At 42.9% G+C, this 117195-nt stretch overlaps 7 protein-coding genes across 12 annotated transcripts; 6 read left to right on the top strand and 1 right to left on the bottom strand.

Annotated features, from left to right (window-relative positions):
• Window positions 1–2723: 2723 nt before the first annotated feature.
• On the top strand, window positions 2724–3960 carry LOC6594366. Its single transcript, XM_026994669.1, has 4 exons — window positions 2724–3085; window positions 3150–3322; window positions 3398–3595; window positions 3866–3960. Exons 1-4 carry the CDS (start codon window positions 2724–2726, stop codon window positions 3958–3960), a joined length of 828 nt encoding a protein of 275 aa, XP_026850470.1.
• Window positions 3961–5563: 1603 nt separating this feature from the next.
• LOC6594365 (fatty acid synthase) lies at window positions 5564–14223 on the top strand. Its single transcript, XM_026994132.1, has 10 exons — window positions 5564–5748; window positions 6307–6824; window positions 6879–8696; window positions 8774–9197; window positions 9278–10558; window positions 10635–11247; window positions 11307–11581; window positions 11642–11991; window positions 12301–13396; window positions 13471–14223. The coding sequence occupies exons 1-10, from the start codon at window positions 5602–5604 to the stop codon at window positions 14134–14136; spliced, it is 7188 nt and encodes a 2395-aa protein (XP_026849933.1). The 5' UTR covers window positions 5564–5601; the 3' UTR covers window positions 14137–14223.
• Window positions 14224–15758: 1535 nt separating this feature from the next.
• Window positions 15759–21403, top strand: LOC113565742. Its single transcript, XM_026988780.1, has 5 exons — window positions 15759–16081; window positions 17049–17223; window positions 17309–17461; window positions 20782–20933; window positions 21081–21403. Exons 1-5 carry the CDS (start codon window positions 15984–15986, stop codon window positions 21316–21318), a joined length of 816 nt encoding a protein of 271 aa, XP_026844581.1. The 5' UTR covers window positions 15759–15983; the 3' UTR covers window positions 21319–21403.
• Window positions 21404–23509: 2106 nt separating this feature from the next.
• LOC113567332 (tensin-2-like) lies at window positions 23510–25844 on the top strand. The gene is made up of 2 exons (XM_026994786.1): window positions 23510–23631; window positions 24130–25844. The coding sequence occupies exon 2, from the start codon at window positions 24166–24168 to the stop codon at window positions 25768–25770; it is 1605 nt and encodes a 534-aa protein (XP_026850587.1). The 5' UTR covers window positions 23510–23631; window positions 24130–24165; the 3' UTR covers window positions 25771–25844.
• A 1462-nt stretch (window positions 25845–27306) lies between these two features.
• On the top strand, window positions 27307–29324 carry LOC6594666 (phenoloxidase-activating factor 2). Of its 2 annotated transcripts, XM_026985804.1 has the most exons (3): window positions 27307–27428; window positions 27498–27615; window positions 27941–29324. In XM_026985804.1, exon 3 carries the CDS (start codon window positions 27947–27949, stop codon window positions 29234–29236), a length of 1290 nt encoding a protein of 429 aa, XP_026841605.1. In that variant the 5' UTR covers window positions 27307–27428; window positions 27498–27615; window positions 27941–27946; the 3' UTR covers window positions 29237–29324. The 2 variants fall into 2 exon arrangements, with proteins under 2 accessions (XP_026841605.1, XP_002019332.1); XM_002019296.2 differs by lacking the exon at window positions 27498–27615.
• A 4489-nt stretch (window positions 29325–33813) lies between these two features.
• LOC6594664 lies at window positions 33814–60985 on the bottom strand. 3 transcript variants are annotated; one of them, XM_026995257.1, is made up of 12 exons: window positions 60927–60985; window positions 49389–50207; window positions 45250–45372; window positions 44474–44613; window positions 41295–41436; window positions 38040–38222; window positions 37826–37969; window positions 37491–37757; window positions 36994–37326; window positions 36043–36374; window positions 34203–34368; window positions 33814–34127 (listed from the first exon to the last, which is right to left on the bottom strand). In XM_026995257.1, the coding sequence occupies exons 2-12, from the start codon at window positions 49657–49659 to the stop codon at window positions 33829–33831; spliced, it is 2400 nt and encodes a 799-aa protein (XP_026851058.1). In that variant the 5' UTR covers window positions 49660–50207; window positions 60927–60985; the 3' UTR covers window positions 33814–33828. The 3 variants fall into 3 exon arrangements, with proteins under 3 accessions (XP_026851058.1, XP_026851059.1, XP_026851061.1); XM_026995258.1 differs by having other exon boundaries at window positions 36994–37296; XM_026995260.1 differs by lacking the exon at window positions 36994–37326.
• A 16788-nt stretch (window positions 60986–77773) lies between these two features.
• LOC6594661 lies at window positions 77774–106159 on the top strand. Of its 3 annotated transcripts, none has more exons than XM_026984124.1 (11): window positions 77774–77791; window positions 80089–80748; window positions 97833–97961; window positions 98069–98427; window positions 100088–100304; window positions 101440–101589; window positions 101740–101883; window positions 102061–102366; window positions 102828–103105; window positions 103164–103422; window positions 103482–106159. In XM_026984124.1, exons 2-11 carry the CDS (start codon window positions 80613–80615, stop codon window positions 103826–103828), a joined length of 2325 nt encoding a protein of 774 aa, XP_026839925.1. In that variant the 5' UTR covers window positions 77774–77791; window positions 80089–80612; the 3' UTR covers window positions 103829–106159. The 3 variants fall into 3 exon arrangements, with proteins under 3 accessions (XP_026839925.1, XP_026839927.1, XP_026839926.1); XM_026984126.1 differs by lacking the exons at window positions 77774–77791; window positions 80089–80748 and adding exons at window positions 89754–89869; window positions 92304–92673; XM_026984125.1 differs by lacking the exons at window positions 77774–77791; window positions 80089–80748 and adding exons at window positions 89754–90039; window positions 92304–92673.
• The last annotated feature ends 11036 nt before the right edge of the window (window positions 106160–117195 follow it).

The following is a 117195-nucleotide window of genomic DNA, read 5'->3' as shown; positions in this document are numbered from 1 at the left end:
GGTGACAAGATTCTTCCCGAGTCCCAGTTAAAGTTATGAAGGGCAAAAATTAAATATTGCTTTTGCACGGATTCAATAACAACCTGCTGCTCTTTATACTGCCGGCTCTATGATGGTAACAATTGCATCCTAGCTAATGCCTATACAGGGACTATACACAAGTGCAATATTCTACAATTGGACGAACAAGTAAGACAAAGAGAGCCTGCGTTATATGTACATACATATAAATTTCTTTGACCACCTCGATTCAGGGAACTGATGTTGTGCGTCATGCAATCGTCGACATGGAGGAACAGGATGACGGTTAAATTACCACCCTCGCTTGCTTCATTAAGTGTGGCGGCGAGATCATAACATTAACATTTTCTATCGGTAAGCAAGACTAAACTGTCGTACTCCTATGAAACCATGCTTATCTAATGTCTCATTGAACCACCGAACCACTCTTGTGTCGCTTGAGAGAAAACAGAGTCGAATTATCGTACATACTATTTTTATTTTAAACAAAGAGAAACAAGAGCTCCTTTACTGCTTAAAAATAAATAAATAAATAGAGAAACATACCAAAAGAGTTTCTCCCTGCTGTATTATAGTATTTGAACTGAACCCATCTCTAGCCTCCAAGAAAGTGTCGTTGGACTGCTCGTTGATTGCCTGTCAGCTGATTTTATAGATTACAAAAAGTCTTCCTTCTCAGTTGCGAATTTCTTAGCAACAAAATGTTGTGGTTACGCCATTCTGGCCCTTGCGGTGCTCGATTTGGAAATTTGAGGGAAAATAATCGTATCGTGCCGAGTTGCTCGGTGGCCTGCCCGTGCACATCTCTAGGGTATACCTAACCTACATATGTAACAAAAACAAAAACCTTCCCCATGGCTGCATGTTGGTTTATATCATCACTTGCGTTCCCAACCATGACCAGTCGCAATGTGTCAGGCACAACTCTTCTTAAAACTCCTACGAAGTTCAAGCCAACGACAAAGCCACACTCCGCACACTGCTCATCAGTTGCGTGCAAAATTTCTCCAAACCAGTTTTTTTTTTAAATGATAACAAGTTTGCGGAGACGTCGAATGTAATGGTACTTTTTGAAAAAGAAAGACAAACTTATGTCAAAATCGGTTTTACCAATATTGGACATCAAGATACGAGTTTTATTATTATTATTATTAAATAAATCTATAATGCCATATTCTTTTAATCCTAGGATTATACCTACTTTCGTCGAAAGAGCTCGCCTAGATATTTTGGACCCCAACGAGTATTAACATACAAAGTTGTCGGATAAGAAGAAGACGTCTTTTGTACGTCTTCATATTTTCGCTTCGCTGCAAACGAAGAGCCGAAAAAGACAGCGGTGAGAAACTCGGTTGCTGACTTTATTTCAGTATTCAGTTGGTAACGGGAAAGTCGGTTGGTGTGTCTTTTTGTAAAGCGAGTGAAAGACTAGTGAAACGCCCGTTTTTTCTACTTCGAAATAAATAATAAAAGGAATATTGTTTATATATTAATATCTAATGTCTTTTACTCATTAACTTTTAAAAGTTGAATATATAGATCGAGTATGTATGCATTCAAATTACTAAGACTTTTTCGGTTGGTGTTAGAGTGTTGAATAGACATCCATCCATACAGTGTTTTTGTGATGCATGGGTGAAAGTAAAAATGAAAAGAGAATTCGTTTTAGTATTTGGTAGCCAGATCTGGTTTAAGAAGATTTTACTCGTGTACAGAATGAACGAAAACATGTTTTGGGGTTTTTTATTTTTGATGCCAAAAACGGAAATGAAATTCTTAGTGGTAAAACTGGTCTGGGATCTCTTTTCACAAACAGTAATGTGCAAACTTTCATCATACCCACACGCACATTATGTTTTTTTTGAAATTGTTAAACGCCCAAATTGATAAAGGGTTCTAAAGGTGATACCAAGGGTCTTAAAGACACCGCATTGGGAGGAATATACATACATATATAGCATTTTACATATCCACCGATTTAACAGAAATTTCCATATCGTGCCGTCTTATGGTAATTTTTTCCCTTGTCTTTGTATTTATTTTGTGAATATCGTATGGATAACAAAAAGACGTGATTTCGTGCATGCTAAAAGTGGAGCTGATGGCAATAATTTAGCACTTCCGACTGCCTCTTAATCCCACAAAAAAAAACCAGTTCTTTCAATGTTTCGGGAGGGGAAGCATTTTCGTGTGTTAAGGTAGAGGTAGAGGAATGTTTTGTGATATCGACCAGGTGAATGTAATGCACAGAAGAAATCATCACATACACGAGAGTTTTCTGGAGCATCAACATCCCTAATCGGGACAATCCCTCAAGACTTACAAAACTTAGAAACAAAAATTATAAATTTTGGGTCTACTGCGGCCATAGGAACAAAAGATTTCCATGGTTATTAAAAGCTTCGGTCTTAAAGTCGGCATTCCTTTCTAGTTTTTCTAGTATCATAGAGATAAAAAGCTAAAAATGTGTGAAATGGATTTTGCACATACCTTTTGTGGTCGGAGATTCGTCATTCTGTGCGTTACTCTTAGTTATGTATATGTGTTTATATTATCTTTTTCGAGGGTATAAACAAATCAGTTAAAATCAGAAAATCGGAAGTTCACGTACCGTACGCTACAAAGGAACATAATTGGTTAATTGTTGTGTTTTTAGTCGATCTAAATATTATTTATACTTATATATTTATACTTTCCAGCAAATGCCAGGACAGGGGCAAGCTCTGCCTAAATTGTGGGCTTTACTACTTTATGCTCCTTTATTTTTTATTCGTTCCTGCGATGGTCACGGAAGGCTAATCGAACCGCCAAGCAGGGCATCGGCCTGGCGCTATGGATTCCAAACACCGCCAGATTACAATGACCATGAGCTTTATTGCGGCGGGTTTACACGCCAATGGAAGCGAAATGGTGGAAAGTGCGGCGAGTGTGGAGATGCGTGGGACATGCCGGAGCCACGGCCCCATGAAAACGGTGGTCAGTGGGGGCAAGGCGTGATTGTGCGAAGTTATTTGCCAGCATCCGAGATGACGATTCGGGTTGAATTAACTGCCAGCCACATGGGGTACAATAGACGCGGATTTATTTTACAACTGTGCAATATTGTAATTCTTTGGTTTCGTCTCTAGGTATTTTGAGTTTCGGTTATGTGATGATCCGGGTGCCAAACAGGCATGCCTAGATAAAAATATCCTGCATATACTTGGTGGATCTCCTGCGCATCCAAGTCCAGCGGATTTGGACAGCCGCTTCTATCCTCGAAATGGAAGTCGCATATATGAAATCAAAGCACGCTTACCTGGTAAAGTTTCTTGAGTAGAGACTCCTTTTACAATAATTATAAACTTATTTTGTGCCACATTCGGATTGTTTACAGAAATGACATGTAATCAATGCGTGCTGCAGTGGCGCTACGTTGCTGGCAATAATTGGGGCATGTGCAACGATGGTAATGGTGCAGTTGGCTGCGGACCCCAGGAGGAATTTCGTTCGTGTTCAGATATCGCAATAACCACGGATGCACGACCTCCTATGCGACCTATTCGACCTTTACACCCAACGCCCACACGACCTAGTACGAAAATACCAACAACTAATGAATATGATTCAGAAGAAAATGCATTTAATTATTCACTTCTATTAGCACTAGTAATTACTCTGGGAGTAGTTTTTTGTGCCATTGGAATTTGGTACTTTTATAGACGAAACTTTTGTATTTTTAAGGAATGTAGCAACTCTGTTGCGCAGAAGTTTAGAAATAATAACAAAAATAACGCGTCTTTGGAAAATGCTGTCCACAACAGAATCTTCAAACCTCTTGAATCGCTTGGTTACGGGGGTAAAGGTGTCGAGGTGGACAATCCGCCCGTTCCCCCTCCCCGGACCAAGCGAGACGGAAGGATGCGGGAATTGTCAGCTAATGCCTCAAGTGTAGCCTAGACAGACAACGAACTGAGCAAATGCTTTTGGTTTCCCAACCTCTTTGCCTCCACCTTTTCATCTAATCTAACCGAATGTATCGGAGTGATTATCCTTAGATATCCTTTTAGATTTAAAGCGCTCCTTAGTACTTAGAACTTAGCAGAAAATTATCCTCTCTCATTACTATTTAAAATCATATATGTATTTAATTATTTATAGGGAACCCCAATATTGTGTATTCTGTACTCTGTTTATTACTCTCATTATACCAATTCTAACAACGACTGCCGTAGTTATCTTGCATAAAGCAATAGCTGTACATGCTAAAATAAATATTAAGTATAGATAGGTACTTTCACACTTTACACCAAGTTTCACTGCCCCAAATACATAAGTTCATCAAAATAGTGTTTACGTATTTACTTACATATATGCTTAAGACATACGACTATGTGATAGAAATAAATATAAACTTTCATACAATTTTAGTAAAGACATATATTTATATAGTATATGAATAAATGCGAGTATTTACAAAGAATATATGTACATGTTGAAAAATGTCCCGGGTTTATACTATTCAACAAAAGGAGGCATCTGCGCAATATCATCATCTACACGACACATGATAGATCGGTAGATCGTACATACATACTTAAGTTGTTGTAAGTTGTTGGCGGATGATGTGATCCTGATTTGTAAAGAAGCTACACTTTTCTTGGTCAATCTTCTTTTGCCGACTGAGCCATTGCGTGCAATTGAACCAATGAATCACTGTCACTTGATTGCTTCTGTAAAAATGCTAAAAACACACTTGTAGATATGTACTTTAGGTGTCACACAACAAGATTACATATGTACATATACAGATATTTTATAAAGCAAGTTCAATCAACGGCCTATTGATTTGCATTCAGCAGTTCATTAACATTAAGCAATACGCTTTGAAGTTCATTAACATGGCCATTGGAAGTATTGTATTACAATGTACTTACAATCTATTTCCAGTTGAGTGCATTGTTCGTCTACTAAATAATCCAGTGGCAACGACTTCATAATTAAATTCGCCTTTAACTACTTTCACTTTGTCATACTCAAGAATGAAAACGCTATACTTTGTATTGTTAAAATATATACTAGTTAAAATTGCGCAGACAGTAAAAATATGTATCTACATGTGTACCATTTTGAACCTGGTTGTTGAGAGCTATATGGTACTTGTAAGATATGATTCGATTTGCCAATACGATTTACTAAGAATTGGCGTAGGCATGTTTTGTTAATTAGTCGTTCCTGAAATTTAAATTATCCAGCCCTTGCAATCCCGGTACACAGGAAAATGAACTGCCTACTTATACAATTCATCGACTTTAATTACTTTGGTGTGTTTGTGGTCAAATTATTTACCATTTATTTTTTTTGGAATTTGTAATCGGACTGACTTTATGGCGAGTACGTATAAAAGCCGCCTGTGGGAATATCGAGTGCCTAGTTGCAATTTGTTTCGCAATTCGATAATACCTTCTTGTTATATTACGAGTAATATTCTGACGGAAGCTAAATATAATACATTTGTAAATTGGTGATAGTGAAAAGTGAAACAGTTTTTGAGATAATATACTAAATACTTTGAAAATTTTAAATCCAACAAAAAAAAAAATGTCTACATCTACTGAAAGAAATGAGAAGAAATACTCCAGAATCCGACCTGATTCAGACGGCGATGATATAGTGATCTCCGGGATGGCCGGAAAATTTCCAAACTGTCGTAACATATCGGAATATGAATACAAGCTTTACAACAAGGTTGGCACCCATATACAAATTTTAACTGATAATAAATTAAGAATAAAAGGTGACCAGGAAATATGAGCATGAAAATATGAATTTGCAATAAATTTAATAGCAAACAATAGCGGATAGGGTATTTTTTCTTTTCATGAAAAATGTGGTTACGTTGTGCACATGTGAAAATATATTTAAATTAAAGTGCAAATATGTGATACAAGACCTTAACGGTAAATCGTTAGTTACGTTGGGGTGGTAAAAAGAAATAAAGTGGAATTCGTACGCGGCTGTTCATCAAAGAAACGACTTGCTACTTGTTTTATAATGATTATCTTGCAATTTTGTCCGATACTTTTAAAGTGAAAAGTACTAGGTCCGGGGTCGAAACATCATAAAACCTAACAACTATCCTTTTCCAAGACCTTTTCATCTGAGTACTGGAAATCCTTAAGTCGGAGTGCCGACAGTACCGTTCTTAATCTAAATAAAGGTTCAAGATAGTTCTAAAGCAGAATACGAAAGGAAACATGCATTATAAATATTTTTATAGTATGGATCAATATGTCTACATTTTAGATTGATATGGTTGACGACGATGAGCGTCGTTGGCGCCACTTTAATCCGGAAATACCAAAGCGATCAGGAAAAATTTCTGACCTCGAAAAGTTTGATGCTACTTTCTTTGGAGTGCATTTTAAGCAAGCACATACAATGGATCCCCAGACACGTATTCTCATCGAGACTGCGTATGAAGCTGTCATAGATTCAGGAATAAACCCAAAGAGTCTTCGTGGCTCCAAGACAGGAGTGTACGTTGGATCTTGTATATCTGAATCGGAAAAAACATGGTTTTACGAAAAGGTGTCATCTGGCGGCTTTGGAATTACTGGCTGTAGTCGGGCCATGATGGCTAATAGGATTTCGTACTCTCTAGGATTGGAGGGTCCTTCATTTTTACTAGATACAGCTTGTTCCAGTTCCATGTACGCCCTTGACAACGCTTTTAGCGCCATTCGAAATGGAGAAATTGATGCCGCCATCATAGGGGGATCAAACTTACTTCTTCATCCTTTTGTAACCCTTCAGTTTGCGAGGTAAGTAAACACTTGTGCCTGGATACGTCGCGCTCTAATAATGTGACATTTTAGACTCGGTGTTCTGGCCCAAGACGGCTTTTGTCGTCCGTTTGATAAGGATGCTAGCGGTTACACACGATCAGAAACCATTAACTGCCTTTTTCTTCAACGTAAACGAGATGCCAAACGCGTTTATGCAAGTGTTATTTATTCAAAAACAAACTGTGATGGATATAAACCAGAGGGTATTACCTATCCGTCGGGTAAAGTGCAAGAAAAATTGCTCGACGAATTTTACAAGGAGATTGAAGTTACGCCAAATGATTTGGGCTACTTGGAGGCTCACAGTACAGGGACTGTAGTGGGCGATCCAGAGGAGTGCAAAGCGATTGATAACGTTCTTTGCAGTCAGAGGCAAGAGCCGCTATTGGTTGGATCTGTAAAATCAAATGTAGGGCATTCGGAAGCAGCTTCCGGGATCTGCTCTTTAGTAAAAGCCTGTTTTGCCTTCGAAACTGGTTTCATAGCACCAAACATAAACTTTACAGAGGTTAAATCTGTAATTGCACCGTTGGCTGAGGGACGATTGATTGTAGTTAAAGATGTCACCCCACTACCAAAGCCATGTATCGGCATAAACTCCTTTGGATTTGGTGGGGCCAATGCTCATGCCCTTTTGAAAGCCTATCCCAAGGCCAAGGCCAATTTTGGCCTGCCAGAAGATGATATACCACGAATTCTCACATGGGCAGGAAGAACAGAAGAGGCCGTCAACGAGATTTTTAATGCTGTGGAGAAAAAGCCATTGGATGCGGAATTTATTGGATTACTTCAAAACATTCAAGAGAGCGATGTATCTGGCATGGTCTTCCGTGGCTACGCAATATTTGGCAAGCAAGGTGAAGCCCCTGCAAAAGCATTGGTCAGAGATGTACAGCATTACACCGGCCTCCAGCGCCCCATAGTCTGGGTTTATAGCGGAATGGGCTCGCAGTGGCCCGAAATGGGTGCTTCGCTTATGGTTATACCCCGTTTCCGAGAATCAATTGAAATATGCCATCAGACTTTGAAACCGAAAGGAGTTGACCTTATACACATATTAACATCCAACGACCCCACAATTTACCAAAATATTTTGCACTCTTTCGTGGGTATAGCGGCCGTCCAAATTGGTTTAACTGATGTCTTGCGTTCCCTTAACTTGGAGCCAGACTTTATTATTGGGCATTCTGTGGGAGAACTGGGCTGCGCATATGCCGATGGTGGGCTTACCCCACAACAAATGATACTAGCAGCCTATTATCGCGGAAGAGTTAGTGTTGACGTGGAAAAAATTAGGGGCTCCATGGCAGCAGTCGGCATTGGGTACAAGTCAATTCTGCACATGCTGCCGGAATCCATCGAAGTGGCCTGTCACAACGGTCCAGACTCTTGCACTATCTCTGGACCAGTCGATGATGTCACCCGTTTTGTAGACGAATTAAAGGCCAAAAGTATATTTGCCAAAGAGGTGCCATGCTCCAATATAGCTTATCACTCAAAATACATTGCCCACATGGGACCCCCCTTGCTGCAATATATGATGGAAACTGTACCAAATCCAAAAATGAGAACCGATAAGTGGCTGAGTACTAGTGTTCCCAAAAGCGATTGGGATCAGGCTGAGCGCAAGCTTTGCTCCGCTCAGTACCATACTAATAATTTGCTGAGCAGTGTGCTTTTTGAAGAAACATTCGCATTGCTTCCGAAAAATGCCTTGACTATCGAAATTGCACCGCATGGCTTGCTGGGCGCTATTCTGAAGCGATCTATGCCAAGTGGGGTTCATATTCCACTGACGAATAGGGGAAACAAGAACAACGCCTTGTTCTTTTTGTCTGCGCTGGGAAAGTATGTATAACCAATATGAACTTACATCAATTGTGTTCATTATTTTTCGTGTTTCTTTTATTTGAATTTTTCGGTAGAACACACCAAAATGGATTAATGGTTCCTGTTTCTAACTTGTATGGAAAAATTGACTTCCCAGTGTCGCGGGCTACACCAAGCATCAGCTCACTCATTCGTTGGGATCATAGTGAAGATTGGTTTGTGACAAAGTATGAAAATATGAAAACAAAGTCCAGTGGGGAGCGCATATTTCCAGTTAATTTAGCCAGTGACAACGAGGAGTTTATGAGTGGACATGTTATAGATGGCAAAATTTTGGTTCCAGCTACTTCCTACCTGCAGTACGTTTGGGAAACATTTTCCCTCATGTATCATGGTCCGAGCTATATGGATGTGCCAGTTGAGTTCGAAGACGTACGCTTTTTGAGAGCGACAAATATGTCAGTAAATGGCGATGTGGAATTGAACGTCATGATTCACTACGGCACCGGACACTTTGAGGTAAGTGCATACGAATATTACCAATGCAGATATGACTTATACATACTAACATATGTATGTACATATCTATAATCTATTAGATAACGGAAGCGGGCAGTTTGGTTGTTACCGGTCTTATAAGAGAGACTGAAAGTCGCACCGTACCAGAAGTATATCACTTCCAGAAGGAATCAGACTTTCCTATGGTATCGAAAAAAGGCTTCTACAAAGAACTAAAATTACGTGGATATCATTACAATGGAGCATTCAAGGCAGTTCACAAGGCCCGTTCGGATGGTCTGTACGGACAGGTGGAGTGGAATTATAATTGGGTAACATTCATGGATGCGATGCTACAAATTCAGATACTGGGAACTGATTCACGGACACTTCTGCTGCCAACAAAGATTCGAAAACTTAGAATAAATGGCTTGCATCACTTTGACTTACTGACCAAAATGGACCCTGAGAATCGCTTTTTCGACGTATATGTGGATCGAAAGTTCGATCGGATTGTCGCGGGTGGCATTGAACTTGTGGGTCTTCATGCAAGTCCCGTTCAAAGACGCAGGCCACCTGGTATTCCTATCCTGGAGAAATATGAATTTCTCCCCTTCTTGCCGTCTCCAGCTGTATCGCTGGCAAATGCTGCCCGAATTTGTGTGCAATTGACCCTAGAAAATAACCCTTCATTAAAAATGAAGTTGGTCGAGGTAGATACAGATGGAAGAAACACGATTTTAAATGAATTCTTGGAAGCTATCGAAGACTTACCAGTAATCACGGGAGATTACATGTTTTTGACATCTAGAAAGGTAGACGACATTCCCGGCATTCATATTGAAAATGGAAGTTTGTCCACACAATCGAATTGTCACTTCGTTGTTTGTGGTGGAGTCTGCGGAGATCTTAACAAAGACGTTATTGAAACTGCCAAAAGCGTGCTTACAGATAGTGGATACTTACTAATCAGAGCGCAATCAAATATCGATAAAGTACATTCAGAAGTGTCAGATCAATTTCGGATGATTACAATAATTCCAATTGAAGACAACGAGGAGGCGTTTATTCTCCTGCAGAAAGCACCAAAGAACCTGCAAATAGAGCCCCTAGTTGTGAAAGTGTCCGAAAATGACAAAATGTTTGAGTGGATAGCTCCAATTCAGTCTGCGCTTAGCTCAAAGACTCCCGTTGTTTTGTATTCGTTTAATGAAGAGCTCAGTGGACTCATTGGGTTAGTGAACTGCTTGCGTAAGGAGCCAGACGGCAATTTGGTTAAGTGCTTCTTTATTGCGGACAAAACTGCCCCAGCGTTTAATTTAGCAGATCCGTTCTATTCAGCTCAACACTCGCTCGGATTGGCAATTAACATTTATCGCAATGTAAGTTATTCATGGTCAACTTATGGCACACTTATCAAAATTATCAATCAAATATTTTCTTTTTTACGAAACTTAGGGAACTTGGGGTAGTTTAAGGCACTTGAAATTGCCCAAGTCTGATAAACCGATGACCAGATTGGATCACATCTATGGCAATGTGATTCAACGTGGAGATCTGTCAACCCTCCGTTGGTTTGAAGGCCCCCTTAATCCACAAGACTGCATGATCAAAATTGCATACTCATCGCTCAATTTCAGAGATGTTATGCTGGCAACGGGTCGCTTGGCCGTTGAGTTATATGGCTCTAGCCGCATAGACCAGAATTGTGTTCTGGGCTTTGAGTATTCCGGGATCAACACAGTAACGGGCCGGCGTATAATGAGTATGGTTGTTAAGGGTGGCGTTGCTTCTTACGTGGAGAAGCCGTCAAAGCTTATTTGGGATATTCCTGATCACTGGTCACTGAAAGAGGCAGCCACCGTTCCGGTGGTGTATATAACCGTTTACTACGCATTCTTCATGGCAAGTGATATCAGGAAAGGAAAAAGTATTCTTATTCATGCCGGAACCGGGGGCATTGGACTTGCCGCGATTCGAGTGGCATTGGCGTACAACTTGGAAGTCTTTACAACCTGCAGTACACCTCAAAAGAAGCAATTTTTACTGGATACATTTCCGCAACTAAAAGGTACACCTATGGAGTTTATTAATGAAAGAAATAACCAATCCGTGTATATTACATTTCAGAGTCAAACATTGGCAACTCACGGGACACATCTTTTGAGCTGATGATCCAGCGAGAGACGGATGGAAATGGTGTAGACTTTGTGTTGAACTCATTATCTGAAGACAAGCTTCTGGCTTCGGTGCGCTGCCTTGGGAAGTCCGGTCACTTTTTGGAAATTGGCAAATTCGATATGGCCAACGACAGCAAGCTTGGGATGGGATGCTTTTTGAAAGAAATCACTTTCCATGCTGTGTTGGCCGATAGTCTTCTTGTGGCTCCTGAAGAAGACATTTGGGTAATAAGCTCTGTTTTTGTTTTATTACGAAGATATTAATATAATTGTACACTTTGACAGCACTTGAAAAGCCTGATCGATGCGGACATTTCTAAAGGCATTATTCAGCCATTGCCCGTCCAAGTGTTTCCGGCTCATGAAATTGAACAGGCATTTAGACACCTAATAGGTGGAAAGCACATCGGAAAGGTGGTAATTCAAGTTCGGGATACACCCGAGAATCCGGCTACCTTACCGGTGCGTGTGATGAGCCAAATTTACTTTAAGCCAAACTTATCTTACGTCATTCCGGGCGGCCTAGGAGGCTTTGGAATGGAATTGGCTGATTGGATGGCTCTGCGTGGGGCTCGAAAGCTCATACTCAGCTCCAGTCGCGGGATAACGAAAGACTATCAGTCATATAGAATCGCGTAAGTTCATATTACGGTTTATCATACCAAAGCAAAGGGTGTTATTATTTATTATTCAGTCCGCTCGTCTGCTGGCTGTCCGAAAACTCCGACAAAATATTCAACTGAGTACATATATCAAATAGTTACCTTCATAACGCTCGGAACATACTGTTTTATATGGAGATACGTACATCATCATTTAAATATAATTGAAATCGGACGAAAGAGAATCGATCGATCTGAAGCTTCGGCGCTCCGAAGATGCCCTTTTTTTCTGGTTTTTTTTCAAAGTCTGAAAACCTATTACTTTTTTAATCCATTTAATAGGCTTTGGAAGACTTACGGCTGTGAAGTTGTGATTAACACGGCAGATATATCGACCATTGAAGGTTGTCAAAAGTTGCTGTCAGAAGCTTCTAAACTCGGTCCTGTGGGAGGTATTTTCAATCTTGCTGTAATGCTACGTGACGCCATTTTTTCAAACCAAAGCTTGGATCAATTTGTGGAGAGCTTTGCTCCTAAAGCAGTAGCAACAAAACATCTGGATACGTTATCGCGGGTATTTTGCCCAGAGCTCGAACATTTTGTGGTGTTTTCAAGTGTGTCCTGTGGCCGTGGAAATGCCGGTCAAACCAATTACGGAATGGCCAACTCCATTATGGAACGTATAATTGAATGTCGCCATAGAGATGGGTTGCCAGGTAAAGCTATCCAGTGGGGTGCTGTTGGCGAGGTGGGACTAGTGGCGGACATGGCCGAAGACAAAATTGACATGGAAATAGGAGGAACCCTTCAGCAAAGAATTGCATCATGTCTTCAAGAGCTTGACTACTTATTAAGTGCCGAATCTCCAATCGTTGCCAGTATGGTCGTAGCTGAGAAACGTTCTGGACGTTCTGGAAACGAAAGTATTATCGATGCGGTTATGAATATTATGGGCATTCGAGATTTAAAATCTGTATCGCTGGGCACAACGCTATCAGAGATGGGTATGGACTCATTAATGGCAGTCGAGATCAAGCAAACCCTAGAGCGTGACTTCGAACTAGTTTTGTCCCCGCAAGACCTACGGTCGCTAACATTCCAGAAACTTCAGGAGTTTGTTGAAGCTAAGGAAGGAGAGAATACTGATGATATAAAAATGATTTTCGCATCAGATAGTAACCTCTTAGGCATGGACCTACTTCTTCGAAACTTGGGCGATGAAGCGCATTGTGATCAAGTGATGATTCCACTGAACACTTCAGCAGCTCCTTCAAAACAGAGCTTTCCACCAAATATAATAATTCCTGGACTAGAGGGGACCGCAGGTCAGGCATGGTACCATATTGGATCGAATTTGCAAAGCAGGGCCGTCGTCCTACAGCTCCATCAATTTGCCAGCCTGGAGACAGTTCAGGAAATAGCTGAGCAAAGCTTAGAAGTGAGTAACACTATTTTATAAGTTATAGTATAAATAATATAATACGTCAAATGTTCTTTTTCGTCATCTTGTAGCGTGTTAAGCCAATTTTAAAGCCGACAGAACCATTTTATATTATCGGATATTCATATGGTACTTTTGTGGCGCTTAAACTAGCGCAGCTACTGGAAAACGCTGGATTCCGTGGACATATTATGCTGTTAGACGGAGCTCCTCATTTCTTAAAACGACTCACCAATCTTCACTTGGGGGAAAACTTTTCGGATAACGACCTCTATGACCTTCTTTTAACAAGAATTGTTAATAAGATATTCCATCAAGAGTCGACTGCTTCAGCTTTCCACAAGATCAATAGTCTTGAAGAAAAAATGACATTATTCATGGAGTATGTTGAAAAGCAGAAAGTTTATAGCAAAGAGTACGCTACTACAATGGTGGGTGCCATGTTCCGAAGGGTGAAAATGGCAGCTAAATTCGATTTGGACAGTACAAAGAACCTTAAATCTCCCATTACTCTAGTCCGTCCAGCAGAGGTTTCCCTTCAAGACATTGATGAAGACTATTGTGTTTCGCAGCTGACTGCTGGTAAAGTGGTACTTAAAGTAATTGAAGGAAATCATACAACTATGTTGGATAATCCGGCACTAGCCAAGATAATAAACGACTTTGACCCGACACTTTTGGATGACAAAAATTTTGAAGAATATATTCGAAATGATAAGCCTGTTGCTGTCGTATAAATATAATCCTTTTTTTTTTTCTAAAAACGAAACTAGCATAATAAAACACAGACATTTTAATGTATTTGTACTGTAAAAACAACTTAAAATATTTAATATAAATTCTGTAAACCTATATACTATATTTATCACACTATTTATTCCAAAGCAATCTAGCTGATTTTCAGCGGTACTCATAGGGTTTCGTCTAAAGGTATTTTCATATGTTACAGCTTCCTTCTGGCCTTCCAACTCATAAAGTGAGTGTACAAAACCAACTCCGGAACTTACGTATAATTACGTATAAAATATATTGTATTGCTTACATGACGCATAAGCTCACATATAACGACTGTTTTCCGGCCACTAAAAACAATTTTCATACTAGATTCTCAAATATTAGTAAATATTACTGTTTTAATGCTTGAAGGAAGCATATTGTCAGTCCTTGCATATTATCAGTCTACCGCCTTCGGCGGCTTCCCGTCCGGCTTCTCACTCTTTCAGTGTGGCTTAGCAATTAATGGTGGACTTTTCTGAGTAGGGGCTGGTCAAATTGGCTTAACGTTAATATTGTGGTAGGTTCACGCAGGCACGGCCCACAACTGTCATCTCACACATTGTTATATTTGATCTCCCACAATATTCTTTTAAAAGATTTCCCGCTTTATTAAAAGAAAAATACTAAATACTTATTAGAAGCTCCGTCAATCAGAATTTCGGATGAGACCGGACAGAAGGAAGAATCTCCGTTACATATTCTGCTTTCCAACCAACAAGAGTATAAAAAGTATTAAAAGCTTTGCGATTTAATGAATCTATAATTTATGGAGTCCACATACAATAATAAAAGCTGAAAGTCATGATCACAGTTCGTCAAAATTATTCTGACGATGATTCTCGGCAAAAGCAGTATAGACCATGATTCAATTATAGTACGACTTACCGGCTTTACTTGTTTCTCTTCCAAACGTTGCAACTAAGAATTAATTCCGTTGAAGACCTTTTTATCTTTATCTTAAAATAAACGATATATGTATGTACACTATAAGTGATACTACAAAACTGCACTACATTTTGCCATAGTTCGAAAACTTAACAAGATCAAGGCAGTGTAATTTATGACGCTTGTGCGGTTGACAGCGTCAACGGCTCTGATTGTTTCGCTCACACATTTGAACAGTAGTTTCGATTCAACCGCTCGCACGAAAGGTATCGGTATCCGTGAACGGGTGAGCTTGAATTTTCAGGTTTGCTTGAAGCTTGGAGTGGGCAATAATTTATAAAGTGCTTTGCTTTGATAGGCACATGTTCGCTAAATAGGAAGCAAATAATTACGGTGTGTGTGCGTGTACGTGCGTGTGTGTGAGCTGTGTCTGTTTGTGAGAAAAGTGTCCGCGTTAGAGTGACTCAAAATTTGGGGAAAAGTTTATTTTTGCGAAACATACAAAATGAAAATAAATTTCTAGTAGAGAATTTGTATATGTGCGGGTGTAGTACACCTTAATATTGTGATTTGATGTTGATTTGAATGTGCGTGCATTTTAATTTCGCGTGTGACAAACCAATAGAATTAATAATTCTTAAAAATTCTTCAATGATCTGTCACACCCGTATCCACAGTACAATTGCTTTGATATACTTATACTATGCGGACACTTAATGCACAAAGTTCGTACATGATGTCACGTTACATCCAAATGTATTTATAGACCACTTATAAGGTGCTAGCTTAAGGTGCAAGTGTCAGCCACACATTGACCTCGGACTGTTATCGCAAAGTAGAAGAAGCAAAAATAATAATAATTGAGCTGTTCAATACAAGCAACAGCAAAGCATACTGAAAAAAGCCTCGCCGATTTATTAAAATGTATGTGGTTAGACTTATAATGTGCATTACGTTTATGGCGGCTTTGGTTGATGTTGTTACGCCACGTGATGAAGCTAAGCAGGAAAAATCATTCAGGTAATTAAAAACAATCTTCCCAAATATATATTTAAGTATAGACTTTATGAAGATTTAATCTTTGTTCTAAGGAAAGAATAAGTAGTTTGAAAAGGTTTTAGATCCAACCAGCTCAAAACTATTTTAATGATACACTACTACGGTTCGCGTTTCAGAGGCCACTCTTTTTTGTAACATTTTTGTAAAGCCCGTTATTTCCGTTATAATCTACTATTATACATATTTATGTATGTATTTTTATGTACATATGTATGTAAGGAGGATGACATGTTCATAGAATCCGACAAATCATATCCGACGGTTTTTAACAAATCATAAAGAAACTTTTGTGCAATTTCAAGAAGCTAAAAATATTGCCATCACTTATTAATACATACATATATGTATAATTAGTTCATTGGCAACGATCCACGATAAATAATAGTACCGTACTAAGATATTTACTATAGAGTTATCACAGTGTATCGTGGATTGGATACATTGGAGTGGTACTCTCAGATCTTATTGAAGTAGTTTAATCAGTGAATATTCGCACTCTTTTACAAGAGGGGACTCTGAACAAGCAGCTTAACAGCCTTAAATAGCCGTCAAATAGTTGCGCTTATAACTCAATCGGTAGTTTTATTGAGTGCTCAATAAACCCAACTGAAATTCCTTATTCCTACACCATTGTAAAAATACATAGGCCTTGGATTCTGATCGGAGTATTGTTTAATCTGAAACATACTCCAATAAACTATCTCCAATACCTGTTCTCTTAAGATCTGTGGCATAGGTGGCCTCGGTCACGTATAATGATTACTTACTGGATTGACGCGATTTTACTAGATCGGTGTTGCCAGGGAAAGAAAGGGAATATGCCGTTTATGTTATTCCTATATGCAGTGGCTAATTTATTGAATTATATATACTTATACTATGTTAGTACAACGTCTTTGATATCAGATCTTGAAATTTTATGACAAAGGTCCCACGCTTTTTCAAAAAATGCGAGTAATGAAGATGACTTTGAAAAGGATGATATCGGCTGGACTAATATCAACGAAGAAGTGGATGTTGTAACACCAATGGTCCTTTTGCATCTGCAAAAGCTGGGTATAGAACATTTACAGTTGCCCGACATGAAAGAGAGTATATCAATAGTAAGTTAATGAAAAATAAGATACAAAATAAATATTTTAATAACATGAAAACATCTAATCATATTATCAACTTTATTTAATACAGAAACCCCTGTTCATCACATACGAGGCGGGTCTCCATTTGACTAATGGGATAGTCTACAACCTGTATGGTATAGCGCGACATGGGGACGCGTTTATGACGTATGAAGGCAAATCGTTCCTGAGCAGATTTTATTTAAAAATAAATAAACTTCAGGTGAGAAAGAAGCACAAGTATTTAAAATACTTACATCTCAGAATATTGTGTACATGTGAAGGGACGTATCCAGCTTTAAAAGAATTGAACAGCTGTACGTACTTACATATATTTCACGATATTTACGATCAATTGAGCTTGAATGTAGGGAAGCCATAGAGGTTTTTGGGTTTATTACTCGGACTGAAACTACCTGGTTGTGCGTTTCTGTCTGGGATCATCGCGTAACGAGCATCGGCTTGGTGTGGCTTGGGCCATTTATGGTGCATTTATGTTTTTTGAAATCGCTTATATCAGTATACATGAGTACATTAGAAGTCCTTTGTTATCTCACACTAACAGAGTCTATTAATAAGCAGATATATATGCGTTGGCAGCGGTACGGAACATCAAAAACTAAAAATTACAAAATTTGTTTGACTTATAATAATTATATCATTATCATTTTATTGGAAATAATAAATCTAAATTGTAAGGCGCCACAAACTACTCCGACCATGAATCTTTCCGTAGCCTTTGCCGCGACTACAACAAATTTTTCCCTCTTTATATACCCGATCTTCAAAATGAGTATTGGGGTAATATTCTTGATCAGCATCAATAGCCGAGTCGATTGAGCCCTGTCTGTCTGTCCGTCCCTATCAGCGCCTAGTGCTCAAAGACATACCAATCTGGATCAGATCGGATCATTTTTATAGCCAAAAGGAACAAATCAATTTGCAGTGGCTACGCAGCGCCCGACGTCACGCTCAGGCAGATTTTCTGTCTCTCTCGCACGCACTCTTTGTCGTGTCGTTTAATATTAGCGGCGTCTGCCGGAGGAGAGCCATACTGACTAAGTATCGGATATAAATGTAGAGTTGCGGTCTCCGCAGCAACTCACAACGTTCCCCTTCCTTTCCTTTGATACTTGCGCTCCCAAAGTAAAATCTTCTTTAATGAATAATTTAAGTTAACTTTCTTCTGCCTTGTATTGTGTACCGAACTTTCCAGCAGCTGATAATTTTATGATTCTTACATTCCTATTTTTACACAGTTTAACTGTACATAAATGAACTCTAAAGATTAAACATTAAATGGCGAACCCAAACCGAAAGCTTAATAGACTAAAAGATGACGTATTTTTTATGTTCTTTGAAAAGAGGCATATCGGTACAATGCCAGGTGTATGCTCTTTTCAAGGCGTTAGCATATTTCAAGATCATAGCCATTTGATGATTGTCCCCGTCCAAGTTACCTAATAAGGCAACAACTTCTATGCATTTCTGTAAATGTGCTCATGTACATACACATACATGTACATATGAACATTGCATGTTTGCTAAAATCTCACTTTGAACCATATTCAAGAAACACATTTCATTTGATAGGTAAAAAGTCTGTGAATAATTACATTTTATATTTTCTTTATTGTACCTTCAAACATTGGGAGGTGTGGTTTCTTATACCCTTGCTGCGGGCATGTATGTACATTTATCGCATTGTATTCTAGAATCTAAATCAGTGTGAGCTTCCGCGTCGAATTTTTGTGCAGGCTTCTGTGGCATCAGACATACATTTTATACCCGATACTCAAAATAAATATTGGGGTATATTAGATTTTTGGTGAAAATGGATGTGTGTAACGTCCAGAATGAATCTTTTCCGACCCCATAAAGTATATATATTCTTGATCAGCATCAATAGCGGATTCGATTGAGCTCTATAAGAGCTAGAGCAACGATGTTTTGGATCCAGAGTTCTGTGATATGTCACTGTTACAAGTATATTTCAAAACTTGCTTGACCCTTGCTTAAACTATTCACCCTGTCCATCGATTCTTCTTGCTTCCCCCCCATCTGGAAGGAATCGTTTATAATTCCTCTCCATAAAAAAGTTAGCAAGTTTGACGCAAAAAATTATAGAGATATAGCAAAGTTATCCGCTATTCCCAAAATGTTTGAGAAGGTATTAGCTCCGCACTTGCAATATCTCTGCAAGTCACTTATATCTCCAACTCAGCATGGATTTATAAGGCGGCGATCAACCACCACGAACTTGTCAGAGTTTAGCTCGTTCATTATTAAAGGCTTTCAAGGTAACTTACAGACGGATGTTATTTACACCGACTTTAGTAAAGCATTCGACTCTGTAAACCATTCCCTTTTAGCACATAAACTTGACCTTTCCGCCCAACCTCCTGAGATGGATTTCTAGCTATCTTTGTTCTAGGTCTCAAAGAGTCCTCTTGAAAAACTCCCTCTCTTTACCAGTAAAGGTTTCTTCGGGAGTACCACAAGGCAGCCACCTAGGCCACTTACTCTTCACACTCTTTATTAATGACTTGCCTTCAGTATTAACATACTCTCGAGTACTTATGTACGCGGATGATTGTAAACTCTGTGTCCAGTACAAGGACATTTCATTTCATTCTCGCTTGCAATCCGATCTCAATAGCTTTCAGTCATGGTGTTGTGCAAACTTGTTACACCTTAATGCCTCGAAATGCAAAATTATGACATTTCATCGTTCTAGCCCTTTGTTGGCTCCCTACACCCTATTTGGTGGTTCTCTTGAGAGAATTACCCTGGTGGATGATCTGGGTGTTATGTTAGACCCCAAGTTAAAGTTTTCCGAACACATTTCTACCATGGTAAATAAGGCCATGGACGTGCTTGGGCTTATAAAGAGGTCGTCAAAGGAATTTGACGACCCCTATATAACAAAGACTCTCTATACCTCGCTTGTTCGTCCGATCTTAGAATACGGCTCCTGTGTATGGTGCCCTCAGTACAAAGTACACCAGGACCGTATAGAATCAGTACAGAAAAACTTTTTGCTCTGCGGGGCCTTAACTGGGATGAAGGTGTGAGACTCCCATCTTACTTTAGTAGACTGCTATTAGTAAACCTCCCATCCTTAGCTAACCGTAGAAAGATGCTTGGTGTGATTTTTATGCACAACTTGATCAGGGGTGACATAGACAGCCCTGATCTGTTGAGCCGCATAAACTTTACGATTCCTATTAGACTTGCTAGAAATTTTATACCGTTGTTCCTTCCACTTTGTAGATCGAATTATTCCTTGCATGAACCGTTTAGGGTCCTATGCTCGGATTATAATTCCCTCTACCATATCATATCCACCACTAATTGTCTTCCTCTTATTAAATTACTAATCCTTACACACCTTTCTAGTAATTAATAATTGTTGTGGTATTTTTATTTTTATGCAGTAATTGCATCGCCTCTTGAAAGATGCGGTCATTGCATGTCAACGTCCACAAATATACAAATTCGGGAATTTGCTTACTTTTTGGTTTTGTTTTTTTTTATTCATAGTTCGAATACAACTTTTTCCTTAAACTGATGGCAATTGAAGGATATGGAAAGGTTATGGGTTCATTGGATGATACGGTCGTATATGCCGAGTTAGCTGTAAACGTCATCAACTCCAAGCTTCATCTTCACGATTTTCGTATAATGGAATTCAGGTAATTGGAAAGTGAGATATGTGCAATAGTTACAGTGAAAATTTAAAGACATTCTTGGGCTATAATTGTATGTACATGCCTGAATATCATGCACTGTAATTTAATAATATATGAAAAATTTATTTTTTATTTCTTTTTAATTAACAGTAATATCCATGTACAATTAGATCAGGCTCGGCTGATAAGACAGCTGACTGGAATTATTTTAAGCCCTATAACAAATTTTTTTAAAGATCGCATAACAACCTCAATAGCAGATGGTCTTAAAGATCAAATGCAATCAGTGATGGATGATTTCAACAACGAGGATCCGTTACAGCTACGTGAATTTACCAAGAAATTGTTATCTGGAATAACTGGAAACACGCCAGAAGATCTTGATTAATACTACATATGTGAATTAGTTTTTTAAGAACAAATATTCGTTTGAGTGGTAACATTGTGGTTTCTGATAATAAACAGTTTTATAAAAAAAAGAAAAATTCTCTTTATAATGTTTTTTACAATATTAGCTTCCCAATATTCGAAGAATCAACCGCTCAACTTCTGAGCAGCGGGTTTTTATTTGTTTGCTTCAAAAAGCCGGTGCCAGGTTCTTCTTCTGTGAAGCTGAACCCATAATGATTTACCAAAGTTTATTAGTAAGTGCTAAAGCTTGAACATTTTTCCCTTTACTATGAATGTGACATGTTTGGACTTGCATTTAACATTGGCTTACAGGTGAGTAATAACAAATACTAACCAATACCAAGATATTGCGTGGGTGTTCATGACTATTTTCACCTACTCGGCGCCTGGGCTGTTGATTCGGTCCGAGAATCCGAAAACGTGGGCTCATCTGGTCTGAAAACAGATACACAGTCTTTAGGGATGTGCAAAATACGATCTCCTCGCACAAGCGGAAGGTGAAGAACGGAATGCCCAATACAATAACAAATTTTGTGTCTTCAGCATGACGAGCCATATGCTCTGCGAGTAGGGTACTGGCTGCGCCACGTCAAAGACTTTGTATTTGTTGTAGGATTCTGGTAAGTCTCAGCTGCCCAAAGGCATACGAGTATATTAAATTCGTATGGATGTTTGTAACAGCCAAAAGAGAGCGTTTCTGACCCTAGCAAGTATAAAACTATTTATATATTCTTAATCAGGATCAGGATTAATAGGACCGTTAGACCGTCTGCCTGTATCGAGGACCTCCCCGATCTCATGACCATAAGAGTTGCAGTAACTGGATTTTGTGTATAAAGTGTATTTTACACGCTCCTTTCCGCCACCTCAAATCACCCACTTCAGTATAGCCAAAATATGTTGAACCGAACCAGTCATTTGCCTCGTTGAAAACCTGACTTTTAAGCGCATTAACGGTGGAGCAGTGCCCTCTTGAGTGCAAAAAAGGCTAGAAGGCTAATTTTAAGGATGACTAAAACGTTACGACTGCTTCAATGCATTTTATTATACATTTCAGGACCAGTTTAGGCTATAGGACTGACACTTTGTACAAAATCATAAAAAATCTTAACACAAAAAGAGCGAACCAATCAATTCTATACCTTTTTAATACAGTGATATTTGGAAGATACTGTTTATATTTTGATAAAAAAAATCAGTTAACAAATAGGTAATATTAAAATAACAAAATTATAATGGTTATAGGAGTTTGTGCATTGAGGTTTGTTTTTGTTGGAAGCGGTTCGTCTGCATACAGTTTAAGTAAGTAGTACAGTACTTAGTAAGTGCATTTAATTAGATAGCTTAGGCGAAATTACATATAATATTTGTATAGTTAATGCATGCTTAGCTTTTTTAGTTACGTTTAGTTATAATTTTCATCAAATATTTTTCTAATATCTATCTTTCCTGGATCTACCCGGGACTGCGCGTAACACGCATTGGCTTGGTGTCGAATGGGCCAATTAATGGTGCAGTCATTGCAAATCAGATCCCAATTTCTAAAAGATAATACATACATACATATGGCCATATATTTTTTGTTAATGTTGAATAGTCAAAGCTATTAATGTTGACAATAAAAATCAAAGTCGGGGCGAAAAATCGGATGTAAAAATGTGAAGACCTACGTTCAATTAGTTCAACTTAGGTGTTTTCTTTAGTATAAACGTGCATGTGTACATAGGTTTTCATATATGTGCGAATGTTTGTCTATATAAATATTCATCATTTGTAAATATGTATGTACATATATAAATTAATCTTTTGTTGTTTTAAAAATGTATTCTTTCTTTATTTTGACTCTGACCCCGTTTCTATACCCTATATGTCTTTATTCATAAATACATATATACATATGTTACATATGGATGTACATATGTATTTTTAGTGAGATCCTAAATTTTTCTAAACTTTCAAAACTTTAGAGCTTTATTTACTATACATACGCACATATTTACATACGTATATGAGTACATATATGTATTTATAAATGTATGCATGCTTCTATAATGAGAAGCGAAAATAATAAGCTTTTATGCTTGCCAGCTGCCCCACTAGTCAACTGCTAGATGCTGTCCATGCCGGGCGCGCTTTTGAAGCACGGATAAAGTGGTACCGATTCACTCGAACGCAAATATATAGAATTGTACATGGTGCAGATATATACATAGTTTTCTGTACGTGCACGCATATAAATAAACGACGATAAACCGAAATAGGCTCGATATTTGTTCTTCGGCGAATACTCGTAAGTGAGCTAAAAATCCATGGCGTTTGCACGAAGAAAACCCCAGTAATTTGTTTGTGCTAAAATTAATATTTTTTAATAAATAATATTGAACACCAGAACTGATATGAGCAAATTATTCTCGATATATGTACATATATACACATATGTACATATGTATTTTTACATATAATACTTGTAGGGTACAGTAAATGTCCGCGTTACGGTTTGCCAACCTTGCTTTCGGCGCTCCGTATCAAAAATACTCTTGCATATGTAAATATGATTGACTTTTTATTAGCTTAAATTTAATTATTTATATTTCGGTTATATGCGGCTGTACAAAGAAGAATAAAAAAATGCAGTTATTGGATGATGGATGAACGAAATTTTGGAACATTGAGATTGCAATACATACACATACATATAAGTAGATACTATTGCAGTACTGTGGCCAAGACTCTAAAATCATGCTATTTATATTATTTAGAATTATTTTCTTTTTCTTTTGTCATTTAGACGCTGATAAGTTGCATACTGGTGTTTGACTTCAAAATGACATCTGTGTATGGACCTATTCCTGCAGGTGAGATCGCTCCCTCTGGTGAAACCCGCACAAGTCCGGAATCGGATGACGCAGAGAATATACCTTACCATGCACGTGAAAATGCTCGACCCTTTACTTATGGGAACCTTCCTGTGGGATTTAATACAAGTGACTTAAGCCATGTCCCTTCAGAAATTGTTGAAACACCAAGTGCAAGACGTATTCAAAGCACCTACAAAAACAGTCCTTCAAGCACTCGTAAAAGCACAAGACCCGGCATTTCGCCCTCTCGTCCTGTGCTAAGAAAGACGCCGTCACGTCAAGAGTTTGAAGAAATGTTGATGGAACGAAAAGAAAAATCTTTGCGGGAACAAAACAATGCCGCAACTAAGTTGGCGCAAGAAGCATCCATACAAAAGGAGTTCGATGAGCTGCATGAAAAGCTCAATAAAACCATTCTTTCTTCGCAAAATATAAATGGATCTAAACAAGACAAACACATTGACTTCACAGATTCAACAAAAACTTCTTTATGCCCTTCCCAAAGCTCAGAAAATGTTGATTCCCCCCTGCTTGCGGTAGAAAAGAAACGTCCGGAGACGCCAACGTTTCCGGTTGTTCAGAAGTTGGTCAACAGTGAGCGATGTATTAGCCCGTACCCATCAGGAACTGCAAAGTCCGTAACGTCTGGCGAGCAGGGGTTGATTGCACAACCAAGTATTACTCAAGATGTGGAGCCACATTTGGTAAAGTTTGCTAAAGATTTATCGCAGTTTTGGTACAAGCCGCATATGACTAGAGAAGAGGCTGTGATGTTGCTACGCACCGCACAGGTCGGGACATTTCTCATACGAAATTCAACCACATATCGTGATTCTTATGGGCTTGTGCTGCGGGTAGCGAAAGCTCCACCATCTATACCTAGTACATCAGGAAACGGGGATGAGCTGGTACGCCATTTTCTTTTAGAGCCTACGAATCGAGGCATTCGTCTTAAAGGATGCGCCAACGAACCTATATTTACGTCGCTATCAGCTTTTGTCTATCAGCACTCAATTAACAGTTTAGCACTGCCATGCACGCTTGTTATACCATATCAGGACTTGCTCTTGAATTCTCCCGACAATGAACTGATGTCCAGACAAAAACAGATTCTTGTACAGGGCGCTGCATGTAACGTACTTTATCTATACCAGTGCGATACGGAATCGCTTACTGGGCTCGAGGCCGTTCGCAAATCCGTTCATCAAATGTACTTGGATGCCAAATATTCCCTTCCAATAGAAGTGCATTTAAAGATATCACAAGAGGGCATTACATTGACCGACAACACCCGTAAGACGTTTTTTCGACGACATTATCCAGCACAGAATATTTCTCACTTCAGCATGGACCCAAATCAACGATTTTGGAGTGTCAATGCAACCGACGAAGGATTGCAGCGATCAGTCAACAAGTCAATATTTGCCTTCGTAGCACGTCCGCTGACTGGTACAAAGGACAACCAATGCCACATTTTCTGCGATTTAGCCTCCTCGCAACCAGCATCAGCAATTGTATCATTTGCCAATAAAGTTCTTCCATTAAGTAAATCCAGCTGTAAGATGCTATGAGCAAAACTAATGTTATATTTAAATTTTGTATTTATTTTAAAGATAGTCCGATGTTTTTATGATGTAGTGCACAACTAAAAGTAGCTAACAAAATAATCAAATAAATATTAAATAAATCAACCGTACTTTCTATACGCTTGAGGCCGAAAAGAGGTCAAAAGTCATTTTTGTGAGCGCCTTGGCTAATCTGAATATACTCATCAGATAGAGAATTTTCAAAATTGGAAGCTTTGAGGAAATCGAATTTTTACTTTAGAAGATATGAGCATTCAAGGCTGATAATATTTTCTGTGAGCAGAAATTCAGTCAATTTGTATGAACATAATGCATTTTTTAGGTCAAATAAAAAGAAGCTAAATGGCTTCGTATAATTTTTTTTTGTTTCGGTCTCTTTTCTTAGGTGTTAATATTGTTCATTGAATAAATTGGTTTCTTGGAAAGACTCCTAAAGAAATTTAATTTTTCAAACGATATATTTCTTAAGTATTTTTCAACTTTAATTTGACTTAGAAAAAAATGCTCTGAGATAGCCGCGAGACTTTCTTTTTGAAATTTGATTGGTAAATATTTCTTAACCTATGCATATAGGGGCTTATCTGCGGAGCTTTGTGACTGAATGACTGAATAAAACCGAGAAGATTACAATTACACTGAATAAAGGGTATGATAACGTTAACGTTACTAGTTATTTATTTATTGCATATTGGATTTAGTGGATATTAGAATATTCTAAAGGTGCATTTATAGTGGGATTACACGACTACTTTTTAGCAAACGAATCGTGAGAATAGAGTAAACTAGAGGGTAAACACCCTAGCCAGGCCCTGCTATGCTCATCTAGTCTTCATTTGCTTATTATGTTGGTACTGTTCTATACGAAGCCTTAACTTAGAAAATTAATAAAAACAACCAATAGAGTATTTTTTATTCTCTAAGGCAAACTTTGGGGGGCTTAGGGGCTCTTCGGCGTATTGTAGTAATTATCCAGCCATTGTCGATACAAAAACACAGCGTTTAAATGGGTTAGTATACTCTTTAAAATTGGTTTTCATATTTTTAATTTAAACTAAGGTTTTTATTGGTGCCCTATTCAAGTGGCGCGTATTGTAATCTCATAGGTATAAAGAGAAGGGCCAAAGAAATTTAAGCTCTACACGCTGAGTCTCATCTCTTCATAAAAAGAGCGGAGTGTTTACTCAGCTTGAATAAATATACTGGTATGTATAGTTACTAAACCGGTTTGACAAGCTAATTTTCAATTGTTACATTCTCATATTAAAACATTTCCAGTCGCTCTTAGTTTCTTATTCACATTATACGTTCACCACATCTCTGCTCTTATCAGGGCTCGGGAGACAAAAGCGCTCTCTGCTCTCGGGCTTCTCAATTAGAGAATAAGATTCGAACATAATGCTGATGTCGGGGCTACGTACGGCTACGAGTACCTACCTCGAATTTCAACTCACTCGGCTTACTTATCTCATTTGATTCAAGTTTTCAGCGGCAGTCGTATTCACAGCTTTGGAAGCGCCGCGTTTCGTGGTCCGTAGATTAGTAACACTAAAGGCAGGTTATCAACTAAGATTGGGTTTCGCCTCAGTTTAAAAGTTACTCATAATTTTGCCGATAAGTCAAGGTTATACAAAATTAAGAAACAAGTGAGTAATGTGTTGTTTAGTCTTTAAATTTAAAATTTCCCATACCTGAACGATATTCTGTTATTGTAGGGGACAAGGGATTTTACGGTTGTCAATGAAAACAACGTAACTTTTCTTAGCAATAAACAGTAGCTTGATGCAGATCACTGCATAGTAAAATAGTTCAACCGTGATTCTTACGAAGAAAGTAAGTACAAGGAAGAATAAGTATATATACATATATAATAAAATGTATAGTGAAAATATTTTGTATAGTGGGCTTAAAATTAAACAAGCTTTTCAAGCCAAGACATATGTAAATACTTTGCACCGGGCAGCAGGTTTCCGACAAATGGATGTATTGAGTTAGTTTGCATTTAAACAGAAGGACTGTACTTGTTGTATTCCTTCAGCTCAATGGTTCAGCCGGGCTAGATGATTATTCGTTTCAAATGTGGGGAAAAATTTAAATAAATTAACATCACATACAAAATATCTAATATGTAACAATATCCGTATCTTTTCAATTACAGACTACGATGAATAGGTATAGAATCCTCTGCCACTTGGTAATACTGGGTGCACTTTTGACTTTAAGTGCCAAAGGTGCTCCGCAGCAAGACTTGAACGCGGAGAAAAACATTCAAGAAATATTCAACACGAATATAGGAACACCAACAAACAATTCGCCGCCTCTAACGCAGCCATCTAGTGGAATTGGATTAGTAGTAACACCAGAACCAATAGATCCCTCAAGCCCACTGACGAATTTTGAATCTATAAGCGGAAAAACGGTCACTTGCAACTGTGTTCCCTATTATAAATGTGACCCGTCCACAAACAGTGTAACGGAGGACGAGTCGTTTGACGGATTTGGTGTAATCGATATCCGCTTTAACGACGACGATCCAGTCTGCCCTTCTTCTGTTGACATCTGTTGTGATGGGAATAGGACACGCTCTGAGACGCTGAACCCGACCCCGTTGGATAAACGACCGAACCAAGTACGGGGCTGCGGCATTCGCAACGTCGGTGGCTTGGACTTTACGCTCTCCGGTGTCACCCAGAATGAAGCAGGTTTTGGCGAGTTTCCATGGACAGTAGCTCTGCTGCATGCAGGCAATTTCAGCTATTTCTGTGCCGGTTCACTGATACACCCACAAGTAGTTCTGACTGCGGTGCACTGTGTCGAGACTCATAGTCCGGGGAGCTTCATGGTTCGAGCGGGTGAGTGGGACTCTCAAACAACCAAAGAGCGTCTTCCTTATCAGGACAGAGCTGTGCAACGTATTATTACACACCCACAATTCAAAAGTCGAAACATAGCTAATGATTTTGCGCTTGTAATTCTCGCTCAGTCGGTTACTTTGGATGATCACATCAATGTGGTCTGCTTGCCACGACAAGGTGAAACTGCCGCACCTTCCACTATCTGTACTTCTACTGGCTGGGGCAAGGACGTATTTGGATCTCCGGGAAAGTACAGTGTAATAATGAAAAGTGTGCCGTTGCCTGTCGTGGACTTTAACACGTGCCAAACACGGCTGCGGAACACGCGACTTGGCCCAAAGTTTGCCTTGGATAAGTCATTTATGTGTGCCGGCGGTCAGCGCGGCGTAGACACTTGCCAAGGCGATGGTGGTGCACCACTTGCCTGCCCCATTGGTCTTGCCTCAGAGAATCGTTATCAACAGAGCGGTATTGTTGCTTGGGGAATTGGCTGCAACGATGAGGTGCCAGCGGCATATGCTAACGTGGCATTGGCACGAGATTGGATTGATCAGCAAATGTTAGCCAATGGTTTTGGAACATCGGTGTACACCGTATGATAATTTTCTGAAGTTAAACTTTTCAGTTCAATTTTATAGTCGCCTGTTTCTTTGAAAAATGAAATTAAATTAAATGATCAAATTATAACAGCCTTTTTTTTTACTATGGATACATACTTTGAAGTTTAATTTTGCAATTCGATTACCTTTACTGTACTGTAGTGTACTATGTAAATCAAAGTTCCCTCTGTAGGTTAGGTTAGGTTAAGGCAGTAGCTGGGGAGAGGGAAGAACCTCCCTCCCAGCTCACTGAGGTATGCTACAGGTGTAGAGGTCTACTGTGGTCTTCTTTAGCCTGTTCTTTACTCAAAGACTCCAAGAAAAACAAATCTTCAGAAATTAAAAACTTTTTTCAAACAAAAATTGTTATCCATTTGGTGCCCAAAGGTGGAAATTGCCAAGTCATGATAATTTGACACAACATTGTCATTATACTAATCTTATGACCTTCCGCAGATCAGAGGAAGCTAAGGGTACCCCCATATACCATGTGAGAATTTCTACAGTTAACGTTGTCTGTTCCTTTTTTATGCTCTGGGAACAGAGCCTCTAGCTGCCGAGCTCTGTTTTCCAGCAAGTCCTTTCCCCATGGCAATGCCCCTTTTAAATTTTATGCCCATAATTTTTTCGGAAGCAGTTGCAACATACGAGTATAAAAAACTGCAATTAGGTTGTTGTGAGGAGCGGCTGAGCGCCTCTTGGGTGGCCGTGTTTTGGGTTAAGCACATGTTACAGTTACAGTCAGCCTGTCACCTTCAACTGCAGCAGGGAAGGGGGTGCTAAGGGGTGAGGGTGGACCAGAAAAATGAGACTCCACTTAACACCCGCACCAACTCTAACCGTTCCAAAGCAAGTGCAGGATACCCTATTCTTACATTCTTGCGGCCTCTGACGGCTTTTTGCTTCTCCGGCTGTCGCCGGTGTGTGTTCCAATGCCCTGCTAGTCAGCCACAGATGCTGGGCATGGGCATGAGTATGGGCATGACATCTGCGTGCGCGGTAAATAAGTATAATTGCAACACTTTGAGGGGGCATTTGAAGTGGCAAGAATTTTGACACCGTTTCGGTCTGAGGACGCATTTGTTTACATCTTTAATTTAATTTGTTTGTGTCAACATAGCTCTTAATTAAGCCCAGTCTTTTATATGTAGTACTTATACATACATGCATAAAGAACCGAAAAAAAGGAAGTTTCCACGATACTATAACGAATAATAGAAACCCATTGTTTCATTGAAATAACAGTGGTGGCTGGCCATAAGGAATGATTTAACAAAATATGGTCGAAATAATATACATTGCTCCTTCTCTTATTCCATTATCTAATTTTTCATTCACTACAATTCTCCTCCCGTTTTCTTTGCAAAAATCGTACCCAAACGATTTCCACATCCCCACATTCCATATATGTACTTTTCAACTACTACACTAAGGCGTTATACACTGTTAGACACACTCAAGTATACTCGTACAAACAATATATATCCCAGGCAGTTTACAGATCCAGAGATTTGATCAGGTTTCTATTGTGTATTTAATAAAGCTACACCTGTACTTGATATCATTTTTTCGATGTGAACGGGAGTCTAAAATAATAATAGAACGCATTTTAATATGCTCGGATTGAGGTTCATTAAGCCAAATAATGTTCGGTACTCATTTGCAGGGGGAATTTATTGCAAAGTGCTTGTGGCTATTTAATATTTATAATTGAAAAAGTTTTGTTGTCGTACCCACAGCCTCGCTTGAAGTACTTACTCTGCATGTTGGCCACTGCCGGTGGGTGCCATCCCATCCCTATCCCCATCTACAGCCACATCCGCCCGTCTAATTTCTCTATCTGGCTCTGGCTCTGTCTCTGTCTCTGTCTCTGCCATTGCCAACTACTAGCAGCCACTTATCATAATTAGACTTTTGCTGGTGGTGCAAATGAAGAAGTTTCACTTCAATATATTAACCATGTTTCCAGAGGTGCCCACTTCTGGCAGGGCGCAATTAACAACTCGTTGCCACTGGGAAGCGGGTGACCAACCGTCTGAAAGGGCTTGTCTTGGGTGGCCGTGGCCATTAACATTACTGCAAGGGTACGCATAGTAAGGACTGCCAAGTCCTGCCGACAAAAACAAAAAGTTATTCCCCAAGACATTTTCCTAATGAGAGGAGTCTTTCACTTGGGCCACTTCCACTAACACCTACGACCACTATGTGTGCAGACTTGCATTGGGTATAGTATCTATGCTTTCCATCATTATTGACGGACCTAATCAATTGCAGTCCATTAGTCTTTGTAGTTGGCTGCATGCAAACGACTTTCAAGCCCGACATCATCATAGGTTCAGGGTAAACGTAAGTCCGCATGGCTATGGCTCCGACCATATTCCTTCTCCCCAGCGCTTGGCGCTGTCTCTGGGTACTCGAGTTGAGCCTGCCACGAGCAGATCAAGCAGGGCCGACGCGTCGGAGAGTCAGAAACTAAATAGATTTCCCCCTGACAGCCAGTGAGCACTTTTCTCGATTGGACCTGCCTGTCACAGACATTCCTGTTTGGGTGCTCGCTCAATGCCTTTGTTGCAGTCGGGTTTCTGCCCGTTGAGCAATTAACTTTTAAGCTTGCAGCATGCGAATTACAATACTTAGGTGTGTAGGGGCAGTGGTAGAAAAGGTACTCGCTTGATACCCAGTGCATGTGGATAACAGGCATATTTATTATTAAAGCAAATTGTTGCAGAGACTACTTTTTAGAGGAGATTCGCCCCTTGTGGTCTGCATATTCTATATCCTTGTAGGAAATATAAATACTTGGATCGGGTGAATAGTGCCTATTGGAAGGCCTATTGTAAGCTCGAATGGGCAAAATAAGAAACTAGATTAACAGCAAGTGAAAACAAATGTATGCATGTACATACCTGTATAAGTCCAGTAAGATTTCCTGGTAGTATATATGCATACATACTGTATGTAATGGAAAAACTGTATTTAATACGTATATATTTTTATTACCCTGTTTCAATATTTAGCCCCAAACAAAAATAATTGTAAAACATGAAAATGGTTTACGCTGCCGAATTGGGTCCACTAAATAGTTTTAATCTGGTCTCTCATTAATCCTATAGAAGAAGTATTTTTAATATGTGCGCATTTGCTTTTAGAGAACCATTGGCATTGAAAACAATTGTTCGATTATTAATGGACTGGAAGTAACATTCACATTATTGAGAGTAACTAGCAGCTCATTTAACTATATGGCTAGTTATCCGAAAGTGTTTAACAGTTTCTAGGATCTTATGCTAAACTACGCTGGGAAGTGGGAGTGTCTAGCTCTCTTTGTATATGATACTCGTACTTTAATGGTAATAAAGACATGGAGCCTTACAACTTTGTTACCCTATTGCACTCGTACTATTATCCAAAGTTAACGGTATGAATGGGTAAATTTATCCAATGTATGGGTATTAGGCACAAACGAACGTAACTGTGCATCTGTAAAAGGGCTGAGCTCGTTGATACTTGTAGTCATCCCCCAGTAACCAACAAGTACCGGATCTAACAAACTCTTCCTGTTAATGTACCGTACAATTTTCTTTTTCTCTGTTGAATATGGCTTATGACTATCTTCGAAAATTACAGTCTGCTATGCATGTTCAAACATTTTACAGACATACATACGAGTATGTATCATGGTTTTAATAAATCAAAAACTCATATCTTAAACCATCGGATCTTGCTTTTCGTCTCGAAATATTTAAAACTTCTACACTAAGTAGTTAAACTTTTCTAGCCGCATTATACTGCGGAGTATGACTATGAATGCACGTAATGTTCATTGATCTATAAGTACGAGTATGTTTAAACTTTAAACGGGTAGTACATAGTACTCTCATATTGTTGATAATTGGTAATTCTGTGCTTACACCTAATACATATAGCGATAGCGATATAAACGTAATCACATCCTCTCATGCAGGACTAGCTCTGCATCGTAACTATGTTCGTACTGCTCCAAAGAGGTTGGTTCGTTTTGTTAACGGTTACAGGTTACAGGTTAGCCTCTAAACAGGAATTATAATTTAAAAACTCTGGCAATCAATTAAGATCTAGTTTCTTACAAAACGGGCTAATTACTTAGGAATAAACAAGTCTGGCAATATTTACAAATAAAATAGATCCTGTACAGCCGCCGCAAGCTCGACGCAATCTCCAAATGGAGTCGACAATATTGGTTCCTAGAAGCACTGACTGCGCCCGGACGCGCAAATCTGCAGACCACTCTCACTGTTGTTGGTTGATTTTGTAGATTGTTGGGACTCCTGCTCTGGCTGTATGGTCCCGAAGGACCTGGGAGATTTCAGTGTGAGCAGTTTGTTTGGCAGAGCCATTGAAGCTGGCCCTGGCGAGGCAGTCACGGTGATTGCTGGTATGTCCGGCTTGTTGCTGTTAGTGGGAGTCCCTGAGCGACTTGCTCCGCCATCGCCACAGGGGCTTGCCCTGGAGCCCATTGTCGCCGTCAGCGGTAGCATGTTGAAGCCCACGCCCATGTGAGACGGTCGCACTGCAATTGCGATCGGCAAAGAAGCCTTTCGGTTGAGCGAGTGTCACCCATAGAAATACTGAGCGCTGCTCTCTGTAGACACGCCCCGGGTCAGATTCCTTGGTACGGTGCTATCATAGTAGACCCCGCAGCCGCTATTCGAGGTTGAGGGCATGGCGGTTAACGGCAGAGGATGACCAGAACTTATAGAAGTCGGTGGTGGTGAGGGAGAGCTCATTATTCCCATGCTGGTGGGTATCAAAGTGCGTCGTAGAGTGTGGTGATGTCCAGCCACCATGACAGCACCGCTTAGGTACGCTGGGGAAACCGTGCTGAGTCCGGAGGGTCCAAGAAAGTGGGGACCTACAAAAACATTGTAACAATTTCGCAAATTAAAGTAAATAAGTAAATTGATCGTATCTTAACACGTTTTCTCACCCATTGTCAGAGGACCGTTGGTTGCAGGATGGCCCATGGTAGTGTAACTGTTGGCCTGTGAGTGCGGGGCCATCAGAACGGTAGTTGCTCCAGAGGTAGGGTGCGATAGTGCGCTGGGTAAACCAGCGTAGCTGCACTTGGGCGTCGGTGCGTATGTCATGTAGGTCTTTTGTTTGCCAGCCCATGCCCATCGTGAGTTTTGTGTGTGTTCATGGTGACGGCGCGACCATAATGGACATGAAAAGGGAGAGCAGAGTGGGGCATAGAGTTAGGCTGGCTCTCATTAGTGCCTGTTGCCGTTGGCTAGCATGACTTGGTCGGTTTGGTGTCAGTTGCGACAATTGTGGACTTTCAGCCCCTTACTCTATTCTGGGTTCTCCAATGGTTACTAATCGGCTAGAGTAGAACGGCTAGAAAAAGTTCTATCTCTACTTTACTCTTTGGCCTGATCGTCATCAGGCGATTACCTCAAACGATGGCCGATGATGAACGCTTAATTAAGTGTAAGTATAGGTATATAATCAAACGTAAGGAACTAAGAATTCCCGACTAAAAAATTGATGTATGTATAAATTGATCAAAATCCTGTCTTGGAGTAACTATGATCCAGAAACCGACTGTCCCAACCGAACTTTTTGACAGTATTTTCAGCACCATCAAGAATCAGATAGATAACAAATAGTGGGTTTAACACGAGTTTTTATACCATATAGGGTATGAATGGCCTGCACAGTGTGTTGACTACGAGACATAAAGATTGCATATATGTACATACATGTGTAGGTTGCATATATGTGTATATGTGCATCGGATCCCTGCTGTCCTGTTGTTTTTGCTCTTTTCCTCTCAGTACCCATGGAACAAACAAAGGGGACAGAAATTGTTGCAGCGTGCATTTGGAGCAAGGATGCTTCCACCTGGCAGGCAGGGAGGCAGGCAGGTAAGGTAGATTCCCAACGCTTTAAAATCCAGGGTTCTTTGTTTGCGAAAAAGGATTTAATGGCAGGAGGAAAGGAAATGCACTTGTGCCCACTTTCCCTTTTCCCTTTACCCTTTTCCCAGTCCTTCCGCCACAATGGTCTGACTCCCGCATTCATCCGCCCTTGCCTTTTAGCAACAGTAAGAAAACGAAGCATCCTCCTCACTCCCAACTTTCATCAGAAACAATGCTCGGCTTTCTTCAACTTTTGTGCTCCTACTTCGTCACACATGGTCGACGGCACCCACAATGAGATTTACATAATTATAAATGACTATTTACCTCCGACAATGGATGCTGTCCGAGACACTAATTGGGGTATGGGTAGCATGGGGTGGCATGTGGTAAGACTCTAATATTCGCTTTGCGGATGCAGATTATGTGATTTGAGGGATTGCTGCGAGCGTAGGATTGCTGACACTATTGTACCCGTTAAGGAAGGCAAAACACATATTCTTTTCGCCGCTGCGACGGAATTTTCAGTACTAAATAGACATCGAACCGGACAAGAATAAAATAAATACAGTCCACTAAAATAACATAACATCCCTCGAGCATATTATTCACGAACAGTACCACTAGACAATGCAGAAGTCAGTCGTTACCCGTCTATTTAGGGCTCATGCAACTATATACGACAATGTAACAATGTAAGACTGAACGAGACACAAATATATTTGCTCCGAAGTGCTATTAAATTCGGCGGAATGGGCCCTTCTGCCTGGTACATAAATAGGTACACATGTATGTACATTTCGTTTATACTACTGATATACTGATTAAACTAATAACGCTGACAACTGGCCGAGATAGCAAATTTAAGCATAGTAATTCATTGGGAAGAATGGGAAAGCCACTTACCTCGTTCCGAGACGATAGGCTGGGCAATGGCATCGGACCTGTTAAGTCGATGTCGGCGTCGATGTCAGATATGTCATCTGCGAAGGAGTCTGGAAGATGGGCTTCTCCTGGTGTCGTCTGTTGAAATTTGCTTGCACCTCCATTCCCGACACCTGTATTGCCACCTTGCGTATCGGCAAAGGATTTGGCGACCCCGCTGCCACTTGAGCTGCTGTTCTTCCGCTCACCCCGTCGTTTCTGCAGCGTGAGCCGGCCGATGACAAGCGTCAGGCAGAGGAGAACTCCAGCCGCCACCGATATGATTAGGTAGAGGTAAAATTGCTCCTGATGCTCTGCTCGCCAATAAAAGAACCAAATAAATACTACAGGCAGGGAAATTCACATCAAATAGTGTTAGTTGACTATGCTAATGATGTCGAAAGTTATAGTCGCCAGCGGGCACGTCCGCACGGTCGGATCGTGGCCTGTTTTAGTGGATAGGGCAAGGCGGGCTGAACTTTAACTCGTGTGTTTGTGTCAAGGGACATAAATGAAATGAAAACTTTTTCACGTGGGGTGGGGAGATGCAAGCTTGTGTGCCACATGTTTAGCTTGCTGAGTTGACTTTACTGCTTATGACAGCATTCGGTAAGGCCTTTCATCAGATGTGAAAGGGAGCGAGTCGTGGTCGGGACACTTACTCGTTGTCGGTCGTCTGCAGAGTGTTGGGACGTGATTTTACCGTGGTGAATGCTTTGAGGTGCTATCAGTGTTTGTGGATTCTTCAGCATTCATACATTTATTCCAGCGTATTGTATACGTGTTTTTGTAAGTACGAGTATGTTTATGTGTGTGAAGTAAAAGTTTGATTATTTACACATTTCGTGCAAAAGGTTTCGAGCCAAAACGAAAACGAAACGTAAGCCAACCGTGTGTATGTAGTAGCGAGTTGCGAAGGACATCCACACTCACTTCGTATATGGATATAGGAGCTCAGCCAATTTACCAAGAAACCAATGACCTCGACCCGCTCGGTTACGATGTCCTCCTCGGTACAGTTCAGTCCAATGACGCCCCAATCATCGACATTAACGCAATTGCGGCGGTAAATAATGTTTCTATCAGCGACGTTAGGTTCAGGTGTTGATTTTGAACTCAATTCAGAACCTTCGGTGTGGACATCGACTGTACCGATTTCTTCACTTGAAGAATTCGTGTTTACCGATTCTGCTATCTCAGTAACAAAGTCTTGGCTTAATGCTGATTTTATCCGATCTAGTAGTCGTAAAGATGATACAAGTCTTTCTGTGAAAGGAAAAGTGCTCTAGTCTCTATATCAGCTATTCTCCAAAACACATCATATCCGTATCAATGATGTATTTTCAGGCTTCAGGTACTTTACTTTTTAAATAGGGATGTGGTTTCCAATCAAATACTCTACAAAACTCCTTAAAAATTGTGCGACTTACCTTCCAATAAACTATCGTCCCGCGAAAGAAGTGGTGGTAGGAGTGTGCTGGAAGTACCGACACCTAGCGCACCATTTCCGAAGTCGAACGGCATGCCAACATTTGGAATAGCGCCTTGGAGCTTGGGGGCCGGCGGAATCGCTTCGGACTCTTTGTAGAACTGGTCTTCGTCATAAAGTTCATCTTGGTCCATGTCTAGCTCAGACTGTTGTGGCTCGTCGCCCTCCGGCGCAGTCTCGTAACGATCCTTCAGCACTTTGCGAGGAACTAATAGTGCGGGGAAACGTAAGCAAACCCTAATTCTCGTTCAAGATTTAAAGCCGTCAAGTACTTACTGCAGGTGTAGACAACCTTTAGGTACATCCGCACATCAGCTTTGCAGGGACGACCAAATGTACCAGCATCTGCGGTCACCGAGCAGCGTCTACGCCCATGGCAAATCTGCATCACTGTCTCCGTGGCGTACGATACTAGGCAAGCTGAAAAGTATTTTAGCAAAAGGCCACGCGTAACACCACCATGAAATCAGCACTCCGCAGATCTACTTACTCGGCTTGCCGTTGTCTTCGCTGGTGCCAGTGCCAGTACTTGCCCCAGCGCTCTGGCCCCCGCACTGTACGCTTTCGCGTTCTGTGTGGCCGAAGGAGGCGCTGTATATAGCAATGCGTGAATACGGATTGCACACAAGCGGCATATTGTCGTTCTCGCACGCCACCTTGCTGCGGAATTCGTCTGAGACATCGACATACACATCGTTCCAATCGATGGAATGGAGAAATTATGAGCCATAAATATATTAAAATAAAAGGTGCAAAATACATGAATACTTATTATTGACTATCGTACAACGTACATTGTACATATGTACATACACTTGTACTTATGTATATACCCCACATATACCACATAGTACATACATATATCTTCTTTACCACGAGTACTTCTGCAGGCATTGAAATTCTGCCAGTCTGGCCAGCAGCATATCGACTTTGAAATACTCGATTACGTTCGAAAATGTATTACTTGGTTAAAAAAATGTATACTAGTACTCATTAAAAATTACTGAAGCAGAGATTAGTTAATTAAGGACTCTTATTCTAGGACATAACTTTCTTCAAACTATTGCAATTAAAATATATTGCACTCTTCTTAGATAGTCCTTCAGTTCATGTAAATCCCCAAAGACTTCTAGTTCTTTATCTCATTTCTATCCGAAATGATCTCCAGTTTGAGCGGAATTGTACGGAAATCAATAAGTTAGGGATAGAGTTCATATATTCGTATAAGAAGTTATGAACTGAGCTACGGGTGTCTCGCAAAGGCCTATGCCCCAGTGGGGTGCGTACATTTGCTGTCCTAAGCAAGTGTCTGTGTCTCAGGGTATTTGTGTTGGTATATTATGTATACGCACAAATGGAACTTTCAACGCCAACAGAGCGGACTGGGATAAAGTTTAATAAATTTGGTAAATATTTGGTTAACTGTTGGGGTTGTGCCTCTGCCCGAAGGTTTTGCTCGCTGGTCTCTCCACAGGCCTTAGGGGCACGTGCTCGCACGCCCTCGTGTGCTTTCCGCCTACCGGGGTAGGCGACCTATTGAAAGCCGTGATTCCTTGGTTCTTCGGAGAGTACACGTTTTATTACGGCTAAACGTGAGAAAAGTTGAAAATTGGCATTTTTTATGACCACAATGTGCCGCCCGCACAAACCACTCCCCAGACGCCCCTTCCTCTAGCTTCTTCAGCCGGGCAGCTGGTGGGAAGTCCATACTTCTGCTTCTGGCTGCCCCTGACTGCCTCTGGCTGCTTGGGTCGTGCAGCTAAGGATGAGTTTCCGCATCAGCCTCATCCGCATAGTACGGTGTAGCAACATCCAAAGCCAAAGCCAAAGCTAGGCGGCTCGGCCCCTTCCATTCCACGCACATAACCCGGCCGTTATTTTTCAACGTTTCCCACTCGTACTTTGCAGTTTTATTACTTGTCGCTGGTGTCCGTAATGAGCAAAAGATAACAGACAATTTAGGGAAAAAAGAGGAAAAAAGAGTCTCCTTAATTACATTACTCCCGTCTCTCGCTGCGGCCCCATGCCGATCCTCTCTTGTCGGTCGACGGTTGTCGCCACCACATCCCTCCGCTGAATCTTAGTCCTCTTCCCATCCTGCCTCTGCCATCTAGAGAGCTACGTACTCGTACTTGTACATGTGGCCGTGGCCGTGGCTTTTTTCTGGCCGTTCTGCACTTCCCTTTTCTAATTTGACTGCCGTGCTGGTGCTGCTGCTTCCCTCCTTCCCTCGCCAGTGCGCTTTTTGTGTTCCCTCTGGCTTTGGTGTGTTTGTGCTCTTCTTAACGAGATAACATCTGCTTCACTTGACACAGAAAATAAATAGGAAGTAAAAACGGTGCCGGGTCTGGCATAAATTACTAAAGAATTACATATTTACTAGCTCCAAAGCAGTACCTTCGCGTTGGAGTCGGCGGCCAGCCGTACACAAAAGTCGAATACACAGCATCCAAAGGACATCTGCATTTATCGGAAATGCGTTTGCCGTGCTGTGGAGCGCATTAAGAGCTCGTTTATCGCGCACACGGACCACTCCAAGGACCTGGGATTGGCCGGAGCAGGTGTCTACTAGTACTTGCCGGCAGCAAGTGACAGGTAGCAAGTCACATCAGTGCGCTTATCGCCTCCGCTCCAAATGCTCCGGGCCCCCGAGTGAGTAAGCGCGAATGGCCAAGCGGATCGTAAATAATCGGGGCCATTAGCCCCTTAGCTGTGGAGACGGAGGCGAAGGCAAACGGCGTTGCTCAAATGCGCTGCGCCAAACTATGCAAATAGTTTAGCAAAAAGTTTACACAACTATTGTTAACGAGCGCAGCTGCATCGCTCATTATGCTCTCAGCATAATCAAATCGGAAAGTCCAGAAGCCAGGATTATTGCAGCCAGTGGCCACGGCCACCCGAAGACAATTCTCCCTCTTGCTCCCTGCACACCTAGCAGACCTTTCCAATAAAACCAGCATTAACTAGAGACCGATATCCGACTAAAGGATGTCTGCTAACTGATTTATGTGATTTAAATAATTAAGTTAAACCTTAAATGTCTAGAAAGCGTCTCCCAAAATGCCGTAATACAATATAACACAAGATAGTCCCAGTATGGCATATTCTCGCCTTAAATACATTGACTTTATATTGTGTGAGTACTGTCTGAATCGCTGAAACAGACAAATCAATTCTTAAAAATATACATTCGTATGGAGAAGTATACAAATACTCGCAGCTTCGAACAGACAAACGAAAGGATTGCCATGGACATGACGTGGATTCATCGAATTAAACCCTCTACCCTCTACTCTAGGTATTTAAATATTTGAGTGATCTGTAAATGATAAATCCGATTTATAGAATGTTGCCGAAGGTTTCGTTTGCCCCCAATTTAACGACACCACTGCCATATTGTTCATCTGTTTCAGCCGACGTAAATTTGTTTGTTTGCTTAAAAACTTAAATTGATATTTGCCACTTTTGCAGCAGACAAATATTTATCTTATCGCACAGCAAATAGTATATTTCATGTATGTTGTCGGCGAGGACGGACGAGGACGGACGAGGACGGTGTCTGCAGCCTGGCAAGTCCTGCGCCTCACTCGACATATTCCAATCGATTGCATCCGTAAAGGAATGTGCATATGCACACACCCAGCACACGCCCACACAGAGCTCTTACTTGGCTAGGACTACGACGAGTAGTAGTATTGTTTGGGCCTCAGCCCGGTGCTGACTAGATAGAAGCTGTAATACTTACATGGACGGCATTTGTAGGCAATCTCGACGAATTTCCGTATGCCCGAACAGGGATCTCCACTAGAGTGCGTTTTGGAATTCGCGGCAAACTTGCAGTGCCGTTTTTTCTGGCAGGCATCGACCACCGTCTGCAGGAGGGCGTACTGTAAGAAACCAGACAGAACAGCATAAGAAGAGATGTATGACAGGGCGGAAGGTATTGCAGGCGGATTCGATTGGGATACCAATGTTCGTGCATTGGGCACATCTGTCCCAATACGTCGGTGCTGGTGGCAGGGATGGGGGTTCCGGAGGCATTCTTGGAGCGGAGCCAAGGCAACAGTTTCAGAGTACACTCGTAAATCCTTGCACTCCCAGCGAACTAAAGCGAGGCTCAGAGATTAAACAATATTTTATGCGATACGAATCCAGCTGATACTGAGATGAAATGATACTCTCCCTGTTACATAATCGAATAATCTGGCGATGAAAATACGTTAAGTGGCAGCAAATGGTAATTGAATATTTCTCTATTTTCTCTAAATTGGACTGTAACTGATGTACGTATGTAAATATAATTGCCTAAGTCGGCGATAAATGTGTAATTACAGAGGTGGCGGATAGCACCTTTGCCACAGAAGGAAGCCGATCATTTACGTTGCTGTAATCGTCCGAGATTCATACATAAGAGTATGCCTATTCATCATATTGAATATGATAAACCCACAAGGGCACACGGAGTTTTGCCATATCAATACTAATCATTCCGGATAATTGACATGTTTCCGGTTAGGTCTATGCAGGAAAGAGAGGCGAGGAAAGGGCAGTGCTAAACTTCCTGTAATTCGAATAAATTAGGTCGATTTTTGGGGGTGCACAATATACATACAAGCATATGTATGTATATCTACCAATAACTATTGTGTCATCCCTCTAGTACTGGCGGTGGCGATTGACCATGCCCGAACTACTGATTTGGCTGGTTCCTACATGGGTACTTTCCGGACTAACCCTATGGTAAACGAACGCCGAACCACTCAAAGAAGAGACAAAAATGTTGCTCTGTATACTCTACAACCCACCGCGCACCAGCCACCGTACTAGTTCGGTTGGGATGCAACGTCTCACCAGTAGACGAAAAAACGAAAAAACATGAGAGGAAAATGAAGAGAGCAGTTAGCTAAATATTATGCTGATCTGCTCTTCTCCTTTCCCTTTTCTGTTTTCGGTCATTTCATTGCTAGAATGTTCTTTGCGTTTGGCGTTTGTGCGGCTGTCCAAGTGATTATAATTATTCAATTTTAAACAGTTATTCAAAGCAAATGTATAGCAAACGGCATTTGCGTAGGCTCAATAAAGAAATATAAGATAAATATGCAGCCAAACATAATCGTGCTAGCGGAGAAACAGTGTCGTGCAGTGAAATAGAAAAAGTTGAAGGTCGCGAAATAGGAGAGACAATCGACGAAAATGAAACAAATGGAAAGCGACACTGAAAAATTTAAAGAACTTCTTTAGAGTTTTGATTGGTAAGCTTATATGATTTTGGTTTTTTTGTATTCCTATTATATATGTATTTTATATTTATAGATGCCATAACCCTAGATACTGGATCAGCTGAAGTCCAGATTAGGAAAGCCCTACAGCTGCAAAAAAAAACGTTTTTTCAAAAACAGTACCACCGCGAACAGCAGACCTTAATTAGTAAACTTAAAAACTTAAATGAAATATGTATATAATAAAATCAAAATTTAAATATGAAATTAAATGAAGATTGATAACCTACTTCATGGGTACCCATTTCACTAGCTACTACATGTGTACCCATTTCACTAGCTACTACATGGGTACGCATTTCACTAGCTACTAGACGAGTACCCATATCACTAGTTCGGGGGTAAACGAAGTGGTGTCGCTGGTCCCCATGTCGTAGGACATTGCGGGTAAAAATGGAAATGATGAAAAGCATTGCTAAGGGTTAGTAAAGAAAGTACCCCTGGTCTGTTAGGGAGTGGTGATATCACCACCTCCGAACTAGTTCCCAGTACTGCTGGGATTGTCAAGACAAAACCTGGGCTAATAATTTGTTTGCTTGTTTTGGTTTGTTTGAGAAGAATGATATGTGCTCCAGCCATTCCTCTGTCTGTAGCACATCTCCCTTCAATGAAACGTGGAGCCTGCTGTGCTCGGGATGGGTATGCATAAGCTGTTGCTAATGCTTTGTTATTTGGCCGTCAACCGTAGAACTTTGGTTCCGGGTTATGCACCCTCCGGGACTATAGTGTAAATGCCTCTGCTCCTCTCAAATTGGATCGTCTTCTTTAGGATTTGTCGTTGGATCTGCTTCCTCGCAGCACTTAGCCACACATCCCACATGCGATACAACGACACACTCAGACATTGGGAGCGACATTGACTAACTTCAAATTGATGTGCCTAATGAAGCGCAACAAGGGCGAGCGGCACACACATTAATCAGTGGGATATGGGATATGCTTCGATGTGAAACTAACCACGACATCGACTGCACTGACACTGATACTGGCACCACAGACAAAGACGAGGAACGGGGAGCACTCGTATGGTAGTTAAATGCTTGTATATTATCAAAAAATCAAATGAAGTCATTGGCCGACTCGTTACAACGTCCTGCAAGTGGTCAAGAAATGCATTCGCATATAAGAGAGTATTTTATAATTATTTTTAATAGTTGGTTGGGCTTAGGCCATGCCTTCGAGGAGCAGGCCCTGGAGTGGGCTCCACTCCACAATTGCTCATACGAGAACAAATGATTTATCCCTTCGCATTGGCCAAAGTGAATCGAATCGATTTTTATTATGAATTATTGCTGTTTTTATGGCATCGTTCTACTTCGCTGATTTATTTATGCTGTCTCCACATGTGCGCGTGGTCTTTTTATGGGATACGTGTGAGAATGTCTTTGAATGCCATGCGGAAAATGGGAAAATAAAATTGGGCACAAGGGTAAGGCGATCCGCTGTCAAGTGGCAACCAGCTACGCTGACCATCCTCATCCCGAAGCGGCTGCATCATACACCAAGGACAAGCCTGTGCCGCAGTGCGGTCAATACTGGCCATGCTTCCGTAGCGTCGCGTTGCGTCTCCTCCTGCCATGCCTGCTTTCAGCCTCGATGATGAGTGCGACGATGATGGAATTGCAATTATACTGATTCTGCTTACCTGTAATCCGCTTACTGTACACGCTTCCGGCGGTTTGACTTCGATTTCTGTTCCACTGTGGATGACAGCATCGCCGGCACTTCCGGTCGTGGTGAGGTCCTCTTGCGAAACGGGTGGACACAGGCTGTGGTCGGTTAAATCTGTTCAAGTGGACGAGAGCGGAATTTTGTTTTTGTGAACGTGTCGTGGACGATTTCGGAATGCTTTTAAGTGGAGAAGGCAGGTGTACGAGTACGCCAAGGGAAAGGGAGACAAGAGTGGGACGAGTGGGCTGGAGTGACACATGCCAAGTGGACACAAGTACCATAATAGGAGCATTCAATGCAAAAGCTTCGTCGAAGCGTCCCCCCTGACCACAAGAGCCCAAGAGTCCAAGAGTCCAAGAGCCCAACCTTTCTATATTTACTTCACATACGATCGCCCGATACTTGATATGGGCGTGTGTATGGACCGGCTCGTTGTTGTTTGGCCCATGTTCAAGGGACATGGTAGTGGTGGAATAATACATCTCCAAAGCTGCCCATTTTGTGTGCCAGCGCACAGGGACACAAACACGTCCATTTTCCCGTTCCCGTTCCCATTCCCGTTTCCCTTCCCGTTCCCGTTCCCGCAGGCAAGTACAACACAATGCGCACAATCGACGCGTGTAACGGACAAACTTTGGCCAGCAATCAATCAATTGAGACATTGCTGCCAGGACGAGTCCGGCCCGTCCACTCCTTGTCCAGTCCACTGCCGTCTGCAGGACTGTCTCTGCCGCACGTGCCCCGACTTACCTCCCGCCCGTCCGTACTGAGCCAGTTCGATAGAAATGCTGGTGCCGCGTGGACAACTGAGTGACAGCTGCTCCGAGTCGCATCCTGCGCGCTGGTACGTTCTCAAGGTGGCGGCCAGGAGAGCTGAAAACAAGCAACGACAAAGAATTGAAACTTATTAGATGATACTAAAAAACCCATACATATAATCAAAAGAAAACACAATTTGGGAGTCAACAAGTCCACAAACTTCAATCTTTAAGCATACACTATTTGAAGATTTCTGAATCAAAGAACGTAGGATAGGCGAGTATATTTCACATTCATGTGTGCAACCGAAAGTTGCCTTCAAAAGTAAACCTAGAAGGGAAGTCTTTACTTTCACCGATTTCTGTACTATCGTGAATAGCTCAAGAGTATACATAAATAAAGGAACGAAACGAGTGCGGTGGCACTGGAGTTGCGCGGTGCGGAAGCAGAAGCAAAGAAATTCGATTTCCACTATGCAGTCGTTCCGTTTCGCCTTCAACTGAACTGACACTTGACACCTAAGCAAATTCAGACATTCAATTTCATGTGAAATTATTTCCGAATATTCTTTCGTGGCGCTTGACAGCAGTGTAAACAAGATAGAATGACAGAAGCTGAAATTGCGCGGCTACAAAATACCCGGCACTAGTGCCAAGAATCTGCAAAGCCCATCCGAAATCCGATAGACTGTGGTTAAGTTTTTAATCGATACATGAGATGTCCAGCCGTTTGGTCTGCTGCGCAGATTTTCGGAAGCCCAGCAAAGCCCACGGGCTCAGAGAGTACAGGGTATAGGAAATGGCTGGTATTTGTTTCTGTTTATTGTGCTTTCCTCGCAGCCACTAGCTCCTAGCACTGGTAAAGCATGGGAAAGTGGTGTGGTGTTCTTGGCCTTGTCCTCAACGCTTCCTAGCGCCTCTGACTTCATTATTCAACTCCTGGGTAGGTGCTTCTGAGTGTCGGCTTCTTCATCAAATAACGCACATGGGCCGCCCACGCGGATGATGTCAGGGACGGACGTAGGGCCAGGACCGCCTAGCGGAAAGCGCGAGCTGAAGTAAAATATGTACGAGTACGCGCACATGGCACGAGTATTAAGTAGTACATACCAATATCTGAACGCAGATGTGTGTACACTTACGATACTCGTATATGCACGAGTATGTATAGCACTGCTTTTGTAGAAATCCATTTTTCGATGTGAACTACAATAGAATACTGCGAGCAGTGTGTTGAAAATCCATTCGCAAAAGCAGCCGCAGCACCATCAACAATCCCCCATCCCCTCATCCCATCATCCACCAAAGAATTTCCATAGTATATCTATATGTCTGTATAGACACGTATTTACGGACAGATGTCTGCAACTGACAGATTTGGCTACATCCTAAGTAACCTCGTACATGGGTATATAGCCGATATGTAGAGAGCCTTTAAGAAGATAATGCGGAGACCGAGATAAGACAATCTGAGCAACTTTTGAATGGGTCATCTTGTCCGATATTTTCTGCACACATGTGTGGTTGTGGTGTTACGTAAAATGGATTTACATATACCCGAACACCGTCTTCTCTGATTCAAGTGATCGACTACATACTCGTAATCCCCCGTACAATGAACATACCCGCATATTTATATGTACGTATACATTTGGCGGGGAATCGGTCCGAGTACGCTATAGATGCCAATCCGACTGTAAGATAGCCACGAACTATCCAGACAAAAGTACGAATTAGTTTGCACCGCCACGTCTATAAATATTAGAGAGTTTTCCTCAATCGTAATGTAATAATTATCGGATACCGTCAAATTTTAATAGAACGGTAGATAATATCTGTAGCCTATAATGAACCTGTGATATTAAACGCTCTTGTATATTTGTGAGTCAGCTCCTGTGTACCTACATATGTGTACAAAATGAAGTACAAATAGTGTAGTGTGCGGATAAAGGATGGACACAATTGCATCGGAAATCAAAGCACAACCTCTAAGCAATGCCCAACATAAATGTTCTAGTACATGTACACATGTTCTGACTACATACTTGTATCTTTTATTGGTTCAATGCGGTGTGCCTTGGAGTTCTTGCAGTATTAACGAAGTGGGTTAGTGCACCAAGATTCTCTCCTTGCGATTTCTTTTTCGACTTGCGTCCTGGCGATCAGTCAATCACATATGTATCCTATACGTACAATATAAGTTATACGTAATTATAAGTAAGCGCCGATGACTGCTGCATGCTCTGTCTCTGCCTTTTGGTTTCGATTTTCCCAAAATGGATAGATTTATTTGTTGGCTAATGTAGGGAGGGGGAATTTCGGTAGAATAATCAAGGCAGACCGCGATCTCTTTAAATTTTTGTCGTGAGCGATGGGGAAAAGTAGAGAAAATGAGAGGAATGTCGACCGCTAATTTATTTCACTACATCTATCTCCCTTCTCAGGAAGGTGCACACTGGGTGAGGAAGAGTGTGTGAATTTCTCGTCATTTGTTCATTCTGGCTGTAATAATCATCAGATCTAATCGAGATTCTCTACGTGACGATTCTGAAGATATGGTCATTGTATGATTCTGCTTTTGATGCTGATCAAGATCACATCCACATCCACAAACTAGAATATCCTTATAATCTTTGAGTACCCACCGCTCCCTGTAGTGCCGGTTAGCTGGTTGTAGCACAAGACGAAGAAGTCTTTGTACCGTCCTAAAGAATATTACATCTGAACACCAGCGAGTGGAATTCGCAAAATGTATACGTACAAAAGAAAAATATGTTAGAGCAACAATATTGATGGCACTGCTGGAGTGGGTAATGCCAGTGGGTAATGGAGGCAAGGGGCCCTCTAAAGTGTCCAGGATAAATTCGCCTCCATTCCGGACTCATCTTCAGGCGATGTCGCCTTAAGTTGGAGTCTGCAGCACATGCCAAGCCCTTGACAGCGCCGTGTGAACGCCGCAAAACGACAAGAACCTTTCTTTTCAGTGTTTCCACGTACACGCCAAGACGAAAATCAGAGCGCATCTGAAAAGAAGTGACTTGTAAACTGGCTGGTAATTCCAATCTCCAAATCTATTACTTCGCCACTCATTGGATTATATTACAAAAAACTGATCACTGATTCAATTACCATTGACCCTAGTTAAAATTGCGCTTATTGGTGCATAGTTACAGCAGGCAGAGTGTTCTGAGTATGATCTTTCGAAAATAGGGACAGTACAAAGTATTAGAGATCAGCATAAATGTCCGAGCTGCTCTAGATGTGTCTATCTGGCTGCGTAACAACAGACAAAGGTCAAGAGCGAATTGTGGTGGCAACATCAGATATTGCTTTTAATTTTAGCCATATTTTGTAGCATACGAAAATCTAGGAAAGGCGAGTAGTGTGAATTAAATAGACGGCAAATTGACTCCAAGATGAAGTAAAAACATATTCGTGCCACGAGTAGTATATGACAATCAAGCTCATAACTTTTCGAGTGTCTAAATGAACATACACTCTGCTCTCCGATTCCGCTGTCCAGTTAATTAATCTTGTTTAATTTATGATTGTTTGTTTGGACTCCCCAATAAATCATTAATGGAGAACATTCATAAATATTTGGTGGCTCTCACATTCAGATCTGCACCGGAAAACTTTAGCCGCATGAGTTAATTTCGCTACCAGGAGCTGAAAACGGGTACCACGGGGAGGACAGAGACATACCACGGAGGGGATCGGGAAGGGAAGATAGGGGCAACGGCAGCTGGACACCACTTTGAGTGGATATTTGCGCTTAATTATGATTTATACATAAATATTTGCCAGAACAGAACCCAATGAGCCGGCAGTGCGCCCACTGGGTCGAAAACCCGAGGCGCAGACGAGGAGGCTTTGTGCCCCACGGAGCTATGTAAGTTTGGGTGGCAGTGGCAACGGCAACGGCAGCGGCAGCGGCCAAAGACCCCTGCATCTCTTACTTATTTTTAGCTAAAAAGCGCCGCAGGACTCGGGAATGACAGTGGGGGCAAGGACCGCCGCAGATAGAACGCAGAACGAGCGCAAATTTGTATGTTTGCATGATGCCGCCGCTTTTGTGAGAGCTGTAGCTGAAATGTGGAAAAAAGGAGAGAAATAAAACAAAGCGTTTACCCAAAGGATCAACTCGATAAATAACTTCCGGCATGACGGGCCGCGTCAGCAGGCACACAGCAGCCAGGAACAGGGCTGTCCTGCTCCAAACATGGTTCCAGGAGCACGGGCAGGAGCAGACCAACTGCACGTGCCGCCAACGGGGAGGTCCAGAGCGGTCTTGCTCGATCTGTGGCGGGAGGGCTGGTGATGATGCTGGGGCTCGGGCTGGGGCTGGGGCTCGGGCTCCCAGCTCCTTTAGATGCTGTAGATGCTGTGCCAGCTTTTCCATTGCCACCGGCCACAGTTGCTGCTGCCCCTGTTATTGGTGCTGTTGTTGTTGTTGTTGTTGTTGTTGGTGCTGTTGCTGTTGTCGGCGCCTCGTGCTCGACGTATGGGCAACGCTATCGCTGTGTAGCGTCTGCTGCTGATTTGATGTTCTTTATGGCCGCTTTTATTGTGCACCCTCAGATTTGGCCATTTATGTGTGTATTTTGAATTTTCATATTTATGGCCATCGTCAGCGGCCAAGCGTCGAGTGCGATATGATAGCAACTGCCGATGCTTCTGCTCATGTCCATTCTCACAGTCGACGCTACCGAGGGGACCTCAGTAGCAAGTGGATTCTGTATACATATGTATGTGTGTGTGGATGTGAATGTACGAGGACGATTATATTGCACTGGTCGGAATTCGTGAATGGGCGCCTATGTGGGGGTGGTAGCCTTTACTCCGTGTTCTCTGAGTCTTTTTTTCCTTATTTTTCACTTTTTGCTTTCTGTTTTCTGCTATTCGCTTTATTTGTATTATCTTTACTTTTTTGCGGTGGTCGTTTTTTCACTGAAAGCAAAACAATTAATTATATTTCACACTCGCTTTTTGCACTTTTTTTGCCTTTGTTTTTGCACTTCTATTAATTTATATTTTCGAGTGTACGCACACTCGCGCAAACAATTCATTACGCGACGCTGTTAACTCGATTATTTAAAAAAAGATTAAAAAATATGTACATATTCGCTGGAGCTCGCTTCCATCGCTTTTTATTTGCTTAACGATGCTGGAAATTATGGCATTATTTGCTTTTCCAATTTCACTCGGCGTCTTAATTGGGTTTGATGTTGTTTATTGAATTTCAAATTAATTTTAAATTGAAGCAAATTTGCCACTGAAATCACATTTAATTAGTTCGGTTAACAATTCAATGCCTTTTGACTACACTCTTTTCTCCGCAAATCCGCTCCGCTCCGTCCTTACGCCCATACAGTACGTCCATAAACACATACATGCACATACACATACACACATACGTGTGCACATCGTACATCGTACCACAGCTTTGACGGGGATTATCGGAATAATCCCCGCCAGTAGCCGTGGCCTCGCCTTCGGCCGCACCCGAAGCTTAGTATTGTCACTGAATTGTGCAGTTCAGGTTGAATTGCTTAAGCCTCTGATTGGCTTGAACATGTCTTGTGTCTTTATGTTCGAGTACGTAATTATAGTAGAAAGCGCCTGCATCGCATTCCTCGTGGGAGCTAAGCGGGGAATGAAAAACAGGAAAGGACTTTCGTTTATCTGGAGAACATTAGATATAATCATCCTTTATAGAATCAGTCGATCAGCTGAGAAGCCTAGTTGGATTGCGCAACAGTTACATAGGAACTGGATGCATCATTAGACTTAATGAGAGCCAGATTTTATACATATTTATGTACATATATGAGTAGGTGAATTGGACTACACCTAAAACTCCATCTACCCTTAGCAAGACCCAATCGAACAGAAACAAACTAGATATTTCTTCCCTGTGAAGCATACTCATACGACTTTTTGAGTATTAAACTCGGCTAAATGTATTTATCAGCCAGAAGGAGTCGTTTCCGACCATAATCAATAGCCATGTTTGTCCGTCCGTCTCGCTAGTCGTCAGAGACTAGATGAGAAACTAGACTTTAGTGTGCAGACTCCTCCTATTATACTCTTTTATATCTCAGCTTTAAAAACATCTCCTCATTCCAGCAATGGGCAATATATTTTTACCATATTAAATACTTTTGGTAAAATCAAACGATGTTTTTTTTTCTTTTTAAATTTTGTTTAAGGAAAATGGGGTCTTATCATACATGTCTTCATCTACCGTGAATAGAATGTCGAGCAGAGATCCCCATGCGGTTCCGTTAGATTAAAAGTACACAAAAAGTATCAATCGTGCTCGTTTAGCCATGAAATTTAAACATTTATGTAATAACACAGCCAGAGGGGCACCTGGTCAGAGTCCGACCGATATGACGGTGAGTAATGGGACAGTTTAAGAGTAAACCCACGCACACAGATCCAAAATACAAAAGAGGAAGTATCCTTTGGGTTGGCCGGCTTTGAGGTTGTAACGTCAGTCAAGGGTGCCACAAGTTTGCCCAAACATTCATTAACGGACACTTTCTGATAGTCCGGATAGGGTTGTATTCCGACGGATGAACTGATGAAAGGCAAACAAAAGTACGGAGGGACGAGTATAATGCGTGCGGACACCAAATTATCCTTGGTATCCTTCAAGTTCTATGCACGCCAGCCTCACTCAAGCTCTCAAAAACGTATGGTGTCGAATACGAACGAGTACACAAATATGTATACATACGTCTATGTACATACATACGTATATATGTATGTAGTCCATGCACACAGCCAGCGCAAAAACTCACTCACAGTCATGAGTACGCTGTCCTCCTTTGCTGGAAAAGGCTCCTCTAGGTTGGCCTAATGTATTTCTTAGCGTTTCCTTATTGTTCGCTTGCTTGCAAGAAAGCCAAAACCGCAAACTTTCAAAGGCAAACTTCATATTTTGCAAACTGTGCGGAAAGCACTTCTTCTCGTTCCCACAGCCCCTGATGGAGCTGGTAAGCAAATGCCCTGGCTAGCCCCAAATGCTCCGCCTTCCCAATGGGGTACCCGTACCCGTACCCGTACCCGTGCCGGGCACCAATGCAGCACTGCCAGCAATGACACCATTATGGCTCCAGTGCAGCTCGAAGCTCGACTTGGGGCTGCCATCTATCTGTGGGATACTTCCTTCAGACGTTATAGAGCTTTGGCTGCGTTGTCGTTGCCGCTGTCCCTCATAGTGATGAACTTTTTTGCGGAGCTTGGTTATGGCTCTGCTGGTTTTCATTTCCCACAGAAATTAATATGCAAGAATATTTTGGCCTCCCTTTAATCGGTGTAAAGAGCCCTCGTGGGAGTTGTATCCTCTTTGAAGCTGGAGCCTTATGATTGAGAGTGCGGAGCCCCCTCCAGCCCCGGCAGCAGCTCCAGTTCTAGTGGCAGCCACAAAGGCGAGGTCGAGAGCCAGCTCGAAGCTCATCGAACTGCAATCGAATGCTCACTCGAACACAACACTGATGTGGGGGCAGGCTTGGAGATGAGATGGAGATGGAGATGGTCGAACGCCCCTGTTCGTTTTTCAGCATTATCAAGTTGAGTTTCATTTGCGGATTTGCTAAACGGCACGAGTACTCGTATTTGTCTGAATTTATTTAAGCGGAAAGCTGCGTCCATAATTTTCTCAACTTTTGTGCTCAGTTTAATTTGGTGGAAAATTGAAATCATATTGAAATTTGCCAATCTGCGGTTTGCGGCCAACTGTCCATCAGGCCTGAATTTGACTACATTTGTTTGCCTTTATACTCTTTCAGCGGGTACGGAGGGTATCAGAGGGCAATTTATTATATACTATGTATATTCGGCAGGCTGCACTCATTTATTTTAAAACGAAAATAACACCTCGACGGTAATTTGTTTGTGTCAAACCATTTCTGGCGCCAAGGTTCGCCAAGGATCCACCTACTTCTTGCAAAAGTGCTGCATGTTTTTGGAACCTGGACAGTTGGGAGAATTGAGAACTTCAAATATTTTTGACATCTGTTTCCATATCCGTATATAGTATACCATTCATCGCCATGTGCCCTCCGAAATAGCAAGGAATTGCATACATACATATGTATGTATGTATACGAGAATTCTTTGATTGATGGTCTTGAGGGCGGGCCCGGCCCAAGGCCCCGCCTGATAGCCGAAAAGATAAATGTACGCAAAAAGATCAGGCGCAGCTGTCAGAGAGAAAAATCAAAGTTATCAAAGATATGGCTCCACGGAAGCCAACCCTTTCGGCGCGTGAAGCATCGGGCATCGGGCGGGAGGGAGGCGGTGATGATATGAATGGCCGAAATGGGGGCGTCAGAGGCCAGTTGGACGGCTAGTACGGTAAATATTTATTAGCTCAATAATTTGGCAACATTTCTGCAGGATAAATGTGAAAGTCCCTGCGCAATAAATTGTTCCCAGCCGCACACACTCGTATTTATGTCCATACGTAGCAATAGGTATACCTACTATACGTTTCATTAAATAAATAAAGCAAGATGAAGCTGGCTGGTGTTGGGTGTGCGTTCTCGTATTTGTGCTTTATTGCAAGGACACGGAAGCATAATAAAAACTTGTTGAAAAATTTACGGCCTAGCCACGCCGAAGAACGGATCGGACAAACAAGCTGCGGCTCAGTCTCCACTTGGTCGCTGGTCACGTTTCGGACTCGACCACGGTTCTGTGCCCGGTCTTTGGCCCGGGAAACGGACAGAGACAGGGACACGGACACGAACGTGTTTATTTATGTTCGGGCCACCGCTGAAAACTTTAGTCGTTGTACGTGTCAAAAACTTTTGACAGTGCAATGCCTCCGCGACTTAGGAAGTCAGCAGCTGGCGCTTTCGCCGCAGCGTAAGTCGGGGACCGTGGACCATCTGTAGGCCAATTGAATTGTGCCTTCGATGGTCGGCAGGGGCGAAAGGTCCAGAGCGGATCGGACCTCCGAAATAAAACCTTGACAAGACGCCGCACCAAAGTTAGGACACTTTGAGTAATTTGGTTAGCGAATCTCTTCCAACTTTCTCTGGTAAGTAGAATTTGTTATTAAATAATGTCTAACACATGCGCCAGTCCCGGTCCAAAATAACAAACGGCCAACGGCGAAGGACGCCCATATCCCTAAATAATTGATGAGCGTTCGGGTAATTCTCGAAGTATGTGCTCTATGGATGTGTACATGTGGAATATTAAATGTCGCCCAGATTCAGTTGCGCTGAGAGCCACCGTCTCATCGGTTGAAAGGCCGGTGCGGAAGTTTCCGGATGACCAACCTCAAGTCGTTATGCCCCTCCTCTCAAGTACCACAAATTCAATGGGAAAATTCCACAGAGAAAAAAAGAGCATAAATATATTTCTGATCTTTTTTTAACGGTAATTACACTCCAAAAATTTGACAAAAATATAATCTAAGCATAATATGAGCCAGGAATGACACTCAAGTAAACACTAAAAAAATTGCTAAAATAATACAAAGCCGTTTCATTTGTCAAAAGGGATTCCCTTCATTAGTGAGAAACCGCCAGACTGAACTTTCGTAAGAAACTTTTCCTTAAAAAACAGTCATCAGGAAAAAAATATAACCGCCGATACAGTGAATGCATGTGAATGCCTATTACATATTCGCATATTAGTGATAATCTGAATAATGGAACTGGTTGAGTTGTATATACTTTTTTACTTCAGCATTTCCGAAGATAACAGATTCTGCTTCTAGATATTACATATGTAAAATAAATTAAAACCGATCGTTTACTGCACGATCTGAGCATGGTAGCTGGTCATATTCAGATCATTGCGTGAATCTCTAAGGCCTCAACGACCGCAATTTTAAGTTCCCTGTCATGGGAAAAATACTACGATAATGGAGTGCCTAATAATATATACATACTCGTATGTATTTACGTATACTGGAAACATTCAAACACATATCCGCGAATCAAGAAGGGTGGAGAGGAGCAAGTGAAACTGTAAAAACTGTGTGTCCATGGCAGGAGAGAATGAAAAAAGAAACACATATTTTCCAATTTACGATTTAAGCGGTGGAACACACACGCGTTTTGGGGGGAGCAAGAGTGAGAGCTCGAGGACGGAACATTGGTTGGGGCCAGAGAAGAAAGTGTGGAACGGGTTGGCTGGGACTGCAGATGCTGCGCAGCTGCGGCAAATGACGAAAGAACAAAGAAATGCCAGCAGAGGCGATGCCGAGGAGGGAAAGCCTGAACTGAGCCCGAAGGACGCCTTCGCCTTCGCCCTCGCCAATGTTGATGTCGATGCGAACGGTAAATGTTGGCTCTGGCGATGGCAATAAAATGAAATTACAACTTAATTGTCATAAATAATTCAGGAGATTCCATGCCAGCCACGCGAGACTCGAAAACTCTGCGTTACGAGCAAAATCAGAGCACGGAGCGCAGTGTACCAGCAGCAACCCTTGGATCGTCCCTGGCTCCTGTCACCACTTTCCTGCAGCTGAGCTCAACGAAATTTTAAAGCATCCCCATCCACAAAGCCAGCTTCAAGGAACGAAATCTGTACACCGTAAATGCAGGGGCAATATTGCGTGTTTCATTATTAACAAAGTTAATCCCCTGACCTAGTTAAGTCGTGTCAGAAGAATACACACACACACACACACACACACATACACCGTGGCGGAAAGAGTGGGGAAAAGATGCCAGCAAACATGGGTAAGCCGCCGGATGCCTCAAGAAAAATTGGAGAAGCGCCAAATCCAAATAGCTGACTCCGGCAAGTGTCTAAGCATCCAAAAGGAATCCAGTAGAATAATTTTATATAATTACTGCCGACACGGGGAGACAGGCACACGGGCGCGGCTGGATGCACCCGGGAAATCATCTTTTTGTGCGTTGCAAGCATCTGGTCAAGACCAGTGCGACCTCCTCAGCAAGGACATAAAAGGGTGGACGGTGCCAAACAGAGAAGAGCGAAGTAGTCGACATGGCCTTGTCTTTCCACATATTAATCTCTCATTTATGAAGCTTTTTGGGAAACGCTATCTTAGGAATAGCACAGTCTGAACTTGGCAAGAATGAGCAAGAATCTCCGATATCATAAAGTATATTTACTCATAATTAGCATTGATATGTGATAGAATATAGCCACAGGACAGGTTACTCGTCGGAACCGGGCAGAGTCTTCAAGGGAATAAGCGATATCCTTTTTAAGCATAAGTCCATATTTATGTATTTTGAATAATTGGATTTGTTCATTTCATTGCGGAGGTATCAATAACGTTTAAATTCATTGGATTTGCATGGATAATAACAAATGCATATGAGCCATTTACACTGCAGATGCAAGATTCGAGATCCAGGTGCTTATAAAAGCATTAACTATTATCATTCGTGTTTACAATGATTATCCCTCTCCAGGCCCCTGAACACCCGCAGTCCGTCCATCCAATGCTTTGTAGACAAAGGCAAATAATACTAAATTAGCAAAATGACAAAAGTTGTTTAACAGCCGCACGCACTCACACGAAAGCCCTTCAGCAGCAAGCCCCCAGTACGACCCACTCGCACTCACACCCCCAAAGCCCGAGGCCCGAGGTCTGAGTCCCGAGGCCTCGTCAACTCCCCTTTTTTTGGCCTGATTGCCAGTTAAGAATGTGCAAACAAACAAACAGACAAAGAGACCGGCCGTCGTGGCGGCGGGGCGGCGAGGAGCCGGGGACTGATTGGGCGGGAGACTGTCGCCCTCCCAGTCCCTCCCAGAGCTTCCGGGAAGTGGGTAGGAGTAAGACCCAGAAACTGCTTACGAAAACACAAAAGTAAAACATGTGTTCTGCGGGGCTCTAGAAGCCAGGGAACAAATAATTCCGTGCCCTTTTCCCAATAAATCGCTGTGGGGTGCGAAGAAGGAAGGCCCCTTAAAAGCAACACTCTGTTGAACAAACAATCAACCAATTTATTTTAGTTTAATAATAATAATAATAAATGGCAAAAACGAATAGAAGTGCAAGGAAACTGAAGCCCCCCGACAGCCACAGAACGGTCAGAAGCCCCAGAAGCAATCTACCTCAATGGAGGACGGTACTTGTTCCCATTGGCCCGGCCAATTATTGAAAACACTGCAAATATGCACATACGAACCGAATGTTTATATGTACATGAGCATACGAGTACATACAAAATCGACCCGACAAACAATACGCTTACTATACACTTTCGTTCCTATAAAATACTGTAGTTTATTAAAATGTGTGCAAACACCAAAAAGGGCATCACAAGGACTCTCAATTCTCAACTCGATTTGAAGTTAATAAACATTTTAACGCAGAATTGATTTTTATTTGCCAACTTCCGCACTCAGAGAACCCTGAGCAGCGAGGGCCTCGACCATTGTGTGCCTTGCAAATTATTCGAACCAGTGGATTCTCCTAAAGGGCTGGAGATTGATTGGTTGGCTGACTTCGAATTGGATGTCAGCTCATGGGAGCTACTTTTATGACACCATACTCGCATTTTTTTCCTCGGGGCCAAAAAGGCGTTTCTCAAGAGGTGCTAACAAATAATTTTGTACCTTGTAATTGAAGCACAAATGTGTATTGGTCTATTTTTTTTTTTCATTATCAATAGCCAAATCGATAAATCATGTCTGACTGGCTGTCTGTATATCCAGAAAATGTTGTGGTAATTACTCTCTGAATATTTTCCACATTCCTATATAAACTATCACCGCAGTACCCTATAAGGAGGCCGGGAAGAGGAGTTTTCCTTGAATCCAATATCGAACCAATCTATTGAACCAATATTGATAGATACAAGCCTGCATCCGAAAGCTGTGCGAGATAGTTTCCTCGGATGAAGAGACATATAAATGAATTCTAAATTGCATCTTTTGCATACACATGTACATAAATATATATGTATTATTGTATGTGTAGCGGAATCAGGTGCCATTTATGCAAAAGACAATTATTTTCGTCTTGCGACGCTTCTCGAGAGACTTTCGATCTAAATTTACACATGCCATGCTAATTGGTACTCGGGAGTACATATGTACATATGTACTATGTTAGTGCTTGGTACGAATAGATTCGCTTATAGTCCACTCAATGCTTGTAGTTGCATGATATGAAAATTGTACTCAAATTCTTTCACAGTCGAAAAAGAAGAGCCGATCTCTAAAGAGGCTATTCAAATGAATGCCTCCGAGCACGCTAGATACGCTTATGATGCGAGTATTCTCCCGCTCGGTATTACAAGCCTGCACGCTCGGCTCATGCCTACAAAGAGGTGGAGAGGTGGTTTCCCACTCATTCACATTCACATTCACATTCATATGCACATACTCGCACTCGCACTCGTTTATCCAGCTTGATGCTATTAAAAGTTCTTATCTATTGTTGCAGCCATTTTGAATAATTGAATAGGGCCCATCAGTTCTTTGTGTTTTTTCCGTTTCTTTCGTTCCTTGAAAGAGAGTTCTCTCCTGGCCTTTCAGACCCTTCAGAGTAGACAAAAGCTCTTCTAGATTGTTGTTGGCAGCTGGCTGGCTCCTTCCTGCCTTCCTGTCATCCGTTGCCTCTGGCTGAGCTCAAGAATGTGCACTTACACGGTCAGGAGCGCTTGCAAAGGAAAAAGTTAGCATGAGGCGGCGTGTAATAATTAACTTAAAGTTGCTGGGGCGCTATCCGAGTAATTAACTCGAATTGAGATTCCGCTATTGCGAATATTCCGCCATTTTTGGGTTAGTGGCGACCCACTCCCACTTGCCACGTCTTCTATCTCATCTAGCACGATAAGCTTGCGATAATTTAATTACACGCGCAACGCGAAACTGAAGTTTCCGACAAACCCGGCTGCGGATTTGGTGTTGGGAGATATGGGGCTGGCTGGGGGATGGGGATGACAGAGACAGAGACAGAGATGACAAGACTGAGAGTGCTCCGAGCGGCACAGAAGCGAAGGAGCCGTCTGAGACAGAGCCCGAGGCGGAGGCTGCGGTTGTCCCTGCTGCCTGCCGTCGATGTAAGTGGCAGAAATGTAAATTACGCGTATTAATATCAATTTATAATCCGAATCTGAAACCAAAAAATGCTTCTGCACAGTCAGGATGGTCGACGATAATGCGGCAAATCCCTGATAAATCCTTAAAAATTACTTTTAATTTCACGACGGAAAATGCAAAGCCTCGAGCTGATGCGGACGCCGGTCACATGGTCCTCGGTCCCCACTCAGACGCAATCTCCATTCCCAACCAGAACTGACTGCACTGTGTTCGGAGGGAGAGATGGCGGTGGCAGGATTGTACCTCTGACATCCAGCTGACTTTGCCTGCTATGCTATGCTATGCTGCCTCAATCTTGTTCTTCTCCGAGGGCAGCATCTAGATTAAAGTAAGTCAAGCGATGAAAATAGATTAGGCGTATATTGCGAATGCTGCGGCCAGACCAGAGCCCATACCCCATACCCCATACCCGATTCCCCAACATCCAGCCTTTCAGCCAGCCCCAACCCGACGTGAGCGATAAAGCAACGCAGGCGCCATCCTGGTGGTCGCCGGCAGCAGAGGCGTGAAAAAAATGCCCCCAATTTAATTTGAGTTCTGCGCCGTTCGTGCGTCTATTTGTTTGATTAGTCGATTTTGTGGACTTTGCCGCTAATTGTGCTCCCCCTACTCCACAGACAGAGGGTCTGCCGCTGCGCCATGTGTACCGATGTACGTCTGTATGTACATATCTACATATGCATGTACAAGAGTATGCGTGTATTGACCAGGAACAGGAATAAGAATATGAGAACCGGGCTCTGGGCCAGGACCAGAACCAGAGCCAGACCCGGAACAGAGCACCGCCTCCGTTTATGCTAATGAATTCGAGTTGGCAACGGGCGAACCACATTCGCGGACACAGACTGGACCGAACCGAACCGAACCGGACCGGACCGTACCGGACCGGACTCTTCTCGCACCATGAAATCTCACTCGCACTCGAACACACTGTTGCCGTTATTTTTGCAATATTTGCATAATTGCTTTTGTTGCTTTCATTTGGTCGGCTTTGGCTTTCGATGGCATGGCGCTCGGCGCTGGCAAATATTTGCACAGCCTCCGCCTCAGCCTGCGCTCAATTTTTGGCCAATTTCACAAGCTGAAAACTGCACTGGCCGCCCCGGCGCTCCAGCGCTCCGGCGCACGGTCACACAGTCACACAGATGCACAGGAGAACACGTACACGAGAACAGGCAGGAAAATTAACGTATTCTAATTAGCACGTTGCCGCTGGCCGAGCTGTAAATTTATGTGCATTGCACAGAATTCGCGTATAACTGTAGCATAAGCAGAAGCTGGAGCTGGAACTGGAACTGGAACAGACACGGAAACGGAAACGGCGCAGGCCACGAGACAAAGACTCCGACACCGCTGCGCGATCATTGGATGTTCTCCGGACGGCTTCAGTGCTCTACTTTTCCAATTTGGCGCGACCGCAACGGCTTCAACGACTGCTTGCCGAAGGAGGCGACTCTTGACGCGGGTATGGTATGGCCTTCCAAAGTGTCAACAGCATTTGCGGTGATGCTGATGTCACGCCGACGGCGATGGCCACCGACGGAGACAGGCAGAGAGACGCAAGAGACGCAGGAGACGTCCGAGACACACACAAACACAGGAACTCACAAGACAAGGCGAACGAATTGGTCTGTACTCCGAGCACTCCGACTTCGCGCAATTCTTCCGTCAGTTTTCCGACTCGACTCCGCGGCTGCGATGTTAAGGTACCACTGAACCCGACAGAGTGTCGGAAAATGTTTGTTCATGTTCATTTCCTTCTAGTTTCCTGCAGCTGCGCTTTTCACGCTCACTCTCTCTCATTCTTGCTCTCTCTCTCCTCCCGTAGAAGTGGGACGCTCTCTTGTTTCTCTTGTTCGTGTGCACGTGCACTTCGTGTTTCCACTAGTATATTCTGTATGTTTTTTATTTTTAGAATTTTTATTTATTATATTTTTGATGTTTTTTCACAATATAGAACAGTACATTTTCTATGCGGATATTTTTGTTATATTTGGTTATATTGTTGGCTTACCTTGTGTGCTTTTCTCAAGGTTTCCTTTTATTTATTTATTTTTTATTTAATTATTTTTTTGTTAATATTGTTATATATTTTGTTATGTAAAATATGTACTGCATGCGATAATTTTGTTTTTTGTTTTTATCATTTATTGCACTTCAAATAGAGTTAAAATTGCATGCCTTTACAAATCATGTAGGAGAGCGTTTAGATTCTCTTATAATGGAACGCATACCACACGCGAGTGCGCAACACATGGGCCACGGGCTGGCAGCGCGGTTTCGTCCACTCTTTGATGCCGAAATTGCTGCTCTGAAGACCTAATTTGAATCTAATTTATGTAACTATTGACATCAGCTGAGTGTGGACAAGCACTTATGACCGCTTTTTGTTTTGCTAAATTACTAGCCACCGTGGCCCTGAGCATATATATATGTGAACAAATACATACATATATGTAGATATGAGTATGTATGTATGTGTGCTCGTATAATTACGCACGCGTCTGGTCCTCGCATGTAAATTATACAAAAATGTTATAAATTAACAACGACTCCGTGGACCGGCCAATTATAAAAAATTAAAAGTATCTACCTATGCCTCTAATTTTCATTAAATTAAATTACATTTGATTCAAATTTCAGATTCCGAATGGAAACCATCAAAAAGCGATAACATATTAATCTAAGATTTGCTATTGATGGCTTAAGCGGAGTATATGTATTTCTTTCTTTATACCAAGTGTAATCCTTAATAGTGATGCCTTATTCCATATGGAAATGGCGAAAAAAACACAACAAAATATTTAGTTTGTTTAGAATTCTTTGAAAACACGAGCCACACCCTTTGTGGCTGATCCCCAGCGAACCAACTAGAAAAATAACGAGCTAATTTCTATGGCTTTTCGTCTAGGATGTGATTTGACTTTCTCCAGGGTAAAGCCACTTTCAGAAGGTTGCTTGCCAAGTTTTACTTTATTGGAATGTAATTGGTTCAATATGCATGCCTTAAATAGTCTATTAAATAAACAGACAAAAACTTTGAAATCAGTTGTCGGAAAAATTCAATTAGTTTTGGTGATTACTCTACAGCAGCTTGAAATCAATTTGAAAAACACTAGCTGCACGCTCAAATGCAACAATGATACTTCGAGTGATTAACTCGTATTTGTTCGACATTCAATGCTTTGCAAGTCCAAGCACTACTCAGGAGTGTGGCATAAGTACGTAATCGAGGATCAGACAGTTTCTTATACCTATGTGCTTCAAGCACTTTATACACTTTAGTGTATAAACTCTATTTGGCTCACAATCGGGAGCACTTGCTTTTGGTCTGAAGCCAGAAAAAATGCTCAAGATGAAACGAAATCATGCTTAAGCACCAGATTCCATGACAATCAACAGCCAGGGGCATTTGCATAAAACCAAGATAAATACATCGCACACAGGGAAGGTCGGAGCGGGAGCGGGAGCGGGAAAAGCGGGAGTGGGAGAGTCAGGCAACCACAGGTCGACCGGTTAAAGGTTAACACACTGAAACATGCATGCGTTGAGTGGATGTGGGTCCTGGCATGGTGCCACGGAGGCAGGGCGGCATGGAGGCCCCCAATCTGGTTGTATATTGCACACACCCAACGCCGAGATATCGAATGAATCGATTTCGACGATGTTTGCCTGATTGAAGTTATCCCATCCGGAAAACGAGCGAAAAGCCACTTGCGGTTTCATGATTTGCGATGGCTGGCTTTTGGGTTGTGTTTGAATTTTAATTGCAATCGAAAGTCCTGGTTTGATTGATGCATACATAATAAATGCAATGTGACCGGAGGATTCGGGGGAACGCCTGCAACGGAGCCATGCCAATCCGTCTCTTACACTCTTTGGCACGGCCTGGGCCGAGCCTGGGCCTGGTTGAGAGGCAGCTTCTTGCCATCAAGCACCCTGTGCACCCTAATGGCTGAATGGGAACGTCGATTTCAATTGGACACAGATGCATATTGAATGGCGGGCCTCTGTTTAAATATTGATTCCAGATAAATTATGCTCTGTAAATTGTAAACTGCCGCACGTGGGCCACACACTCAACATTCACTAGCAGTGGGAGCTGTTGCTGTCACTGTCGCTGTCGCTATCGCTGTTGCTGTTGCTGTTGCTGTCGCTTTCGCTAGAGTCGTTTATCTTGGTGGAGCGGAAATTGCGGTTGGATTCGCGGCTGAAACTTTGCGAACTGATTATCGCTGACATGCCGCGAGAGATCAGGCCCAAAGGACGCCGAGTGGCGGCAACAACAAGTTTCCAGCGTACAATTTTACACATGGAAATCACATTGCTGGGCCATGGGCGTGGGCGTGGCCATGCCATTTTCGACTTGTTGTCTGCTGTCACAGGCTAGCGAAATCAGGCGCGCAACTCTTTATCCGAGTCGTCAGTCCGACAGCTCAGCGACAATTAATCACGACCATCTGCAGGCACTGGGCGTAAAAATGAAATGTCACAATAAAGCCATTTGTGTGGGAGAAAGGGTCCTTTCGCATGCCCCATGGTTTTCGACGTGCACGGTCCCCAGTGCGGCGGGACCTTTCCTTTGGCCAATCCCACAGACACACCATTCTCACAGCAGCGACAATTAGCCTTGCTGACAAATGGATTATTCAAACGCCTCAATCATTTCGTACGGGAGAATGGGCGGAACTGGGATATTTGTACGAGTCTAAGGCACACTTAGATACAAATATTCGAAGGGGCATCCTATAAAATTCGCACGAGCCCTACTATCGACTAGATTTAGTTTGGTGATTATGAAATGGGCGGTGCACTCGGGCGGTTGGTCATTGGGAAAATGTGGACCCTTCCCTCGAACTTCAGCCGAGCCGCACAGACCGCTGGTAGTACGACACTTGTAAAATTGTCACAACATTAATCAAATCGAGCACACAACCAAATGCGTGCCATAAATTTTCAGTCGCGCTTGGTGGCCAGATGCCAGCTGTGGCCTGGAGTACGAGTGACGTGACCGCCCCTGTGGCCTGCCAGTGAAAGTGTCGGTGAAAGTGCGGCGTGACAAGCCAGAGAGCCCAGGCCCTGACTGTGTGTACAGAAGTAGTACTGTTACTATGCGAGTCGTACAGACCTATAAAAGAGTACGCAAGTGCTGTTTAACCAGGCGACTGCAATCACAGACACTCGCCTGAAACATTTCCGCTTCCTCCGCATGCCTCTAACGCCAGTCCCTGCCCTGGACAATAAGCGGGCAGAGTACATAACGAATAATGGTGGCCAAATGTGTCTGAGTCAGAAATCAGAGTTCCCATCGGCAAGGGAGTGATTGCAGAGTGGGCTCAAATCAGCGGTGTCGACATCAAAACGAGCTTGAGCCACAGGCAGATGAGATTCCGGAAGGAAAGATCCCGCTTGCTGATTGACACACTCGACAAATAAATCATGCTTATTCAATGGCTTAGCCCGCGCCGATTTTGTACTTGGTGCGCAAACAAATTGTTGCAGCTCGGATCTCAAAGTGCACGCGGAGTAATAAATGTACAAATATCCAGCTATAATCCCTTACACAAACAAATTGGCGCGCTCACTGAAGAGCAGAGCTCGCACACCTTCCGCAATGGCTGTGTGCTAATTGTACATGTGTGTGCATGGGTTACGGGTTACATAAAAACACATATAAAATAGGCATTAATAGTAGATAATTCAGAGCCAGATCCATATGTGCATTCCAAAGCTATAATCATTCGCCATGAATAAAAGTGTGTTCTGCAAAAAGGAATTAAATGGATTTTTCACATTGACACATATTTACATATGTATTTAAATCGATGGGTGTGATAAAGCGACTACAGTGACAGAGGATTGTTATATGCTGCTGTAAGCATCCGCTGATAATGGACCTGAAGGAACACCACTTGTCGATGCACACCGTGCAGACGTCGTAAAAGATTGACTTTTACTTGCTGCTCAAATGATTGCTCAAATACTGGGATACAGGGGAAATATCTATATAAATATTCAGTACGCTATCTATATCTATATGCGTGTAGTTGGTGTCTATATTAGGACCCACATTAGTAAATTATTACCTTTTACAAACTATTTTAAAAATTGTCTTTACTGCTAAATAGTTTTTTACATTTGCACTTGGAAAATACGTTGGATGGGTACAAGTGTAAGGCTTTTAATCACCAGATTCAAATTTTCTATAGAGAAATAATTCATGGAAAATCCTTGTCATTTTCCCGTAGGAACAAACATTATTTAGGTAGGGATACTCGGTGAGTAGTACTGAGTAATCAGGAATAAAATTTATTCTTAGTTTCAGTTACACTTGAGTTCCTTTTCATATCTTATTACCCACGTCTTCTCGCTTCCGAAGTCGAGTTCTTACCCCTATATCGATATATCTTCCTCTTATTCTCTGTATGGTTGGGGCCATAGCGACATATCCATCCATGGACAAATATATACATACATACATACTTTTTGAATAGAAGGCAAAATTCCATCGACTTAAAATTATTATCAATTTTTGGATCTTTTAATATCTCATTACAAAATCGTGTTTTTCATTTTCGTACTACAGATATACATAGGTAGCAGATCTGTGATTTTTATCGGACACAAAAGGTCGAAAATGTGTCTACCTATCCTTCCTATACACTGTTCCTTTCTATATCTGTTTATCTGTACAAAAACCTCGTATACTCGTACTCGTATCCCCACATGAGTCCCGTAAATTGGTTTCGATTATGACATTGACATTGTGACTCGTTGACATCATTTGCTCTGGTCTTGCGGCTGACGTTAAGAGAGAAGAGCTAAAATTCCGCTGCAAGTGATTTCGCTTTGATCCAGGTTAAACACTTAACACGCTGTAAGCCATCGCGAATCTCGGCAAATCCACTCATGTAGAATACACTCAATACCAGCGCACGTTAACGCAAACACACAACCACACAACCACCGCCGATATATCGGCTACAGGCTACAGTGTCCATGAGCCCCATCGGTAAGCAGGGGGGCATAGCCGCGTGGCAGGCTCCTTATCTCTCCACAAGTGCGCCAAAAATAAATTGCACAAAGACCCGCTAAAACAGACACAAATTTTGATGCCGTCCTGTATGTACAAATGTACATGTGCATATGTATCTGAGCCCTGCCGATCGACCTGGCAAATGGCGGCAAGTGCCACCAGACTCCACCACGCCAGTTGACTGTGTCGAATCCTCCCCGTCATGCCGCCTAATTTCAGTTCCTTGCCGTCTCTATTTTCATCATTACGCCCAGTGCTCGTGGAGTACAAGAGTTTATTGTACTGCAGATGTACATACATACAATTCACATACGTACATATGTATCTATTTGAAATATCTAGGAGTTGGAGAAACTACGTACCACTTTGCCCCTTTTGAAAAGTAAATAGCTCTTCTTTTGGGTCGGTTTCTGCAGTTTTTATCCACCTATCCACCAATAGTAGGGCTCGGATTAAGCAACACAAAGTCAATGCCACAATATGCTGATTCATTTTTCAGATGTATGGCCATAGAGCCCGATTGTCAACTGTTGCACCGCCTCTTGTTTTTATCTGCTCTGACGCCTGTTGATGGGAAGTCGGGGGTACCCTGATTCACCTTGAGGCTGAGACATTTCGGGTAGTTTTTCTTTCATAACAAAAAACCCTTCAAACAAAATGAAACTTTCGGTCCATACACCATGTACATACATATGTACATATGTATGAGATTCACACAAAAGTATCCCTACACAAAAACATGACCACTTTCACTATACTGAGCGCTGAACCCCAGCCGGATACTTGCCGACAGTCCTTATTTTTCATTCTTTCATTCATTCGGCGGAGTGTCGTGCGTCTTTTCGGCATGCCCCCTTTATGTTCTTGCCCCTTGCGATGCGTGCGACAAACCTTCCACATCCACATCTACTTTCCCATCCATTTCCTGGCCTGCCACACGTGCGGCTGCGGTTAGTTTTCTGTCTCTGGATGACGCCATGGCGTCACTGTCGCGTCGCCGCCTCTAAGTAACCCCGGGTGTCTATCCGAGTGCCTCGGGTGTGGGTGCACTACCCGATTGTTGGGGACAGGGAGTGCACTGCGGTTTCTTTGTCGCCCCAGCAAATGCGGTTGCACATTGGCGGAACAGATTGGTTTCGATGTGGTTTGCTTCTCGTATCGTCTGTTCTGTTGGAGGGAAATGTGTGTGGACAGTGCAGGAAAATTTCACGATTCAGACGAAATTATACGCGGTTCACAACTGTTTTAATTTACTCACGTAATTGGCTATTTAAATTGGGAGCTACAGAGTTTAGGATTAAACATTTTATATTACCTTGTTCTGTTCTGAGACCGTCACTGTCACCCGTTCGCTAGTTCTTTGGTCTTACTAGCACGGAGAGTGCTGTATTTTTCTGCGTTTTCTGTTTATTATAGTCGTTTTGCCTGGTAGAGAATGATCCCCAGCTGGGCCCCACAATACGGCACAGAGGCAGCCCCAATGCCTCATTGTGCTTGTGTCGCAAAACATCTTCTGCTCTTCATTATAGTCTGACTTCAGCAGCGGCCCCTGCCACCCCCATTCCGAGCCAGGACCCACGTGGCTACCGCCGCTGCCACCCGATGGGATGGGCCTTTCGCTTGCGTCACGCAGCGAAAGTGGCGGGCGGTTGTGTACTCGTGCACTCGCACTCGCACTCGCACACGAACTACGAGTACGTATTTACCAAGCCGGGTGTGCTCTCTAAGTGTGAGAACATGTTTGTGCTCCTGGTCTGGATGTTCACTCAGTCATTAGGAGCATGTAACGAATAAATTGCGTCTAATAGCCTTCTGCATTTAAATGTGGCGGTGGAACAATATCTCGTCTCTTTTCTGGCGCAGTGGCTCTTGGGCGGCGAGCAAATGACTAATTTTCTTACTTTCCGTCTGCCGAGTGAAGACTGAGCGCCTGACTCAAATAACCATAAAACATAACACTGTCCCCATAAAGCAGTCCTTACCACCAGCTCGAAGACCATATAATGCGTAGGAAAACTTCACAGCCAGTAATCGGTCGAGATTTTCTTTTTATACCCCAGCAGAGGGTGCTTTTATAAAACAGAATATGGATTTTCGACCAGGGTGTCGAGTTGAGTCGATATCTCAATGCACCAAACTGTTTCAGAAAACAGTAAAGCAAGAATGTTATATACATATATTACATAGTCTCTAGGGTAGCCATAGCTCTCATTATTGTTCATTAATTTATTGAATTTTTTAAATTTTAAAGAAAGCCAAACAATTGGATATTCCAGCATGGTTTATGTATGGCTGGAAAATACATACGCATGAACTGGTGTATTGAAGGTGTTTTTTTTTTGGAAAATGTGTACATTCGCCATGTATGCAATACCCGCATTCTGATGGGAAGCCTGTCTGCTTTTATCTACCTTCTGTCTCCCAGATCGCCTAATGCTCCAGTTAATTCTTTGCATCCAACGAATCAGCTCCCTCATGGATAGTCTCTGTGAATGGGAATGCAACCCCAGGCCCCAGGGCGACACTGCTCGGATTCAACCTTTTGGCATACAAGTTTCAAGATACATACATATGTACATACTCGTAGGTAGGTAGGTATGTATGTAAATTAAACTTTGTATGCTCATATGCTTATGGGTGTGCATATATGTGTATTTATGTAAGTAAAAGTACATACATATTTATCCGTACGAAAGTGTAAATGCTCGGCGTGGCAGGAACTGAAGCCCGCCTAAGGGTTCAGGATGATTGGGGGCTATTGGTGGTTTTCCCAATGGTGTGAAATTGGATTTATCGCTTGACCAACATGATTTTCCGCCTTTGCGTTCCGGCTGGGCTGCCTTAATTAAATTTCCCAGTCTAGTTTATTTTTAAACGACGTTGACAACGAAAACAGGTCATTAGGAGCATTATCGCATCATAATTCTGTCAGAGCGATAACAAAGCTCTCAATTCAATTTAACTTCAGCGCAGGGGCCCACAGGCCTCCGACGAGTGCTGCTCCTCGTGTGGACCTTGGGGCCGGTATTTGTCTCTACAAAAGCGTATGGGAACGAATGTGGGAACACAACACTACTACTATACATGTGTCTCTGTTCGAGTTTCCCTGCTTCTACGGGGCGAGATTTGTTGTAGCTGTACTACAAAGCTGTTTCGAGATTGCCATCCCTCTGGGACTGCGGTGCGGTGCGGAGCGGGCAGGGAGCGGGCAGGAGGCCAGGAGGAGGCCAGATAGGGGGTGTGGAAGTCCGCATTTAAATGCAGGCACAAAACGATATTGTGTCATGCTGGGACCTTGCCTGGCGCTGGCAGTGTTGCTGTTGCTGCTGCTGCTGCTGCTGTAATGCAATGTTAACAGAAACAGAATCAAACATCTGTCAAGTGTTTTACTAAATTGTGGTTTTGTTTGCATTTTTATCAGCGTTGTCATAAATGAGCCCTCCCGAATGGCGAATATGTTTCCCTTCATACTCGTACTCGTACGATTCGTAAATGGCAACTTTTGAATATATTAGTGGCATCGTTGGGAGCAATCAGTGTTGCGGCTGCCACTCACTGTGTCTGCCTGTCTGTCTGCTTGTCCGCCTAGCCCCTCTTTGTCCACTGCCTCAGTCTGTCTCCTCCTGTCACTTGGTTGTCTCCCTGCCGTCCTTGTCCGATTTCTGGTTCGTTTGCAGCGTTCACATTTCAAATGTAAACTGCCAAGTAGGCATTCGGCCCCAGGAATTTGCATAATTTACTTACGAGTATGTCGCACCGCCTCTCCGACGCAACCCAACACCTCCCCCCACCTAGACGACAACACAACTGAGCACGATTCACTTTCAAGTTGTTTTCGAGGGTGTCTGCGGCAGGAACTCTGCTGATGAAGTTGTCAAACTTAAAGTTCCGTTCTTACCGCCGAAATCGGAAGAGTTGGGGTATATCGTACTCCTGCAGGTGTATGTAACATACAGAAAAATTGGTTCCTGGCAATATAAATTGTATATACTGCTTATTCTTAATCAGCATTGTATATTCTTGTATACCCCATTAGGCCAGCAAATTGCTAGTGAGCGCTAAAATCAAGTATGTTATACCTTCGAAATTATTTGGTATCTACCATTCCATAAATATCAAACGTGGCACAATTACCTATTTTTAGAATAAAGAGTCGCATTTTCTACACTCAATTGACATTTCATTTCGCAGTATTGCGATTTCCTTTCGAATCATTACAAATTTATTTAAGAAACAAATCCGAGAAACAGGTATCTTATAGTCGGAAGGTTCACGAGAGGGTACTCACTTATTTGAATTCCCATTAAGAGTGTCAATGCTCTGCCCCTGTCACCTGCTGCTTCTGCCACTGGTTCTTCGGGGAACGGTAGGGATAGGGGTAGGGGTAGGGGTAGTCGTTTAGTACGTAATCATTGTGTTTGTTGTCGTGTGTCATATTAGGCTACATTCTCACGAATTGTCCGCTTTGTGCTCGGACAGTGCAACAATTGATTGCTACTTTGAGACAAGCTACAGACAGTCTGTCACTGACAGTGGGCGGTCTGGCTCCTTTGCCTTGATGTATTTACTCTAATCACCTTCCTAATAGCAAATCAATTTCGTTTCTCTGTCAGCAGATTGTGAAATACGGTTGTATGCTCTTAACTCCTCATATTATTGATTACCATCAATTTTCCTATGTTCATAATAGGAATGCTTAATCCTTTAAGCTACAACCCCAAACAAATTAACATCACATCTTCGACTGTATCAAACCTGTATAAAAGTTCCTTTTTCGTACCAGTGAAATGGGATTGGAATGGAAATTCCACATGCATAAACGTATAGCCATGTGCAGAAATCTGTCACAGGCTTTTGGTTGAATTTAGGCAAATGATCTACGAGATTTGACCCCCTTAAAACAACTCGAGTTTTGCATCGATGCAAGCCACTGACAGTGCCTTAAGCTCTGGTCTATGTGTATTTTAAGTTTTGACAGTCTTTCTGCGTTGATTTATGCATACAGCAGAACACACCATCTGCCGACTTCTATCGTCCCTAATTGCTGGAGACATTCCTCATAGCCCAGTGTTTGATGTTCCCGCTTTTGGGTACACTCCAGCTCGTGTGCTCCGTCGTACTTCCTGGGCTCGCGCTCAGATCGTGATGTGATTGATTTTATGGACTTGAGTGGCACTGACGCTCGCACGTTCCCCTCTTATTCTATTTCGCTTCCCGGAATATTTGTTTTCATGACACTTATTTCCAGGGTGCGACCCCTTCCTCCTGGGCTACCTGGTGCCTTTCCTTTGAATAATTTGAAAATGAAGCGCACCCGGAATTTCAAGCGATATGGATTCAAGGGAGGTTCTTCTCCGAGAGGAAGAAGCTATCCCATTCCCTCCTCCACTCCAGCCCGCATATGTGCGTAGTCAATAAGAGCGGTGCTGGGCGACTCATGCCACACTGCTCGCACTGCTGTCGGGGGAGAAGTGCGACGAAGTGCTATGCGGCATTTGGCGTCTCTGTTTGCAGCACGTGAGCAGAGTCATTGTCACCACGGCGCCAGGCAAGCCAAGCCCATAAATATTATGCAAGGCAACCGGAGACACGTGTAAATGCGGGGACGCGACTAGTCGTACGAGGAGAGAGTTGTCCTTCGAATGGCCTGAACTCTATTCTATAAGGCGGAAAAGAGGCATTTCGCTTTTTTCTTAATAATTAAATGTGATTCTCTCATCGTTTCCACATATTTAATATAAAGAAATAAATACTAATAATGGAAAAACGATTGAATTTGTATTTATATTGAAACGCCCTTGACACTTGTGGACCACCAATTATTGTACTTGTTGAATGAGAAATTAACGCCTATCAAGCAAGTACGCATTTCTCTTTCATTTGCATAATTCTCTTGCTACACACTGAGAAAACTCTGTGGTATACGAAAAATATGGAGCTCGCGCTTAGATAAGACTTTTTAAAGTCCGTCGATAAGCTACGATACCTCTTGGGTTTAGACCACATGTAAACATAAATGACCATGAGTGCCCCGACATCAGTTATTTAAATTGTGGCAACGACTGGAAGGGGAGTTTTGTTTCGTCGTTTAAGCAGGATAACGGAAAAGCTTTCCTCTCCTGTTCATCTTGCAGTAAACTTAGACTTTGAAGCTCTCAGTAGCTTTTTCACCGAAAAGGTTTCATAGCCACGAAAGAATCGGCAAGATTGAGCAGATTTCACCACCCACACATAAAGCTCGAAAACTTTCCATTTGCATTCAAAGTACACTTTAAAAAATTAACTATTGTGCTCGTCGAAATGAAAACTGCAAAACAATTCCGTAATTTCCGAAAAAAATAAAAGTCAATAAAAACACATTTCCATATACTTTTGTCTAGATATTATTTTCGAAATTGATTTAAACTCAGCTTTTTTAACCAATTGACATATAAATTAATAAACATTGATCTGAAAACCTTCTCAAATAAGCAAAAGCTTACTTTGGTTTCTATCTCTTTTGTACATAAAAAGCCCATATGAAATGCCCATATGCGATTAAAAATATACAATAATACAACCTTTTCAACCTTTCACTAGAGAACATGTTTTTCCACCCAATGGAGCTACAGTCGTACTCTACAATTACGGGGTATAAAACCTCTATTGAATTTTCTACCGACTCACGAAAAAATTTTACACGATTATTCGATCCTGTTCTATATCAGTTGAAATATTTAGCCCTAAAGCTATTAACAAACTTGTTGCTGTTGTCATATTTATGGTTATACAATTTTAAATAATATTGAATGATTTCATTCTGGAAATTAATATATTTGTAGTAAAAATTTGGAACTTGCAGTACTAAGAACACTTTCAGTTAAGAAAGTAAATCTAAATTTACTGATGTATGTTATGTGTCATGTTCGAGTCCAGTATTTTTAATGTTAATTTTATATATAGTAATGAAATATACTCGAAGTCGCTGAGTATGTTAAGTAGAGAAGAAAGATAAAGCTATAATGTCGTTAATGCTTTCATCTGGCTTTTACACACTTCTGCACGAATTTAATATACCCCTAACTCGGGCTAATATGTATTTACTTAACTCAACACTTCAAAAATGTATTACATTTTTTCATATATAGTATAAAGTATGGAGTCCTCCATTTTCCACTAATACCAGCACACTTTGCAATATCATACATACTTTAATGATACGATTTGAAGATCCACAAATTATTCAATGTTGGATTTAAGTAATTTATGTATAGCTTACCAGTATTTGCGTGAACATATTGAAGGCCAAATGCATTAAGGAGAGAGATCGAGAGCTCTCCGATAATCCAAAGCAACAGTACCGACATATTTCTGCAGAAATAAAAATGTTTAAAACAACTATTGATGTCCACCTTCAAATTAAATACTCCTATTATTATTTGTCCACAGCCAAATGCCAGGTCTGCTCTGCTCGACAGTGACTGAAGAAATGAGCAACTGCACCAGCTTTCCATGTCTGCCCTGCCCAACGGTCTTGGGAGAGCACCGACCTGTGTGTTTGCGTGCCGGCACCTGCAGCTATCTCCGTGCCAGCATTTGTGTGAAAGGACAATTGCCCCCGTGATTCGTTCGTCTAGACGAGACCAAAAGGGCCACAGAAGGCTGTCCAACCATGGTAATGGGTGCACACGTGAGCTTTTGCATATGTTCATGCACACAACTCCCCCTACAGATGTCCGAGTCATCAAAGGACACGGAGTCTTCGCAGTCGTGCGATGGCAACGAGTGACAGGAAAAGGTGCAGCAAATTTCGGCCTTTCAATCGCCAGTCTCTAATAAACAAGCCCACATATTTAAAGAAAAGGTACTTTTTCCCATTTAAACCTAAATTAATCATTTTCCACCACTTTGTTCACCAGCCCTGTTGTTTCCTTAGGAGCGGGAGTCGAATTGGCTTTTGATGCTGCTCGAATCTATCTATGTGTTCTTTAAAAATATTCTGAATCTGATGACTATATAGCTGGCTCATTGTAGCTTGCAGTGGTCGATTACAAGTTAAGTTAGCTTTAAATTAGTTTTAAGATACAGTAGAAAGTGCCACTGACAGAAAGACACCGAACCGGTCTCGTACATCCCCAAAGGATGGAATAATTAGTCTTATGAGAAGCATTAGGGCATTTGAACATGCATAATTGTAAGTGTGAGTGAAATGAAATTTCCTTCACATCATCCGTATTTATCGGTACTCGAGAGCTTGTTAATCCTGAACTCGGGTCATTTATAAAGAGCGTAAAAAGTAAAGGGCTTAAGTGGCTGCCAGTCGTACTCCAGAGGTAACTTGGGGAAATATGAGAGTCCATACTCTAAGTTAACTTTGAGAATTGTGATTTATATAATTTTCCTACTGATGATGTCCTTGTGGGTCTTGAATTGGCTTTAGAAGTACATATGTATGTATGTATAACCGCAAATGAATACGTGACTGGATCCCAGCGACATTTACTGTTTCTTTTGTTTACACGAACTTCGACTTTTCAGAAAGCGTATTTCGAAAAATATCGTATCAACAACGACATGCCAAATACTTTGTTAGCTTACCCTTTTCAAGTGTCAAAGTGACAGCTGGCTACTTTTTATGGCCGCATATTGGACGCAAATGTCCAGCCGAAGAATAGACATGTTTAGTGTACAGCTATGGCGTTACATCGTGGTGTTAGCCTGGTGGCATCTAACAGACTGTTAGTTAAGATACCTCGCCAACAGACAAGGAAGAGAGGGAAATACTAATACTACTGTTTAGCACATGCAAATACTCAACAGATACTATCCATCTTCATTTCTTGTTCTATATGAGTTAAATATTATGTTTTATAGTTTATGTGATTCAGGTGTTTACACGAATGAAATAGATACTGACAAAATAGAGTCGGATTCTTATATACAAACTAAAGCTTTAGACGGTTTTGAGTTATTTATAAGCAATTAATATTGACAGCTCAATTAACATTAGTTTGGGTGGAAAGCAACCGTTTGCTTAAGTGATTTATGCTGAATCCCACACTGCCACTGCCACTGCCACTGCCGACCACCATTCACGATGACCTTAGTGTAGGCAGCAAGAATCAAAACGCAATATATTATCTCTGGTCGACCGAAACCTAATCTTGGGCCATGGGAGCAGCTTGCCTTGGGCAAACAATGATGGGGTATCTCAGCAAAGGAGGCATCGCCATCATCGCAAATAAAAAATAAACTGTTATTCATGTTATTTTATCTGAAAGGCGAAAAGCGATTTCCCACGCCCTCAGTGATGCCTCGAGGCGGCGCGGCGGCTGCTGTCATTCGCTGTCGGTGGGGAGACGTCGGGTTTCAGGTGGCAGCCGACGGTGAGCTCAAACTCCAGTGCCTATCATTGTCCTCAACTTATTGCTGCCCCAGTCCAATTATGTTGATTAAGGCTTCGTGCTCGAAATCTGTCATCAATTAAGATATCACGTCAAAATGGCGTCGTGGGGCCACAACAAGGCGACAGCTAAGTTGATTGTGGTGCGTTTACACCTCCATCTCCCTATGGCCATTCCACTGCTTAGCAGAGCCAACCTCGACCGCGCACTAGCATATACTTAGGTACATTTTAGACGCAAGTTGTGAAACCACAAAATTTTGTCGTGTTCCTTTTCCTTTACCGAGAGCAATAAAACTTTAGACGCCCAATTACATAATCTACTTTAAGACCCAATCAACATTTATGCTCAGAGTTGTGCTGCGGCTCCTATATCAACACTACCGAGCTGAGGCTGAGGAAGTCCTATGACTTGGAACGTTGCAAATTGCTGAGATTTACGCGTACCAGCCAATTAATTGGCTTAGACGACTATTAATGTGACAATTTAACAGATCGGACTTTCGTAACTCCCCTGCTAATGGGAATAACTAAAAATGTGTGGGAAGAAGTTTCGAAGCTTAGAAGTTTCCTAATATGACGTTTTGATAAACATAAAATGGGCCTTTAGATGTACATAAGTAGACTTTCGTACTTTCACATTTTCGTTCGGACATAAAATTGGAAATATGTGTGTAAGCTACGTATGGAACTATCAGCTGTTGTACCACATATGAACATAGGGTAAACTAAAATAACTCAAAGCTACTCGTCATGCCAAATAATCCTGGACGCATCAGGAATAAGGCAGTATAAGTCCTAGCATCGAATAACCCATGTGTAAGTGTAAGAAAGCGTTTTCAAAAGACCGCGCTTTCCCCTTGGACATAGGGTCGCACCGCTCTGATTCTCGGGAGCTCAATGAATACCGTTAGAGCAGTGCGACACTACGACACTATGTTTGTGCAGACAAAGCTTCAACGGTAGCTTTTTGTCTCTTTGAAAAGCTTCAGCATCAACACAGCATCTCCAGCAGCCTCTTAACTTCGGGTGCTGGCGACGTGCGTAGCCTGACTCTGCGATTAGTTGGTTAGTCCAGGGCCCCCAGTGCAGACCGCAATCAATTGCAATCCTAAAAAGCCGTACACTACAGTCATCCGAAGTCATAATATACTCAAGAAATCAAAGTTACTCGCGGAGAGAACGATACAGATCCGAGAACGTAACGTGTAGTCAGCTCTAAACTAAACCTATAGACATCAGAGGCTCGTGCCCAGCCTGGCGGTTCCACTAACGGCTAATTCACACCATCAGCATTCGACAAACCATCCCAGTGCAGATCTTCCAGTGTAAATGGCAACATAGTGAAAGTGAAAAAGCAGTCCACTCATTGAAATTAAAAATGTAATAATCTGCCGTATGTAATTAATAAAGCAGAATAAAATAACGGCCTGTGAAAATAAAGACTGTCTATCAAATCCGAATTTCCCCCGACACCCTGGTTATCAACGAAGCTTACAAACAAAGCTACGAGCAGATGAAAATGTGAAAATTCGTTATCAAATAACTTTCCTCAAGAAACAAACATCGAATCGAACTAAATTTGTGTCGCGGCTAGATTGCTTGGCGACGATTCAGCAATTTTTTGGGGTAACTCTACCCTTAACTCGTGGCAATGCCAACCAAGCTTCTTAGCTGGGATGGCCAGTGAAAAAGGCTAAGGAAAAATTGTCCTGAGCGAAAAGAAAAGTGAATCAAGACAAGCGGACGTGCTGTATAAACTCTTTGCGACGACTTGTTTGGCAATATTCAAAGAGAATCGGTGGCCCAGGGCACAGCGAATCTGTAAATCCTCTAAAGTGACTGAAAATTCCGTGACGGGTTCTATTTTGGATTTGTGAATTTTAGCCCCTAAATGCGACAGTTTGACAGTGAAGTGAAGATAATGAGTCCAGTGTTTTCTTTGGAATAAATTGAATTAAAATAAATTGCTTCTGAATAGCAAAACAAAATCTGGGAAATGAGGATAACATTTTTTCCCTTCTTTGGATTACTCTTGCAAGCGAAAATTGAATGGTAATAAGAACTGAAACTTTTTTCTTGTATTTTAAATTTGTATAAATACATTTGGCAGTGTTCTCATCCGGACTTATGTACACAATATTTTTCATGGCTAGACTGGTATAAATAAATATCATTGCATTTTAGAAGATTAATTGAGTTTGTAGTGCTTGGTGGTAGATTTATTAAAAGCAAACAAAGGAGAAGAAACGAAACTGTTAAAATCTACAAAAGAAGACAGCTGGGTAAAGCGCATAGGAGATCCAATTTTGATATTAGAGAAATAAGAAATGGTATTGAATTGTACCAAAGCACACTGGGCGGAATTCCCAAATAAGTGGCATAAAGTCGAATAAAGCAGATATCGAGCTGAAACTTGGTGTATTTAATAAATATAGAACTCTAAATATTTTTAAACAATCTTAAGTTAATTTGACTATGGCTACCCCAAATAGCCCATATATGGCAACAAGGCGTATGCGTGATCACAAAGGAAAGTCATGATAGCTATAAGAGCTATCTGAAGAGTACATAGATCTTTGGAATACATCCATCATATTATTTACCCGGGCATTGCATTGCAATGGTCAATACTTTTATTATCCAGAAAATAGGCAAGAAATTAGGCTGGATGATTTAAATTAACTAATTAACATATACGAGTATGTATGTAAATCAGCTGTGGGCACCCTTTTTGAGTTTGAGAGCCTTTAAAACTCAACTTCTACTTTCTGGGGTCCGAGAGGCGTTAGCAACCTCTGCCGGAAAATACATCTCAGAGCAGTGAGAGCAGGTGGGGAGCAAGGCCAACGTACATCAAGTCAACATTTTTCGTTATATAATACTTCAACGTATAGAACCTAATGTATATAAATAAGCTCTCAAGGAAACAATGGTAAAATTTCTGTGAGATAACCCTTTGTTCAGAAATCGTAAAAATTTGGTCTTTTATATTTTTGCAGCCGAACAAATAATCCATTTAGAATAGCCGCAAAGTAGAATTAAAAAATGCCGATGGAGTACTCGAAGAATAATATACATATACATATCCAACAAAACTATATTGTTTAAATTTTTAATGATAATAATTCGGTAAAAATAATTTTTCTGAATTATTAAATATTATTAACAGCTGTCCATTTTGAGGGAAAAAATATAATTCAGAAATAAAGTTTTTTTATATTTTATATTTTTCGGCTCAAAAATAAAATTCAAAGTTTTTTAATAAAGAGATCATACCAAGCTGAGAACAAATTGATACATGACGACTAATTATAATTATACGATAATTATCGTAACGTTCCTATATGAATAGAATATAAATAAACAAGACTAATTAGTTTTGACTTTTCCTGAGTTTTTAAACTTAACACTTTGATATTAAAAACCGCCAAGGACATTAAATTTTTCCATTTTAAAGCTTTATGTTTCGAAGACGGTCGGCTGAAGCTACAAAGCTTTAAAAGGGGCATTAATAGGCTTATTATTAGCCGTTCAGAATTGCAAAGTTCTTCAAAACTAGGTGTAGCATAATCAAACAGACGCAAGCTTAGGTCTGGGATAAACTTAAAAAGTATATGTATATATATTTTTTGGACAACTAACCAAAAAAATCATTTGAAGCCCCAAATTAAATAGATAAGTTCTGGTTGATGCTAAGAAAAAAAGCTAAATTTTTGTTTCGATGTTATTTACGTATTTAATATTAAACTCACCAATATATAGTTGATATTCTATAGTTTCCATAGGAACAATTGTTCGAAAAATACATAGGAACTATCTCTATTCTTGTACAGCAAACAGTAATATTTATTTTGCTGTTACTTTCCATTACTACGCGGTAGATTTTGTTCAGGTCATTCGAAACACCGAACTCCAAGCAGGAACTTAGATAATTTTTTGTCTGTCTTTTTGTTGGGGTCATCGTACTTGTTTTTTATATGTCCATCTATATTTTTATACTACAGCAGTCTGGAATTGGTTGGATTGTTTTTGTTTTTGTTTTTGACCGATCGTTGCAACGGCATCTACATATTATAAATGATAAACATAGTGCTCCAATAACGATTCCAATTAATGACGATTAATTCAGTTATTTTGTTTAGGTAATTTTGTTAGTTCATTAGATTAATTGCATGCTCCATGTTCGTCTAGCTCATTTTTAGTCGAAATAAAAATATATGTTCGTCCAGCCAACTTGGATCTTAATCGAATAGCATTGCACACCAAAAACCCCGCAACGTGAAAGGCTATAAATGTTGGCCAGCTTCCCATAGCATTGAACTAATATATTTTTTTTACTTGTCTTCTAGGTATACCCGGAAATTTGTACTAAACAAGCGACTGAGATGAGAATGCCAACAGTTAGACCTGTACAGCACAAACTAAATGATTCCCCAATTCCCCAAAATTGAGACAGGGAATTGGCGCAAAGTGCAAATTAGAATACTCTCCATGCATTGTATTTGAACAACAATTAGTCAGGTTGTACAGTGCCGAGAAGACGGAAACTTGTCACCGTCCTGCACGCTTTTTTAGGCTCCTTGGTAGAGTAAAATCTTTATATTCCTCGCCGCAACTGTGAGCTGATATTAGGTAGCGAAGCGTGTGGAAGGCACTGCCAAAGGGGACGCCAATTCCAAACAGAGCTCATTCGAGAGGAACCAACACTGGCCTTACTGCCAATGAAAGCGGTAGCAACTGCGTAAATCGCAACGAATCGTGCATAAACGGAAAATCACAGAGAGAGTGCGAGGAATAGAGGAATCCTTTGCCTGACTAGAGGATTTAGAGCCACTCGCTGGCCAATTCTGTGCCCCTCGGCGGAAGCCTGGAGATGGAGCCGCGCCAGAGCTGTAGGCGGCATTGCTCTCGCACCAGCTCACGTCCCGTGCATCTTGGAGCTACAATTATTGCGTTGGCCTTGGTGTGGACCCAGTCCCCCAGCTCCGTGTTCTGCGGCGAGAAGTTGGGTAAGTGGCTAAATCGCTCTTCTTATTTACATCTCGTTCCATATTGTCCTCTGCGTTGACGAAGCCCAGCGTACATGCTCTTCTCGTTTCTTCGGTGCCAATGCCCCCCTGCCTTTGTTTGGCTGTTGGCTTCATGGCCCTTATCTTTTATTTATTTGAGTTGTTATTTGGCATTTTCCTTGACGTTGATTCTTTCGTCGCTAGAGCGAGGAGTTCATTAAGATGGCTCCGTATTTTCATTTTCCGCCAAATCGATGAAAGCGCGAAATGTTGACTTTCCAAATTACCATTCGCTCTTTTCGTACGCATTGCCAGAAGACTATATTACGCCAATGTGGTCTTCCTGCTCGACTTGGTGGACTGGCACTGAGAGCCTTTCAAACAATCGACTCTGGAGGCTTAGAGTTTATATTGTAGAGTAGAGTTTTCCTGCGGTGATATTCTTGCTCAAAATCATCTAAACAACAATATAGTCAACGAGTACACTTACATAGGAATTTAGTTAGTGAAACGCCTATATAGGTAACGGTTTGGACTCCACTCCGGGGAAGAGAGTCCCTCGCGTTTTTCGGTTCTGGCTGGAGACGTCCTTTGTCACGAGTGCACAAGGCATTTGGGGACATCCGAATAGCATATTGTTGACAGACGCAAGTTTGTGCAAAAAGATGGCAAATTTTCAGCCCTACTGTACGTCCTTGTCGTATTGACGAGGTTTGCATCACAGTTCTCTATTTCACCTTACCGATGATGTTCTGAATCAAACATCTGCAATAAAATCACCTTCGCAAATTCGATTTTACACTCTGTCTGTCAATGTTCAACACCAACAAAATAGATCCCCTTGTCAGTCCCCATTATGTACTGGTTAGGTTTGAGTTCTTTGTTTTAACTGCTATTGTTAACAATGACAATTGGATAGTGGCTTAAAGTAATCGCAATGTTATAGCGACGCTGAGGTTCTAGTACCACTAACCACTATTACTCCAGTGGCCTGGAGTTCTTCAACAGCATAAATGGCTCCTAATAAATGATCCTTAATGCGCCGGAAGGGTCTTCTGTTTAAATTCAAATTAGGCGAATCTCCAGGCATCGATGCACACTCTTTTTATTCGTGTATGCGAGTATATGTATCGCCGGGCGGGTGGATGTGTGAGCTGGAACGATTGAGGGGATCAAATATAATATAAAATAATCGTGACTCTGAAAACGTTAGCGGTTCCCCAAACACGCGTTTTTGATTGCTGTGTGCGTCGGCATTAGATAAAACCACCATTTATGAGTACACATGAAGATATATAAATACCTACTATATATATAAATGCTGAAGTCAATAGCGGGCTGAAGAGCACGCTCACCTTTTACACAACATCCAGATACATAAAGACAGACAGACAGCACAAGAGACAAACATTTTTTAAGGGGAGGAGTAGGAGAGACGATAAGTGCGTGCATACGCACACGGGTTGGGGCTTCCGGGGTGACGGGACGAACTGGAACTGGAAAGGAAATCATGAACCCGCGCCAAGGCTATGAATAAACATGTCTCCTTAGATATACCCATGTATTACCATACGATTCTGGGTGGAAGCGGCACTTTTTGTCAACCCGCAATGACCCGACATTCACAGGGTACATGGGTGGCTGTACTGGTTCTGGTGTTCTGGTGATATATTGAACGTTACATATTCCCAGTTACAATGCCCAACAAGTCCCAAAGTTATTAACTCGGCGACTGACAGAAAGACCCTGTTCATTGGGAACCATTCCTAATAGAATCGCTAATAAGATGCGAGGAATGGAAGAAGTACGATGGAGCTGCACTAACATTGTTTTTAAGGGAAACTCTGAAACTCTCCAACATAAAAAACCAGAAATAAATCAAAAATATTCTTCCTTACTTAGCGATACTACAGTAGCAGCAGTGAGCGATGACAATTGTCATCTACAATGATTGGACAAACCAAACCCTTTTTATACCCGATACTCAAAGAGTATAGAAGTATATTAGATTTGTGGTAAAAGTGCATGTGCGTAACACCCAGAAGGATTCGTTTCCTTCCCCGTGAAATATATATATTCTTGATCAGCATCAATAGCCGAGTCGATATAGCCATATCTGTGCGCCCTCCGTCCGTCCTTCTTGTTTGACACTAAAAAAGCTACAGTAACTTTATTTCGTATTCAGACTCCTGCAATGTCTATGCAACGCCTGCCACGCGCTTACGCATTCTCTCTCTTTCACGCACTCTTCCTCTTGCAGTGTGCGCCCCCTGACGGAGGGATCCATACTGACGGAGGATCGGGTATAAATATAGATCCGCGGCCGTTACTGCGACGCGCAACGTTCCCCCTCGCTTATCATTTAAACCGAACCAATATAGAGTTTGCAATGGTGATTCTATGCTTATGTTTGAGACCTCGCTTAGGCCACAGTCAATGGATGTTTCACTAAGTTATACCTATTAAAAGAATTATATTAAGTATATATTATTTCATCGGTGCGTTACAAACAGCAAATAAGGAAACAGATGAAAATGTTTAGGGAGATTTTCGGAGTAGGTGACTTTCTAAAATTCCACTATGTTTTTCGATTTAATAAATCAACGTGAAAAAAGAATGAATGGGTCGAAGTATCGTAATAGATCTGTTGGGATTATACTGACTTATGGGTCTTTTGGCCTTCCGCCTGTTCCCCCACAGCCCCGTGGTCCTACTCTAAAAACACCTGTTGCAGATCACAAGTGCAGCATATGGATTTCAACCAAAGCACTCCCTTTAATGTGAATTGCATTTCAAAAAATATTGACTGAAGTATTTTCGGACATTCTCATCCCTAAAGCTATTCTGAGAACGGTTTTCTGGCTGCGACATCTCGATAGATCTGTTAGCATTTCCATGCTATATTAATGTATTAGTTTCAAATGAAAACTCATCAGATCAGTGTAAAAATAAACAAATATCGCCCTCCATCTAGTTGGAATTTTGACAGGCCATTGCAATGAATCATCGCCGAACATCTGATCTGATCCGACCCGACAGAACCTCAACAAAACATGCCACAAGAGGGGAATGCTAGGGGAATGCACAATGCCTGCACACGAGTATTAACAAATGTGGAGGTCTTTGACTTGACAATACTGTCAATGTCGCTCCACACAGCGCACATCGCACAGCGCACAGCGATGTGTTCCCTGCTAGACTAGATCTGTCTGCAAAGCGACCTACTTACTATACAACATTTCGACTTTTAATGACTGCCGTCTTCAAGTCGGACCCCTGAAAAGGGTTGGTAGGTTGCGTTTGCTTGGTTTTTCACAGGCCCCTGGAAAAATGTGTGCGTTTCTTAGTTTTCCCTACGATTGAAGAAGTCGTCACCAATCATGTCAGCAAAATTTCCGATGACAGGGAGCGTCCCCTGCCACACCCCTGCGTCCCTCATAGTCTCCAGTTTGCTTTGTGCCAACAAATTCCGAAAAACTTTGTACCTGACGTATTACAGTGGGAGTGCCCGTGGCAGTGAGACTAAGTGAGTGAGGCCTGTTTGACACTTCCTGTCGGTGGCATCGGGACGCTAAAAGTTGCAAGCATGTATGGAAGCGCCACACGCTGACAGGCAGCTCTAATATTCCGGTTGGGCGGGGAAGAAACACCTTTCTGTGAAATGCTCAGCCAAAGTTTTCCAATAGGTCGGGGAGCGGGAGCGCAGCCAGTTCCAGGGTCCATGTGTCCTTTAACTACCTCAGTTGCTGTCGGCGCTGCAGTTCATCGGTCCGATTGACATAGCTAAAAAGGACGAGCCGCAGAGGTGCATCGCCGGCGGACCTGGCAGTTTTCATGGGGATGTAGAAGCAGCCCGCAACGCAGACGGTCAACAGGGCTAAATACTGAAACCTGATTCACTGGCAGGGCTTGCGAAACATACATTTTCAGTCTCAGTAATGTATATGTACGAACATCTCATGTGTCCCTGTCACACAAAATCGACATTCGGGCTCTGCTTTCAGGTTAAAGCAGCGCCCATCACTGGAATTTCCATTTGACGTTCATTAGCGGCAATCAGCAGCCACGAGGACCCAGCACATTGTGAAACCCAAAGAAGCCGGTTGTGTAGGTGTGTACCATTTGCCCGCTTTTCAAACAAAGCGTAAAAACAATTCGCACGCTCAGAAAGAAGCAATTTTCCGCCTGGGTGCAGTAATAACTTTTCAAGTACGGGTGTAGGTAGAGCCGAAGAAGAGATTTCGGCGAGAACTCGAATTGATGGGTGTGATGGGATCCGCAGCGGTAAAACGGCGCTCAGGAAATGCGGTACCAACTCGCAGACGAATCTGTGGCGCTGATGAAATGGCGGATGAATAGTACGAGTATGTGTCCGTATCTATGAGGTGAGGCATTCATACGAGTTAATTCTAAGTAGATCAAGATCTGCAGGACTGAGCTAACGCGAAAGCACAGAATAAAACATCTGCGATGGAGAATTGCATCGCATATACAAAAATGATTCTGATTCAAATGAATGTTCTTAAGGCCGTTAATCCTACTCGCTGCGGTTGGAGCTGACTGCGCCTGATGCCTGGGCGGGGACTTTTGCTGCTGCAGCGATTGCTATTTGCTTGACTTATTGTCCTAGTGATGTGGGGGAAATTAGGGCAGTTGTCTCATCAATAAATCGTATTTTACACCGAAATAAGTCAGTAATTTCTAAATGGTTATTTTCGCCCGAAAACATTAAAAGTCAATAAAATACACAAATTTTGTTCGAATCAGCAATAGTTAATTTGTCCGAAATTTGTTATTTAATTTTTCTTTTGAGCGATTTCCAGCAAACGATATATGTTTTTAAACTTATATCACCCCGAATTTTCCGTATTTCCCTTACTTAACGCCAGTAACGTACGCCAGATGCCTCCACAGTTCTAATTTAGAAGATCGGGAACGTTGTGAGCTGCGGCTCTACATTTATACCCCATTCTCAGACAGTATGTCTCTTCTCCGCCAGAAGGCGCATACAGCAAGATGCAGCGAAGCCACTGTCTATAGTCTATAGTTCTGCGCTTTCGGTTTTCTCGTATCTTCAAAATTGTGGATGCGATGCCATAGCGCCATAGAAGGTGTGGCAAAATTTGGAAACGAACTGGATTCGGTGTGATATCACAGAAATCTAGATACAAAATGTCCTTGCTCTAGATCTTATTGTCTGTGAGAACTAGGTGTCAAACAAGACTGTTCAAGAATTAATGTATACTTTATGGGGTCGGTAAAGATTCTATCCGGGTATTACACGCACCAGGTATGAAAACCCGGAAAAGTGTTGATACTTAATAGTTGGGAGAGTGTAGAAATTTTTTAGCCCACTCGTAACTTTAGTTCATATTTTGGTTTTAAGTCCGTAAAAGCGTGTGTTCGATTGCAGATTAGCTGAACTCTTTGCTAATTAAAAGGCTACGCTACTTAATTATTAAACAAATACAAAAACCAGTTTTTTAAGAATTTACTTTTTCATTCGAATTTTTTTAAATGATTTAACATCGACATAATTCTTAACATTTGAATATAGCGTACGTCAGAATGGAAATGCAGCCGTTGCCCAACAGTGCCTATCGCGCCATCTAGTGAGTAGTAGTAGTACTGGTGCCATAAATTTCACATTTCGAATCTGTTATACTGTGGCTACCTTTTCACAGATGGCGCTTTGCTAGCAATGTTCTATTTTTGTTATATTCGTTGAAAGCAAATATTTTTATAGTGTTATATTGCTCAACGCTATAATCTCATATACAAAATATTCGTTAAATTTATGTCTACCGCATACACTGTGCCATAAATTTTAAGTTTTGTTTCTGTTATAATGTTGCGAATGTAAGTTTGCGAAGAAGATGCTGCGGAATTGTAATGGTTGATTCTGTTATACTGCTATACTTTCTTGATTGCTGTAAATGACAAAAACTGAACGATTATATGTTATACTACAAGAATAAAATTATTGTGAACTGCTTGCTATTCTGTCCCAAATAACTCTGTTAAAAATAAAATGAATTTGGTCACTCTAGCAAGTAATCGAGGACACAGAATACCACAATATATCTTTATTGTTATATTATATTATATTATAATAAATTATGTTATTATGATATTTTATTATACACAATATATGTATATGGCCAAAAACAGTATTCCAAATCTTCAAAAGGCTATGTCTCAGACAAATAGGGCCAGATCGGTGAAGGACTAATTATCCCAGGACTGTAGGGACCCAACCTGTCGATGGCAAATTGAATGATGTAATATATATAATATATATGTGAATATATAATAATAATACAAAGTGTATGACGTCCGATATATATGTATGTATTTTCTGAATGATATATGTATATGTATAAATTTACTAGCGATATGCGAAAAGAAAAGAAAGAAAAGATGACGATGCAGCGGAAATGGAAAACGGTGTACATCGATGTATGCGTTTGCAGCGTTTAAACTAAGCGGCTAATTTCTTAACAAAGAAACGCTTCCTTCTATAGGGAAAAATTTAAAATAAAGGAAAATATATGCATCTCTATGAAGTTTTGGTGGTCCTGAAAAGGACCGATTTGTTCATGGATTGGCGCCTAGCCATGGAAGATCGGATTTGGCTTGCGAGTAGCTATTTCCGAAACTCGCAACACAATAGCCAGCTGCTTGGTCCTCGGTTCAAGTATTGCACATGCGGCAGCCAGCGAATATTAATGTTACATTTGCATATTCCGCGGCCGCTGCTTGTCCTTGCCAGGATCTCTCTGATTCAGTCACCTGCTAATGGTAATGAAAGTAGTGTACCGTGTACCGGGCCCGACCTCCTGCGAGAAAATTAACAAACTAGAACGGTAAATTTTTAAAAGGCATTTTCTAATTGCATTTTAAATGTCACAACGGGACGGGATGGAAGCTTCACCCAACTTCACTTTCCCACCATATCCTTCCGGTATTCCCGAAAGAAGGCACATGCGAACGAAGCGAAAAGAATCGGATGCAATCTTCAAATTTCTTAACTACGCGAATGTGCCTCTGGTGGAGCGAATGCAGATGCAAATGCACAGTACCAACAAAGTGTGGCTCCATAGGAAAGAAAGCCGGCGTATGTTAGAGCCCGAGTATTATCGTTTGCGTGTACGCGCCACTCTGACGGCCGTTCACATCTACATATGTAAATGTTTGTGGTGCTGAGCAGAAAAATGTGCGATTAAATGCCACAAATGGCTGCGCATCAACTGTAAAACAGTGCCACCTTACCGCTCTCGTGTTCATACCTGCTCTGTAAGCAATTCAACCTCTTGCTAAATACCTCGTTATCATTTATCATAACAGTGCATGTGCACTTTCAATCATCGTTAATATCATTAGTCTAAAGTGTATAAATTAAAGCATGTCTTTGAAAAATCGTCCAGATGTTGCTGACGCTCCCCATCATCTAATTGTCGAGGACATCTCTCGTGATATATCCTTTCAGAGGCTATTACAGAGAAGTTAGCAGCTGGTGCATCTATTCAACAGTCAAGGCGATAAGGCCATGTACGACTGTCCGTCTATCTGCCTGTCTCTTTCATAATTATTAAAACTTATATATGTACTTTAGAGTAGGAAAATAAAAGCTTTTGAAATACTGAAGCATCAATTAGCTAACATTCTAATTAGCGATTCTAAGTGTGAAAATTATAGTTGAAAAAACGTTTCGTATTTCATACAGCAATATTGATTTTGTTAAAATAGTTTGGTTCGTTGTAGCACTAATAATTGTGGTTGGCAGTGTGGCAGTGTGGCAGTGTGGCAGCAAACTTAATTAAATTTGTAACCGCGAATTACAAGCAATCAAGAATTAGAAAAATATTCGCTTTGCAGGGTTATGGTTTTGTTAGTGTGCAATGTATATTTTCGGCCATTTTCGTGTCATCACAAATTCATTAGCAAAACAATTCTGTTTGCCTTATTGAACAATCGGTTTTATTTTGATTATTGTATATGTCGTATCATTTTTGCAAAATTTCGAGAGCCTCACACCAATTGGCACATTTCCAATGAACAGGTAAGCTTTCTGTTTGGATACAATCGTAGGATGTACGTAGATCCATACAAGTTATTGTCTAACGATTCAACTATAGCCCTCTGCTGAAATAAAAAATAGATGCCAGTAAGGCAATGTCAACGGGTGTTGTGCGTTTCTGAAGGAAGGAGATCCTACAACAGTCAGTTAATGTCTTTCGATGCGGTGAATTTAAAAATCTAGCCACTTCCATTTGGAGGCAACAAGTCATCCGTTTAGGCCCCGTTTGTTTCCCAACGTGTTGTTGTTCAGTGCCAACATCAGCTAGGAATAAGCCCGATTATGAATGAAAATAGTAGAAGGAAGTTCCAGCCGGAATCGCTAAGAGACACGCACCTCCTGATACGAGCTAGACGTTTCAGGATAGATCTGCTTGTACCAATCGCAGTCGGTCACAGATTTAACTACGATATGCTGAGTCGATGTGTTAAGTTGACTGTAAACGTTACATTCGATTAAATTCGGCACGCACGCTGCCACTCCTGGCCACGTTCTCAGCGTCGCGTCGGGTTGCCAATGCCACCGATTGTGGCAGAGACAAAACAGAGGCTGGATGCTGGGGATTGGACTGGGGATGGTGCTGAGGATGCGGCGGTCACACTGACCCAGATTCCCAGTTCGTCAGCCCCACGCATGGGTCCGTGTTCGGCCCGATAATGTTGTTGGCGGTCGGTCGGCTCCCTTGGCAGACATTCTCTCTCTTCGTTGTTGGCGCATGTTCTGTGCTCAAAGAGAGTATTTCCCCACGAGGCTGGCATGCGAAGCTGTTCGTCGCTCTACCCTGGCCGGTCGGCTGGCAGTCGACTCGGTCTGAGGACGAGTCTGGTCTGCGTCGGTTCGCACTAACCAAAAGACACTCAAGCGGCGCGGACCTGCACAGCGGGAGTTTAACTGAAGGAAAGAGCCCATCTGGCACTTTTCGTCCTCGTACCGCTCGGCGGCGTTGCTCTTAGCCGAATAGGAGCCGACCGACCGCGATCCGCCTGCTCACCCGTGGGCAACTGTGAATTTGCACGTGCTTTTTGCCAGCCCGAACGCGAGGTATTCCTTTGAGTGCGTGTGTGCTTTACATTCCGGCGGCAGCATAAATAAGCATAAAAAAACCACCGAAAAGTTTGAAAACCCAACAGCATGTTCAACCTGGACACACAAAAAACGGAACTAACGAGCGCGGAATTTCGAGCTGTTCGAGGGGATTAAGGACGATCGGTGTAGGTGGTTGAGCCATTTCGGTAATGATTAGCATGCCTCTCTCCACGGAATGTCAGAAAGCGGACCGCGTTAAATTGTGTCCAGAGATTCAGATGGAGCCGTCGTTTGCGTCGCCTTTTCCAATTCTGTCGCCAGTTTTGTCAGCAAGTGGAGCGTTCAAGTGCCATTCTCAAGTGCTCCCCTCGCATAATGCGTGCTAATAAAGCCATTTGTATGACCGCATATGAACCACCCACACCCACAACCATCAGGACTTTGTCAGAGCAGGCCAGGCCTTAGTAAATACCGTGTTAAATGGCTGGGAAAGAACTGTTACATATGCGAGCGGTTAGCTGACTACATACATACATACATAGTATGGCATAGTATGCATGTGTGTATGTGTGTACGTACATCCCGCAGTTCACATCCGAAGCAGAGAAAAGTTGGCATGGATCGCATCATTAATCAACTGTCGAGTGCGCGGCTGGTGCTGGTACTCAAGTTCATTCGCAGGGCTGCCCTGATAAGATAATTGAATAATACAACCAATGCGAAAATACTCGTATCGCGCTGCTCGTCGCAATGAAGTTGTTTCATTCAGGAAGATGGCGGGGAGTCCCTTCCAGGAGCGGATGATTCGCAAGCGAAGAATAATTTCATGAAAAATATCCAACGCTGAGGGATTCCGTGCATTCATTTCGTATAATCTCACCTCCATGCCCATACCCCCACCTTGGCACAGTCGCAATCCGAATAATTGAGGCCGCTTCTCAAGTGCCTTCTATGCCAGGAGATTGTCATTTGCTTAATGCAAGCCGACAGCCGGAGAGCGAACGACGAATTCCACAAAATTGCAAGTAGAAGACGTCCGTCTCTGTTGTCCAACAAGCCTTTTCCTAGCTTTTAGTTGTGGCAATAGCCTAAATGCTCACTAGCAGATAAAACGCTCGTCCTGTAACTGAGACCCCCAAATTGATTATGCTCCAGACTCAGATGCACAATTTGGTGCTATCGGTGTGAACTGGAGTGCAAGCTGTAACCTAATGCATCCGACATTTTCGAGCGTCGAGCATCGAGCATCTAGCTATTCCGTATGCGTTTGGCAATCAGACTCAATCTAGGCAGCTGTCAGCTGTCGTCCGGGTGACAAGTACATGTGTCATTGAGCGTTAATTAAACATTCCGATGCTAAATGGGAATAAACTGCACAGCACGCTTACCTGGCAGTTTAGTCTCGAGTGCCTTTCGTCCCTCCCGAAGGCCCACCCCTGGCTCTGGTCATCCGTCTAGCTTCGACTGTTTTCCCATTCGGCCATGCACTCGGACTGGTCGAACAGTCGCCGGCGCCGGCACAAGAAAAAAAAGTGCCAAAAGTTCTCAGTTCGCTTGTCAGACAACATTTTAATTAAAAGTTCTGTTGGACTCGTCATCTTTCCTGATGCTGCTGCCCAATGGCGGAGTTACATAATTGCCGTTGATCCGCCGTATGATTGATGCTGCTCGGAGTTTGGATGTGAGCGTGCTGCGAACCCAAGCCCCACTCTAGTGTCATCCACTCTTGAGATGATACGTGGCTCAGATTCTCGCAACTTTTGTTGCTTTTTTCGAAGCTGCCTTCCAGCGCTTCTGTAAGCCAGTAAACAGATTCAAGAGACATGAATGATGGGGTATATAATACTGGTTGCTTTTATGGCAAGCACTTTACATAATCATGAATCGGCAGGGCAGGACAGGGCAGGGCAGGGCAGGGAAAGACAAACCCATCGAAGCCGCTATTACCCGTATATTGGAAAACCGTGCAAGACCGCAAAATAGCCAAGTTGGACGGCACGAAATTAAATTTAAATGTGTGAAAAAAATGCAGCTACTCGTATCTCGAATTGTCACAAGGCAAGGCGACAATTGCGAACAGTTTTTCCGGCGGCGATATTGCTGCCATTATTTCGTTGCTGCTATGGCTGTGCGGGCAATGGCTGTTGCCATTTGTATGGCACTCATTTGCATATGCGTGGGCATGAATTTTGATGGTCCTGCTGATGGGTTGGTGTCCAGAGCGGGGCTAGACCCACAGGGTATTCCGCGCCAGGAGCATCTTCCGCTCTGCTTTGTCCGTGGTGAGGAAAATCGATTCAATCGATGCTGCTACCCGCTGGCAATGGGAGGAGGGATGGCGAAAGGCTTTAGGTCAATTAGATTACCTGCACCGGAATCAGTGTGGAACGGGACCATGAGTGGCGTACCACTAGTAAAGAGAGTCGTGTCGTTCGCTTTTTTCGCACAGTGAAACAGGGGAAAAAAACCTATAAAAACCGAAAGTAAATAAGTTAAAAGGAAAAGCTGAATCAGTGTAAAGTGAATATAGCCAATCGACTTCCGATCTCCGCGAGCTAATGCGAGATCGAGTGCTTAGCCGCCATCAGCGAGCTTGCTGGATCCCCGATTGTGATGCGAATGCGCCCCTCGCGGACCGCTGACGCTGGCTAACGCTTCTCCAGTCGCCCGCCAATCTCCCGCCGCGCTCCGCTCGCATATCCGACGGAGAATGGATTATTCGCAGGCCCAGAGCTTGATGCTGTCGTTTCTGTTCGTTCTCAGTGCGGGTGCTAACGCTAACGCCAATGGGGAGGTCATATTCCGCATAGATCCGCTGGGTAAGCATCAATTAATATTCTCCGCCCTTAGAGTTACTTCTCAAGGAAAATTATATATTATTTTGAATGATGTAACACTAGCTTATAACAGGTTCGTAAATATTAATTGGAAAAGTAAATTCGACCCCTCAATATTCATATGAAAGATGCAACTCTAAAGCAAATAGTACCTGCTATTTGAGCAACAAGTAGATCTATGAGATATAGATATGCACCCAAATTGGATTGTAACAAAATATTTTTTGGTCCGAATAAAAAAGGCTGCGTTCTGCTCGGGGACCATTAAAAGTATTCTCTCAATTACCGAACCATTCTTGCCGTGGGATAACCGCTCTCATTCTGCGCTTCCTGGGTGGCTGGATGCTCTGCTCAGTTTTGGCCAGAGGAAAAGCTTAGGGGCGGCACACGGCGTCTGAGTCCGAGTGCGGCCTAATCCCAGCTGTTCACAAGAGCTCTGCTGACGTGTCAAGTATTCACAGTGCTCATCGCAGATCAGACCTGCGGACTTCCACACGAATACGAAATATTTACTCGTAAAGCTGCAAAAATATACCGAAGCGGCAGCACCGGGAAATGCTTTACTTGCTTATGAGTCCTCTTATGAGTCCTTGGGTGGCAGATAGCCAAAAACTTTGCGTATGCGCGGCGTGTAGGCCGCCACGCCTATCCGGGCATCTCTATTTGACAAAACACGCTCATAAATTTTGTGCTGGGTCTCACAAGTTTCCGAGTACAAAGATGGATAAGTATCTCTATCTGCAGCTATGGTGGTGGACGTGGACGTGGGACCACGGCACAACAGCGGTAAGCGCAAAGTTTTAACAAAGTATTAAAAAAGCTCGTAAAATGTCATAAGCTTCGTAGCCTAGGATAAGGTCCAGGTCTACTGCAGAAAAAAAACAGACAGCAAGCCCAGCACAAAAGGACAAGTAATGCTACATATTCCGTCGCGACTATATATGTATATCTATCCTTTTCCCTTTTGTTTCCCTGGCATTTAATTTACGAATGAACGGATTTTTATCCGTCGACACTTGGCTGTGTGCTTTCCTTCCCAGCGAGCTCAGAGGTCCCAAAACATATCTGCCAAAACAGTCTGAATATACACATCAGAATAGACTACTGCCGTACATACATATATACATATGTATGTATGTTAAAGGAGGAAGCAGTTTTTAACTAAATTTTTTGTTGGGGTACAACAAGAACAAATCTGTTAGTCTAGATCTATGTCCAAACTACATTTTCCCCGATGAAAAGGATAACTTCCATCTGTGGCAGGTCTCAGTCAAAGGCTGCAAAAAAGGACGACGGACAGATGCGCCATGCTGACATAGAAAATACACGTAAATGAATTGATTCCATTTGTCGATGTCCGAAAAACTGTACATAAATATTAAATTTCGTTTAATTATATTTATTTGGTCACTGAACAGAATTGGGCGAGCGCCGGTCATATCAGTGACATATCAAGTTTTATTGGCTGAAATGGATGGAGGCAGGGGCAGGGGCAGGGACCAGCCCCACTGTGTCAACAGACGAGAATTGCCATTTATTGTTCGGAACAAAATGGGTCAATAAAATATGGAAGCAACGCATCCTGAGCACGGGTGCTCTGACGGCGACAGTGGAAGGCCAGGCCAGGAATGGACGGTGCTGGGAGGAGGACGACAGGAGCAGCAGCAGTCCGTGGAGCAATCAGACGAATTTGCTTAGAGGGAAACGAAGACAGCAAAGTGGCAAGCGGGACCACTAGTAAGGGGACGCAAAGGCAGCGACGGCTGACTAGCAATGGCAACTGGGTGTGGTGTGGTGTGGAACAGAAGGCAAAGTTCATGGGGATAAATCAAAACAAATCAATTTCTTCTACGCCATTGACTTGGGAACACCCGATGACAGTTGCTTACTCGTGTCTGGCCCGCTTCGGTTCCCAGCATCGGTTCCCAGAGCGTTGCCCTGTCCCAAAGCGTTTCCAGGCAGCGCTTTTGGTCCTGCTCGCAGATCAAAAGCAAATTGCAGTGACAGTCAAATTGGGTTAAGTGGGCGCACCCCACTGACGCGGAGGTCAAATGTTTTGGGAACTGCAAATCAAAGAATATACACGCACGGATACACAGGCTGGTAACGCACCTTTTATCATCCCAAATACTGCCCACTCTCGGAGCGCTAGCGTGTTCCCAGAAGTACTAGTAGACTGAATTAACTTTCGCGGAGCTCCGTCTCAGCTCTAACCTAATCTGTTCCTGCTTTTACTGTCCGCTATATTGGCACTTAAGTCAAGGCTTCCCGTTGATGGATGCTAGGCGGGTCTGGTATCATGGAGGATGGAGGAAGTACAGCTTAGGGGCTCTGGGTACGATTGAACTCTGCACTTACTGCTCATAGAATATTTATTTTCCTCTCGGCGTTTCATTCGAAGAGTATGCTCTTCTGTTGGATGTATGTATCTACGAGTATCTGGGACCTGCTTGTACTCTGGCGCAGCATTCCATTAATTTTTAATGGTGCTCATTCAAAGGCGAAGCCATTTATTTGAATTTGACAAGAAATAAATACATTTTTAAAATTATGTTAACTTGATTTGCTCCACTTTCCACTACTTCTTCACCAAGCTTAGCTACGAATAATTCGAGTCGCACAACGGACTGAAATCACACGACTGATTTCGTGTTCGGCCATCTCTGTGCCTTCCGACTGGTTAAACGAAGGGATACTTTTTACTCTCCTCGGAATTTGGTGCCTCTGTAGACATGCATTATTCATATAGTCATATATGTTAAGCGAGGCGATATACTTGCCTGTGAGACATACAGATGGCAACTTCAGACTTCATAATGTAATGCCATCGCTTACACAAATTTCATGCCCGACAGTTCGAAACGTAAATGAGGAGCCCAGATCGCATTCCCCATCCACTTCCACATCATCGTTGACACCGTTTCCCCGCAAAGAGTGCGGTTCGAGGAAACGACCCCATTCCCGCAGCTCGGCGAGGGACTCCTTCTGCGGCGCTTTCAATTTCAAATCAAATAAAAAGTTTTGAACAACCGCCCAAAAGCTTCACGTGCCTGTATGGGCAGACGCACCCACATAGGGTGGGATGTGGAAGTGGATGTGGCTGTGGCTGTGAGCAGCAAGGTCAAAGGGACTTTTCCTTATTTTTATTGTTTTTCGTTTCAGTTTAAACCTCCGGCTCAAACACTTTCGCTTTAAAATGTAAACCTCGCATGCGGCAGCTGCGGGACGTGATCTCCGGGTGTGGAGAGACCAAGAACACAGAGATTTTATGGCCAAGTGCAGCCAAAAGTTTATGGCGCTTCGTACCAGGGTGATTCGATTACTTTTCTGAAACGGCTCCAATAAAAACTTCAAGTATTTCTAAAATACTGGCGACCACAAAGACCTCCAACGAACTAGTTCAAGGACGAGAAAGTTAACACAAGTATGTCAGTGCTCGGCCACTTCCGATTAGTTGAGGATAATGAGTGTATCCTCCAGATACATTTGCCTACAGCACCATTCCTGCGTGTCCTTTGTTTGGTGGTCCTGACTGTCCCTTAAAATTTACTGTCACGGGGCGTTGCCCATTGCCGCATTGAATTGCCATCTACCCGAAGAAATAATTACGAACGGCCCCAAACGGCGAGGAGGAGGTGTGCACGTGGACAGTCCCCAGTCCCCAGTCGCCAGTTTTCAGACCCTGTCCATCCCGCCATAAGTGGGGGAGATCGGCATTTGAATATAATTTACGGCTCGCCATATAAATCACACCGATTCGCACAACCCTAACCCGGGCACCTTCCATTCCCACAGTCGTTGCCGCCACGCCTTCGCTCGGGGCAGGGCAGTCGTCAGAAACAAACCAAATCGTTCGCGCAGTCACCGAACTCATTAGGGATAAAGCGCAGGCCACGAAGCGAACGGCTAAATTATTTTGCCATATCCGCCCTGCAGCGTTGTTACTGGAGTCGGGCCCCGCCTGATGGATGTGTGTTTCATTCCACACGGGCATATTCGCCATTTCGGTGATATGTTCCGAACTGGACCAGTTTACGGCAGTCCTGCCGCAACAGAACCATTAAATTAGATGGACATTTGGGGAAGCTCGTCGGGACTCGTCGATGCTTTAAAATTGCAATCTCACTGCGGGGACTTAGAGGGTCTCAGACACTACTGCAGCGACACTCGTAGTGATAATTAAGTTTGCCTATACCCATCGCCCTATATATACCCAGTCCGCATCAATGGAAGAGTATCTCGCATGGGTCGGGTGCGAGGGGCGGCCAATTTTAAATCGAAAACAATACCCGACACCTTTTTGAGGGTGAAAATTATATGCTTTTGAAGTTCGGTTTTTATTTCGATTGTGGATCCCAGGACGTAGGGGCTTTAAGTCGCTTGTTTCTCGCCCCATTAGATATGTGTTTCCTAGAGGAACGTCTGTTCTTTACATCCTTTCGAAAGCTTTCCACAGCCCTACCATTAAAACCCTGGCGTCCTATCCCCGTGGATAAGGTTAAGAAAACAGCAAGCACTTGTGCATATTTAAAGATTAAGCTAAAATTAAAGATTGTTGGACTTGTTTAGAATTTTACCGGTTGGCAACTTTAAGTCGAGGGAACCGTCCATAGGGCCTACTTATTTTTAATTGCGAAAATATGTTTCCTTGCTTCCTCCATCAGTCGGTTCATCCTCCGCGTTCGGCAACGCAGAGGCAGACCGGAAGAAGGCATAGCGGTGGCCCTCTGTATAAAGCTATCTTAATTTCCCCTGCTCCAATATGTGTCGCAGCCACACCTTCCATGCCTCCCACACCCACAAGTACTCCGAGTACTCCGCGCTGTTTGCTCAGGTGGAGAGCTTTAGCGACTGCGGGTTTGTTAGGGGCTAGGACGCTGGCTTTCATTGTAATTGGGGAAAAGTTCTGGCACGCAAGGACGGATCCTTTTCAATTTAGTCCTTTGTTTTTCATATCATCAGACTTACAATGAGGGACAAGAGAACCGTACAAAAGGGCGTCCACGTTCTCCCGAATGGTGCTGACTTGCACTTATTCGGTTATTTATTTTTCTTCCACATCCCCATCAGATGATGTCGACATGGAAACCTTTAAAATTATGCTATAAAGATATTTTATGTAAATCACCTTTTTTTTACAGCGCTACTGTCGGCCACGCTGCGCACGTATCAGAAAGCGGCCTGCGACTCGGACCAGGTGGTTATTGCCTGCCCTCGAGGCACCAGCATCTCAATTGAGTTTGCCCAGTACAACAAGTTTGTGGCGAAAGGTAAGTATGTGGACTTACCACACCCTGTGCAGGACAGGAGCCACTTTTTAGCTTTAACGTAATTCAACGTAATGCACATACCCGTGCCACCCTCCGATTTCTCCCAGATGGCTATAGCATTGAGGAGCTGTGTCCAATTTCTGGAGCCGCTGCAACCGAGATTCGTGGCAAGGCGAAACACCTGCTACGGGGATCCATCTTTGGCTCATCCTCACAGAAAGTTCCTGCCAATCGCTATGTAAATGGCGGCTACGGCGGCTATGGCTATGGCGTGGCCATGGCGGTGCCTTCGGCAGTGGATGCTCTCACCAGCACAGGGGCAAGTGCAACTGGTTCTGAGCTGGAGTCTAGGAGCACTGTCAACTCTGGAAATCCTGGGAAGTCCGTCCCTGTTGGCGAGCTGCTCAGCCCCGCTGATAATGGCGATGATTCGCCAGAAAATTGCATGTGGCCGAATGCTCTACAGGTACGAGTGCACATATAAGAAACGAATATTAGTGGAATTCAGATGAGCTACTTAATTATGTCCTGTTCAATTTATTTTATTCATGTTATTCATATTATTGTATTCATGACCTGTAATTCAATACCATACCAAATGTTCCTTCTTACTTAGTTACATTTCCCATTTATCATTTTCAAGATTGTTTGAAAAACGACCCCGAGCCGTAGATATTCAGGTCGCCTCAGATACGATAAATCCTTTGTTTGGTGCGCGCGTCAATGCGCGCGTCTGGTAGGCAGACAAGGGCAATTTTCCACATTCGGAGCTTCACTTCCAATTCATTAAATATTTTTGTTTCCTTTTCCCCCATTTGATTGGGTGGGGTTGCTGATTCGCTGACTAGTCAGCAGAAAATACGAATTTAAACTCGAGGAAAATTCCACAATAGGAAAAACAAGAGAGCATAGCTTGAAACTCTTTGCGTTTAATTTTAGTTAGATGCCCGTCAGAGGGTGCGTCATAGACGTCAGAGTGTTTAGGATGGGCAGGAGAGTGTGGTGCTGTAACATCCTTTCAAATTGACGAAGGCCGAATGTTGACTTTCTATCGAGGCAAGCCAAGTCAGGGCCTCCCAAATCATCTCCCGCTGTGAATTGTCGTTAGACGGAAAACCTACAGAAACGAATCCTGAGAACGGATTCGACAGCCGCCGCTTAATATGACTGCCACAGCACATCATTTGTCGCATCTTTTTTGTTAAATGGCCACCATTGTTTGTCGTTGCTGTGGCGTTGTGTTTCCTTAATTTCGTACTGTTCCTCCATTGCTTTTCATTGACTGTCATTGGCTGCTAGACAGCATAGCCCTATTTTTCAGGCTGGAGAAACGCTGTCATCACAAGATAGTGGCGATGGGAATATATTCTATAATTTATATATTCTATATATTTATTAATATTCTAGCTGTTTCCTTTTCACCGCACCGCTCGTTGAATATCTCACTCTTCCTCTTTTCAATTGTCATCCGGCTGCTATATGGACCTCGCTCATTCCGCCAGAGGGCGCACACTGAACGAAGTACAGTTTAAGAAAGAGAGATAAAGAGAAATAATCCGATCTATTCCAAATTCAGTTATTTAGTATATATGGTAATTTTCTATGATTCTGCTTTCTCGTGTCTTCAAACTTGTGGATGCCACAGATTTTCGACCTTTGTTGGTTGCTTTTATAGTCTCTGAGATCTGAACAGACTATACCTACTCGGCTATTGATGCTGATCAAGAATATAAATATATATTTGTGGGGCCGGAAGCTCTTCCTTCTATACGAATCTAATCTACCTAGAAATAGAGAGTCTAGATACTCTTTGAGTACCGGTTATAATCAAGTGGCTTCAGCCAGACTGACGCTCTTTTGTGACACATTTTATTGCAATGTAAGTTTCCGTTAAGGACGAGCAAACGGAGAAGCAAAACACAAAATAAAATACAATCGGTAACACTTCCATTACGTTTTTAGGGCAAATATTTTATTTCAATTTGCAAAGTTTGCAATTCAGCGCAGAGCTCTGCTGCCTCGTTGACTTTTCGTGTCTTCTGTTTGCACCTTAATGCGGAGCAGACAGAGTCTGGGTGGACTGGAAAGCAACTAATGCACGGCTTGGTCTTGCTCCTTACTTTCAGTACTCCCTGCTTCAGACGGTGGTCGAGGCATGCCAGAAGAAGAAGCACTGCAAGTTTCACGGATCCCCGCAATTCTACGGACTGGGAGCCAGCGGAGTGGGCGATTCGTCCGGCACCAGCAGCTATCACAGCAGCACGGCTAGCTCCAATGCAATCAGCAACGACCCCTGCCCCAAGCGTCGGAAAATCGTCGAAGTTGCCTACAAATGCCGCCCATGTAAGTCAACCAACACACCCATGGAACAGTCGCAAGTTTTTTTTTCAATTCGCCCGAATTTATTTGGAGCACAAGGGACACGAGGGTATACGTAAAAGGGCAGAAAATGCGAACACGATACACCGCCACATCGATACCCGTGTAGCCGGGAGTTTCTGGGCTACCTATTGATTCCGGGGGTGGAATACCCTCGACAGCCGGAATCGACACATAAACGTCCAACCGAAAAAGTTAAATAAAAGTTCGCCGGGGTCAGGCTACGGGCTGCGCCCTGAGCAAAGCTTACCCTATCCGCCAGCTGACAGCCAGGGCCGGAGGTAAAAACAGGGACTCGGGTGCTGTCCCGTCGGCGAAATTCGAGGGGAGCACAGCATGCAAGTTGGCTGGAGCTAGCACGGAACAAATTTCCTCGTACGTACATAGTATATGTATTGGAGGATACTTGTACATGTACGAGCATAACAAGTTTAGCGCTCTGTCGTGCGTTCCAAAAATCCAGTGAGGTGGAAGGGCGGCCTGGGTTGGGGCTTTGTTAGCGCGGAGCTGCAGAGTCGGCTATGACGGCAGAAGGCCCTGGAGGCGGCTGCAAACGGGACAGTCAGAAGAGGAGCTTCGCTCCCGGGATCTGGCAGTCCATTCGCCTTTGGACGTGCTTCGTCGAACACGGAAGAACTTCGATGACACAAAATTAACTTCCATCGGTGAACAGGGATCTGGGCCCAGAGGAAGCAGGGCAGGACAGACAAGGGCGCTTCCAATTGCAGTGAATGTTGCGCACTTATTGTACGAACATTTGAATTTCAGACCTATAATCGGAGGGCTGGATGGAGTGGCAAGCACATTTAAGTCAGATGCAGCGCGAGCACCGTGTCTTTCAATTACGAAATTGTCGAAATCGTTGAAATCGTTGACTGCTCTACCGGGCTTTTCATTGTCGTAACGTCCGTGTGGCGCCCATTCACACAGTAACTACATATTAAACGTCTTTTCGTGAAGTAACAAAGGGGAAATTCGCTTTGAATCAAAGTTGGTTCCTCCATTCAATGAGTTGCGCAACAGTAGTTTATTTGGCAAAGAAATTGAACATTCCACTCTATTATGTATTCATAAGCTTTGTTCTATGTACCGATTTCAGATGAGTTCCGCAGCAAGGTTGCCTGTCACAACGATGTTGCCCAGCTGGAATGCAACCCGTACTCTCGGATAGCGGTGTACAGCGCCAGTTTTGGGAGGACCGAGTACGAGAGCATCCAGTGCCCACAGCCGCAGGGTGTTCGCGAAGAAAGTAAGTTTGAGTTTGGGAGCTTTGGTAGGTTTGGGAGGTTTCGGAGGTCATCTGAGGCACTGACTCTCATCAATCATGGCTCCGACAGCGCACTGACATTGATTCTTCACCTTTTGCACTTTATTTCCATCGTTCTATCTCCGTGTGTAGCGTGCCTCGCCTCATACGCGACAGAGACCGTCATGCAAATTTGCCACGGACGACGGCGATGCAACCTGGCAGCTGACGCAAACACCTTCGGCACTCCGTGCCAGCCCAACTCGCGAATGTATCTGAAGGTTGTTTACACATGTGGTAAGTAGAGCACTAGAGCATGAGGGGGCTTTGGTAGGGGCTTGGTGGGGGCTTGGTGCATCCAATCGTATCGAAGCACAAGATTGATGCCTGGTGCTTCTTTTTCGATGCCTGACTTGGCCGCTTGATTTATGTACATCAATTAATCCGCTGCATCCCTCCTGTGTTTTCGTCTAGTGCCAAAGCAAGTGCTCAAGGAGAGCAACGACTCGGAAGTGGAGCCGGACGAGTCTGAAGACTTTGAGGGCGACATCAACGACCTCTACGACGACGAGTTGATCTACAAGGAGTCGGAGGCGATACCAAAACTCTACGGAAACACAACAGCGCTCGGAAGGCGCAACAGCACCAACGGGCCTGGGTCCGGAGCTAGTGCCAATCCTGCTGGCAATCAGACCATGACGAACGGCTCCCTGGTCTCAGATGTCGATGGCAGTGGCGTCAATCCTGTAATGACACATAGTGCCGACTTGAGCCTAGAGGGTAAGCCATTTTTTAAACTTAAAGTCAGACCTTGTTTGTTAAATGAAAGCGTAGATAAATTCAGCCTCTTCTTGACACCGGCTATTGAACTGCAGTTGTCCTTCTGACAGACCTAACCTGCAAGCAGCACGGACCTTATACCACAACAGTTTTGCACCACCCGTGTTTGTCCGAACTGCCACTAGAGCGCCGCAGACATTCGTAATGTAGAAATCTGATTTGCAAATAATATCCAGTGGCGGGGTTTTAAATCCTCGTGGCTCCTTTTCGCTCGCAATTGCTACCAGATGATACAAAAATTGCATTGTACTTCTACAGTATTGTTTTTTTTCGGATAGCTTTAACGAAAAGCTTTGACCTTAAAGTACCTTCAATGCCTGGCGGACTTCTGCTTCTAATATGCTGAGGATGCCTAGCGTTTGTATGATCTTTAAAATCCTCCTATTCTATCCTCTCCGCAGATGACCAGGAGCGGATGTACTTCTACCTCCTTATCATTGGGTCGCTGGGCGTGCTCTTCTCTATCGTCATCGTTGCCACTAGACTCGTGTTGCAGAAGCGTCGGGGTCTTGCAACCAATACGCACTCCACCTCCAGCTCGAGCAAAGGCGGCGGGGGCGGAGGAGGCCTAGTCGACGAGACGACAATTCCCAGCGGCTTTAACGACACCATTTCCGAAATAGATGCAGACATCGACCTCACTACTCCAATACCTGTGCCCAGTGTGTCCAAGAACGAGGTGAGTGACTAAGAATGAATTTGGTGGCTCATTCCTCTTCACACCGATGCTCCTGCAGAACTATTTGACCTACGCGCCAGCCAGCAACTTGTATGCTAGCCTGGCTCCTGGCTCTGGGCCTGCCACTGGGTTGATAGCGAATCCCCTTCTAGTGGGAGCACGGCAGTCGCCCGACCTCATTGGCATATCCTCAGGCACCTTCGTGGCGACGAGCAGTGCCAGCGCCGGTCCAGGAACGGTGGCGGGAATTCTGACGCCGGCCATTGTCATTGGAGCCAACGGAGCTGGAGCAGGCTTGCCCGGCAGCAGCGCCATAAGTAAGTAACCGCTCCACTGCCCCATCCGCTTACTCCATATCTCGCTTTCCCCTCGGAAGGCACAATGGTACCAATCACTTCGCTGGCTCAGTACACGACGGCGCCGACAATCAGGGGCGGGTATATCATAAACGCTGAGGGCATGGGCATGGGCGTCCTGCAGCGCCAAACCAATACGCCCACGCCGCCATCCTCGCTGGCGGGCGGTTCGCCGGCGCACCCTCCATCACAGCAGCTTCAGTCTCCGCTAAGTATGACGACGCTGAGCCATGTAGCCGGGCCGGGCACCTCGACGCTGCGCCGCTCCAAGCCCCCCATGCTCCAGCCACAACTCTCCTATGACGGCACTGCGCCGCGGACATTGTCCACTGGCGTGGCTGTCGGGTCGCAGTTCTACTACGGATGACAGAGCACTCTGGATTGCGAGCCCCATGTGTATACCACATCAGTGAGCGTCGCTGTCGCCCCTCCCAATGTTAGCAGCAAGACTAGCAAAGACATTCCGGGACATCAGTTGCTCGAACCCTCCGAACGTGCAACAACTGTGGATGCGTTTGCTGGACCCTAGCCACCCGTGGATACGAGTGTTTCTGTGCGAGACACCAACGACAATACAAAGAAAATCCTAGCCAGCTCCTCCCGTTTGCAGCAGTACACAGGGCCAGATTGAGGAGTGCTCTCTTGTCCGGCGTTAAGCAATTTGGTGGAGAGGACTAAGGCGAGCTGTTTTTAAATATGGACGAGCTTTCGGTAACTGTAAATACCTAATGAATGAATGCATTTTGAGATTATAGCCAAAATTATATTGGTTCATAGCCCGAGGTAGAAAAGGTCTTAAGCCATCTTGTAGGTTGTCTGTCTACCAGCGTGGATGTCGTTCGACGTATCTCGAATCAATTTAGTGGTACAGCTTTGTCTGTCTTTCTGTCTTTTATGCTTCTGCGACCAAAAAAAGGAGTTGCCTTACAAATTTGTTGTACCCAATAAGTGAAAGTAAATTGCGCGGGGTTCATTTGGCGTTATCAATAATGTAGCGACAGACATAAGCATAAACATATTGCCAACAAATAGGCAGACACGGCCTCAGAGTACTGCTCATCTTCACCCCCATCATATCCATCAAGCCAGCAGTGTGGGGAGGGGGAGGCAGCGTACGTGTGGGAGGACCGAGTACTAATGGCTGCCGCTTAGGGGCGACGTCTAACACAAATACTGCCACATACTCGCACTCGTAAGTCGTCGCACATCCGCACAGATAACGAAGCAACTCCCCGCAGAGTAAACAAAACACGACTTCTCATAAATGTCGAGGCCTAGGCCGGAGCCTGCCCCTGCCAGAGAACGAGTAGGTATGTAAATTTTGGGGGCACATACGTTCAATTACCAGTTGTATGTGTGGGTTCTTGTAGCACTGAGACATGTAAATGCTTTATTCCTCCAGATTCAGTGTGTGTGTTTGTGTGTGTGTGTGTGTGTGTGTGTCTATGTGAGACTTCGTGTAGCTCATTGTGGGCCTCAGATTAATGCGATACAAATGTACATATGAGCGTAATTAATATCCGGCATTGCTGACTGACCCTAGACGTGGGGAGCTGGGGCTGGAGCAGACAAACGAGCTAATGGATTGCACGGAAGCGCTCTCCCGCGGCATATGTGTACCACCGGAAATGGCGTGGTTTCTATGAACGGCGCGCCACACTGGTAGACACAGCATTATAGGTCATAGTCGTAGACTTTTATTTAGAGATAGATCTATAACATAGGCAATTCGCTTAACTTCGCGTTGTCTTGGACGTTGCTGGCATGCATCCTCGACGACGAACCAGGGCTGTTTCTGTTTCTGCGGGAGTTCAGCTGCGATAGCCGTTCAGCTGTGGGGTATACGCATGGTGTACACCCACACCCACACCCACACAGCTTGCACCCTCGAGTGTGCGTCTGAAATGTCAAGCATTTACGAACAGGCCAGCTTTTCGTTGAACTACTCGCACTCGTGCGTATCTCATCGTGTTGTTCGGTTTGGGGATTTATTTCGAATGTCAAGTGCCTTCCTAATTAGCATTTAAGTGTGTACTTACTATCTACGAGTACTTCAAGTCGTAGGCCACAAAACGAAGGAGCCTGCATTTAGTAAAGTGTATATAGCATAGCCTACAGCCAAACTGAAATAACTAACCTAATGGATGGTCACATTAAAATAGCTCAATTTAGCCAAGATGTAAATACGAGTATCACTATCACTAGGCACTATCAGTAGGCAAAAAATTGGAGTGCATAGAAATGGGAGAGTGGAGTGGATCTGGACCTCCATCAGACTCCTTTCAGTAAGTCTATGTAGCACCCAACAGATGTGGTTCTCATTAGGACAGCAGTTAACCAAATCATACACATGTAAATAAATTATTCCTGTTAGCTAAGCCACAATGAATAACTCGTATTCGTCTATGAAAATGAAAATGTTCAGAGGGAAAATATAAACTTGAATCATCAAAAATACACACATGCAGGCATACTAATCGAACCCGTATTCCTCTATTGCTGTGGCGAGGCATTGGCCATTGAGTATGGGTACTTACGGATACGGAAACTTTGCGTAAATATCTATGTAACGTTGAGAAGAAAGTTGAATGAAACCACAAAAATATGTATAGCCATAAGAGTAATCTGTAGGTAAACTGTGAAAAGATTTTGGTTCCCTTCACTTTCCATTTCCTCTCCCACTTCCCATTCTTATGTACTGTACATTTTATACGTTTCTTTTTAACAAAATAAATAAATGAAATATTAACTTACCTTCGTGGACTTTCGTTTGGGGAAAAGTTAAATGTTGATATTAATCACCTCGAATACGGTGATTATGATCTAGAATGTCTATCAGTTATCATCATCATAATCAGTAATCAGATAACCTCGTGAAATCCAAATACCAAATTTGATGGATTATCGGGGTTGATATCTGCTGCAGCACTACTCCATGAAAAAATCATAAATAATCAAAGATATACGTATGCAAGAACGATAGATTGGGACCCAAATTATTTCCAGGACTGTTAAGACGTTGATTTTAAGTAAGTATACACTAGAATTATATATGCCTCCATAAGCATCTTCCTCTTGGAAATTTCGCCCAACTAATTTTGATTATGGTAAAGGAATCCCATTAAATGAACCAGCAACAAAACATCCTTTCAGTACTCACTCTGAGAGAATGAATACAGGAAAGGGGAAACAGACAGCACAAAATTGGTTAGAGCGCTTCAGCGAGAAGAAGCATTTCCCAAACTATTTGATTAAATTGGTTGGGAGCGATATTTATGGGCTCGGCATGAGCTTCGCCTGCTAATTGGTTTATAAATTAGAATTTCAACGGAACATTAAGCCAGCCATCTCAACCACAGCAAACCCACAGCAGTTTCGAACAGCGGGGTAATCAATATTTATTGCGCCCCAACTAAGCAGCCAATAGAGGAGGTGGTGAAGACCCTGCGGTATCTCCATTACCATGGAAGATCCAAACAATTAGATGGTAAAATGAAGACTACAATGCTGAGAATGCTCGGAAAATCTATACCAAGGCTTAAAAGCATCATATTAATGAACTACGTTTGTAATTACTAATTTTTAAAGCACCCAGCGAAAGAAGTCTAGCTTTCGGGGACCGAAGTTTGATCGTTCCTGTGGAGATTATGTGACATTGTAATCACTAGATTTGGGTCTATCTCAAAAATACGATTCCACAAGGATTTAGTTAAATTTGGCAGTGTTGGTCTTTACCCTTCACCAATCAATTGAGATGCCAAGCTTTTTTGCCATCTGTTTGCTTCAAAAGTAAAAAAGGAGAATTTGGTTTGAACTTTATAATATGTATTTAAGTTTGGTGGCTTATCGGAGGCCGATTGCTTGATATGGCCATATAAGTTTTATGAGATGTCGATATGCAACCAGAGGGGTGCGCAGAGGAGTGAGCATAGAACTGAAAAAACGACGGCGGCAGATCAAAGTGAGTGCCGAAGTGGCGGCGGCAGATCAAGGTAATTGCAGAAGTGCCGTCGGCAGTGAGCCCTTTTAGCGGGACGGCGCAGCAGCTCTGCAGAAAGTCACCGCTTGCAAAACCTAGGCGGCTCACGCTGCTCATACAATAAAAACAACAATACCAATGATTAAATTTACTTCCTAATTAATTCTTCGGCGGCTGGCCCGAAAATGCACCATTGATTTCTCAACCTTTATAGTTGTAAATTTCTAGTTAAACATTTACTAAACATTCATTAACGAAACGACCGGAAGGAAATGTAAAATGTTTGGCATTCTAGAAATTGATTTGTCATAAGTTGTTCAGTGACTTGTCGACCATTGGGAATGCGTGTTCGTATTTACTATTTGCCAGACTGTTAATGGGCACAGCATCTACTCGTATGTAGGTATACTGTCTGGGCCCTACCAAACGTTAGCTGCAATCCAATTAGAGATAATGTTACAAGTATTATTAATTAATTTGTGACGACTAGAACGTAGCCAAGTGGCCATTCCCATTCCCATTTCCTTACGGGATGGTGCTTTTTCCTTATATTTTTATTCCTTCTGACTCTCGTTTTTCCTCAGCAAAGTTTCCATCCCCCGAGACTGTCTCTCTCTCGCAAACTCTCTTAGTCACCTGGCACATGTGGATGGGGATGTAATTACTCTCGAGTGGCAAGTGCTCTGATTGCACCTTGTAGCACGCAATCTGGGGGAAGACTGTTGCGTGTGTTGACGTCGACAGAGGTCCTTCAGATAGGTCAAGCTCATGTTCAAGGCCTTGGACTGACCACACGCAACTTTCGCACCAACACGGCAACATTCAGAGCATCTTCCGATGAGGCTTTAACGAGAGTCCTTTAAGAACGAGACTTGCTCACAAAGCAAAGCTTGCAACGCACCGCGTTAATTACATTAGTTCACTTTAGGCAATAGCCATATTGCGACCAAATTCCATCTTCGTTAGACAGGGTTCATCTGCTCATGTCAACTGATGGCTGATGGCTTTTGGCTTTAGCTGTGACACCCTGCCGTCGACGTATCACGAGCATATTTTGGCACCCAACTGAGGGGACAAAACACCTTGGTGGAATTTCATTACGTCAAGAGGGTCGAGGCGTGTAGTTTTGTCTATGTCCTTATCTCAGGCACTCCGTCTGGCTGCTTTAATATGTTCCTAAATGAAAATCGATAATTCAGAGGACACTTTTCGCATAGATCCCACTGTTCATGCTTCCACGCGTGTGTCTTGTGTTTTTCCCGTCATTCTTTGCCGTCTAACAAAATTTATGATAATTTCCGTTCCTTTGTCAAACTTTCGGGTAATGCAGCAGCAAACTCTTAGCTTGGCATGCACGGAAGTGGCGGGAAAATTCTTCTCATTCTTTTCATGGCCGAGTCGGTAAATTGATTATTTTCACTCTGACCTTCTCTAGCTCGAAACGATAAAGATTATAGATGTACCAGTGTCAGTGCCTGTACCAGTGCCAGAACCAGATGTGCTCTTTGGATGCTCCTGCTCTCACCTCATGCACAGCCATTGTCAAAAGTTCCGCCCTTTCAATCTACATACGAGTACGAGTTTGTACCAGAACTTTCATAAATTTTGGTGGCATCCGAGCTCTAATTAAGCTGTTTCTAAAGGGCTTACATCCATTGAGGTTTATGTCTCTTAAGCACAATTGTATAAGAAAACAGAGTCACAGATAAGTGTCAAATTGGACCAAAAGCCTTCAAAACTGATGGATTGGATGACTGATGACTGATGAGTTCAATGAGATTGATGAGTAACACAGACAGTTTCGCATGCATGCATGCAAATTAAAATCGGAATGGTTTTATCGCCATCTTACAATTAGAGCAATTCTTTGGGGACTGGATATTAATTAGGACACAGAGTAATCCTCATAAGCCGAGGTCGAGGGCGAGGAGCAGCAGGCCATTGTGTATACGCAGGGTTTTATGCAAATAGGGAAAACGCGCCACTGAGACTGTGTTGGGCAGTGGCAGTGGACTGTAAATTTGCACTTTATTCTCATCATTTTTTCACTCTCGCCAGTGTTCTACGTGGGCAAATCTTGGCGAAAAAACAAGAAAAATGGCGGGAGCTCAGCTGCAGAAGTTGGTCTGCTCTGGCTCTGGCTCTGGCCTGCGACAGATCTACTTCAGACACCGAGAACTCTTGTGCTGTCCCTTGGATCTGCTGAATAAAATATGAGCTGAAGCCAAAGTTCTGAGCGCTCTGCCCATCCCATCGCTGGCCGGAGACTACGACTACCTCTACTGCATACTGCGTGGTCCTAAATTTTAGTGTTTAGGTTTCTTTGAGGACCTGCCCCTCTGCCCGCCGCAAATTGAATGCTGTTCAAATAATTTATCTAATTTTTCCCGCCGCCCTCCCTCTGGCAAGAAGTTGATTTGTGGGTTGGTCGGTGGTTGGCTTCGTCCTAGGGTCCAACACACCCACTTGCTGCTGACAGCACGATGTGCTTTTTGCTTCTCTTTCACTTTTACGAGTAATGCAGCGCTCCGAGAACAAAGTGAATTGTACGAATTTCCGTTTAGCACCTTCCGACCGAGTTTCGACCAAATGCGACCAATTAAAGTTGTCCCTTCAGAAGGCAGCCAAAAGGAGCTCTGTTCTTCGTTTTTACAGACGACGCACCGCACTCTGCCTCTGCTCGTCGCCGCCAGCTTGATGAGGGTCGGGTCACAATATGTACAAGGTACGTCTCTTCAGATGATTACGGAAATAATGCGGACAGCGACTCTATAAAGAATGTCGGATAATTAAAATATATTTGACTTAAACGATCTTTATTGCGACTGTGAAGTATTCTGCACACGCCGGCTTGGCTAAATTGAATTCCCGTCTCAAACATGCCACTCTCATTGAAGCCAAGTACATTCTAGTTGTTCACGCAGGAACGTTCTGGTACGAAACGCCAAATCGTACGATTAAATAGGGGTCTTTGCTTTTGTTTTTGTATACAGCAAGCAAAACGGAAAATTGTATTGCTACCAAACACGGTTATACGCATTTACATGAGCGTCAGCGCTGCAGAAGTGAACTTTAGAGCTATAGGGAACTATAGGGCCTTGCCGACCGCTGGATTATGAAAATGAGAATCTCATAAGGAAAGGGCACCCACGAAAACCATTGAGATGTAAGACTAGAGTGCGATCGCAGAAAGAGCGGAGGGCATAAACCAATAAATGCATCCCTTAAACATGAGTACCTGCAGGTACTAATAGAGCCTTTGGGCCTCCTACCCTTACGATAAGAGACCAAAATGTTAGCATATAATGCGGTACATAAGGGGTACATGTGTCTGGTTGTAGTAGTATTTGCTGAAGCAGTCGTAGAACCAATAGCTATTGGTCGACGGGCGATTTATATTCCAACGTATGTATTTCAGTAGGTTTTGTAGATGCATATGTATGTGCGGGGTTGTAATTTACGGCCGGTTGAAAAGGGGGTTGAAGCGGAGTTAAGTCTAGTTTACATGCTATGATCAAGGACGAGCCCGCTCTCAGAGCGCAGTCAGAGAGCGCTGTTACTGGCTGTCAAATGCGTTTGGTACTCGGGAGCGAGAATAGGCTGTTAACCAGGGTACTAACAGAACTGCTTCTCTGTTATAGCTGTTCCCCTGAGCAATATCTTTTGCCCGCTATTCCTAAAATGCTTGAGACCATTTTAACTACACGCCTGCAAAATCTCTGCAAATCACCTACACATATCTCCAACACAGCATGGATTTAGAAGGCGGCGATCACTACCCTACCACAAATGTATTAGAGTTCACCTCCTCCATCATTAAAGGCTTTCAAGGAAACTTACTCAAGGATGGTGTTAAGCTCTGTTTGCAGTATAAGGACACTTCATTTCACTTTCGTTTGCAATCCGATTTCTATACCTTTCAGTCATGATGTTATGCAAATTTTTTACACCGAAATGCCTCGAAATGTAAAGTAAATACATTTCATCGTTCCAGTCCCTTCTTGGCGCTTTATGATGTTTTTCACTTGATAGATTGTGTTTTTAGAGTATTAGTTCTATTAGAGTTATTAGAGTAAGTTCTAATTTTCCTCGTATATTTGTCTAACAGCCATCTTTCACAACGCGTTATGCGACAGCGACCCTCGGTCGGTTGGGCGGGAGCAGTGCTGCGTTTCTACCTGGGTCCGCGCGTGATAGAACTCCGGTGGGCCGCTACTTAGCCACCGCATAACTAAATCTTTGTGCTGTAATCCCAGATAGTCCCAGATATTCAGTATTATCAGATCACTAGTAGTCCATACTGCAGCTGTTTATGAATGGACCGATCGGATCCGATGACTTGTAAAAGGTTTGTACTAAAAAGTAAAATTTTAAAAGTAAAGTAAAAAAAGTAAAATCTGTTACGAACATGTTTAGAAGATTGCAGTATTTCTAAACATTTCTGAATAAAGTACGTACATAGCTGAAAAATTCCAAAGAATATACAAGGGCTATGAGGTATTATTACTTTGACATTGTTCTCCCTGTTTGTGCAAGAGCCATAGAGAACGAGACCAAAACCGTGGAACGAAACAATAGACAAAGCCAACTGAATGAAATAAACGACTTTGTTTATCAGGATCTGTAGTGGTAGCTACCACTAGCCTTTGTCTGGAAGCACTTCATGAAAGGGGACTCGCCACTCCTTTCTTTCTTATCTGCGTAAAAATATACGCAACAATTTGAATGTGTGCAGGGAGAGCAGCCCCGTACTGCTGTACATATGAGTATGATGGATGATAACAAAAGTAGATCCCAGACCAATCAAAAGCGGAATTTGTTCGATTATGAACAAATATCCGATTGGATACAATAAATTTATAAATACAGAAACATCAATGCATCTCTCATGTAAGGACAGTCAAATCTGGGGGTCGTTCCTAAGGAGTAGTAAGTATCGAAAGCAATCAGTGTCATCCACTGGAAGATTATATTGGGAGCTTGACCAGCGTAGGAAGGAACCTTCTGCTCTACACGAAGGGAGAACGAAGGCAGAAGCGCAGTAGCAGCTATCTATACAGCATAAAGCCGCATTCCTAAATATATAATAAATAAATAATACAAATAAATTAATGTATGAATAATGAATAAGACATTGATTGCAGCGATTGACTGTTTACAGTTTATAGCTGCTTATTTATTGATAACACGGATCCCGGGTTATCAGCATTTGCTCTAAATCCTCTATAATGAATATGAGTCAGTAACCAAAGTAGCATGTGTGTCAGCTCAGAGTCGAATGGATAACTTTACCAATTAGAAGATGAGGGGAATAGTTTCCACCGGGTCACAAATTTCCTTTGGTGCACAAACGCCAAATTTGATTTTCCCAATTAGCGTTATACAAAGGAAACGTCAGGCCAGTTATCTTTTCTCTGCAACATGCGAAGGGCTTGCCAGATGAACTCTCATCTCCAAAGGAGTGGATGGAGGGAGTGACGTAGCTCCGGATGATTGTTTCCGGCCGTAGGGAAACGTAGGCAACGAAACTCAGCTCCTGTGCTCCTACTTCTGACTATACGCCCTTTTGAGTATTGTCTGGGTTGTGCTTGGCTTTGTACGCTGCTCCAATTGTCAGTTAAAGCTCACTTTCAGCACCACCAAAGTGTACCACAGGGCCACGAAATAACCAAATGCATGCTGGGACAGTCCAATAACAGGGTCAAGTTGGGGTCATAAGAACTACATTTAAGCTCGACCGGATCGGAATTTGCTGCAAGAAATTTTCTTAAGCGCCGTGCAATCTGCCACTGCAACGTTTGCCTGCGTGCAAGGACAGTAGGAAACGAGTGCACAAGTGCTTTTAATTTGTTTTCCGGCATAATTGGGCAACTTCTGAGTACCAGCACACGCACAAGCAGACGCACATTAGCCCAACAAGCGCATGTGACGACTGGTGCAGGGGCAGGGACAGGGGCAGGGGCAGCAGCGAGGGAGTCGTCAAGGCTGTATGCCACCCGGCACACTTCGGTGGCGTCGAAGTTCGACTTGAGAAGCTGATACGTTCCGTTCTGCACTTAGCAGAGGACCCCAGCACGTACCCCGCATGGTACGAAATGCTTACCCTGGGATAATTACTTCAAATGTCACAATAAGTTCCACGCTTGGCTGCTGCCGTTAGCATAATTAATAATACAGGCGTGACCCGGCAGAAGTCCAGCAGTCTGCAGCTCTCCCGGATCTCCTCCACTCTTGGCTGGAGCTCATGCGTGTGTGTGTTGGCGCCACTGCATTATTTATGAACTGTCTGGCGTCCGAGGTCGCCATTGACAACTTGTCGTCTCCTCAGCCATGACTTTGATGGGTCGGTAATGGGGCAGGCCGACGTGGAGGTGGAGGAGTGGGAGGCACTGTGCGTATAGCATGCCCATGCCTCATTCGACACTTCAGTTCGCATTAGCTGTGGCAAACGCAGATTGAGTCAATCATCGGTAGACCACAGACTCCGCGCTCATCAGAAACATGAAGAGCAGCTGTTGGCCACCAGCAACTCGGAGCGGGGGAAGGCGTGCCTAGCCGCAGCTCTTATGGCAGTCCGTCGAGGTCATTAATCAATTTCGCCATGCCGGGAGACTCACGGAAGGACTCACCATCCGAGGCTGAGATGGAGCAACAAATGCCCCGAAAGTTATGGCCGACGGTATGTTGAAAGTGCTACAAGGCAATAAACACTGAATTGCGCATACGACATGTTGCACCAGAATCGCCAGCGAAAATGTGCTGACCACCGAACACAATGGGATAGAATGGGATGGAAATGAAACGGAACGAAACGGAACGAAACGCAGCGGTCACACGGTTACCGGATACTGTAAGTCTAACCTGAAATTCAACAATAAAAAATGTTTATTTAACATTATGCTGGCTGCGAGGGAGGCAGCCGCTGCGGCTGAGTCGGGAAAGAGGTCATATCGTTTAGCTTTTATTAGTGTTTTTGTTCATGTTTTATTGGAGTTCTTTTTTATTTTTGCTTTTATATCTGCAGTGCAAAAGCCAGGCAAGACCAGGCCGGACGCCCAGTCCCTTGCTGTGAAGGTCAAAGCGGTCAAAACGTCCGCGTTTCCGGCCTACCAGCCCCATTTTGATGACTGTGAGGACCCGCACTTTAAAGTGAGCATTGGGCGAAGGGTGCTCGCGAAATATTGAATCTGAGGAGCACCTGCAATTGATATCGCATGCCTGCGAACTGGCCAGGGAAATTAATACTCGTTACACACACAGTCGCAGATTTTTCATACATGACTCATACATAAAGGGATGTAAAATGTTTAGTGGCTGCCTGTGCTGTGTTGTTGGGAAGAGCGCACGCAATGTGCGTCCTGAAATGTGCACTAAAACTTTGCGATGCAGCAAATGAAACTTTGATTTGTTGCCGGGAGCTCTGGTTTATGCACTTGTGTGGAGCTGTTCAGTCACGTAATCTCTGTTGAGGGGCTTTTTGTTCTCGGTGTTTAGTCGGTGGCAGCGGCTGCGGTTGGCCATTACATTCCAACCACGACTCAGAATACGTACAAACAATTTACAATTTACATTAGAACATTTAAATATTTATACAAAAATAATAATATAAGAATTCCAGGCTATTGGAAGGACCCAAGCCAAAGACTTTGGTTATTAAGGTGGAGTGGTAATTGACTATTCGCAAATGTCGTAATATTCTGAATCATCAATCAGGGTGATTTTCGAAATTTCAATGAGATATTTCAGCAGTGTAATTAGCTTCCAGGTGGTAGGTCGGTCTCCTTGGGCCGTAATGAAATTGTCGTATTTTGAACTGGCTCAGCTCAGCGAATACTCGGGCAAATACTCGTATAATGATCGCAGGCCAATGCACTAATGAATGTGACCATAATGTGTCATCAGAGAAACTTTTCTGCTGGCCAACTTTCGAACAAGTTTCTTGTACACTTAAGGCCGAACAGAACAAATGGAATTAAATTAACACAGAACTGTTGGGAAACTTTGTCAAGAGCAGCGCAGAGCCGACGAATTCTGGCTTGTTGAGCGTGACAGCGGACTCCAGTCTACGAGTATTGCCAAGAACCTGAATCGCCCCCGACTCACAAGACGACAAAAAACTTTCGAAGCCTTTTCTTCGAAAGGGCTAATTTGATCGATTGCCGTTGGCGCTGTTTTGCGGCAAGTAAAGGACATCCAAACCATATTCTGAATATGTACTCTAGATACGGGAGCGGAGTCTTTAGTGTCATTTCACTCTTAAATCCTGATTTCTAGTGTCTGGTTCGTACTGGGACTCGTACTGTACAGATTTCTCCGTTCGGGTTGGATACGGCACAGTGCACGACAATGGCATCCGATGATCTGGAGGGCAAGAAGGCCACTCGATTGTAATAAAATCAGAAATATACTCGCCTGGCATTTAGCATAACAAAGCCCGCCCTTAAGCGCTTCTCCTGGGGACGGTTTGGAGACTGGCCGGTGCCCGCATATTGCTTTGCTTTACACACACTGTACATATTTGCATATTTTGTATGTCACATTTTCATATATTGGCTCAAAATCCTGCAGCCTTCATTTGGCACATGCCCATACCACAGAGGACGCCGACGCCATGAACGAATAAATTAAATTCTCTATGCCATTCGAGCGCCCGTCCATCCGGCGTGTCCACAAAGTTGCGTTATTTTAATGAAATCGATTTCTGTGCAATCACAAAAAACCCCCAGCTGACTTAACTTTGTATGCAGATGCGCAGTGTATTTTTTAATGAAAGAATAAAATATTGTTCGAATATGAATGAATATTGCAAATCGCAAATTCTCTCACAAATCGGTGACATCGAGGTGACATCAACTTTCCAATGCTTTCAAATGCACAAAAATCGGACAGACGGCAGATCCGTGGTCAGCGCTGAGCATGGCCATTAACGTGGCCGAAGGCGCGCCGCGGGTACGAATATAAAAATCCTGCTTCGGAAATCATTTTTGGTTTTATTTTGTTCGCGATAAGCAAAATGCCATCTCCAATAAAAAAGAATATAAAATTGTCATAAAGAGCGGAGCGGGATGATGCCAGAATTCGCGAAGGTGCGCACAGACCCCAGGGTCCACCCAAATCAAATCAATAACAGAGTCAGGGCACTGTCACTGCTGTTTTTATGGTGCTTTTTACAGCGGGCACGCGTGCCTCAATTCGAGCATAATGTCCCACACGCCGTATACGCAATATTTCAATTACCTTCTGCCTCTTAATTGCGCTGTGTCGGCCACTCAGCAGACGAAGTTGCCCCTCTCCAGAATGTTTCAGGGTCCAAGACAGGAAATATACCAACAACAACATTTTGAACTCTCCAGCACTCAAAGGACAGCCACATAGAAAGAGCTCTCGGCCTCGAGCTAAATGACCAAACGGTCGCACATGCCACACACGACGACAGTCAGTTTCACCCTTGCAACCCTTCTACGTGACAGGTCTGTGGGGGCTTATCACAGCTGTCGACTTAAAGTGTGGAAGAAACTATTTAGTTTATGAGCTGGCACGTCGCGTCGTGGATTCGTTCAGAGCGAAACCTTAATAAATTACAAAATGTATGCGCACTTCACGAGCGGGACAGGCGGCAATTTGGGAGGACCTGGCACCTTCACCCAAAACATTCCCCCGTGAGAAAATAGTCATTTACATGCTGAAGTTTTCGCTCCGATAAACACTGAACACAAACAAGGGGCCAGGGGCCGGGCGCCAGGGGCCAGGGGCGT

The sequence above is a fragment of the Drosophila persimilis genome, unplaced genomic scaffold, assembly GCF_003286085.1.
Source record: "Drosophila persimilis strain 14011-0111.01,24,50 unplaced genomic scaffold, DperRS2 tig00000000-arrow-pilon, whole genome shotgun sequence".
Classification (NCBI taxonomy): domain Eukaryota; kingdom Metazoa; phylum Arthropoda; class Insecta; order Diptera; family Drosophilidae; genus Drosophila; species Drosophila persimilis.
Note: the sequence above shows the minus strand (reverse complement) of the source record. Positions and strands in the feature narration are given on the sequence as shown.

What these genes read in the sequence shown, in the direction of transcription:
- LOC113565742 (XM_026988780.1), top strand. Translation starts at nt 15,984, where the DNA reads ATGTATGTGGTTAGACTTATAATGTGCATTACGTTTATGGCGGCTTTG. An exon ending in AAGCAGGAAAAATCATTCAG is followed by an intron (nt 16,082 to 17,048) that starts GTAATTAAAAAC and finishes TTTATGACAAAG; the next exon opens with GTCCCACGCTTTTTCAAAAA. An exon ending in TGAAAGAGAGTATATCAATA is followed by an intron (nt 17,224 to 17,308) that starts GTAAGTTAATGA and finishes TATTTAATACAG; the next exon opens with AAACCCCTGTTCATCACATA.
- LOC6594666 (XM_002019296.2), top strand. Translation starts at nt 27,947, where the DNA reads ATGAATAGGTATAGAATCCTCTGCCACTTGGTAATACTGGGTGCACTT.
- LOC6594661 (XM_026984124.1), top strand. Translation starts at nt 80,613, where the DNA reads ATGGAGCCGCGCCAGAGCTGTAGGCGGCATTGCTCTCGCACCAGCTCA. An exon ending in TGCCTACAAATGCCGCCCAT is followed by an intron (nt 100,305 to 101,439) that starts GTAAGTCAACCA and finishes TACCGATTTCAG; the next exon opens with ATGAGTTCCGCAGCAAGGTT. An exon ending in TGCCGACTTGAGCCTAGAGG is followed by an intron (nt 102,367 to 102,827) that starts GTAAGCCATTTT and finishes TCCTCTCCGCAG; the next exon opens with ATGACCAGGAGCGGATGTAC.
- LOC6594365 (XM_026994132.1), top strand. Translation starts at nt 5,602, where the DNA reads ATGTCTACATCTACTGAAAGAAATGAGAAGAAATACTCCAGAATCCGA. An exon ending in TACATTTCCGCAACTAAAAG is followed by an intron (nt 11,248 to 11,306) that starts GTACACCTATGG and finishes ATTACATTTCAG; the next exon opens with AGTCAAACATTGGCAACTCA. An exon ending in TAGCTGAGCAAAGCTTAGAA is followed by an intron (nt 13,397 to 13,470) that starts GTGAGTAACACT and finishes GTCATCTTGTAG; the next exon opens with CGTGTTAAGCCAATTTTAAA.
- LOC113567332 (XM_026994786.1), top strand. Translation starts at nt 24,166, where the DNA reads ATGACATCTGTGTATGGACCTATTCCTGCAGGTGAGATCGCTCCCTCT.
- LOC6594664 (XM_026995257.1), bottom strand. Translation starts at nt 49,659, where the DNA reads ATGGAAAAGCTGGCACAGCATCTACAGCATCTAAAGGAGCTGGGAGCC. An exon ending in GCCTATCGTCTCGGAACGAG is followed by an intron (nt 34,369 to 36,042) that starts GTAAGTGGCTTT and finishes GGCAAACAAAAG; the next exon opens with ACCTACATGACATACGCACC. An exon ending in CAACGGTCCTCTGACAATGG is followed by an intron (nt 34,128 to 34,202) that starts GTGAGAAAACGT and finishes ATGTTTTTGTAG; the next exon opens with GTCCCCACTTTCTTGGACCC.
- LOC6594366 (XM_026994669.1), top strand. Translation starts at nt 2,724, where the DNA reads ATGCCAGGACAGGGGCAAGCTCTGCCTAAATTGTGGGCTTTACTACTT. An exon ending in TTAACTGCCAGCCACATGGG is followed by an intron (nt 3,086 to 3,149) that starts GTACAATAGACG and finishes TTTCGTCTCTAG; the next exon opens with GTATTTTGAGTTTCGGTTAT. An exon ending in CCCAACGCCCACACGACCTA is followed by an intron (nt 3,596 to 3,865) that starts GTACGAAAATAC and finishes ACGGGGGTAAAG; the next exon opens with GTGTCGAGGTGGACAATCCG.